We start from the raw sequence: 144,179 nt of genomic DNA, 5'->3' as shown, positions 1-144,179 counted from the left end.
CCGAGAACGGCTATCACATGTAGCCGCTCCTTCTGCCGCCCTTCCCATCGTACCTGTTGTGGAGACGCAGTGCAGTGAAGCATGGGGTTATTTTTCTTCTTGTTTTGATTATAGCCTGGAAAAGCCTTCATTTCTATGTTTCCCCTTTTTGTTTTTTCTTTTTGCCCTTTCAGTCATTGTTAGAGAGAGTCTTTATTATCTGTGGCAATTCCATTCCACTCCATTCCCTTTGGCAAGGACAAGGGCAGATGAAGTTCTCAGATTACCTGCGGTTTCTCTTTCGATATCTTCAAAATATAGATGATCCGGCCAATAAATCAACCAAGGAAAATAGTTATGTACTATCCTAAAATAACTATAATTTGTTTTAATATTGTGCCATCAATCATTTTTAAGATTATGAGTCTCTTTTTTCAAATGAAATACCTCAGATGTTTCCAGGAGAAAAGGTGCATCTACTGTCACAACGCCCACAGTTTGCACTTGACCTTCCAAATGTGAATGCAGCCATTTCAAAAAGGAATATCTTGTTCAGTAAGTATTTGTGTGGGTAAAATTATGAAGAAGGAAGAAATGGCCACAATTGTACAAACGAACAGACACTTGTGTACACAACCACATGCACACACGTGAAAAGATGTGAAACCAACATATGTACACATCCTGTATGTACGTGCAAGGATGCAAGGATGCACACACACACACACACACACACACACACACACACACATAGTAGACTGTGATGAAGATGAAGGAGAGGGAAAGAACTAGAAGCCAAATCCGCCCTTGGGGCACAATAACTCACCGGTTAGCTTCCACAGCAAGTCGCAAGATTAGGTCTGAATCACATTTTTTTTCCCTACCATCATTTTTCCCCTGCCATGATTAGCATGATGTCGGAGCACTGAAACCCACTGCAGCCTTGCACTTATCCCTTTTCTCACTGCCAATCTAAAGCGAGAAAGAGAGAGATAGAGTGCTAGAGAGAGAGGGAGAAAGAGAAAGAAAGAAAGAAAGAATGAAAGAGAGAGAGAGAGAGAGAGAGAGAGAGAAAGGCAGGGTAGGAAAATAGTAGAGTGAGTGCAAGACAGAAAAAGGAAGTGATGAGAGAGAGAGAGGGAGAAAGAGAGAAAGAGAGAGAGAGAAAGGTGGGGTAGGAAAAGAGTGCATGCAAAAGAAAGAAAAAAAGAATTATAGAGAGAGAGAGAGAGAGAGAGAGAGAGAAAGTCTAAAGCAAATGAATAAAGGAATGACTCTAATGATAGGACCACTTTGACTGTTTGATTGAAAGGAGGAAAGAAAAATTGGTGGCAGCATTTCCAAGAACCGAGCCAATGGAAGGTATGAGAACTATCTGCACTTTGCTTCCTACCGATGTGTCAATCAAAGTCATGCCTTTGTGTTTTATGTTGACAGATGCTCTTATCTAAGACCTGATATTAGAAGTAAAAGTAGAGTCAAATACATCTACGATTCTAAGCTACAAAGGCGGCTACTGACCCAAAGAATGAAATTAGACGACTGCTTCATTTTACAGCATAACAAGGAAATCAAACACTTAAAATGTTGTTTTCATAAGTGTCCTATTTTCCCTTTTTGAACCTATTCACCTTATACTTTTATCCCTTAGGGAGAAGAATTCATAAAATGAATAGCTTCTCAGTATTTGTAATGTCTCTAACTTAGCATCCTAACATCACTATTATCAGCCTGTGTGCAGAGTGATTGGTTGAACCATCCAGGATCTTTTTAAAGAACAAGGAATCAAAACTGTGGCCCAAACTGTGCCTTGATTGCCAGAAAGGCATCGGTCTGCAGGGTTTGAGGAGGAGAGGAAAGAGCGATCACTGGCTCGCTAAAACAGCCTGTAAAGGGTTTTCATATCCCCCTCCCCTCAGCTTTGGATTACCATACTAATAGGACAAGACCGTACTTGAACTCGTGCTAAAGCTGGGCTGAAAACAACAAGTGGGTAAAATGCACTGCTCAATAATTTTCTTAGAATGACTGCTCAGCAAATTTTGAGTTTTGTGTTTGAATTGTCCATTATCAAAACAAAGTGCACCCGCATCTTTCATATTGCAGATGTGGCCTGCCTGTCTTTTTCATTATGTGGCATCATTCACTTTCAGCCAATCAGTTGTCAATCTTGGAAGTGCATATGAAATTCCACTCAGGTTTTATTTTTGACAGAAGTATTCAGAATGTGATTGAACATTCCGTATTAAACTGATATTCTCTAACAGTAAGAAATGCAATATAAGCTAAGTCAGGATTTTCTGTAAATGCATCCAAAACTGTGACAGTTACCTTTGCTGCTACATGATCTAGTCCTTGTGAGCTGCTTCCTACAAGAACACAGTGTTTTATCTTTCCCTCTCTCTCCTCTGTTTTTATTGCAAAGAATGATGCTTGATGCAATTTCAGTCGAAAAATAATAAGCCACGCGTCTATCAGAACATGCGCAGTATGTAATCTTTTCCCATTGAAATCAGAAGATGTGCATATTCCATGATCCAAACTGAGTTAATTGGACTGGAATAAGTGAATTGCAGTGCCTGAGATTGTCTTGAGTTATTTTTATGTGCTTATCTCACCCCTAATGAGTTCACATTAAACAACACTACAACACAGTGCATTCTGACTGGTGGGAGGCTGATAACCAGAGTGGTGATGTCTTATGAGAGCAGATGGACCACAGCATCCCAACAACTCATCTAACTGCATGTGACTCATATGACTTCTGCCTTTTAACATGCGGCATCTGGTTCAGAGGCTGAACTGCTGAAAGTTTGGTGGGCTAAAGACACACAGGTCCCACCCATGCCTTTGGAAGTTAAGGTTAGAACATTTAATTCATTTTAAAGACAGAGCTTTCTTAAAGGCTGGTTCTGTTTGGTTGCACACATTAATTCAGTCCAAAAATCTACCAGTAGATGCAGAATGTCTTACAATTTCTAATCATTGTACTTAAATAATAATAATAAAATAATAATAAAATAATAAATAATGATACCGGAGGGAGAGTTGTGCCCCTTTTCACTGTAATATGCTCTGCAGTTGTTAAAAATTGCACCCAATTCTGAGTTTACTGGTAGATTTTTGGCTAACTTACTGCATGGATCCCCATGGAATCTGCTTTTATAAAATTGCTATGCTAAAACCGAATGCTAAAAACACTGTCTTACCTCTGAGAAGGTATCTTATCTTTTGTACCAACCTCACATGGCTTCACCTGCCACATTGAGGTTTTGGCAAAGAAGTAATGCTCTTTCACTGAGTCTTGTTTATGGTCTTTTTTTCTCACATTCCAGTATATATACAAGGCGGCACAGCAGAGCAGAGCTCTGGCAAGCGTAAATGCTCTCCAGAGTGCAACGTAATGGTTGTACCTTGTCTCCCTGCATCAAGGGGGATGTTACATAGCTTCTCCAACTGGGCTACTGTAATTAATGCAGTGTGAACTTTTGGGGATGGGGGGGATTTTGAAATTGTTAATAATTCAGATAGCACAAGCTGTAGCATGTTCTGGTTTCCTTAGATAGTCTGTCTGGCCTTGGCTTAAATATTCAATCATAGATATCACGCAGACAGTAGTATAGGACTCCAACTGGCTGTACAGACCAAGGTGTTCGTGTGTGTGTGTGTGTGTGTGTGTGTGTGTGTGTGTGTGTGTTTGAGAGTGTCAGTCATGGCCGAGGCCCCCTCTCTCAGGTTCTACATGAACTAGAAGCAGTGTGTACTGTAATGAGATCATTATCTTCCGCTACCCAGGCTGAGTTGCTCTCCGGTTCTCTGCCGAGAGAAATTAGAAGGGGGAAAAAAGGCCTGGTGAATATCTAGCACATTTAATCTAATTGGTGTCACTTTTCTCCCTCCATTACGGTGCTTTAATAGCCCTATCTGTCTCCATGTGGCTTAGTGGTGTTTAGGGTCAGTGGTCAGGGCCTAATCTTTCTGCTCAGATCACATTAAAACACCACAGGTCCCTCCTAGTGTCCAGACGTTGAGATAAACAAAAGCTTTGTTAAAAACCAAAAGCAACAACAAGAATGTATCACTTTAATTTGCATCATTAAAAAGTAACAGTAAGACTGTTCTCTATTACTTTACTTGCAGGCTAAATAAGAGCTCAAAGGCGTGAAAACAGATGGGTGTCTTTTCTCAGTGCTGGGAATGGCATGAAGGAACGAGGAGAAACACTTGACGTTCTCTCGCAGTTTTCTTTGAGAGGGAACTCCAGGAGACCTGGAAAGATGAGATATTGTCGAGGCTAAGATGGTCGAGGAGAGCCCTTTGAACGTTCCAGTGCAGCTTTGCCATTGAAACGAAGCTGGGCTATCTGACACTAGTCTGGGATTTTCTTAAGAGGCTATTAGTGCCTCCCCACCAGCAAAAAAGAACTTACCATTATTTCTGCCGCAATCTTTGGTAAGGAAAGCTTACAGGCCCCAGGCAGTGTTTGAATTGGGGCTGCATCAGTGCTCCCTTGCACAGAAATCTATTATGCTCTCTAATCCCTCCAACCTCCAGCCCCAACACACGTCTTTGAGTCATGAGTAGACTAGGCATCCGTCCCAAGCCAGCATTTAGAGGCTCCTCTCTTTCTTTCTCTCCTACTCGCTCTCCTTCTCTCTGTCTGGATGGAGGATTTCCGCCAAGCGTCTATTCTCCGTGTCAGTTCAACGTGTAATACAGGATCATCAGTCAGCTGTGAGACGGCCACAAGGCTTCACTGTAAAAGGATTTAGATGCTCTGAGGTGCCAAAGCAAGTGTCCCTGCAGGCTCGGTAGGAGGAGGCAGACAGTATTGATTGGCTGACTGGCAGAGGCGGAAAGGAGATTTTCAGTGATGTCACACAGGAAGTCGCTCGTGGGTCATATTTGCCGAGTGCTTACAAGTCAGAAGGAGACTGCTTTAATTTTCTTTGTAAATCATTGGGAGGAGAAAAAGAAATATCAGTGTACTCCAATCGAATAAACAAAGGCACAGATATACATATTTAATAGCATGCATAATTGATCGTTTTCGCTCGCAGGGAGTCCTCTGCAGTACACGCTGAGCACTGGAGACATAAAAATAAAACATGAAGTGGGAAAGTCATTAAAATAGTTTTAGAGAAGTAGTGAGCAGAGTGGTACTGACTCTCAGTTGTCTTGCGCGCACACCCTGCTTCCTCCAATGTTGGCACAGGTGCCAGTGGCTAATTGGCCAGTGATTAATCACATCTACTGTGAACTGCATGACCAATTAAGGGAGCGAGGGCCACTATGCTCGTTGAGTGTGAGTGTGGTTCACTTTCCCTGGTCCATCACCAAATGTCTTGGACCACAGTACCATCAGCTGGAGTTTTGTCAGACAGTCGTCTGTTCTGGTGTAGAAAATAGTTCATGGGAACAAAGATGGAGCAGACAGATTGAATGGAGACAGAGTCAGGCTCGCTCAGATGGAACGTTTCCTGTATAGACCACACAGGTCATAAAATCATATCGCCAAATACTCCAATAACAAAATGGTCCGGGGTTTTTAAACAATGTAACACGCTTGCTATAGTAGAATATGAAATATTTACACTGCAGCGTAGAGCAGCAATCCGTTGGGCAGCCACTTATGGCTTAATTACTTATTAGTGCCAGAACACTTGCCAGGGCATTGGATATGAATAATAGACAATATTTTTTGAAGGTCATTAAGAGAAAAGCGGAGCTGCACTGGGTGAGGACTGTGTGTGTGGGTGTGTGTGTGTGGGTGTGTGTGTGGGTGTGTGTGTGGGTGGGTGGGTGGGTGTGAGCACATTTTTCTGTTTTTCAGTGGGAGACCCCTCGAGTAGATGAGGTGCCAGGCGGCTGCAGATTGAGCGAGTGTGATGCCGCTGCCTCTGTGGCCAGTTAAAGCAAGGTGGAGGCGATTCATCAAGGGCTCTGTGGGGCCATCTGTGGAACAGACTGACAAATGTCTCCCTCCTTTGTCATAAGGACACACGTCTCACAAAGCTGGCGATTAATGCCCCCTTTACAACACATTTATTTGTCACCCAGGTATTTATCCCCGCAGTGCCTTGCACTGTATTACCATGGCTGACAAGACCGGGAGCGATTTCCAGGCCGTCCTCCAAGGAGGGCAGACCGAGAGGGACCGTCCTGCGCGACTCCGGCGGAATTCTGATGGGCTCCGGTCGCCGCCCCTCCCTCCCGTCCCGGCTCTCCGGCGTGGGAGGGGAACATCAGAGATGGAGATGAAAATGTTGCCCAGAGACTTCATTCACATTCATGCATTCATGCATTTACCAAAAGCAAGGATGGGAAGGGGGGGTGGGGCGAGAGGTAGGAAGAGGGGAGAGAAAAAGAGGTGAGGTGGGTGCAACCTGTTGTTTAAACATTCACTATCTGACTTGATCACGTGTGATGAAATCAGTGTCTAGAACAAAGCACTGACGGTGCCCTTGCCCTGACAGAGGAGAGGGGGAGCTCGGTGTGTCAGTGATGAAATCCCCTTCTTGTTTGCCCTGCATTATGAACAGGTTGTAGTGGGGATAAGGTGCTGCTGGAGCACACCCTTGAGGGTCTGACGGCTTTGTTGTCGTCAATCTATTCATCTCCTCTCAACGGCGGCAATCGCTCCAAATACCATTTGGTAAATATGACGGAGGTGCCATTAGACAAGGTCAGGGCCACTAAGCTTGTTATCTCATCACGTGGGTGTGGTGTTTTCTCTGTCAACCGCCCCAGTCCCTGGCCCCTTCACCTGCTAAAGGAATGATAACAATTTATTTTCAAGAGGCACCGCTCCTGAGGAGATGTTCTACCTTAATCATTACACACTCAAAGAGAGAAAATAAGAGGGAAAAACATGGCATGGTGTGTATTGTACCTCTAGCCTTTTTTATGGCTACTGTTTACTCATTGTATTTTTGTAAGAAGAGTGCAAATACTGTGCCTCTGTAAATGTCACCCAGGCAGTTTTGATATCATTACCGTTTTGCCTCCATCTGCAAAACAGACCATCCCGCTGCTTCAGTGTTTTGTGTGAGATGCAGAAAAAAAAAGACGTGCACAAAAAGAATAGAGCCTATGACAGGTGTTTGTGTGTGCGTGCATGTTTGTGTGTGTGTGTGTGTGTGTGTGTGTGTGTGTGTGTGTGTGCATTCATGAGGAGAGAGTGACAAAGAGAGAGAGAGAGACAGAGAGAGAAGGGTAAAAGAGAAACTTAAACTCACACTCCAAAGGACTCGACCCCTTCCTCGCCTCCTCCCTCTCTTTCTCTCTATCTCCTTGTGTGTGTATATGTATATGTGTGTGTGTGTGTGTGTATTCATGAAAAGAGAGAGAGAGACAGACAAGGGCAAAAGAGAAGCTAAAACTCACACTCCAAAGGACTCGCCCTCTGGAGCTGAATGTGCACGTACCAATACAGAGTCACTTGTTGGTAATGAGGGACTCAAATCAGAATCAATTATGAATGCCCCATCAGGAGGCTTTGGGGCCATATCAAGGGAGTCAGGTATTAGACAGTAATGAGAAATGGAACACAGAGAAGTATGGCCCTGCAGGCTCTGGCGTCTCGAGTCAGCATGTGATTCAGTGGTTTAAATACATTTGCATTCATTCAATTCGCGAAAAGACCTGGGCCATATTTTATTAAAGTGAAATGGCTTCCTTCGTGTGACTCTAACAATCCTGTGGGTAGACAAAGCCTTTGATTCTTGGTTAGATGAAAACCTGCTCTTTTATGGCCAAAAATTGTACTGCAGGTTAGCTGTGGGAAGTGCGTGTGAGTGTGCGTGTGTTTGTGTGCGTGTGGAAGGATGGAGAGAGAGAGAGAGAGGGAGAGAGAGAGGGGGGGTGGCGGGGTGGGGTGGGGGTTAGTTCTGGCTGTACTAATCCTAAGCCAGTCCACTTGTTCTCCCCTGGCCAGCACCTCGTTTGTTCCAGCCTGATGATTGATTCTTGTTTGGGGCCATGCCTATGGGCCTTATTAAATCAAAATGTAAACTCACTCTTATAACAAATTGCAGGGAAAATGCCAGTAGCCAGCTCCCCCTTAGGGGTGGACCTGGATTACTCTGACAAGTTAAAAACCCAATGAGCTTGCCAGAGCGCTCCTCACCTGCTCACACGTCTTTGATATTTCCACTGAATGTTACAAAGCTTAAGGCTCTCTTTCAATCTCTCTATTTCCCTGTGTCTTTATACTTTCCTGTATTGTGTATTCACCGCTGAGTACGATCTTTAACATTTTGCATTCTCCCTAACATCGCCCAACTTGATCCCCTCACATCGCTGGAAAATAGCAGATGTCTTGCTGTTAAATCCAAATCAATAAGAAAAAAGGAAACCATGCCACATAAGCATGACGATGGTAAATGGCGATGTTACGTTGCATTATGTTACATTACATAAAGAACCAGTACACACGACTGTATTTCACCTGCACTCGCTACATGTGTAAGAATGGTATACACACATGCACATGCATGTGCGCGCACGCACACACACACACACACACACACACACTCGCACACACACGTGCTGTCACCATCCCTTACTGAGCATAGCAGGGTTCTGAAAGGGCAACTTGGCTGGCCATCTGGCCTGCATATCAGCAGAGGTTATTGTGTCGACATCATCATTACTGAACACATTGCTGTTTAGCAAAGGTTATAAGGAATCTGCACAATTATCTGTTGCAACACATGTAGGAAATATGGCTCTGAAATTAGGGCGTCACTTTGGACAAGCACCCAGTTATCAGGACGGAAGATTTGGATGATATTCAATAATATCTGTCAAGATAAAGTCCATTTCATAGTGTACAATTATGCAGATAAGTGGCATATTAATACAAGGATGTAATCCACATTTTACAGAAAATTACATGACATATTTTCTCACATTTTTATTTTCATTTCATTGTCAGTGTACAAGTTATGTACGTGGCTTTTGATTCTTTTTGCTTTTTTCATTTATATGCCAATTTTCAGAGCAACAAATGCACTGCATTCACTTCTGTATGTGTATGCTTTATCTTTAAACTCCTGTCTATTTAAATGTAATGATGTGTGTTAACATTTACCCCCTATCCACTTAACTTCCATCTACTGCATCATCAGGAACACTGAATTCAAACTGACTCACTTCATAACCACCAAAGTTTCCAAAACACAATTTTTATTTATGTATGTATCTAATATTGTGACTATGATGTTGTTGCTACTGTGTCAACAATGCTACTTGCTAGGAAATTGTTTCTGTAAATTGTACTTTGGAAAACATGCTGGTAATTGCTGACAAAGGGTCAGTTTTGCCATTTTGGCCTGTGCGATGCATGCTGCTCCAAAGTCAAACTTAGCTGCTGATAACACCTGTCCCTATAGTGCCATCACACACACTCGTGCACGCGCACACACACACACACACACACACACACACACAAACACTGATGTTTCTACCAATGGACGCTTCAAGAAGGCACAGCCAGTACTGTAATACTGAGATACAGATTTGCAGATGGGCGGAGATGAGATCCAGTATTGATTAATGTAAGGAGCTAGATAAACTTGATGAGATGAGGAAAAAAAACAAAACCCTTTTCAACACCGGTATCATTTCATTTCACCAACACATGTATGGAATAATAATTTCTTTGCTACTCTCATTATCAAACTGTCAAAACAAATGGACGTGTTTGAGCTAATCAGAAGTATTATATGGTGTGCAAAGACAGTGCGAAAGCTATTATACACAAACACACACACGCACGCACACACACACACGCACACACACACACACAGTCCTTGATTAGGCTCCTTCCCTGTCTATCCTTCCACAGTATCATCATCAGAAATGTGTAAATGAAACCCTGAGAGCTTTGACAAGGGAGGGGGAGAGAGAGAGAGAGAGAGAGAGAGAGAGAGAGAGGGATTCTTTTAGAGGTGTTTGATATTCACACTCGGAGGCAGGGCTAAATGTGATTCCTCATTAGACAGTGGCCAAGGCTCTTTCCAGGTACAGGCACACTTACTGTTGAGCTGCAGCCACTTAGCACCTGATTAAAACATGGAAACACTCCCTGTGGTGTTATGGGATCTGTGATGAGCCTACTCCCCATAATAACATTATCCGTGTTTAAGTGCAAAGTGCCACTTTTAAAATGTCTCTTCTCTTTCCTGTGTTGCCCAACCAGTTGTGTGCCTCTGCCCCATATTTAATTTCAGACTGGTCTAATTATAATTCCTCCGTAGAAGAGGTATTGTTTACTGTTTGATTTTGAGGTTTGAACCCATGTGTGCTTGGCTAATATGGCAGTAATATGTTATACTGGTCCTGGTATTTTAAAGGAAAATACCTGTGCTGCTGATTTTTTTTTTTTTTGCTCACTTCATTTCACCAAATCTTCAGACACACTTAGATGGTGATTAAATGGCAGGGTTGGGAATAATGGATTAGAAGTAACAGGATTATAATGATCTACTTACAGCAACCTGGTAACTGTGAAATCACATCGTTTTGAAAAGAAAAAAAAAATCATGTTCTTATTCTTTCACTCAGAAACATGTTTGAAAAGAAAAGGGTATTCAGATAGTTAAATCTACTGAATCCACGGGTCCATTTTTATCTAAGCAGGAATACAGTAGTTGTCATTAACTTAATATTCTATGGTTTTTGGATACAAAATAGCCCAAGGGTATCTGAATGTTAGATTCCTGGCATTCAAAATTCAATGTCGCAGGGTTGTTAGAGTCTTGTCTTCTTGAGCATGCATGAGCTTTATAAACAACACCCTGCTTCACATTCACATGTCACACACATTCATACCCAGGAGTTACAGTACAACTCCAGTCTTTTACTGTTGGCTTCTGAGCAGCTTCCCAGGAGCAGTTGAGGGTTACGCGTTACGCTCAAGGGAACCTCATGGTAGTTTATTAAAGGAAGGGAGAGTCGATTCACTTTCCCTGTCCCGATTTTCCCAGTTGATCCAGGCATTCAACCAGCAACCGTCCAATCATAGGCCTGTTGTTCTAATCTTTTGCCGACCACCAAGAGTATCCACCCTTGAATGTGATATTCAGTGTGTTCCTTTATGTTATGATGAAGCGTTGTGATTTTTTGGTGTACCCACTTTCCCTCAACTTGCCTTGTCTACTTCTACTTCAGTTAGTGATTTTCTACATTTCCCAAAATGCCTTTTCACAACCCCCAAACAACAGGCATGAACTTGTTGCATCCAGCTATTGGTTTTACATGTTGGTGAAGAGAGCAGCAGTCAGAAATTGGTATCTCTGCCTCTTCTACGAGGGATTTCTGCCTGGGTGATTGTTGAATGTCGGCTCTAGAAAGAAGCCCTTTCTCCTTGATTCTGAGGGATTGACACCAAAATCTGACATTTACCGCTGATGTCTTAGATAGTTGAAAATTGTTCCGCTATCAAACTCCACTGTAGCTGCACTGGAAATATCTCGTTGTGAAGTCGCGCACCTATAGGCCAGTTATCCACAGGAATAAGAACCATCAAACAAAAAATTGGACCCAGAAATACAAGATACATCAACATAGCTTAACATGTTTTAGGGTGGATTTTCCCTTTAGTAACAATTGACCCGAAGTTAAGTGCAGATACTACTGAAGATCAATACATTTTGTAAAAAATCCACAACTGTAGTGTTAGCGGTGGGTGTCCATATGTCGTTTCTGCCTCAACCTACTCCATGCTATTGCTCCTATTCTGTGCTAAGATGTTTTTTTAGTGGGTATTGCAGCTCATATTAAGTTCTCCCTTCTATACAGCCTTTAATTACAGACCGGTGCGGTGATAAAATTTTGATTTAAATGCGACATCCTGAATGCCTGTCTTTTATTAGGGACACAAAGAAACTTGGAACACAAGGCAGATGGAAGTGGCTTATGTCTCCTTGGTAGCACACTGAGATGAAACCAGGATGGCAGCCAAAAACAAACACACACAGACACACACGCACACATACACACACACACACACACCCACACAAACTCACACGTACATGCACAAGTACGCACACACAGTCAATATTCCAGCCTTGAATCCAAACACCCCTTGCATCTGCCAATTACGAACTAGAGCCGTTTGTGGAGAAAACATACAGCACTCTAAACATAGCAGTGCTCCATACACACACTGTGAGTCAGTAGTGCAAAACACAACAGCGGAGGACCCCCCAGGTGAAATCCCAGAATATCGACTGTATGATTCAACTCTTTAGATTCGTTAGGCTTTCTCTTTTTTCCAAATCCTTTTGTAAACACCCAGTGAAAAACCTTCACTCAGATATCCTCTCTTTTGCGGCTGTGATAATCCTCCCTATGACAGCACATAATCATTGTGCATGGATGATAACAGTGCAGAGTCCATTGAGAAAACCTCGGTATCCGATTCCCATCTAAGGAACAGCTTGAGGGTGGCATGGCCTCCAGGCTTCCCTCTGTCCCTCTGTCCGGCTTTGGAGGCAATCTTTTGATCTGCCGAGGAAGGCTACCACATGCTAGGAAAAAAACTCATGCTACGCTAGGTGTTCATTCCTTTCATGCCGGACCAGAGGGAAATTCGATAAGCACTGAATTGTGAGTCTCTATGCTACTCCGACCCTGATGTGCTCACTATCCGTGTCAGACACTTCCCTGAGCCTTGTTTTCCACACCTTTAAGAATGCAGTACATAAGATGAAAAAGTTTGGGGAGGAAATACAATGTTTGAGCTGTCATGCCCTCTCCACTGCCTCAAAGCTGTTTGCGAGCTTTGTTCTTTTCCATCTAGCCTATTCACTGCACTGAAACAACCGGCAGCTCAAACTTTGCTGAATTCTTGTTTATATTAGACGCTGCAATATCTTACTCCACTCTGCGAATATATTTGCAGGAAATAATCCAATCAGACGTTCCATTTCTGCGGTGCGTTTTTATTGTTATCTTTTGTTTCCTTGTATACAAAAGCCATTAATTTCTTTTTTTTTTTCCCCCTTTCACAATGATGTCTGGGTTTATTAAAAGGATTTTATGAAACTCAGCTGGGAAAGAGGGACGGAGACACTGCTGAAACAGCTTATAAATATGGTGATGTGCGTGCTGTGATCTTAAAGTGATACAGTTAGAAGATCCAGTGAAGAGAGGCAGGGACAGCGAGTGCGCTGTAACACGGAGAAAGATAGATAGATGGATAGATAGAGAGAGAGAGACAGAGAGAGAGAGAGAGAGAGAGAGAGGTGATGAGGGGCTGAGGGAGTCTAACTTAGAGGAGGGAAGAGGGGGTTGGGGGTCTAGACAAAGTGCTTTCATTAATTCCATTTGTTTCTGTAAAAGGGTATGATAGTGTGACCTTTGCAGGATCCAACCCAGCTCCATCATTTTTACTCATTATGCAAGAGGCCGATAAGATCCAAGCTGACACCTGCCTCCTCAGGGGGCGATTAAACAATAAATGAATCCTCTGCAACTTTGTAAACTTACTATCTGTGTCTCGGTGAGTGAAGAGGAAAAATAAACCACAGAGGGGAAAAAAAACATCGAAAAGCTAATATGACTGCAGGGCATTTCAAGAACCCATAAAAACTGCCATTAGCCTTAATGGTCTGAGCTACAATTAAAGCAAAAGCAGTCCTGTTTGGTGAAAAAGATTTTATTCAGCATTTATCCTGGGTAGAATCATGCTGTTTTAATACGAGCCATGGATAGTCACTCTATGCAGAACAAATTACTAAGAGAAGGGTCGACTGGAACTCAACGGAGCATAAAATGTATTTTAGCATCGTCCACCTCTTGAAGCCTTTATGAAACCATGCAGGTCTGTTTCTCTGACTGACAGGTCTCAGGACCAATGGAATTCGATTAATAGAAGCAAAGTATTACTCTACCGACAGTGAGAGGAAGTTGCATGAGATAGCCCTTTCAAGTCTGAATGCTGCAATGCCTCTTTAAAGACATTTCTCAGCTCACTTCATTAATTCAAGCACGACAGTTAATTAGGCAATAGATTTTGATATTAGAGACTTTCACACCGCTGCAGCATGATGCACAAATATTCTGCTATCACTGGTGAATTTTAATCAGCCACAATGCAGTTGTTTTAATACAATTGGCTGTAACATATGCGGTGTTTCCAGAGACCTTAATTCTGTACACCGAACCTCCTGGGCCTCCACATACAGCCTTTCCCAATGGGAATATAGTAATACAATGGAGGACAGCATGTCATTACTGGCCTCTACTGTATGTTGCTGTTGCTGATGTAGTCACTGCATGGATTCCTAGATTTGCAACACAATAAATGTTTCGCAATAGCTGTTTCCCCCTCCATTGGGATTCTGACAGCCCCTTACATTAAGAAGCACACTGCTTTCTCTTCCCACCACCTACACTTCTATGTGGCATTCCAGTGAAATTACACTCTCATAGTAGGGATATTTGACACGTGAATCGTCACAACAGAAGGCTGATTTCATAACATGCAGGATGCTATTCATGATATAACGGCATATGATATAATAAGGATGATAATATCACAATTTTTACCTGTTGGAGTTTTGCCGCTCGTCTATCTAAAATACTTTAACCATCAGTCGAAAAGTGGACTTCAGCAAAATGATTTAATACGTTGCTAATGAGACACATGTACAATGGAAATGGCATGACACATCTTTTAATCATTCTGTCCATTTCCTTCTTCCAGCTATTTTTTTTTGGAGAGCCTCTCCAGCTCTTTGTGGCAGAGTATTTTGCTGCGATCAATTTCCTGTGAACTTGGTCTTTGTCTCTGTGAGCTGTTCCTCTGAATTAAAACCTGAGAGAGGAAACAATGTTCCTAGCGCTCAGAAAGCGCCCGGTGGGGCTCCCACCCTGTGTGGGGGATAGGAGGGCATGCCACAGCGCTCCTCCAGGCGCCTGGGCACCAGCCTGAAATACATTAGCTTTCACATTAGAGCCTAATAAGGAAGAGCAGCAGCGGCTTCTGCACCCTGCTAGCATCTTTCATGTGCCCAATTACTGATAGATCCCCAAAATCATATTCACCTTTTACTGTCTTTAATTAGTTCTTTATCACCACTGCTTTTTCTGGATGTCAACTCCAGGCCCAATACACTCCTGTCAGCATGCTGGGAGACGACTGCATTAATCAGGAACCGATATCCCACAAAGATGCAGAAGCATTTAGGATCTGTCTCACACATCGGATTCCAGGGGTTTCTGTCACTGTGGGTTATCCACACATGACATTGTCATCTCAAGGCAAAATTGCAGTAGATACCACAGAGTTGAATAGGACAGAGAAATAGACAGCTGCAGTGGGAGTGGGAGATCAGAATAGGAGAAGAATTGAATGTCAAATGAAGTCATTGAAAGATATTTACACTTTTCTAGTTAACTGAAACTTAACTGTGACAGGTATGTTATCATGTTAGATGAAATGGCATTCTTTGTATATGATCAATGGTACTATAAAGCAAACATATACCAAAATGAAATTTCAAAATCATGTCAAAACACTGGCATTTGTATGTCATGGCATGTCACAAGGCTTATTAAATCTATTTTGCAAGGAAGAAAATTTCTAAAAATCCCTTTGAATTGTTAACAGCTCATCACTGACTTAACAACTGTGCAGTGTGTGTCTATTAGTGAAAATCCTGACAGGAGGTATGGATTTTAAGGGAGGAGAACAAGAACATGTGGTCCTGATAGGTGTGACATGTTTTTAATTCTACATTAACATCTTCCTGGTGGAGCCAAACAGGGCCTGCCATTAGACATTCATTATATTGATCTTGCAGCAGCGCTGTGTCTCGTAGGAAAATGAGTTTTCTCCCCTTTTTGTCTGTCAGCTAATTATTGAAAACAAGATTTGCTTCTGATTAAGGGAGCAGATCGTTGTCGCCGCAGACACATTGACATGTACAAAACACCTGAGGTTAGTGGAGGGAGGTGGGTGGGTGGATATGGCTGGGGCAAGGTCTCTCCTCCTTAAGCCTATTAAAAAAACAGATGCCAGATTTTACAAGGTTTGCTGTAACAGGGTGGATTAAATAGCACCATAAATGTCTGGATTACTCTTCTCTCATTTCATGCATTGAATTCATACAAACATTTATGTAACATTAAGGCAGTGTTTGCATCTCCAGTTCCAACCCCTCACAGAGAGGATATCTTTGCTCTCTGGCCTTGTTTTGGGTGACAGCGGGAGTTTAATTCGCTAATGCCTGCTGTGTGGAAATTGCTGACAGTTTTCCCTCTGTATCATCTTACTTAATGTATATAGCACACAAAACTAACTAACTAGGTGCTCAGCCACGCACAGTAATCCTTTTTACTTTCAGATACAGAGATCATGATTTCCAAAAGATCTCCTGAAAACCTGAAAAGACACTTTTTAATCAGCGACTGGAGAATACATTAGAGGTTTTAATGTTTAGCGTTCTAAAATCGGCATCATCTCAATTCCTTTGACCTGTCCAAATGTAAATGTCATTCCTCTCCATCAACTCCACTCACGAGAGATAAACATGTGACCTTTTCCAGCTCCTTACCTGTAATCAGCTGTGCTGAGTGTGGAGATGAGATGGGAACAGGAGGGATAACAGCAGTAAGGGAAGAGAGAGTTTTGGGGGCACCTTGCTGACCAGTCCCACCTTTAAAAAGTAACTGACTTAAAAAAAAAAAATAAAGTTTAAAGTTGTTTGACATCAAGCGACAAAGTGTTATTCAATAATATTGAACAAGCAAACCTAGACAGAAACTATGGTGAAGAACATTAGCTCTCTATGGGCTTGCCTGCATGGTCTTATTATGGATGCCCATGGCTATGGGTAATAGCATTGCACTGTCCATACAAAGGTTTTCCCATCTCATATCAGCCCAAGCTGTATATGATAAATCAGTAATGGAGGGATTTGATGCTAGTTTGCCCTGTGGAGCTCTTCCTCCCCTTTGACCCCAGCGCCATAAACAGTCTCCCGTCCCAGGAGGGAGAAAGTAATTGCTCATTTTGTAGATACAGCGCCTTGTGACCAAGCACCTACTTAATTATTTACATTTCTTCCTGGTTGGCCTATCCTACGTATCACGCAGCGATATTGAAATATGACAGAGAGCTTGCCAAAACTCCCCTCCTCTCCCCTGAGATGTCTTTCAAAACACATAGTGATGCATATTTCTTATTGTTGTTTTTTTTAAGATAATAAGTTTGAGCAAAGTGTATCTGACTCAAGTAAAATGCACATTTTTTTGTTCTATGTTGAGCAGAGGGGTGGGGTGATTTTGCTGTGATGTAGTGAGGCTATAGGCCATAGTCGCAGGTAGAATGCCAGAATGCACAATGCAGAGAACAGGAGTAATTGATCTGCGTTGCTGTCTATTCTCGGTTTCGCTGCAATATTTCTGGAACAAGCACTGCGATACAAACCCTTGATCAACATGCTGAATCATTACATGCAATTCTCCCGCTGAGTCATAAATCATATTGGGAATGGAAGCAGGAGTTCCTTTTTTTCTTTTGTTTCCCCACACTACATTTTCAAATTTGAATCCTCAATGTCTTCATTTCTTTCTCATTGTTATTCAAGTGCATCCTTTAGAAGAAAAGGTGAAAATAACATTGGCTGCCTAAGCCAGGCTTTTGACTTGTTACCCACAACTTATAAGAGAAGCGGAAAAAATAGATGCTGGGTACAATATAGTTGCAGACATTCCCCTCCATAAAAATCAATAAAATTGATAATAAATTGTGTAGGCGTGCTTTGTCTTTCTTTGCCTTTCTGTGCACAGGTGAGGCTTCCCAGCGCAGCAGCCACACTCTCAAATGACTTTGGGGGTGTATGAATTATGTATTTTTCATTCACATTCAAACTCATCCTACAGTATGTTGGGGGCATTTGGAGATGGTGGGACGTATAAACACACAGAGGGGTTGGAAATGAGATGATTCCAGAAGGACTGTATGTAAATGCGTTGCATCTGTTGTTTCTATCCGGCTATTTTCTTCTTTTAATGCTAATTCAATCTGTGTGAAGGTGGCGATCATTTCAGATGTAAGAAATTGTTCACACACAGTACGGTTCAGGTGGCTAAAGAGAGAGGCGATGTGAGGAGTGAGAGAGAGAGAGACAAACCTCTCAGTGTTTATCAAAGTGGTCTAATCAGGTCACAGTCACCCATCTCTGATGTCACCTAATCTCACACTTGTGTGTCCCAAACACAGACTGATGACACTTTATGAGCCATTGCTCACTGATAATATTTACCCTGGTGCTTTGTTAAATACATTATGTCATCCGGTAATATTAGATCACATAAGGCTCCATCATAAACCAGGTTTGGATCCCAGTGCCAGGGGAGTTGGAATTCAAATACAACGTCTAAATTGCGGGGTGCGTGTCTGTGTTGATGAATACAATGGGACAGATAAAGAAAGCAACACTAAGCCAGATGTTATATTCCTGGGTGTGTCTTCGGAGTCTGGCTCAGTTCTTCCTGGTTGCTGAGTTAAGCTGTTTGAGCAAAGCATCGTGGGAACTGCCACCTCCGCTGAGCAGGAGATGGAATCAGGTGCTCGTCACAGAGAGGGGAGGCAAAATTTCACCGGGATCCGCCTTAAACAAAGCTCAGCAAAAACTTTTGTTCTCATGACAAAAATGCAAAAAAAAAAAAGAAAAACGAGCCCAACCCCCTTGAATAATATTTAGCAATAAATGCTTCACTTTCTTGGGAAATTAAGACTGTATTTTTTCTTTCACCTTTTTTGTGCAGCCTTGGCAGAATTTTTCTAAACTGAATTATGGAGTAATTTGCTGTGTCTTTGATGTGATAAATTTGAAGCCCTGCTGAAATGTACACAGACTGGAGGGTCTGTGAGCACCGATCAACGCTGTTACACTATATGGATGCCGCCCCCCCCCCCCCCCCCCCTCCCCCCGAAAACAGAAAGATGAGACTGTAGCTGTTGGGCTTTTCTGCATAAAAGTGCTTCGTTCAGAGTCCGGGGGCTTCCTGATCGGGGCCGATTATACCGCTGTGGCTAGAAAAATGATGACTATTCAGGAGTAGAGAGGGATGCTGACTGGTAGTAACCTCCGGAAAAGGACAGTGAAATGAAGGCTGGGAAGCTGTGTGCGTTGGGGAGGGAGGGAGGGAGGGGGTCAGATTCATTATAATGAGAGGCTAAAATTAAGAACATTTATCTGGGGTGATGCTTCCACCATCCGTGTAATGCAAGTAGCATGTTCATGCGCTTGTTCACCCTCCATTCCCTATTAAGGTGTGACGCTGTACTCATTCATTATTGAATTTGCCTGCTGCTCTTCCAATCTCCTTTCCTTTTTTTTAAGTTTTGCAATGAAACTGTTGGGGTTGAGTTCTGTGTTTTTTCTCTCATTCAGTCTGGAAAAAATGCATAGGGTTCCGTGCTGTTTGTGGATCAATAGTGTTGCTCCATCGGTGAGTTCCTTGGTATGGGTGACACAGCTTGGCAGTTATTTGGAATTGAATTAGGGGGGTTGGGGAGGGAGGCAGAGATGATGAAGAGTATCAATCATTCTGTCTCTTGTGTGAAGTTATTTGTGGGTCGACAGAATCGGCAATAATGAAAGTTCACTTGTTGTTCACCACTGAGGGTTTGTGGGTAAATTTACTTTCCCCTTGACACCAGACCTGGGACAAAGGGAGCAAACCCTCTACAGAGGTAGCAGTGTCGACACAACCTGAGTGCTTCTCTCACACACCCAGTAAAGCTTTTGTCTTCACACCGTTTGTTATCACGTAAGCCTCGGGGATTTCACAGTGCTTCCCTTCTCGGCCCACATACAGATTGCTGTGTCCGACCTGTTTTATTACCCCTATTAACAGAATCATAGCTGCTGTTATGAGTTTTGCCTCCTACCAAACAGATGTCTGACAGTGTACCTATGACCCCTCCCTTGTCTCGTGACCTGTCCATAATTGCTTCCACAATCCAAGCACAGGACAACCTCTCTCTCCCTTCTCCTTTCTCCTCTCTCCTCGCTCGCAAAACCTCTTTCCCCTCCTCTTCCCCTTTGTTCTGCGGGAGAGTGATCACCCCATCCTTCCAGAAAAGATTTGATAACATTACAGTGGAATTGCCCTCTCTGCTGTCTCAGTATTAGAGAGCGTGGTCGCGATGGAGAATAGTTTAAGTGAGATTGATTGAGCCCAGCTGGTCTGGAATCCTAGTGTGTCAGAGTCATTTATGCAGGGATTGGCTCATAACCTGTCAATCAGATGGATGGATGGACAACGCTGCGTAGCGGAGGCTGGGCCTGGGAATCCAGGAGAGGCCAACCCAGTCACACTGCGTGCCGGATGCATGATTTGCTAGGTGACTGGGCTGGAGGGGCAGCGTGCCGGGTGGCACTGCAGATCCACCCAGAGTCTGTGGCTTGTATGGGAGCTTGAGGATATGTCCAGACGGATAGACTTTTTTTTCTTTTTTTTTTCCAATACAATTTTATTGAATTTTAATACAATTACATTGACAGTAGAATCCCCATTGCCCTTTCCCCCACTCCCTCCCTCCCCCTCAAGCATATAGAACATCACCCCCCACCAACCCCAAACAATCCTTGGGTCTACATTGAAAATAATGTTAATAATAATAATAATAAACCAAACTAAATTCAAGTAGCTTACAGGGCATACATAGGACCAAATAGCCATTGGTAAAATGGACTAGTATTAATATAACAATTACAGAATGATAGATAAGAGATGTGAAAATAAAGAGATAAGTCAAAGCTCATACACAGGCTACTTCTTAAGTTGCATACATGTAGGACACATCAACATTTAGCACACATACATATGCCACGGATCTTATATGACTTAATAGATGTGCAAAAAAGCCAATATGGGAACAACAAACTAGCGGTAAGTAAACAAAATGACAAGGACTAAAAGGGACAAAACAAAAAATAAATGAATAAACAAATAAATTAAAATAAAATAAAATAGTACTGATAAATAAATAAATAAGTAAATAAAATAAATAAACAATAATAATAATAAAAAAAAAAAATTACTTGCGATGAAAAGTAATCCTTAGGACATTATACTAGTAAGAGAAGTAAGATAGTTATGGCTGATCAATCGGAAGCCTTTTTAGGTTGCTGAAATGTGATATTAAGGGGTGCCACCTGACATTAAATTTCTCAACCGAACCTCTAAGTATAAACTTGATTTTCTCAAGTTTGAGAAAAAACATCATGTCCCCCAACCAGGAAGACGCTAATGGAGGGCTAGATGATTTCCACGAGAGTAGAATCCTCCTTTGCGCCAGGAGGGAAGAGAATGCAATTACATCTGCCTGTTTGGTACGTATGTTTCAGACGGATGGACTTGGTGTTATGAGAATATAATTCTGTCTCAAACATATGACGCTTACCAGATGCATCCATTCCTCCTATGTTTAGACTGTTTAACCAATCTGTTGCCTGACATAGAGGGCTAAATGTGTTCTGGCTTATCGGGCTTATAGACTGCAGCACATGGAGGCTGGCCTGGTACTATAGTTGCATAAAACTCTATGAACCCCTTTACATTAACTTGCATCCTGGATTGCAACCAGAGTAGTGCAAAAGGGGACATATATGTGATTATGTGTTTAATGTGCAATGTGATTGTGTGTTTATCCTGTGTATAATGTGTACATGCAACCGAGAAGCATACAAAACAGGCGACAGGCAACTCAGATAGTAGCATACTTGTCAGAAATGGATTGTCAGGATTTTTGTGGAAGATTAGGTACTTACTGTCAGTTTTAAAGGATGTAAATATTAATTTAGGGGTGTAAATATAATCCAGCTACATCAATTCTAGACACAATCTGAATATTAGACACACGTTAATGCCAAGTGTTAAAGGGGCCTATGATCTAGTAAGAGATATAAAGGACAAAAACAGATCATGTACATCTAGGCAGAATATTGCTGTGATAGCTGTATTGAAAATCCACTCAGCGCATCAAGCAGCACTATTGAAGTAATCTCTTGACAAGGTTTTCCTTATGAATGTTTATGACACACAAGTTCAGCTCATCAATTGAGACAAATCTAGTTTGGCGTTCACTCTGCTAGAAAAACAAAGGTATTTCAAAGACAGACAGTGCAGTAAGAATTGCAGTAGGGAAAAGCTAGTGTGAATTTTTATCTGTGCCAATTTATCCACAAATTAGAGGGTTTGATTTGCATAGCACATATTATCCCTACACATAATATTGCCAGTAATTGCCCAGCCACCCAACTTCATTATCCTATAGAAAGAGGAATATCGGGCAACAATTGGCTGTTCTTCACATAGGTGACACCCTTTACATACAGTAAGAGGTTACAGTAATGACACCACGGACCCTCTGAACTGAAGGATTTGCATATTGATAGAATTCAGTGCAGAAACCTCCGGTGAAAACTAGATGGTAAAATCTCACTAATAACTGAGTTTATTTGAATATCAAGAGAATATTGGAGGGAGCAGAGAAATTAGATCATTTGATTTTCCAGCCATCCTTTGTTTTTCATCCATGTTTTCCACCATTCCTCTGGCTTTCAAATCACAATATCAAACGTAATGCATTAACATTTTCTTACTCTAATACTATAGATGTAATGCACCGGTGAATCACTTTGAATATTGCCATACATGTGTAGAGAACTTCAAACAAGTGCATATCTGCAGTCTTCTCCGGAAAATATTCACCCTGAAACTCAGTTACACTTACGGGAGCGTACGTAAAAATCTATTTCTGCTTGTTTCCAGATGTAAAAAACAAAATAAATCTGTGTGATGAATTATGATGAGGTTCCATAACAGATTCCACATCCTAACTTGTGTAAGTTGATCAAATGCAATTCCTTTCCTTAGCCTATTGCTAACTTGTTATGGTTTTACAGTGAATAACTACTGTATGAGCTGATAAATGAGGTGGCTGACTCTCTGGGTTTTGGTGTTATCTCGGTGCTGCTATGTACAGCCGGCTGCTGTGTAGGTGGTGAAGGTAGGTGACAAGAAGAGAGGAAGGAAAGGAGGGAGAAGGGGGTTGGAAGAGAGAGAGAGAGAGAGAGAGGGGTGGGGGGGGGGGGGGAGTGACAGAAAGACACAGAGACATACAGAGGGTGGAGAAGACAAGAAAAAACAGGGGTTGGGGTGGAAGCTTATGGGTGCCTGGTCTGTCAGGCATGCGATGTGTGATAGTAGCTCATTTTTTTTCCACCACAGAATATAGTGAGGGTGATATTGTGTCTGTGATGGTGCCACACCCCTGTCAGAGGGGAGCTCAGCTGGGTTTGAGGCTAATTAGATGAGCTGTGCTCCTCGCTGAGGCACAGCAAAACTATGTGGGCTGGTGGATAGTGATGTGCACAGGTAAAGAAGCACATCATCAGACAGTTTTTCAGATGGATGGATGGATGGATGGACTGACTAACTACATTAAAAATAATTTCTATATATATACCTTGGTGTGTCTGCTGATGAATAACAGATAAAGAAACATTTGCAGCATGTTGAAATATATTTCAACTTCCTCACAAGATTATTAATTTTCTTTATCATAATTCTTCATGATTTTAATACTGTATGGGCCAATAACATTTGGTTTCATTTGCTATGAAAATATTCTGAGAACCTGGCAGATTCACAGCATCTTTTCAGTTACAGTGTAGCTGTCAAATAGATTATAATTCATGAGAGAGAAGATTTGCTACACTTTGCCCATCCCTCACTTATCATAGAATAGCACATTTAGAAGAATGAAATTTGCAGGATCCTTATGAATGAGCCTCTGGGTTCCATTTTCAATTATCATCATGTCTGACTGGTAATTGTCAGTGACTGGCAGTTATTGTATTTGCCACATGAAAACACAGTGGTGCTGTTTTCAGTACAGTTAAAAATGTACTATATAGTCTTATTGAAAATAGTCTAAATGAGAACATTTAAGTAGAAAAAAAAGACAAATACTGTGAAAAGGGGAGGGTGACTTTAAAGGGCTTCAGTAACCTCTGCGTGCATCCAACAGAGATGTACCTATTGTATAAAATGTCACCTTCAAATTAAATGTCAAAAACTTCAACCTACCAGTGGCATCAAGTTTGTGCAGTTTTGAAGTTTATTTAAGTCACAAAATCGGGCCAGGATTTATATTAGACAGTGGCAGCTGGTAGAGCATTAAGGGGGTTTAAAAAGAGATAGCATATAGTGTTCTCCACACTGCAAACCTTTAACCCAGTGTTGTCCTTTCCCCTAGACTAAGAGCCACTATATTCCCTTTTCACCAGTTATCCAAGGGCTGACATCTAGAAATCTGTCAACCCTGCCAATTCTGGACAAAGTCAGCTCTAGAAAATGTCAGACTGGCCCTGGACTAAAACCTAGGTTAGCCCAGTCAGTGTGAAATGTAAGGTATGGAGGTATGGTTTGAAAATGGTTTATATGTTCCGCCATAAGTAATAGCAATAACCTGTTGTATTAATATCTATTGTGCGTCACTTTATTATGCACAGAGAATGAAATATATGTGGGTAAGTGCAAGGAATATTTCTCAGAACAGCTACATCTTATCTATGATGTATTTTCTTTTCATATTTCTACATAGAAATAGCTCCTTGAGTGCATGCCAGATTATGTGCCAGATATGAGAGGTGGCAAGGGAGAGAGAAAAATGGAAAGAAGCAGTAGGAAGCGGAGGAAAAGAACTAGAGTTAGAGAGAGGAAAAATGGACGGATGTTGGTAGGTATTAATGACAGGTTGAGAGATGGGGAGAGAGAAAAGATGAGAGAAGCATAGACTGATGGACTAATATGGCGAGAGTCGAGGGCAAAAGGAAAGAGGGTTGAATGGTAGAGCTGAGGGAGAGTAATGTGTGCGGGGTACAGTGCCTTAATGCACTACTCTTCACCAGCAGCACTTCTACAAACCAATCACCAGAGAGGCCAATAATCAAATACAGGTAATTGAGTGCAGTGTAAACTAGGCAGTGCTCCTCAAGAGGTTCTTTGTGTTTGAGGAGACCCACCGACTCGTGTGTGTGTGTGTGTGTGTGTGTCTGCGTACATGTGTGTGTTTGAAGTGTGAAGCGGGGGGGGGGCTGGCAGAGCTCTGAGACACACTCGAGGAGAGAGCGAGTGGGGCGATTCGGGGGCATGGCTGACGCAAGCGGGGGGGCCGATGAGATGGGCGGGGGGGGGGTTGGGGGGGGCTCAGCTTGCAGATGGGCTCAGCAGGGAAGCGTGTGTGAGAGGTGGGCGAGCTGAGGACTCTGAGGCACGACTCCAGTGCGCCTCAAAGGTAGGAGGGCCTCTCACCAGCTCAAATATCACTGCTCAGTGTGCAAATGAGGCTCAGTAAGCGAGTGTCGGAGTATCACGCCGCCACCACGCGCAAGTCTGGGTCAATGTGTCAATTCATCAACGTTCTAAGGTACATTTTGCATTGGCTGGTTCAGTGATGACTAACAGGATTTGTTTACATCCTATTTTGTGCTACTGATATGATATGGCATAAGATTAGTTATGTTTCTTGTTTTTCACACGTCTTAGTTCGTTTTTATGTTTTTTTTAATGTTTTTATGTTAATTTTGTGTCAGTCTTGGAACCCAGGAAGACTAGCTGGTCGTCAAGGCGTCAGTTAATAAACAATAATCAATAAACAATATGATATAAGATGTTCAAATTAACTATTAAAATAAACTATTAAATTGATTACATTTCCATGGTTGTACATATACATCCATACACAAACACATAACTTAATAACATAATTTATCTATATAACATCTGTTTGGGCCTGTGTGTCTGTGTACATATGTGTGCATGTGCATGTGTGCGCACACATCTGTGTGTCAGTGTGTGTGTGTGTACCTGTATGCATTTGGGCTACTTGTGGTTTGAGGGAGCAATACATCTATTTGGAGAAGTGGAAAATTTATGCTCTGACATGGTTAGCCTTTCTCCATGCCAGCCTGAACAGGGGCAGGAAAACATCCAGAACAGATTTTCCGTAATGTAAATGACATCTGTCTGTTTCCTTCTTTTGGAGATACAAATGAAGTGCTCAGGGCGAGGTCCCCATCTATTCTGCTTGTAATGGTAAGAGACAGCAAGGTAAGCTTGGCACGATGCCTCATGTCTGCTATGCCTCAGCAAATAAATGGAAAAAAGGACAAGAAAGCGGCACTTAAATGGTACAAATGAAGTCACATAAACTTAGAGGTCTTAGAAGTATGCGGACTGTACAACGTAGGCCAGTGTGTGTTAATATTTCATAAAGCCTGTATGTTGGGACAAACATAAATTAATAATCTGAAGGAAATTGTCTCCAGAGGCAAAGACTTGACTCGCCCTGTCTTACTGAAAGCGACAAGTGTACCATGAAAGGATCTGTCCCTGACCTCTCATGTTGATATAACACACCCCCACCCCCCTTACCACCAATCTCTCAGCCCGCCGCATCACTTGCGTCCCTCTCAAAAGATCTGACATATGTAAGAACTGCATGTTTACATGTAGAAGTCTCAGTGAATGTTGTCTGATGTTATAGATACACCCAATTCTACATTCCCCTGACACGGATGGGTCACGCGTAGCCTCACTGTGTAGCTGCAGCCAATTTGCCTTCCTGAGCTGACAGCTGATCACAGCAGAGCAGCTAGCCAGGGCCTCTACACCACGATCGCCACAATCAAACAGAGGCAAATGGCAGAGCCAGAGGAGAGAGGAACGGCTAATTGAAAGCCAAACACTCCACGGCCCTCTGGGACGTTCTTTTTTGTACACGGACCGTGCCGAGTGCTCTGTATTTATGGGGGAAAATCAGATTCTACAAATGACGAGGAGTCCCCTCCGATGGCGCTGGAGCCTCCTCGTGCAGCGCGGCGCGTGGTGCTGAATGCGGGAGGAACAGCTTGGCGGTTCCCTCAGGAACAGACCTGCCGACTATCTGCAGCTGGTGCTGAGAATTGTCATTTTTAAATATTCACATATTTAATCAGCTGAAAGGGCTCTCACATCACACGCACGTACGCATACACACACACACGCACGCACGCACGCACGCACGCACGCACACACACACACACACACACACACACACATACATACACACACACACACACACACACGCACACTGACTATATGCAACCACACACACTGTGCCTAAACACATACACAGGCTGTATGCACACAGTCTTACACACACTAATAAGCACATGCACATGTACAAAGAGACACACACACACACACACACACACACACACACAAAGCCATTATGCTAGTAAGCCAACAGCGTGTGGAGAGTGTGCTGTAGGGTTTGCTAGCAACAGAAATATTTATAGTGTGATTATGATTTATGATTGTGTGATTTATGAGATTTTGTGAAGTATGAGTTTTGTTGATCATTGTCTATGCAGCTTTTCATTATTTTATGTAAACATATTTTTATGCAATGTTGCACAGCAGTGAAATGATATCTGGAAGGAGTGTGAGTGTTCATATTTATGTTTTATTCTGTTATGAGTTCAGTTTTACACTGGCAAATGGGACTCTATCTCATCACTTAGTATTGAATGATCCTGACAAATTCATGAACCTTTAGAGAGACCATTAGAATTTCAACCACAAACACCTTTTTCCCTGAAGTTTTCATTCTGGGTCTGCCATGCTTTTGACTTCTGTGAGTTCATAAATGACAGTCCTTGAATGTCCTTGACTCTTAAAATTGTATCACGACACCAAACGTCAAAATCTCATGTAAGCAGAAAACTAGGTTTTGCAAATGGGATTGACATAATTGAAAAGAAGAGCTGACAACTGAGCAAAGCTGATATGCCAATTTAGACAGCACATTTCCCCTCGTACAAAATACCATTTGCTGAATTGTAATGTATGAATCAGACGTGACAATTTCAGCTGGCAAATTAACACGTAATACCTGACCTCTTTTTCATCGTTGTTGTGCGGGAACTAAACAGAAGTGATCGCTTGAGCAAAAGCATTACAACTGATATGGATTCTATGTTACACCCAAGAGGATAAAATATGCACACTAACGATGTGAAACTGGCAAATATTTCTGATACTGCGGTGAGATTCTGAGGCAGCGTCAATTAGCTGGGTGCATTGCTTTGACCTGTCACCGGGATATCTGAGTGCCTTTTATCATGGTGCACAGTGTGGAGTGTGAGAGGCATCATCTTTAATCATGTGTTGTTGTTGTTTTTTTGTTTTTTTTTGTCGGGGTAAAAATATGTCCCTACGCCATGCAGAGTCCCCAGACAGCCATGTTGTTTACTGCCGATTAACAAAGGGAAGGGAAGTCAAGACTGTGACACCAGGTAACGTGAACGAGGTGCCACAATACCACAGCAGGAACACAGGAAGAATTCCAAAGCAGCGAGTCTGAAAGAGCAAGAGCGAGACACAGAGGGGGGGGAGGGAGGCAGAGAAAGAGAGAGAGAAACAGAGAGAAACAGAGAGAGAGAGAGAGAACGAGGAAGAAGGAGAGACAATGATTTTACCTCCCTATCGATCTTCCTTGCCAAATCCTTCCTCACAGAATGGAAAAAGAGTGCTTGGGTGGTCATGTAGTCTCCTATTCTGTATAAAAGATGCAGATGAAAAAGACGAACATCTCTATGAGGTCTGCAGTTTACCAGGTTACTATTTCACAGACACGTTTTATCACGTAGAGAACAGTCCATCTGTAGTGATGAATAGACGGTATTGCTGGAAAAATAACATCATGACATGCCAAATTTCAGTCAGGTGCTAAGACGTGAATATCAAGTGTGCTTTAAAGGTAATGTTTAATGTAGACATTGTTAATATTTGATTTTGTTTTGGACTAACAACATGCATCACAACTGGACTATACAGTTTCTAATATCCTTCCAATCAGGCATGTTTGCAGCGTGTGAACTGACACGCTTCTATTTTGACTGCTGTGCTTGTGAGGACTTACCCTGCATTCACATGCTATCGGATGTATCAGAAAAATCAATTTCCTACTTGGAAAATTCACATAAATCCCATTCAGAGTCAGATGATGAAGTCAGAAAGTCAGAGAAAATATCAAGTTTCCAAGTTATGACGCCATGATAACATTTAACCTTCTCAACATGGTGGAAAAATCAATTTTTCTGTCAGTCATCAGTAAGAAAACTCTTATATACACCTGCACCTTTATAGTGAGCCAGACTAACCAACATAACTTTTTTCAAAGCAAGAAGCTGCCAAATCCACATCATCCTTTTTAGTCCATGTTTGCTTATGGTTTATCTTCCAGGTTTGATTTTTCGACAAAATAAATAAATGCAATGCTGTTTAGCAGCCGATTTGGAAGTCGTTGGTATCAGACCTTCCCACCTGCACGGGAACGCACAATCAGTCTTCAAATTAATTCAATAAACACCCTTTTTTTTATAAATCATCATGAAAAACATCATTCTTATGTGCCATAGTATATTTGAAAACAAAATCATGAAAATTGGATATCATAGGACGTTTCTACCTCAGCTTGTGGTCTCTAGATATTGGCTGCCCACCAAGGTGTGACCACGAATATGCCACACACACAGACACTCAACACAGCTTGACCAGGCAAATCCCACTCTAATTGACCCCAAAGCATGTGTTGGACTCTGCAAACATTTTGGGAGAAACTAATGAGAAGTGACACGACAACTAGGAGGCCCAAGATGACACATCTACCCTACATCACTGTGGGCGACGTCACTTCCAGATTCACTAATATCCTAAAAATACATTTTCAACAGGACGGGGACTGTGCCAAAGGATCAAACAGGCACAAGCGGTACACCAGCTGGTACCACGGAGAACACCTTGGATTCCTGCCGCACAGCGACTGACGTAACTCTGCCCAGGTGAAGGGATTAACAGGTTTGTGAGTAACAAACATGAGTGACAGGGAGGGAGAGGTGGAAGACTGTTATTTTGGTGGTCTAATATGCTTTTAGATGCTTTCTCTTGTCGCAATATCTTGGAAGTCACTGCAATATCTCATTAAATATTACATATCTGGCAGTTAATAACTTATCTTTTCTGCTTTATTTTGGTGAGTTGGAAAGCATAATTGGTAAATGTGTAGAAAGAAATATTTAAAATAATCTTGTAAGAGTAAACGACCATAGAGGTCATTTTACTACAAAATCAAACTGCTGAAATTAAAAACAACTTCGATCAATGCCTATTTTAAAGAATTTAACGTCGAAGCATAATTTTTTTATTACTTGGAACAACTCTGTCCTCAATATGCCTCTCAATGGCCAAATATAAATGACTGTCCTCACAGCTGAAGCATAATTCAATAAGCTTACATACAATAGCAGCATGACATGCTACATCTTCTTCCATAATTAGGTTAGTATTTCCCTTCCCCAAGGAGCCCAGTGTCAGTAGGATGAATATAGTTAATTATATGCCTCTTCTGCTGCTATCTCACTGTATGTCTATCGCCACACCTGAACAAATACAAGCCCAGCTCTGTGCATATCATTACAGTCCTGCCAGGAACCCTATAGATGCACAAAGAGACAGTCAGCTGGCTGAGATTCTCCTCAATGCAATTTGAAATTGAATTCACTATGGAAAAGGCATTGAGACTGTCACTAGGATTGGTCTAAAGGGGGGAATTATGGCACCAGAATGCCTGGATCATTAGGATTTTTCTCATCAATATATACTTTAAAAATTATGATTTGTAAATGGAAAATGTATTCCAAATATCTAACCCATAACCCTATATTGAAGTGAAACATAATATCTCACACCTTTTGTGCCTGGACTAGTACTTCATATATTTACTTGGGGCAGCAGGGTGACACAGGGAGTAGACAGACCGTCCTTCAAGTAGCAGACCCAGGTTCAAGCTCCAGTGTGGCTCCAGCACCTGCTGAAGAGTCTGTGAGCAACACATTGAATCTCTTCCAGCTGCAGGGGCGCTGTAGTGTAGCTGAGCCTGCATTCTGCCCTGCCTGAGGAGGAGGGCAAGCGAAAATATAATTTCCCTATGAGAGACATATAGGGGAGACCACAGGGGAGACCGGGGATGGTTGCAACACGGGGTTAGTTGTAACACTGTCACTTTGACCAGTCAGGACTGAGCCAGGGGAGGTGTGATCAATATCTTTTATGTAATGGCCTTCATGGATGGGGATAGTTGTAACACTTTGCTCTCAGTGCTCTCAGTGCTTTCAACACAGTCATCTTAGATATTCACACATACACACACACACACACACACACACACACACATACACACACAATATGTAGGTTGAGATGTAATAAAATAGAGATTTTAGGTTTGTGTTACTAGTGTTACTACTCACCTTAGTAGCGGGGTGCAACCTTGTGTATTTGTAATATACATAACACAATCTGTGATTGTGTAGTAGATGTCTAAAGGACTGTTATTTGTAGTAGACAAAATAAAGCTTGTATCAGTTTGACAGATCTAGCAAAACAAAGCAACCACTGAGTTATAGATGCTAAAACCAAAAGTGCTACAACCATCCCCAGTCTCCCCTATATCTTTATCTATCTATATCTATATATGACCCTATATATATACATAGGGTAATATAAATGTTATATATCCAGGGAAAGCCGACGACTGAGCATGCTCATTTTTCACAGCACTGCCCTGCTTCATTCGCACATTACACACATTCAAACCTGAGAGCTTCCCAGTACAACCACAGTCGGCCACTGAGCAGCTCTACTGGAGCAGCTGGGATTTAAATGCCTTGCTCAAGGGCACCTGCACAGTAGTTGCTGAGGCAGGGGAATCATTAGAATATTAAACTGTCATTGTTATTGTTATGTATTGTGTCGATTTGACACTTATTCGTATAAACTTGCTCAGTTAGCTAAATGTTGCGGAGGATGTCATTCTTTCTCCGGTTTCTGTAACTGCTGCCCCACAGTTCTGTTCATCCAGTTGAACAGTACCGATGAATACGAGGGAATATGATCCACTTATGGGGAAGAAAGTCCCTGTAACTGCTTTGCAATGAAAAGGCTTTTTCCTGTTCTTTCTGGAGTGGCAGGCAGCAGCGGCAGCTATGCAAATACATAGTTTTGGGGGTCCTTTTATATTTTTGAAAGAGACAGCTCAATTTGAATAATAAGCTGAAAAGTGCTCTTTTATGGTTAATATGCACATTATCAGCATCAGAGGGAACATTTTCTCCAATGATGAGGGCAAGGAAAGTCATAAGTCGGTAGTGGTTAGCGCTTAAAACTCATCTAAGTATGTAGAATGAGACATAGGCTACATACACATGGGCCAAGATGTGTCACTGGTACAGTCACACTCAGCCCAGTGGTGATGCCACCAGGTAAAAAAAAAAAAAAAAGTATAAAAGTGTGTGTAATAAAAGTATAATTGTGCTGTGTAGAACCATGCCTAAAATCCAAGGCAAAACCAAGAAATTAAGCAGCTTGTCCTCCATTTGCTCTATTTGGATTTGTCTCACCAGAGATATCTATCAGCTCAGTGATGTAGATAGGATTTATTTATATATTTTCACCTTTTATTTATTTATATGTAGTTTTAAATACCACCCACGTCTGCTCCACATTCCTCTCGTCTCCTCACTAGTTAAGATCTAGGCACTGCAGCACTGGAGCTGACAGTCTTTTACCTTTGTGATTCATGCTGCACATATTGCATATTTACTTCTCTAAATGTGGGTTTACAGACATTCAGCCCTGACAGAGACTTTATGTGTCCCAACCCCTGCCCCAGTTCTCCTAGCAATCCAATATGAAAATCCTGTAAAGCGCCAATCTTTTATATCACTTATGAAAATATATGGTGATTCTTGAAGGGTAGAACTTACTGCGACCATGCTTACCTACAACCATTGCAACTCTGCGTCACTGAAAAGACCGGTCCATCTTGGTCCAGTGTTTACGAATCATTGACAGCTTCAAAAAAAAAAGAAAGAAAAAAGAAAATGCATGTTAAAATCCATGTTTAGGCGTCACACAGGGTAGTAGCAGTTATTTTATCAAAATCTTAATCAGTTTGAGAGTGAAAAATGACTTACTATTGAATTACAAAAAGGCAAAAAGGCCTGCAGTGAGAAAAAATGTGCACCATAGGTTGCTACACACCAGTTCTAAATGGGGACTTTAAGAATCCATTTGGGTTTTGTCATCTTCAGGAACCAGTACTTTTGGGCAACTCAGAAAGATTGTTAGAGAGCCAGCAACATGTTGTGAGACATTTAAGATAAAATTCTTATTGGATCCTTCTGGATTATACAAGAGTCTGAACCAATATTTTGACTAGGATATAAAGTTTGCAACTGTTGAGAAATTATACAGAAGTTGTATAGACAATCCTAACAGCCATCTGCTGAGCTGCAAAGAAAATAATGAATAATCATGATTGCTAATCATACCTGCAAGTTAAATCCATTACAAGCAGACTGGGTTGATTCATATAAAACAGAGCAACTGGGGATTATGATGAGAACTTCAACTTTTTTTTAGACTTTTTAGTGTTTGTAATGTGTGAATCAGACTGAGACATTGCTGGAGCTTTCTTGGATCAACTTGTATCTCAGATGCCAAACCCATAGAAGCCCCTATAGAAGCTATAGCAGAGATGATTCTGCAGTCAGGAAGCCAAAACTGCAGCTTCCAAAAGAGTTGCCTCTACAATCCATCTCTATTCTGAACTGCGAGCTCTCCACACAGCACAGGGAAGAGGCTATAAGGTTCAAATTAGATATGCCTATCAATCTTGCCAAAGGCACACAAATCATATTTGGCTAAATACACAAAGAATATTAGTTTTGGAGAGAGAGAGAGAGAGAGAGAGAGAGAGAGAGAGAGAGAGTGAGAGAGAGATTCAAGGATTACTGTTCAGCACAAGAAACACAAGCTGTTATAACAACCTTGAAGTCTTGTGTTCATACAAACATGTGTTATTGTGTCAGTATAGTCTGTCGCTAAAGAAAAAGGGTCTTTGTATTTTATTTATTGGAGGTAACTTATTTTTAGAACAGGATGCAGAATCACTTGCTGAACAAGGACATCTAGGGGTCAAGTAAGATAATGCAGCAAATCATGAAAGACTGATTGTACCCTTTTTCTTGTTTGTGCTCACTTGACAAATCAAAAGAACCAGTAGAGTTTTACCAATACAGTTTTATCAAAAGGTTATTTTACATAATTATCAGAAAACAAAAAACACATTTGTAAAGTGTTTTTCTACTGTTTATCCATCACATTTATGATGTGGCTATGATTGGTTCATAAAGCATAAATGAACAAGTAACATTTACAGGCTCATGTATGACAAATTTATGTAATATGACTATATGGCGCCTGTCAGAATAAAAGCTCCCTGGATGAACGCCATTTTCCATTCTGTACATTCGCCGTATGGGTCACATCCTGCTGTCCCTTCCAACCATGTCCTTATGCCAGTCAGCTTGTATGATGGAAATGATTCAAATCCTCCAATATAATCTTACAAAGAGTGGAGGAAGCAAGTATAGGTTACTGAACATTAACCTTCCTTAAGCTGCTGTTTTTCTCTAGGGGATTTGGAAGGATTTTTATCCTTGAAATTGAATGGCACAGTTCAGTAGGAGGAGGGGACATGCATGGGCAAAAGCTACTTAGTCAAACTGACATACTAAACTGAAAATTGTTTTGATCCAAGGGGCCTTCAAGTTTAAGTCTTCCATGTAGTTAACTTGCATAAACACAGCATGAATGTAATTAAACTATTTTAACTATTTTCATGAATGCATAACGAAAAACAGTCTGTTATGGATGTGATTTTTTACAAAGAAAGTGTTTTTTGGGCTTTTTTTTTTTTTTACAAATTTTTACACAGAAATTACATCACACGCCACGAACAGCAATTCGCAGCTCTTAAGCCTCTCACTCAAACAGGAAACACTGAAGTGCCCTTTTCAGGAACACTCATTTTACTCATCATGCTCAATCAGTGAAACGTTCAGCGGTTTTGATTTTGATTCAAGAGGCCGCTTTGACCTTTAGTTCAAGCAAGAGACCTGAGCAAAGCAAGATGAAGGGCTTCTAAAGATAACAATATTAAATATTTCCATGTACAAGGTTCAACCATCTGTTGGGCTGTGAAAAGAAGCTACTCTCTAACCTTCAAATGTAGCTGAACATGTATTTTAATAAAGCATTACACTGATGTTTCTAAGCGCTCGTGAGTCGTGAATGTGCAAAAATTTCAATCGAAGTTGACATCAATGAGAAATCCACAAACATCCAATAGATCTAAATGGATTTCAAACTCGTTCTGTCTTCCTTCCTCACACCATTATGTACTTAAGAAAAAATTTAGATTTTTTTGTGAACTTGCCATTAGCGGAAGATATTTCTTATCAAACCTCCCTCAGTGCATTTTCTCTGTGCGCTGAAGTTAAACAATCCACCATGTCTTTAGAGCACTTGACAGTTTGTGAGATGAATAAATAAAGGAACACATTCTTTTATCCAAGCACATCCCCGTAGATCTGTCTAACGACAGCTGTGGATATTTAATCGTTCTCCTCAAACAGAATTATTTCAGTTCTGCTCTAGCCTGCTCCCAGTCTTCATTACTATTGCATGGCCCACGGCCACTTTTACTCATCAAGACTGCATTACATTATTTACAAACTGGAAACAATTGAGGGGCACTGTATTACAGGACTGGGAGACGCCATTAAAAACCTGACCCTGAATTATGAATGAGTATGTCATTTACCGTGCCATATTACATCAGCCACCTTTATATGTTGAAGGTGTATTTAAGGGACCTGCCCTTCTCTCAGTCCGCTGTTTGTTTTTAGAAGGAGGGAAGAGGACAGATTTAGGACAAACATTCTCTATTTGACTTGACTCGCTTGTGCTGGGGAGACATTGGGCAAATAAATAGTTACAAAGCCTAATGGGATTGAAGGATTTCATGCAGAGCCTACATGGCTGCAGGGAGTTCAGAGACAGACCGAATGGATGGGCAAACAGACTGACGGACAGACAGACGTTGAGTCTGTCTGTCCGTCAGTCTGTTTGCCCATCCATTCGGTTGAACTGGCTAGAGACAACGTCAGTAAGATTAGCTGATCTAACCAGGGAGGAACCCAAGTTAACCCAACACCAATGACCTGAATCACGGTTAGCATTCAGGTAATAAATGGCTCTCCTTCCACTCAACGTTACACAGGTGATGTATAAAACAAAAGTCCTTCATACCACATAAGGTTATGGCTCTTGACTCTTGATTATGCTGCTGATAACTGGCATTGGAGCAATGATTCATAAGCAACCATGAGATGAAAATAACATGAAATCAGCTAGTGAGGTGATGCCACTTCTCCTGTAAATTTACAAGCTACAGCGGTAGGCACTAGCCGATCTTCCTCACAATTCCTTCAGTTTGGATCTACTCTTAAAAGACTCCCCTCCAGGCCTACTTTCAAGCCAACTGCCCATGTGTGCTGGTTCGGATTTACATCAATGCTAGAGATAGGGCCTACTCCTCTGATCTTCCCCTATCACAAGAGAAAGACTCTGTATACAGAGGATAAACACTATATTTTAGCCTGTAATAATGATATCACTGGGATAGAATCTGCGAAGAGAAAGACCAGAATATGGCACTAATTATAACATGTATGAAGGATTCTTCTCAAGATTGTAATAGTAAGCATGTTTTTTAATGAGGTTAACCCTATATAACCCTGATGCTATATTCACCAAACTCTGGATGGGGGCATATTTGATTATTCTGCCAGAGAAATAGAGTACTAATTATTTCTATTTCTCAGGCATTTTATTATACATGATATTTAGAATAATTTCTCCACACATAGCAGTTGTGGGAATGAGAGTGAGGTAGGGTATCCCATTGCAGACTGTATCATGCGAGCTTTCCCAGCATCGTCTTGTACTCTGCGTGTTTATAAAAGGAATACCAGTGCACCAAGAAAGTCCTGTGGGAAACTGTGAATCACCTACTTTGGTATCACAGGCATTTTGGGAACTGTTCAAGAAAATCTCTTAGCTTTAATAGCTGGTTGAACTGAGGAGGGAGTACAGGTCCTTACAACAAATGAGTTCCTTAACTAATTCAATCAGTCATTTGCTGTTAGTTGTACCTTTTAATGCACTCCTGCGGTGCTGTGAATGGTCCTGGCATTAATGTAATCAAGATTTAAAAGTGTTTGTTTCTCTAAGCTGATGATGATTATCAGTAAAGCTCTCTCATTCAAGATTGCCGGTTTCAATGTGAACAAGCTTGTCACAATTTCAAACTTCGAGTGTTGATCTGTGAGAAGAATTCTGAGTATCTGCAAATTGAAATTAAGAAAGGAGGGTGTAAAAGCATAAAGAATATATGTATAAGAGAATTTACCAAAGAGGTTTATTGCCATTATGAATAGCTTGGGACAAGGTACAACAGATTGAGAATGTTTGAATGTACAGATAATGACAAAAATCTATGGAAGATGTTGAGTGGTAAATTAACATTCCATTGTTTTGTTCCATCAAATAGAGTTTGGGCACCAATAAAGACACACTGATGAGATTCTCTACATGAAAAAAATACCCTTGTCATAGTAAGGAAATAAAAGACATGAACATCTTCACATTGTGTTACATATCTCTCACTCTGGAAGAGGATTCAGTCAGATCTGGCTCAAATAGTATTTTCGAATACTTTTCTTGGTTTGTTTTTGTATCCTAGTGTTGTGCCAGATGGGCAGAGCTTGGCACACAGGACAACATTATCACCAGAAAATCAATTTAGTATACTTTTCCTTGACTGATGGCTTTCCTTACACCATCTAAACTGTCCAGATGTGGTACACCCCACCCATCTAATGCTCCATGGAGTTTAAAACAAACAGTAAGAGTTATATGCAAATACTACTTGATCAAGCTTTGTGTTCAGCTAGATGTAAGGGATCTAACATATTGACATGTCTTGATGCTTCCAGTCCTTCCCTGGAGGCTGCGTGGCTCTTAATGATTTTATTATGCTTTTGATATTTTGATGCACATTCGCCAGTGATGTGAAGCAGTACAATTAGCATACATGTCAGCGATTTGTGTAGATCAAATGCAGCCACCCTGGAGCTGTGACTAAGGAGATGAAATCTTTGGGCTTCACTGTCACAGACAGTAAAAATGATGGATACTCACTTCCCTTATGAAAATATCTATATACCTAGAAGGACAAACTACAGCTCTGGAGTAATTGTCTGGTAAACATTATCAAATAAAGAAAACCGTGGCATCACATGCACAGAACATGAAGACGAACTGATGCAGCATGCGTCTCTTACCGCTACAGCAAACAGTGGACTGAGGCACAGTTTGAAAGTCATCAAGCGTGTCACCATGCTCGCTGCGTGGGAGACAGGCACGTGTTTTCCACAGTGCCATGCTCCAGAGGTGTGGTGGATTGAGAGATTGCGCTCATCATAGCAACGGAGGTTCAAAAGGCATTGAACTATATACTGTAGCCGGCACACTGGAGCTGCCGGAGAGAGGCTGGGGGAAGAATACTGCCAGGATACGGATGCAGAGGAGGGCAGGACCCTGTGGAGCAATGCACACGCAGAGGTGTGCGAGCTGGTAATTGCCATGCAACATCTCGGCCGACAGAGCGGCAAGGGCCCTCTGTGACAGTGGTAGTTCAAAAGACTGGGGAGTGTGACTGCAATTCAATCAAAGTACAAAATGATGGCAGTTTGGCCCTTGACCAAAAACAGATTGGAGGCAGGTATGTCATTAATTATACTAGGTTTTTTTTATGCATGTTGAATTTCCCACTCAAAACTGCCAAAAATCACTTAAACCAACTGTGACTCTCTTTTTTTGGATACAGTGTAAGGCCCAGGGAGACTGGTGTGCGCTAAGGTAGGGATCCTGTAGCGAAGGCGTAGCCAAGCCGGCTCCATTGACTGTGCTTTCCCAGACCTGTGGGGGAACTCCATTCCTCGCTAAACGACAAAACCGCCACCTGTTCTCATTTCATCTCTCCCGTCCTCGCTGTGCCTCTTGGACCACTGGTGAAGGGCAGACACCCAGGTACTCCATGAGGAATGGAGGCGAGGCTCCTGTTCAAAACATTCCCCATCCATTTCCTGATGGCCGCCACCTGTTCACCTCCCCCACCACACCGCGCCCCGACACCCCGCTCCCGCGTGAGCGATGGGCAGATTGCTGAGGGGATGAGAACGCATTGTCACTGTCACAGGGGGCAGAGGAGGAAGGAAGATGGGTACTCTGTGTTACTTGGTGGCCCCCAAGTTCCAGATGTCACTCTTTTTAATGACATAATTATAGCCGTCTTATGACTCCCCTTGGCCTTCAGTCTGTACTGGAGGCTATACAGCACATGCACACACACATGCACACACACACACCGACACAAGCGCCCACATACATAAACACACGTACTTAGTGATACTCCCTGCATATGATTATTCAAAGTCTGTGAGTGTATGCCATTTGTAATTATAAAGATGTATTTCTGGAAGCTAGTTTATTGGTAGCTCAGGTAGCTAATTTACATTTCCTCTTGCTGTCCAAAAATGTTAGCAAGAAGAGCACAACAGCTGAAAAGAAAATGGTATCTTAATCATACACAATGTGATGCATAAATGTGCCGATTTTTTTGACAGAACAGATTATCAATCAAATGCCAACCTGGCCAGTTTCTCGTTTCCTGAGACCTTGGAGCTGGTGCCATCTGGCACGGCCATTTCCTGGTCATTAACATTGCTCACTTCTCTGGAATCTGGGATACTGGCTCTTTTCAGAGCAGGTAAATGGATATATGGCTGGTAACACTGTGTTCACAGTTTGGACCACTTTGTTCCCCAAACTCTATCGGGCCTCTGAATGGTGTGGGAGAGATATTAGCATTGCTTTTGGATAAGAAACATGATGAAACACCTTTTGATCTGGAGGCATGCAACAAAACAGTGTGAGATACACAAAGTGGTAGCTACCAAGCTGAACATCAACAAACATACTCTCCACGCATACATAGGTAACTGTGAAGAATGATCACAATGAATATCATGATGAGCCCTGGTTTCAGTGGGGGCGTGATAATGATGAAGGCAGTCCCTTCTCTAACAGGACTAATTGAGGTTCAGAGACATCTAATGCATGATAGATGGGGAAGGAGAGGGTCTCAGTGGTGTGTGGCACTGCTGGCATGAGATCACAAGCATTAATAGAGCTGAACCTTTCACTCTGGGCTGAAAGACATCTGTTGCCAGCAGGTAACCTCGGCTTTATCATTACCAGCTAGACCCACCGATGTTTTCCTGGCATGACAATTTAAAGCGATATATATGTTTGCTGGCTAATTCAAGCTGTCTTCATCATCCCTGTTTGTAGGTGACAAATGGGTGCGCCATGCAGTGCACCAGATGGCAGGACTGGATCATCAATCTGAGACAGCAGACATGTGATGGATGGATTCTCCAGAGTAAACAGTTTCCAACTAAGAACCACACTGAGAGGAAATTTGCTCACAAATGAGCACTTTTGTGTAGACAGTATGCACTGAAAGAAACACAAACACTGGCTTTAACTAATAAAAAAAAAATAATAATGTTATCCTAAACATTATTTGTGTTGCAGCTTTTCAAAAATAGTTTACAAAGCGCTTTACACTAGAAAAATAAATCTCTCATCTTTCATTTGAGCCCACATAAGAAATGTGTCTGCAATGCAGTGGCCAGCAGAAGTCTTTGAAGTGATCATCCCCCAATTGCCTAGCCTATTTTCACTTAAACCAGCAGGTCACAGATAAATTGTCCAACTGTGAGATGATTCTTAGACTCAAGGTATTAGTAAGGTATGATACAACCAGGTACCAAAACATGTTGGGTTTGGTTTTTTTTCAATACAATTGCTTGGGGATAAATTGCTTGGAGATCAAGTCCTACTGATCTAAGTGTAATAATCTTAAAATAGCTGTTACTCTTCATTTTTCAAGCAACAATAGCTGAAACTGTCACTGGGTTGTTGTTTTTTCCTTTTTATAATACTCTATTTAATCTCCAGAGGAGAAATCTGTCCTCTGGGGATCAACAGACTTGCCCACATCCACAGTGAGGTCAAAGCAGAACAGCACCCTGGAGCTGGTAGGGATATAGTGCATTGGACTTAACCCAGGCCTTCTGGTTGAAAGACTCCTGAATCCCTATGCCAGTCTGATGCCTTTCCATATCGAAAATGCATTGCATCCAAACAAATTGTCAGTGAATGAAAAAAATGGTATTGCAACTGGTAGTGAATTATGCAGAATTATGCAGGTATGACAATGAGAGGGTGGGCTCCAGTCCAAAGTCTTGCCTATGGCCCCAAATATTCAATAGTCAACTCCGAATGTCCGATTTCATGGCAGTGGTGTTGATAACTAGATTTAAATTGGGGGGACAAAGTGTTGTGCTGAAATTCCTGTTAAGTTTCAACATAATTTCTTTCACTTGTAGTATGGTTCTTAATGTTTGCTGAAACAGCAACAGATTTGACGTGCTCTCAAGTGACAGTTTCCCTTCAAAGCCAGCTGCACTCAAATGAAGGACTCTGGCTAAGTATGGCAACATCCTGGGTATGAGCATTCAGTGCTGGCGGAGTGAACAGGGTGAATATCACAATAATGTTTGCAGACAAATCCAAAACCACTGAGATGCCGTGTCACATCGTGACAAGTTGCACTCTCTTAGAAAAATAAAACCTCCCCCCACTAAATTTTGAATATAAACATTTTGAAAAGCTAGCAGACAAATTTTAAAAAAGAAAGAAAAAAAAGTGGAAGGCAGAGATGAGCCCTTTCATGATGGAGGCATCTCCATATGACATGCGACCACCAGTGTGTGCCATGAATAAATCATCCTGAGCCGGGCGGAGAGAGTAAACAGTTGTGTATCTTCACCTCAGATGCCTGGAGAGGCCTGTCAGACACAGCGGTTAACAAGGCCTACCTCCTCATCATCATGCAGACCATGTTCCAGCAGATCCAAGTCCAAACCTGACACCATTACCCCACCCCTCTCTTCTCCTCCCCCTCTACGACACAAGAACTCACTCAGTGTTTCTCAAGAGTAGTCTTAAATTGAAGTTAAGGCAGGGAAAGTAGCAATGCTGCTAATCTTTCCCCAGAGTCTCTGCTTGACTCAGTTGTATTTAAAGACCGCCTGGATTGTCTCTGTAAATCCAGGAACCAGAGCACTGGGATAAGCTGCCACTTCCTACCCACTGTGGAAAGAAACTCCATGATTTTATCTATTAACACAACTGTGAGGATGATGCAACTCTATGCATCAGTGGCTCCACGCTATGTTGCAATAGGTCATTGGACTTAAATAATAAAAGCAAAACCCTTAATACTCAGCATCACAAAAAGGTGAAATGAAAGCAATACTTAATCGATCACTGTAGGACAATTCCCTCTTCACTTGCCCCCCCTCCACAGGGAGGTCAGAGGTCAGGGTCACCTACAGAACAACGTCCCCTGGAGCTGGAAGGGACTCAGCCTCTTACTCAAGGACACTTCAGCATGGCGGAGGCTTGCTAAAACACTGCTAGAACCCAGATCCCCTGGTTGAAGAATGGTCTCCCTTCCCACAACCCCCTGCACCAATCTGATGAGTCTAAATTGTGTGTGACAAAGGTAACAATGCGTCTTTTGAAATCTTGCCTTTCGAGTTTCATTCCATATGATGACACACAAAACCACTGAAAGAAAATGTTTCAGAATATAGTTTTTTTTATTTATAATTTATAATCGGCAGATACAAAAAACTTCTTGAACTGTATCCAAAATGTGCAATAAATCACTGTTGATTTTTTCCAAAAGAAAAAGAAATACAAAAAGACAAACAATCTACTTTGGAAAATTGACAGTTGACAACAAATGTAAACTGGAGTGAACTGTTCTACAGAGGATTTACTAATAGCTACTAATGATCTTTTTACTGACTACAGTTGTTTACAAATTGCAAATCTGCTTTGCTCTCCCAAGATGATAACCAAAGTCATTATGTGTACATACATCTACATGGTGACATTCTATTTCCCCATTGTTAAATACAAGAAAGGCAATCATATTCATAAGCAGCACAAATGTGTATAACACATTGAAATGAAATAAGAGTTCAAATTGTACCAAGATGTTCATGTGAGAGGGTAAACAAAAAACAGGAGGGGAGGGGAGGGGCATTTACCAAACATACTGTTGTAAACAATCGCCTTCATTTGCAGAGATGCACAAAAAAAATCCTTGGAGCTGGTTAAGTGCTTAACAGCTGTTATGAATTCAAAATGCTTCAGCGGTTTGAACAAGTATCAACCTCTAGATTCAAACATTGAAGGCAATAATGCTTAATGATAATGAACTGAATTAATCCCAGGCTACTTAAGTAGTTAGAAAATCACAGCAGCAACACCATATCTTGTATTTATCAAATTGGTTCCTGCTTGTCAGAATCTGACAACAAATTGCAAATTAAGATGGAAATACAATTAAAAGTACATTGTATTAAAAAGACTAACATTTTACTTTCACATTTAAACTTTAAAAAAAAAAAAAAAACACACAAAGGAAAAAAGTAAAATCGCCTCAATTTTACATCCACATTCTTGCCATGATCACATTCCTTGACAGCCCAGGAACATTAACAGAGGTGATGATATGATGCTGGTGCCTTACCCTTTATATCCCACATATGATGAAAACAAAACAACGATCTCAATTTAATCTAAACAGTTACATGAACACATAATGACAAATGTGCACTCAGGTCCAAAGAGTTGGACTGGTGTAACTTCTTCTTTTTCTTTCTTTTTTTTTTTTTAACACCACCATCTGAAGGACAACTCTAGGGAGAAGAGGATCCAAGCATGTCAATGGAGAATATTCAAGTGCAAAAACGTGTCAATGTAGTTTTTTTATGATTCCGCATGCTTTCTGCAACTGGTCTGTGGGCAGATAAAATGGATACCTCAAACACGCGTACATTCCTTTTGTACAGCCTCATCCCCCAGACGGCAAATGTCACAAAAGAACTCACTGAAAGATTCTAACAAAAATATGTTTCTTGTACACAGAATGTCCAGCTCATGTTTGTGACTGAGAAAAAAAAACAAAACAAAAAAAGAAAGAAAAAAAGTATCCCTCTACACAGCCAAACACACAACCTAGATCCTTCATTCCTATACAATTCAAAGCTGTAAAATGCTAAGTCTTTAAACATGCAACACCATTCAATGTTCCTATCTAATTTCTGCTGTGCTAGACTCATGGTAACTTCCTCAGACACCAACAGATCTCGCTAACTAAAACTAGAACTATGCGCTAACAACCTACCAAAGTTGTCTGAGAGACATTTTCCAAATACTTTTAAGGACACTGATGTCAAAAAAGATGCTCAGACATAATGTGAAAACACAATTCCCTGTCAAAGTATCCGTATAAAGCACTTGCGTAGCATACTGTGTGCTCTTCCCTTTGCTCTGGCACAAACAGCCCAGTAGAGAGACAATCTGTGGGGTAGTACAGCTCTGTGGGGACAATGTGAATAAGCAATGGCAATAATCATATGCTTTCAATGTCCTTGAAACCCATATGACAGTACAGAGTAATGATGTCATGCAGCTGTGATGGAACTTTTGTCATATGCCTGAGCCCCTGGCGTCACTCCAAAATATGACGCAGAGACTTAACCCTGGCTTTCCCAAATCCCTCTACCTAAGCTCACACCATTTTTGGGATTCCTTTGATCTGGGTCCAGCTCATTACTGGCATTTAGAGGCTAAGAAAGAACCACCCCCACATATGGAATTAGGTCAATTGGCTAGAGGTCCATTTCAAGTTGTAGGGTAATGAGGGTAAATTACTTCACTTATGAATTGTCTAAGGTAAATGCATCCGTGCATTAAATAAACGTAGCCATTTCTGACTTGCGCTTTAACAACATAATTAGCCAAAATCTTTCTTTACCCTCTTGCCATGACATCTTTTGTCATTTAGAGTAAGTCTACAGTGCACTTACTTGACAGTCTTAAAGCCTTTACTACATGCAGATACAAGCATTACAGATAGTGAAAAAGTTGTTAGGCCTGAGCTGTGGTGCAGTTTTTGCAACATTCCTAATGCAGAAAGATTTAGCTTTATTGTTATCTTAAAGTTACTTATTTGTATGTGAATTTTAAAAAAGGTCTATACATCAACTCACTGCTATTACTTTGAACAGCACTACAATATGAAAAAACAGCATTGTCAGTACCTTTAGGCTTGAACATTGTAAAACGGCTACATGCAGCCATACAATTTGTTTCCCTAAAGCAATTTCTTTCACCAAATTGTTTTAAAGCCTCTGGCAGACTGGCAAATTTTGGCCGTCTTTAGCTAGAAGACATTTTTCATGTGGACTTGGGCCATTCAGTGTGACACGGTGAGGGACGGCCATATAAGCGCAGCAGTTTGGAGAAATTTAGTGCCATAATGATGTAGTTTGGATAGTGTTACAACTCTACCCCAGTGAGTGACCAATTGGCACCCAGCAGGTAATGACTACGTTGGCATACCAGTACAGATGTAAATGACAAACATGACAAACTCAAAAACAAAGCCTGCCCCAGTCTAAGGTAAGGTGAATATCCAGTGGGATAAGCTAAGGGCATGAGTACAAATGTCTTTCTAATGCGTCATCTGAAACATACAACAGAACCAAAAGATATAACGGATGGACTGCATCTATTGGGTGAGAAGTTATCCCCGTAAATTTGTGAACGGCTGGTTATGTGATGAATACAACTGGGGGCTACAATTAATGCTAAATCATCTTCGACATTAGTGTTTTCTTGACGTTACATGAAATGCACGGGCTGGCTAATCATCACTTGTTATATAGCACAGTCTCGTTATTCAACCAATGGCACCGTATAACAGCAGAACGGGCTGCCATTCCGCACAGTCTGACTAGGCTGAGAAAGATTTTTTTGCATTGGTCACATCACACAATCTGATGTGTACTAAAACTTAAAAGATTATCAAAATTGGTCAGTCTGCAGGGGGCTTTGTTGTTGATAATCACCTCATTTAAAACTATGGATGTAAAGCCTAAGTTTTAATTTTCCCTCACTGAAAAGGTCTCTGAAATATTCAGTCCAATGGGTAAAAATTCAATGCATTTTCAAATTCAACCAAGTGAAATTTAAAGTGAAACCTTATTTTTCTACAGGCCCACATTTAATGGAGATGGTGAAAATGTGAAAACCTGCTCTATTTGCACCACTGGATATTACAATTTCCCATACATTAAAATGCATGTTTCATGTATGCATCTAATGTAAGCAACTAAGATAACTTTGTTGTATACCTCTGCCACATTCCTGCACGAGATTCTGTGTAGGCCTGAATCTCTGGAAGTAGAGCCACCTGATACTGACCAATCCCAAATAAAAACCCCTGAACAGTGGAATGGAGGACTGGACAGTGACAAAGTCACCTGGACACAAATCAAGAGCCACCAGAACCAATCATCTCAAAACTATGGTTGTCTGTAAACCTTGTTTAAATCTCTTAACTGAACCCAAAAGTGCAAATTGCTACCATTGTCCTGTCTCTGTGTCCTCAGTAGTGCTTCTCCTGCAGATAATCTTTCATCTTGTTGGGTAAAGGCAGTTTCTGAATCAGGTCTATCCTAGTGTACTGTCTAATGACAAAGCGACACAGGTACTGCAGGGAGCGCACTTGCATAAACCGAGACACGGGGTTGGTCAGTCTGACAGGGTAGGTGGCAGACCCTGGTAAGCGAGACCTGGAATAGCAAAAAGCTCCATTCTCTGAGTCTTTGATGGAGTGTTCGATTAGGTCCACGATGGATGTGTGGCCCTCCACATCCGGCTGCTCATAGAAGCTGAAGCGTCCGTTGGAGTGTTCGATGCGGGTGTGGAGGGTTTTGCCCTGTGACCGGAAACTCAGGCTGAGGAGGTACCTGTCGTCTGAGCTGTCCCTGACCAGGAATGAGCCGTCGGCCAGGTTGACTAGCTTTTCCTCTGCCTCCCAGCGGGTAATGGGGCCCCAGTACCAGCCCTGCCTCGCCAGCTTCTTTAGCTCCTCTGTCAGGCTGGTCACTACCATGGGCCCGCTGCTCTGCACTGAGTCGTATACCCGACTGACCCCAGGAGCCGAGTTAGGGTCAAAGTTGAGGTGGTGTCTTACCCTCTCAGCTACCTGACTGTCTGCAGAGCTGAACCCCGAAAAAGTCCTGGGAATCTCTCCATTGCTAGTCATGGGCGGCAGAAGCGGAGAGAGGGGCGGTGGGACCTCTACTCTAGAGCTTTGGAGCATCACTCCAGCAGAGCCAATGAGAAGGCCATTAACCGAGGTGTCCATGAAGAGGTCTGGAGGCATGCCGCTGACCAGGTCATGTTCCTCCTGGCCCTGGTCTGTGTGGAGGGACCCACTGTCTGCCTCAGTCACCACCTCCATGGGAGAGGAGCTTTCCAGGCAGAACGAGTGGGACCCCTCAGGGTACATTCCCTCATCTAAAGGCATAGTGTACTGGATGTAGTCCTGAGGCGTCAACCCCAGCACCACAGGCACGTCATGTTCGTCAATATTCAGATGCAGCTCACCGTTTTGAGGCTGCTGGAGATTCTTTAAGGATTCTGCCTGGTCCTGGAACAGCCCTTCCATCTGGAAGTCGTGAAATTCTTTCCGGACACCATTCAGGTTGGGACTTGGGCTAGGAGAGTGAACCATGGCTTTCACCTTCACCTCCATCTTGATGCACGCATCATCAGAGTTGACAGACCGGAGGGGCCATGGCGAGGGGCTATAATGGTGGCTCCTCAGGGATGCAGACCTAAGGGGTCTCTGGGCTTTCACTTCATTGAAGCTGATGGGCACAGAAGAGGATGAGAAGGTGTCATCGTCATCCACAGAGCCCATAGCAGATGAGCCACCTTTCACCTTAGCCTTCTGCTTGGCAGACAGCCTCCTCTTTAGTGATCCCATCAGGCTCTCACTCTTTGAACGGCCCTTGTTCTGGCCACCTTTGTCCTCTTCTCCACCGAGGTCACAGCCTGAGAGGTCTTTGGTGTAGCAGCCCCCAAAAAGCGACTCCTCCTTAGAAAAGTCTGTGGTCAGCGAAGGCTGCTGGAGCATGACAAAGTCACCCTCCTCTTTGCCCTTTATGTTGAGGGACTTGCGGATGGTTTTAAGGCTTATCTTCTTCATTCTGGCAGGCCCTCCGAAGTGGGGGCATGGGATGGCTCTCCTGGTATCCTGATGAAAGTGCTATCCACAGTGTCCTCCCATCAGGCCGCACAAAACTAGTCATGCATATAGCGGAGCCGTCATACCCTATAGCAAGAAAAGCATAGAAACACAAATCAGTGTATAGAGTACTGTCCAAACAACAAAGCCTTTCCACAGCCTTTTGTACACATCTACCATTAACCTAAACCCATTACCTACATAAAACATCATATCATCAATAACATCAGTAAGGAGCACCCATATCATAGCACATTGAATACATTTCACATAATACAGGAATATCACAAACAGCACAGCACATTATGGGCATAGCGAAAAATATTGTTTGATTTTATGAAATTCATTACTTATGCAATTATCACTGCTTTGTCAGCTGTCAAAAAGGCTATGACAGTTCTGGCACACCATGATTAAATCAGTATCTAGAGGCAATGTGCAACTTTTAACACCAAAATGAGGCTACTTGATAATCAGCCAGCTGCAATCTGATTACTCACCATTATGTGCCTGAAAATGGTGACTCAGTTGGATGGGCTAGGTTCCACTTCCACCACCTTTCATTTGATGCTATAAAAAACAAACACAGATCTTTTCAAAAGCCCAACACTTGCGATCAAGCACACTTTGGTAATAACTTAATTCACGTCCCGTATATTATCACTTTAAACAAGACAGTTTGTCCCATTAACTAACAGCAACGTTAGCAAGGTTTGTCCTGACCTGGCAAGGCCTACGCACACAACAGCAAATTAGCTTAGCTAAGTTAGTTATCTTGTGCTTTTCATGACAAAATTCTGAAATGAAACACTTCAGCTGTGATTTCGTCAGCATAATTTTAGTAAGCAATTGTACACGATACAAGATTATTTACTGTAGACTAGCTTGTCAATGTTAATTAACTGATGTTAGCTTGCTTGGATGCTAACACGAACCATCTAGATTGTTAGCATATCTAGTAACCAAGTTACATTCACTATCTCAGTCTACATTTGACAAAAATGCAAATGGTGTTGTTTCTTACCCTGTCAGTTGGGTATCTGCATTTCTTGCTCTGTTAAATACCCAAAGGTGCCCGCAAAGTTTGGCATTTGTTTTGTACAAAGCGTTCATGAAAGGTTCGCTAGCTAGTTGGCTAATGTTAGCTTGTTACCTAGCCAGCTAAGCCAATCAGCTAGCTTAGTTAACGTTAGCTGTCGAAAACATATACCTTCCCTTTAGTCGGCTTCTGCGTCCAGACAAAAGAATAAAGCGTTTATATGGCTACACTCAATATTTGTTTACACGTACGAATGTCAATTGCCATATAAAATGAGACAATAGGGCGACATCTTTCTGTCTAGGTTGGCTAATACTTTCTAGCTTACGGCCTCTTCCTTTCTTCCTTTGTTGCCTGTTGAATTGTGGGAGCAGATTCGGATACAGCGAATCAGACACATTCATTACAACTACATCAAGTTTTTACATGTCAGGGGCCTGAGCTGCTCTGCAACTCAGAAATCATGGGCAACATATTTGGGGGGGGGGGAACAAACGGATAATTCTGATAATGTGGCCTAATCTGTAAATAATTAGATAGATACAGCAAATCAAATCCATGTATTGCAATTATATCAAGTTTCTACATCCCAAAGAAAGTCCTTGCTTTGCAACTCAGAAATGATGGGCAAGGTAGCTTTGGAAAAAAAAAATAATAATAATATTATAATTATAATAATTTGACCAAATGTGTAAATTACTTTACAGACAAACAGGTTTGGGGATATTTTTCAATTTCCTACATTAATAATTTGTAATAGGCTACATAATGTATAGCACAAGCAATGGACAAGACAAGTATTTATTTCCTGCTGGCCTGAGTGTCTAAATTCGTAGATGCAAAAGGTGGACAAAATGTCTCACTGACCTCCTTTATCTACAAGTCAACACACATAGGTTAGACTGAAGAAAATTTCAACCAAGTTCCATTTTCTTTTTAGATGGCATTTTGACAAAGATAAAATCATAGGCAATGTGTGCTGCCACCACCTTTAACAGAAACTCATCAATATTCAGAGGAGCATTGTATCAGGAATGGAAATTCAATGAATGTGAATTTAAATATTAAAGCTCCATAGAAAAACAGACTGGAAAAAGACTGAACAAGAGAAACTGCAAAACGTGGAATATGCAGTAGTTGTTGCATAAAGTTGCCCAGTCAGTTCATTCACAATGATAGCAGAAGCTTGCTGCACCACATGAACTCAGCAGCCATGCGCTCTCTGAAATCATTTTGTATTTGTACACTAGGACTGGAGATTACTTTCTTTAAGGTGCTGCTATACTCCCCACACACTGTGGCTTTAAAATGCATGATCCAAGTTATTTGGACTGTTCAAAGGAAGATGGAAATAGCATGGGGAGGTATAGGGACACAAGTGGATTGCCTATAATGGAAAATAATGTGCTGAACTATTAGATTACAGTGTAAGAATTATTCTTATATCATAAATTGTACTACCGTATTCTAAATCAGTAACATGTAGGCCTTCCTTTCATCAGGTGGGTCCTGTACTGATTGTTTCTTGTAGATGTGAATTGAGCGCATGTAAGTATAATTGCAGAATGTTCATTAATGTAAAAACAATGACAACACATCTATGGGAGATACAGCTGCTTAGGAACAACAACATTTAGGTTTAGGCTTAAGTAAAGAATTTGGACTAATGATTTGCTTTTTAATAATTTGTTTTTTTTTCCAAAGCCATCATTTTTGCAAGTTGATATTAGGCCCTTTCAAGATATGGACGAGAGAATTAGAGCAGTTTGGAAAGGAAATATTGTTTGAAATCCCTTACTACAGCTTAATGAAAATTGCTTAGGCTAAACATTTGCTGAACATGTTACTCTCATTCCTAATCCAGGTAAATCAAGGAGGGTAAATAATTTTTCACATGAAATTTGTGATTTGAAATACGTTTCTGTGTTTGTTTGAGATGTACATATTTCTGGGATTTTATCTCGCATTTGATAGTGCATTGTGTAGTTCCCAAACAAAGAATGGACATTATTGCAATTTGAAATCATCTTTAGCACAACAATGTGCACAGAGGAAGTAATTTCTTTCACATCTGAATTATGCAAAGTTAACACTCCCTCATTGCTAAAATCATGATTCCATTTTCCACTATCCATAGATATCAACTATTGGCTACTAGACTATTTTCCCTCATGCCAGCCTTGCTTAGCTTTAATGCAGGAAAGTCCTTCTAATTTGTATTCCAGAAACATCAAGTTGACTCTCCAAGTATTTTCAAGTAACTATTTGAGATAGCAGCTAAAACTTGAACTCTGAAATGATACATTGGTTGCCTAATTAGTGTCAGTATTGTTTTAAAGTAGATTGTGTTTACCGCTGCCAGGCTAATTTGGTCCATATACTGAACATTACATTGTTTTTTCCACACTGTCAAGTGTATGGCATGCCTTCCCCAACCTGCTTAGGGCGGTTGTGTGCAGACAGCCTCTATGCAAAGACTCTAATTACCAAGCCCTATTAGGGTTGATCAGGCTGCCTTCACTTGATGTGTTGGCACAGGAGGGGAGGGGGGGGTGGAGGAGGAGGAGGGAGGGGGGCACTTCTTAGATAGCACCAAGGACATTGGCAAGCAAGGATGCAGTGTTTCTACAAGCTAAATTAGACCTGACAAACAAACTTTAGCCTGGTTGATATTTGTTGCCAGACAGAGAAAGTAAGTAAACATTCAGCTGTGGGCATAACCCAGTCTGTTTTGTTTTGACAGGATGAACAGATCAAACAATTACTAATAGTCGGCCATTTAGAGTTTACATAAATGCCGCGTTGCTGTAATAGTTGGATGAGAATTGGGTATCTGCAAGATGTTGTCTGACATGGCAGAGTACAACATGTGAGGGCCTCTGGAGTATTTCTCTCTCAAGATCAATATTTCTGCAGAATTTGAATTTATGTATAAGCACCTCTCAAAAAACTGAATCTCAAGTCAAGCTGGAACATTGTAGACTTTGCACTAAGCCATAACATTTAATGAGACACCTCTACATGTGGGGAGGTTCTCCATGTTTCATCTTAATTTCAAATGAAAGCTGTATCAGCCATAAATTATTTGCTCAATGTGTCTGCGCTTGCTTCAGCTTGACTCAGTCCTTTGACTTGACTTCTTTGCCGAGGGGGGATTGTCGGGGGTCCCAAGGTGCCTACCCTCATATCCTCAACACTTGCAGCGGAGCGGAAGACGGGTACAGCAGGCATGTCAAACAGTGACAGGGCCAGTGGGACCACTTGGGTTTTGTTTCAGGAATGACTGTGGAATAACATGGCAAGGGCTTGCCTCAAAATACAGTCTGCGCATTTATGGAATGGATAATGTTCACGTCTCTACCTCATTGTTTTGGTGTCTCGTTACGATTTCAGCAGGCAAGAACCGTTATGTTTTTTTCTATCTCTTTTTTTGCAGTATTTAAGAATCAGGGAGTGACCCATGCCAGGGCTAAATCAGTCCTTCCCGTCGCCTTTGCTCTCCTTGGGGAGGGGTTTTAAGAGATCTTCAAAGATTATGCATTAATTACACTTACACCAGCTGCATCTATACAGAATGTAATGAGTCAGCTATAGAGACTTGAGCTCAATCCAAATATCTGGCTGGATAAAACAAGGAATAAATTGTCGATGCCCGCTTATGTTCCTCGGGTCTGCTGGAACGTCACCCTTGATTTTACATTATTAATTCTGGTGGTAACTCCTTGTATTTTGTTGCCATATGGGTTGCTGTATTTTAGACAATTACAATAATTATATGATTAATTAGCTGATTTGACCTTGTTTTATGCATGAAGAGCTGTAAGGGTAACAACCAAAACAGATTCAGCAATGTTTTTACCCAGCAGCCCTTACTAAACGTGATTTGGTGATACTACTACTTATAGTAATTTTACTTACTCTGCTAATTTCAGTTAAGAAAGTACATTTCACCACATTTACATTGCATACATTGCATGCATACATTACATGAATCCCCCTAGGTTACTACACATTTAGTCTCTGCATACAATTACCAGACAATAGCTTTCACATTAAAAGCACATCAGCTGGTTAGTGCTCCATATGACTCCTATAGGCTGTGTGTATTACCTATGGTCAGGCATGATCAGCTTTAACCATGCTTCCACCACACTGGAGAGAGTAAATCTGGCTTCCAAATATTTAAATGGGCATGATTTCCCACTCGTAGTTCAGCCCTGCATTCATGGATAGCCTGAGGTGGTTTTAGTTTCGAGGATTGGCATATGAGTAATGTAGCCTGGTGTAAAATAACTGACAGTTTGTGTGGTTTTTTAATTATGATTTACGATGTTAAAAATCCTTAAATTGCATGTGAAAACACTGGCAGTGGAGGGTTGAAGTACAACACACAGCACATACCTTAACTTTGAGCCAAATAGTTATCTATATCTTAGAGTCAAATGCTTACCAGGAATATGAATGAATGAGTGCACAAGGAGGCTTGGAGATTTTTAGGACTGCAGGTAATACTAGCAGAAACATCTGCAAAAACATCTGGGGGACGAACCTTCAGCAGGTGTGACTGACAGACACCCCGCCCCTGTTTTCAGTTATTTAAAGGGAAGTTTTGCTTCCTGTCTGCTGCTGATGCTAACAAACGATCTGAGACTTGCAGTGGTTGTCAAACAGAAATGATGGGATGTACTTCTTGAAACAGACTCAACAGCCATGGAGAACTCACAATCTGACCCTGGGTGATGTATTTTTCCAGCAGATAAAGAGGACCTCCTCCGTTGTTTGGATGTGGGAGCTGTCCCTCAGAAGAGGTGCTGTTGTCTGCTTTGAAATATGTCAAAAAGAGGTTGCATTGTATTCTCATTGGACATCTGTAGAATGTCAAAAACATTCAAACAGACTCAGTCTCTGTGTGCTGTATCAAATGTTGGAGGAACTGAAATACATTGTTTAAGAAAGTCTTGGCTTCCAGGACCTTGTGAGAATTGAACTGTTAAAGCAGTTCTGGAAAAAGAAAACAGCATCAGCTACAATTGTAAAGGAAATGCCCCTCATATAGGCTCTTAATACAAACACTGCAACCTATGTAAAAGCTAAATGTGATTCTTTTATGTATTTAATGGTTTGTTTACATTGGTAATATGTGTATGCATTGAGGTAAAACAGACATTATGAAATTTTCCATTTAAGTCAAACCCTTTTCCATCTAAGTCAAACCCTTCAAAAATCTAGGTGTCTATCTAAATTGCATATGGCCAAATCATTTCCCTCCAGGATTCTCAAGTACTATAATGATATTATTATCACATCAAATTATCATTTGCTAAGTTTGTTAATTATCACCCTCTCGGCTGATCAAATAGAATATCTGCACCACATCTCAAGTGTGAGATTTCCATCAATTGGATGAGCACAGACAGAGTATGAAAATAATTTATGCCTACACGTGTGTGGAGAGGCAATGCACATCAACTTTGATTCTTTAGAACATCGGTGTTTGATAGAAGATTAATTTAATGACAAGATCATTTGGCTGGTGTCAAAACTTTACTCAAAATGTCAGCAATGAAAAAGTCTTCAATGATTATCAAACATTTCTCCAAACATTGATCATCTTGGCAAGAAAAATCATTTCAGCATGTTTACATTTCAAAAGATCAGATGAAACTCCCATTGATATGCCACAGAAGTCCTAGAACACTGGACTGGAGGTCTGCCTAAAGGAGAAAAAAACTGTTTAATGCATAATTATTTTGCCTATTTTTCAAAATAATATGCAAAGCGCCAAATCAAATTACAAAGCCGACACACAGCTTCCTTTAAATGTACACACAGTTAAATGAGCATGTGTGCATGCATAGACACATCCAAAGAATAATTGGGCACTGATAAGGACAGCTACTTGTGTTATTGTCAAGTTGCTATTCAAAATCATATAAATACACTCTTTGGCTGTCAGTGGTTCCCAAAGTGTGGTCCAGAGACATCCAGTGGTTGACAATGAGCACAATGACAGAATGTATAAGAATTACTATTTTTACCATGCATTACTCTCCTCACTGTGGATATCATAGCCTATTATTCTATACTAAATCACAACTAACGACAGATGGGTTTCCTTGGGACAAAATCTGATCAAATTGTGGTCCGTGGGTCTAATGCACATCTATTTGGGGGTCCTTGCCCTGAAAAGGTTTGAGACCCCCCATAAGTCTTTATTCGTTAGATACCTGTCTTTCATACACAACAAACGCTTACCGCGAGTGTGTTTCTTGAACGCACCCCGCCTCTCTAACAGGAAGTGGAGTGACGCTGGCGCGTTCGTTGAAAGCAAACCCGGGCAGACGCTGTTGTTTGTTGACATGGCACTGACAGACGGAACCACTCCATCTGCTGAACAACCGACAAGCCTCGATCGTTAATTACGCTTTTAAAGTAGTTTATACGCGCAGGGCCGCGATAATATACCGAGAAATGGAGTTATCTCACCTTATAAAGAAAATAGGTACGCTAGCCTCCTAGCTAGGCAACCTTAGTAACGTTAGGCAGACTTTACCAGTCACCTGCCTAGCCACTTGCATGCTAACTACAGCCAGTCTCTCTATGTTTATTGTATATATCTGTAGGTGCTCTCTTTCTTTAGCTACTAAGTCTAGTATGCAGAGTGTTAACAGATATTCAGCTCGCTAAGTCCGAAAAACTTCTCTGAACTTTCATAGTTCACCTAACGTTAGCCTAATAACAAAGCCGCTATTGTAACTCTTCTTCAATGATTGTCTCACTGTTTGTGATTTTTAGGCCATTCCTTGGTGGAAATACGAGTTCGAGCATTGAAGAGCATCATGTGTAAACTGGACCATTCCCTGATTTCTGTGTCCGACCTGGTCCAAGAGAGGATGCTGTTTGTGGTTCTCCTGGAATGGTTCAATTTCCCCGAGGTGCCAATGCAGGAGGAGGTCCTTGAGTTGCTCAGTACTTTATCAAAGGTAGATAGATGACTTACCAGACTAGTCCTCTAGAGGACAGTGGCTAGATACGAACAAAGTCTTCAGAAGCTAGTCCTATGGGTGTGTGGCAAATGGAAACAATATTTATGAAGCTACACAGATACACTACCAAGATAAACTGTAAATGTACTGGCCTGGATTTGAGCCTGTGTCTTTCACATGGCTAACCAAACATTAACCGGTCAGTTAAAGGTGGAAAAAATCTTTGCTTGTGCAAATATATAGCATAATATGGTTTCAGGCAGGGTTAAAGTGACTCTGCCAAACAATCACAATTTACTTATGAGCATCGCCTTCAATATAGTGCTGTCTACTTAGTGACTTATATTGATACCCATGCTCATGCTCAGTGCTATTACAATACTACACCTATCAACTTTCTATTTTTGATTTTATGATTATTTGCCATGTCTGTCATGATTTCTCCAAAGCATCCTAGTGCCGCCCAGATGCTGAGAGATGTTGGTGCGGTGGAGTTTCTCACCCAGCTGTCTCCTAACGTGGAACCCAGGATGCGAGCTGTCATCGATGGCACCCTGGACCAGCTGTTCCACCTACCAGAGCTACTCCCTAGTCATACAATGGTCTACTCACACGGACAACGTGTTACAACTCCAACAGGTGTTGCAAAGTCAAATATTTGTGTTTAGAGTCAATGTCATCTACAATGCAATTATTATTATGTTCATAATGTTATGGTGGTGGGGGTGGGATGGGGTGTCGTGTCCTTCTACATCACAGACATTATGAACCATTTTGATTAAGTTTTTGTACAAATAGGCTGTCTTTGTTCTAGTCCCTCCAGTTGTTCCACCTGAAGAGCATCTTCCTAAAATGGGCTATTTCCAGAAGAGCACGCCAAGCCATATAGATGTCCCACCTCAGAGGATAGCAGGTATTTTGAATAGATAACCTCAGATTTGGTAGTGTGCTAGGGTTTCAGCTTGTATTGGATCCCTGTTGTTATTGTTATCTAAATGCAATGCATCATATTTGTTCCGTAAACTCATCATATTAAGCGTTGTTTCTCTTATCTCCCTGTGTTTCATGTGCAGTGCATGAATCTGTGAGATGTCTGAAGTTTTCTGTGTTCCCATGGCTGGCTTTGACAACCACAGACAGACACATACTTTCATCCAATGAGAGGTGAGTGGCATCACATTTATCTACAGAGTGGATTTGTTTTACTTTGCTTCCTTTTTTCCTGAACTCGTTGAGCTTTAATAAACTCCACAGGAGTTTGTTAGTGGTGTTAAATTACTGTGTATTAAACATATTCATCCGCTTCTGCTCCTTTTGAAACAGTTCTCTGAGGAGTAACAACCCCAATTTAGTCCGGACCACATGTGAACTTCTGCGTGATGTCATTATGCAGGATTTTCCTGCTGAGATCTTCCTGCAAAGGCCCAGTATTGTGCAGGTACCACAACACTACCATGCTCTGAGGAAGGCTTAGGCAGGGTGATGTGGCCAGAATATCGTATCACATTATGTTTCTTAATTTTGAACAATATTTGATGGTATTTAACAGTATTTGCTTTCCCCAACACATATTACAATTTAATAGTCTATGACTGTAGGATACCAACTGACTGGCTGTCTTCCATTTAAATTATTTACTCTTAATAATGTGCTTGAAAGACCCGTAAAACTGTGAAATAGATCTGCCAAAAAATACAGACAAACACATGCACACACAGACACGTACACACACAAGGAGGAAAAAAAACATTGATGATGGTATTGTAAATATGCATTCCTATATGTGTATCTATACTGGTATACCTTAAAATCATGAGCTGAAGGGCCAAACCTAAAAGTATGTCAGGCAGAAAGGGTGGTGTAGTGGTTACATGTCCCATTATTGGAAATCCCAGGTTTGATCCCACTCTATGACAGGTTGTGTCTAGATGACTGCCATCTCCGTACCGTAACTCAGGGTTTTCTCTGTATGTTCTAGTTATAACTGCAACTGAGTATAAAACTTGTGAACTTCAAGATGTCATGAAAATAAAAAACTTCTGGTTCAGTTTCAGTAGTTTTAGCACCTCGTACCGGGGCTTCAGAATGGTTGCCAATAGCATCATTTTCCACTATAACGATTGCATGATCTGTGACACTCTTAAACCTGGCCACGCTAATGCCTAGACCACCTGCAACCATATAAGCCTCTCCTCAAGCCACAGAAAATCCTGTAGATGGTGGAAATTTTGCACTAGCTTGGGTTTAAAAATAGTAGCTTGTTGCTGGCCTAAAAAAAGCCCAATCCTGGATACATATATGGGTGTTATAGGGTAAAAAAATAAATTAATTCCATGGTTTTCTTGTGACGATGACATTTCTGTTGTTGTCCACCGGTTCCCAACCAACTGTAGTCCATGCTACTTGGCATTCTTGTATATACACATAGATTAGATGAGTTTTATTGGCTAGAGTGACCATCCCATAATGGGTAGGTCTCTGGTGTGATTCACGCAACAGTCATATAAGCTGTCAAAGTGTCCTTGAGCAAGACATCGATATATATCTCTTTGTCCCTGATCTTGTGGGAAGTGATGGAGACCTCTGGGGGCTTTCTTTGGTTGAACAGGTACTAGATTGTTGTGGGGACAAAGCTTGGTCAAGATGTACCTCTTGTGAAAAGGCAGGGTTTAGAGTGAGAGTCCTTGGAAGCAAGTTTCACCTCACTTTCCTCTTTGGCCTCCTTGAATATCAAAGTTTCTCTAAAATTGGGCGCAGTTGCCCATAGGGTTTAGAGCCCTCCTCAGCCTGCTGTTGTTGGTATTGGAGGAATCCCGACAGTTCCATACCATGAACAAAAAGGTCAAAGTGCTCTCATTGTGGCAAGTGTAGTAGCTTTAAAGGGGGCCATGCTGCTGTAAAGAAAGTCCCAAGGTAACTGAATTCATATGGGGTTGGCTGAGGCATGGAGTCAGCCTACATCTGCTGTCTGAGCCCTTCATTTCATTGGTGTAGATGGAGTATCACAGGAGACACAACTTTGCCCTGATGAGCCACTGTGAACATTAATATTTTGTTAACAGAGCGGTGTTAGGAAAATGGTGCACTGTATTACATCAGTCTCAGGGCAGTATTAGCATACTGTCACAGAGTAGTCTCATCATCAAAAAGAAATCATTACGGCAAAGTATTTTCTCCTTGTGGCTTCACTTGCCCCTCCTTTGAGTTGCTAAAGCTATTTAGCTAAATTAAAAGACCTGGATTTAGAGGCATGACATCATTAGCTACAGAGGGCAGGGAATTTGAACTTGAAACAAATTGCTACTCCAGTAATTCAATTCCAGTTGCCCTTTTATTTTGTGAGCTTAATCACACATTTTCTATCACTGTCTGAGTTCCAGGCCTTCTTTTTACACAATCATGTTGCCTTTTTTCTCTCATTTTGGGCTCTTCTTTGTCCTTTGTAAACAATCAGTTTTAGTAGAGCCAAAATACAACCTATACACACAATTACAATGATGTGCTACCTGTTTATTACTGATTATTAATATGTTTTATCTCTAGAAACTGATTTCATTGCTCTTTCATAACCCTATTCCTGAACAATGATATTACTGCTCTGATCTCCCTCTCCGTTTTCAGAACCTTCTGTCCCTACTGAGGCTGAGTTCAGGTGAAGGTGAGGCAAGCTACCTCCGGTTGCAGGCTCTTGCCTGCCTACGGCAGCTTTGTGTGGGACTGAGGAGCAGACTGCGCTTTCATCAAGACCCCAGTTTCTACTCTGCAAAGCAAGGTGCCACTGCTTATGAGTTAGCCTGAAGTGAAGAAATCAGCCTTTTTTATTTTACATGTTTTTAAATGTTGAAATGAGGCTTTTCAAATAGTAACAAATTGCCTTTGCATGCTTACCCTATTGGCATTAGCACATATTTTCCATCATTATATATATTTAAACTAGGGATGCACCGATATGGAAATTTTGGGCCGATACCAATAGCCGATTTTTCAAACACCACAATCGGCCGATACCGATAGCCTGCTGATATTTTGTTTCGTATTTACCCATTTGTGCCCTGCCAAAATAATCTATATTCTGCCCTTCATTATACTTTGCAATATAGATTTAAGGATCAGCTTTTATTGTAACAACTTTCACATAACCAAAAATGCCTTTTTTAATTAAAATAAACAAATAACATTAGCTGCGTTTACATGGAGCCTTTTAATCAGAATAGCAGCCCAATCAGAATAAAAATGCCTCATATAAACGCCTCAATCAGAATAAACTGGCCCGATCCAAATGAAATTTCATTCCGTTTGAGAGGGGTGGTATAACCCTTTCATAATCCGGTCGATGGATAAAATTTCGTCATGTAAACATTCCGATCACTTTCCTTATCTCGCCTCTTTCTGCACATGCTCGCGCATTTAACGTAAGTAACGTCAATAACGTAACCGGGATGATTCGAATGGATGTGCTTGTTATTATCCCTGGGGCGCTCAGGTTTGATGTAGGCGGCGCAGCCCGTTTTTATATCAAGTCCTGACTCCGCCTCTCCGGGCCAGTTTCGGTTTACAGCGGTGAAAATGGACCCAATCATTGCGGGGGCAAAACAAAACGTCTTATTCTGACACTTATGGAGTCGTATGTTCTTCCTTCGGAATGATTTCATTCAGAATGAAAAAAAATGTCTCATGTAACCGCAGCTAGTATTGTTACCTCACGCTGATCCTCAGGCTGTCCTTCCATTCAAACTTGAACATCTTTGGAACAGATTAGTGACGCAATATATGTTAATGAGTATCGGCCACTGCCATCGGTGGATTTAATCTTATCAGCCGATGAGCTGATTGTAGTCAACAATGCAAAAATCAGCCATTTCCGATATTCAACCGATATATCTGTGCATCACTAATTTAAACTAATTCACATTTCATCTCTGACTGTATTGCAGCACTCATTTTTTAAATGACATCACCATGTTTTTTAGTGCCTGTTAAATTCTTAGGTGGCCTGAAAGAATGCAAAAATAGTTTGTGGGTTTCACTTGCTTAAGGTTTCTGACTGAGTCCCAACAGTGACTTTTCTTTGCCTTTTGAGTGAGTATAGCCTTTCCCTCTGATGGATTTGATGTGTTCTCAGAGAGCCTTTAAATACATGCCCCTGTGTGAAACCCATCACAGATTGGCTGTGTTAGCACCTTACACTCCTTACACTCTCAAATGCTAGTATTAAGTCTAGCTTAAAGGAAAGCTAAACCAGGTTGTGATTTTATTCATTGCCTACCTTTTTCTTCTAATTAAAAAAGATTAAACAAATTATCAGGCATATTGCTATCTAAATCTAATGATTAATTTCTTGTAATGGGACAATGTTAACAACACCACTTTATTTAATCTTCTCTCTGCTTTATTCTCCAGAGACTCATGTTGCAAATTATGTGCCTATTTTCAATTTAAATACATTTAGTAAAGATGGCAACATCTCTCTCTGATTTTTTGTTTGTTGTGTAGACCCAGTGTCCCAGAACTCGTCCTTGTCTTACTCCCAGGAGGTGCGGGGGACCCAGCGCTCCCAGGCCTCATCCCCAGGGGCAGAGTGCTCTCCCCGGCCCTCTGTGGTGGGACGCACCGGCCAAAGAGCCAGGGGAGATGGCCAGGATGGAGATGCGGCTTCCAACAGGTGTGTGCATACAGGCAACTTTGAATTTACATGTAATCATGCATATATGTGTGTGTGTTGTATCCTCGTCTTATACAGGTCTAGGGATGTGAACAAGTCCATTTTCTCATGGTTAACTGTTCAGTGTGTGTGGTCAAAAAGAATATTCAAATATTCAGTGCTCAATTCAAGGCTCAAGCAGATTGTGGATGAAAAGAATTACATCACTTAGTTCCCTTTCCGGTCTCTACGGTACTGATACTTTGCATATCTTTAGCAATCATGTTGGCAATGAGGGCAGAGATTCTCAGTTTGGCTTCTGTCACACTTCTGAGGATCATGCACAAATGTTATGCTAGTTCATCTTCCTCCCTTGTAGAAATCATTTTTTGAGATGATTCGGCATTGTTGATGTGTGGCCATGGTACGACAAATCTGTTCCACATACCTTACATTGAACAAGATTGTCTTTTATACTTTCTGGAAATTTGTGCATGCTGTGATTTTGCGTGGCTTTGATAATGACATAGTTGTTACTGACAGCAGCAATCCACACATGAGGGCAAAACAATACGAAAGAGGGTGTGGACATGTTTTTTTAAATAATACCAGAAGCCCTCTAGCAGCTGGTCTATGGCCATAGCTCTTACTGAGCTTGAACACTACATTGTTAGTTCCACTCGGTTAAATATATTTTAATGACGTATCTCAAAATAAAAAAAAATGTTAACGGCCAATTACAAAGTTGACACCGATTTCCCCCAATGGAATATTCTGTTTTTTTTATCCATCCCTATACATACGTCAGTCTTTGAGTGGTCATTTGAATGGTCCAACTACTTTGCAGTTGCCTTCATTTCTCGCTCATGATCCCTCCAGTGGCAGCTCTCATAGAGGAGGAGCAGTTGTCCAGGCCCCCAGGCAAACGCCCCAGTCACCTGCAGATGTGGCCAACTTGGAGCTGCCCGACCTGGGTGTGGAAGATATCCTGGAGCTGCAGTTGCAGCAGCTCACCTTGGCTCAGTTCACTATTGCTACCATGGAGCATGCCATACCTCTGCTTAAGACAGGTAGGAATTGTTGTAGTCTTTTTGATTAGCAAAGAGGGAGGGGTAGCGAAAATTTATTTTTAAAGCAATTATCACCATCTGTTTATCTTGCTCCTTTATCTCGCCCCTTGAGATTGAGTATAGGTGAGATATTGCAAATATCCCCTCCCTTCTTCCACTACACTGACTGTCCAAGTATTCCACTGCTTGTTATTTGGTCTTGTCATAAAACCTCTCTTGCTCTTGCTCTGTTTCTCTCTTTCTCAGAGGGGTTGCATGTGTTCCAGCGTGTTCTGGAGCTGCTGTGCGACGCCGTCCTCCTGCTTGGGGACAGTGTTTGTGAGCTGGTCTGGGACGATCGCAGCCTGGTGGGGATGGAGCTGGCAAGTCAAAACACAACTCATGACAGCCTCTTATGTAGATGAATGGATACACTTCACTGAAAAGGGGAACTGGGTTGGCCACCAGACAATTTGCCACAGACACACAGGCATACGGTACTCAGCTGTCAAGGAGAACTGTGGGCATGTGATCGAACTGAATGAATTATATAAGGTTACAAAGGCTTTCAGCTGGTTACAAAGAGCCTCTCACACATACATGCACACCTCTTGTCTGTACCCCTGGGTCTATCCATGCACTGAATTGTTGAGTTAGTAAATGTCTTCATTTATTATGTGTATAAATTCTACACAGTGGATTGTGTTAAACTGGTGGGATTTTTTTTTACCATGCAGAATCATTTGTTATCCACCCTGACTGTTTAAAGAGTATGTTCCTCTGCGGGGGGACTTATACACTTGTCAAGCCCAGGCCCCTCTGGCCCTCTGCTGTTTAATACATGCCCAGAGCCTTGCAGGCTGAGAACTGTTTTGTCATCTTTATGTGGAGAGCAGCTATTGTGTGCCAGACCTCTAGGTTTTTCCTATGGGAACAGACCAAACTGTTCTTACCAGCAAGCCATGCACAGGGCATTTACTGCCCCCTGCTGGTGTTTATAGCCTATTGTTCAATTTCCGCTGCAAGAACAAAGTGGCTGAGAATAGATTGTTCCAATTTATTCATACTGAGATAGGGTGGATCTGTATCTCGTCCCAAAATAACCCTTAAATCTGATTACATTCAATTCCTAACCCCTGGAACGAACAATTTTCTCTTGGCTCCCAGCCAGTCATAGTAACTGCGAGTCTGCGTGTTGTCTGTGTGTATGTGGGCATGCAAGTGAGTGTGTGCGTGTGTCAAGTGTGTTTGAGTGTGTATTTGTGCCTATGTTTACATTTATATCTGTTTGTGTGTGTGTTGTAGAAGGAGAAGCTGCAAGCCTGTATGGAAGTATTGGGGGACATCCTGAGCTACCATCAGAGCTATTCAGCAGACATTCCCCACAGTTCTCTGGTCCACCACAGAATGGCCTACACAGGAACCGCCATATTCACCATTAGACTGCTCCAGACCATCCTCCCCCCTGAGAAGGTGTGTGTGTGCTTGTGTGTACGCTTGTATACTGTCTATTTTTCTGTATCTTTGTGCTTGGGTCGACCAAATCACATCACTATGTTGTTTATTCTTGATTATTTTACTGCTACTCCTCAGTAGGAAGGTAATGTTTCTTAATCCTGCTCAGGCCAGTGACAATCTCCCAGAGAGCATGGCGACAGCGATGTTCCACCTGTGCCTGGACACGACCTTGGGGAGTGTATTGCCCAGCATGCAAGAGTCAGCAGTGGCGTACTTGGAGCAGGTGAACTCAGACGGCCATGACCTCTACAGGAGGGTGATCCGCGCCGCCCTCTGGATGGAATCCACTTGCAACTTCCTCAAGGAGGCACAGGCTGAGGTATGAGCTGAATCTCACTCAATCATGGAACAGTGTGATAGTTGAACAAGCACTTCTACCCTCTGTAGGGAGATACAGGTCTTTTTTTTAGAAATATGCTGCTTGCACTTCATATCAAAGACAGATATGCGGTAAGGCTACATGTCATAACTGCAGTTCATTAATTATGCTTCTAGTGGTAGGTTTGACGATGGCATAACTGTAAACATTGAAATGTGACAAGTAAATAACATTTTTTAAGTAGGCTGTTATCTGTTTATGTATTTATTTAGTTTTAGAATTTTAAAGAACATTGTTGCCATATTTCACACAATTACAATTTACAATTTAGGCTTTTAGCAGATGCTCTTATCCGAAGCAACTAACAATTAGTGCAACCGTAAAATAAGCATCAACAGGGTGAGTAGCCAGATAATTCAGAGTGCCATGAAAACAGAAAGTGCACAACATCATTCCTACCAGCAGTTATGTTAAGTCAATAAGGAAGTGTAAGTATAATAATCTAATAACATAATAACAACAACAGCTACAACAGTGCCCAACTACTGACACACACACTCACATGCATATTTATATCACCACAGGGGTCGGGGTGCAGGGTCAGCCATTAGCAGCCCCACCTGGAGCAGGAGCAGGTCTTGCTCAAGGCCACTACAGCAGGAGTGGACCTGTGGCCCTCCAGTTACAGCAAAGTCTGTCTAACCTGTAGGCCATTCATTTCTTCACGTGTTTCTTCTTCCAGGGGGAAAAGAACTGGCTGGAGTTACTGGAGCTGGCAGACCAAGCCATAGACGGCCTTCCCTACCACCAGCACTTACCCATTGTCAAGGAATGCATTCACATCTGCTCTTACCTGTAAGATAGTAATCGTAAAGTTCCTTGCATTGTAAAGTCAATCACTAGCCTGCTGTCCATTTCACTCCTGGTGCATTTAACTATATATGAAATATGTTCATGCTATTTTACATTCATTGTGGGTGTAGTTAAGTTACATTCCATTTTGTTTCGTTTTTTTTGTTTTTCCGTCATTAGGTGGAAGTTTGATCAGCCCAGTCCACTCCTCCAGAGAGAGAGCCAGAAAGTTCTCCTCAAGCTGCTGTCTCATCCCTTACTGCCTGTCAAGACGGAGACCTACACCTGCACTTTAAACCTGGTCAAGGTCAGAGCAAGCCATCTTATACAGGCAGTCAGTGGTTAAATGTTTGTGCAGGTTCATGGCTGTCTTTGGAGAATATACCAGATGATCTAACGCAGCCATAATGTGGGTCTGTTTGGTGGGGCACTCATATGTGAATAGGTTAGGATAAAGATGAGTGAATCACAGATATTTGGGAGTGGATAAGACACCCGCCAGACATTTGAACATTATTTTGAGTTCCCCAGTCACTTTCTACAGTATATGGCTACATTCCAAGAGACAAGGCACACAGTGATCTAGAATCTGTGCTTTTGTGTGAGTGCTCAAGTGAGAGATTGGGGTTAATTTAGGATGTGCTTCAGTGTGATTACATATTGATGACATATGACACTCCCAGGACTCCCTTGGCATCCAGAAGGTGTCCCGGGTGGCATCCGCAGCCTGCAGTGGAGTCCACTTCCTGCTCCACCACAGGGTGCTCTATGAAATCAGTGCCTTTGGCCTCCAGGATTCTGCAGAGAAGGTGGGCTACCAAAGTGTGTTTGTGTGTGTGTGTTCTTGTACTTCTATCTTTGTGAGAACCTTAACTTGTAGACCTTTAGACTGAGGTTATTTTTGTCATTTTGGCCAGTCCTCACTCCTTCAAGGGGCTAGGTTAGGGTTACGGTTAGGGAATGAATAGTCAGTGGAAGGTCCTCATAAGGATAGAAGTACAATGTTGAGTGTGTGTGTGTGTGTGTGTGTGTGTGTGTGTGAGCCAGGTTTTTAAAGGGTTTGTGCATCAACTTTAAGGTCATGCTAAACTGTTATGAGTCACTGGTATCATGTTTTGTTGTTTAATGCTGTCTGTCTGTCACTTACAGTACCTGCTATTAAAAGCTTTATAAGCAGTGTTTTATCTGCCACTGTTGGTTCAATAGTTTACTGTGATCCATAGGTGAACGTTGCTGCCAAGGATATTCTGCTATTCCTGCTCAAGGGACGATTGATGATGACAGCATCAACCTGGGACAGATTTAATGAGGCGCTTTACCCGGTCATCCCCGTATTACAGGTGTGGTGCTCTCTGAAGAGGCTGGGTTGTGTTTGTATTGCAGAGCTCATAAAGCAGCATCATATGTGGTACTTATTACATTTCATTTATGGGGGGAAAAATAACAGTGGTGTATTTTGCCCACAATCAAAACAAGTATGATCAAAAGTGCAATTTTAGCACTCTTGGTCCACAAAGGCTGCATATTGAGCTGCCAGCGAGAAAAATTTAGTTATTCACTCATTTACATATTCTGTGTGATATTGTTTCCTTTTTTGGTAGAAAAACAAGCTTTTATTAATTGTTCAGTTTCAGGCAACAGAAAGCCAGGAAATTTTTCATGAATATACATGAGATTTTGACTAGGTTGTCAAGTGTGATTTAATTCAAGGAGGCCATTCAGAGATGGGCCCGCCATGTCAACAAGAGGCGAAATGAAACCCCCCGTAATCAGAGCGATGCATATGTATTTACTGTTATGCCGCTTAGCTGGAATTCCCTGTTGTTCTCCCCATTGTCTGCCAAGGCAGTCTGAACATTGTGTGTGTGTGTGTGTGTGTGTGTGTGTGTGTGTGTGTGTGTGTGTGTGTGTGTGTGTGTGTGTGTGTGTGCGCGTGTGTGTGGCAGGGTTACGCAGGCTCTGAAGAGTCACTGGGAAACTGTGTCCTGCTGATAAGTGACATGTCGGACGTGGCAAGAGACGATGTGTTTCCAAACACAGCCAAGCTGAAAGCAGCGCTCCGACTCCTTTTCACTAAACAGCCCACGTGAGTGTGGGCTCTGGGTTATGCTTTTGTCTGTGTTTGTGTTTGTGTGTGTGTGTGTGTGTGTGTGTGTGCGCCAGGGGTGCGTATACTGTGTGTGTGTGTGTGTTTGTGTCATGTGTCTGTGGTGGTTTGTGTTTCTACTGTGTGTGTGTGAAGCTGTTTGATGAATTTGACGTTCGGTCTCGGGGGTTTTGTGTGAACCAGACAAACGTCTGAGAGTCAGAATATTTAGCTCTACAACACTTGTGATGGACATATTACCACTGTCTATTGCTGTCAGGTGATGTGCTCATCAGCTCATCTCAGCGCACTGTGAAGCTTATGTAAAACAGCTATCCAGTCCCACTCTATGAATATTGATAGAGGTGGGAGATTAACGCCAGACACTAGCCAATAGACAAGCGCTGGTAGATTTTTGCACTGGCTGATAGGTTTGTCTGCCCTACCAGCCGCTTTTGTAGGTAACCAATCATCATTTGGATGTTCTATTTTAAAAACCAATTCGGCTGGTAATTTTTAAATCTTGCAGTGTAGCCTGTATCAGGGCTCTAAGTTAGATAGATAGCTTGGTTTATAACCTAAATAAAGTGTTTCTTTGTTGTTGTTCTGATCTGCATTTAGAGCAGAGTCTGAGTGAACCAAGCCTTTCAAAGGAGAGTGTTATTCTAGGATGTCTAGCCAGTGCCTGTTTCCCTTTTGTGCCCTACAGTATGAAAGCCAAAACTTGGTGTGGCAGAGATAGAGTGGGACCTCATTCATCCAAACCTTAGACTCTGAACTGACTGGTTAACTGAATGAGCACAATGAATGAAATATTTGTCAATATTAGGAAATATTAGCCTTTTCTATTATTGTTGAGTGTAATAATAGTAAGAAGAAGAATACAAAAAATAATTCCAGACCCTAATTGCAAATAGTTGATGAATAATAAAACAGGCTCAATCAAAGGGAATAAATGAATGTATAGAGTACTATATAAAAAATTGACTCTAAAAGACAGGCTTGAATGATTATACATTAATGTTCCGTATTCTAAATCAAGGTGTAGCCTGTTACGTTACTTACATTGCTGCAAACAAAGACAACAACAAATCTGTGTGATTTTCAACTTTAAGTTTACAAAAATCCCGTTCATTATTGACAGGGTGAGAGTAGCCGCAGTGCAGCACATCTTGCCCCACCTAACCAGCGCCGAGGGGGCAAACACAGCCAGACCAGACCTGGACCAACCAGCGCTCTCCTCCCTCCCCACTCTCTACTGCCTCAGAAACCCTGTAGACATCACACTGGACACGAGCAACAAGTCCTTCCTCAAGGTATGGATCCACATACACAGTCACAATGACACACTAACATACTGTGTATACTTCTGCACAGGCAGAAATACATGCACTCATACTCAACACAAATCATGCAACACACACACTATGCAAACAAAACAAAAACACCTCTATGTTGGCTATGTATTCTGTTCTGATTCGTGGATGTCCGTGCGTGTATGCATATGTATGTGTTGTATGGTGGATAGGTGGAGTCAGTGGAGAAGCTGTTTTGTATCCTGACCTCTGACACCGTCGACCTGTCCTTGAGAAGGTCTGCCGCTGAGCAGCTGGCTGTAGTGCTACAAGGTAAGGTGTCAGTAGAGCTAGTACCAGTAATGTATTTCTTATCAACTAATCTACCACATTATCTTACTAAATTTCCACCCTACAGTCTTCGTTCTAGCAGGCTAATACAAATAAACCACCCTGGCCTCTCAGATCTTATAGATGCAAGGGAAGAGGCAGAGTTTAGCAGGAAAAACACACCAGCTGGCGACACTTTGTCCCCTGCTCATAGATTCCCTTCCAAATCCTGTATTTTTAGATTGACCGCACACTAAATCCAAACATCCATTTTGTATGTTTTTCATTGCTGTACCCCACAAATACCTGGATGGACCGTGCACATCTTTGCAGGGAATAGGGAAAAGCGGGACATAAATGATAACCATTCACATTCATCTCATAGTTTATTTCAAAATGACAGATGCTGAATTACCTGAATTGTCAATCATATACAATGCTGTTTTGACATGAGAGGTTTGAAAGATGTAATCAAATTTCTGTGTGAAACTATATGCACTTGATAAAAGCAAGAACAACTTTAAAATTTTGCATTCTGTTTGATCAGACAGAGTTCTGCCCTTGTGAAAGCTGCAATTTGCTGCTATTGCAGCAGTGTTTGTGTCTTCCCACAGCCATATGTTTTAGGCAAAAAGGAAAAGTAAATACTTGAGTATGCAAATGTTTATTGTCAGCATATTGAATTGTTCTCTTATTTCCCCGCAGACACAACAATGCACCAAGTGCTGAAGAATCTTGGCATAACAGACAAAGTCATCTCTTTCATTATCGAGAGTGTAAACGGCAACAAGGTAAAAACAACAAACCAGTATTGGCGACGCGATAAAGCAATGTGTACTGAGCGAATGGATATAGAGAATAAACAAAATATAAACAAATCCTGTATCTCTGTCTGGAGAAAAAAAGTGTGCTTGTGTACACATGCATGTATAATTACATAAAGTGTGTTATGTGCACATTTCTGTAATTATTTGTGTGTGACTGCGTGTATATTTATGTGTGTGAGTACATGCTGGCAGATGTAGAGGAAGCTCACTGAGGCATGCATGATTGAAGGATGAAATGGCCTGAGTTAACTGTGTCAGACAGGCCCTGGTCAGCAGTGATTTTTGCCCTCTAGTTACTGCAGTCTGCTGATCACTCCCAGGCTGTGAATTAGCAGCTGCTAATGGGGGTAATGGTCCAGCATGTGTGCCTACATCGAGGTGGAGGAACAGGGGCACAGAGAATGACTTGTCTCAACTAACCAGTGTGTATAGGAGGGATGGCTGCAGGTTGTGACTGTCTCAACCCTCCATTGCCTGCGACTTGCACAATCATATAATTTATATCTAGGTTATATGAAGTGACAGCGAGGAGATCATGTCCACATGTCTGTGTGAGAGAGAGAGAGAGAGAGGGAGAGAGAGAGAGAGAGCAGGGAAGCGAAAGAGAGAGAGAGGGAGAGAATGAATGTGTGTGTTTGTGTTTTCCCTGCAATTAAACACCAAGCGCGTATGTTCCTGTTCTCCCCAGAGCTTGGACTGCCTGTTGGAGCCGTGTGTATGTATCCTGAGGAAGCTGGTGTACGCTGATCCATCTCTGAGGCACAGCCTGGCACAGCGCACCGCCCTGCTCCTCATATTGCTCAGGGGTACATTCACAAGACAACTCATTAAGTAACACTCACAACTATGCACATTATGTTGTGTAGCTGGGGGGCGCATTCACAAAACCGATGACAAGTCATTCGTTGACGCATAGCCCTTAACCATGTTATCACACTGCAAAGTGGTATGCTAGTGTGATGCAACTCGTTGCGTTTGAGCTCAGCTCAACACCAGTAAATAGTTCATGGCTTTATCTGCAATGCAAATCCATTTCTGTTGCATGACTTATTTTGCAAAACTGACAATCAAAGAATACAGTCCAATACAATTTATTAACCCATCTTGTTTGTGGGTATGTTTACATAATATTGTTGCATAATCTGATTTAAAAAGAAAATACACTTTTTGGAAATTGTTAATGCTTAAATGTCAGAGTCTAAAAATATCTTCAACCCATTAAAACACCATGTAAACAAAGGCAGTAGTGGGGCGACACGGGGGGTGCCAAACTGCAATTCATGATTGAACCTTTAGGTGTTTGTTACTGAGATGGATTTTCAAACTCGTGATGTTTTTTAAATTCATTCATGAACTACACTGATAAAGTTTAATTGTCTGTGTTGTGTCTTCAATATAGCTTCCTTGATACTGAAGGAGAACAAAGGCAACGGAAGTGAGATTACTGTACTGATGTATTTACTGCTTTTTGATGAGATTGCCAGCGTTGAAATATGGTGAGAGTTGTTTTTGTTCTCTTTGAACTTGCCATGGTTCTGATAACAATGTGTGTGTCCAGAGATTCAATACTTTGTTTTACTTAGTTCTTTTCTGTCATATCAGGTCAGACAAATCCAACACAGATGGGACTCTCGCACCGTTCTCCTTACCACTGTCAGTAATGCGCAGGTAATATGTGATCACTTTAGTGAAGACCTTGAAGATCAACAGTGAACATTCCTGCTTGTGCTGTGTTTTGTTTTTTTAAAGCCCCCCTTCTCCTCATCAACAACCCATTTCTAACATTTTCCAAACAAATCTCTCTCTGTCTCTCGCTAACTTTTCTCCCAGGTACAACATCCCGTTCCAGGCGGTGACTCACCATGCTGTCAGCCCTTACTGCTGCGTCCTGCCCCCTTCCTCTGACCTTCTGACCCTGGCCCCCGCCCGCCATGCCCTTCAGCTGGCCTGGAACACCGCATGGCATTCTGGGATAGACAGCCTCCTCGAGGAGCTGCGTGGCATCGCCAGTGATGTCATCGAGTAAGACCTTCTATGTTTCTTACTCTTAACGCACGCATCAAGGGTGTTGAGATAATGTTTATTTATCAGCGGAGAGTCAGCTTTCATTTGTTTTCGCATTAAAATATTGGATTGAATACCGAGGTAGACAAATGTTACTGTATCAAGGGAAAGTTAATTGTCCCTGATTGCAGTGGAGAAGTAAATAGGATAACTTCAGTATTTATTTGTTCATTCATTTTCATTTATTTATCTATTTAACTATAATGTTTCTCAAAGGAATTTGGAAGGAGAGTGCATTGTTTTTAGTGCTGTTGCATAGATAACGGTGCAGTATTTTGTTTTGGTTTAAAGAATGAAATGTGTTAGAGAAACTGTGAAAAAGGTCCTGAAGCCAGGTCACTCCTATACATTCACCTGGAGTTAATGTTCCCTCCACTGCAGCGTTGTAGTGAAGAATTAGTTTCAGAGGCTTGGCGGCTTGTGTTTCATCCGTCTTCATTTACTTCTAATGTGACCTAATGCAAACAGATGAGAGTGCCTCACACACGGTTTTCATCAGCTTAATTACAGCAGAGGAGTTTTAAGCACACCATAGATAGATCAATCCACATGGAACTAAATTTCATACAGTGCTATCATTGGGAGAAGAGCACTTGTTTAAGAGTGGCATCAAGATGGAGTAGTCTACAGGGAAAAGTACATTCAGAGTTATTTTATTTGGGCCTAATAGAAAGCCCCAAATGCTATTTTATATTGTCATGACATAATTCAGACAGCTTTTTTCTCTCATTTTTTGACTTATTTTACTTACTTACTTACTTACTTTTTGTTGATTGTAGTCGGTATGGTTGCTGCTACTGCTGCGTGATTCAAAACAATCATAGGTAATTCTCAAATAAGAGGAAGCCTTCTTTGGATGACTCATAAATGTCTCATCACTCCTGACTGCTGATCAAATATCTGTTTGTGAATGAGGTCATCAGTATGCCTCTGAGGATGCTACTTATGCAACACACCCGTCACCGCAGAAGAAGAATTATGTAACCCGATTCAGAATATCTCAATCAGCATCTCTGCCGCTGTTTCTTTTTTTCTCCCCCAGATTCCATGATGACCTGAGGCTGTCGGAGGCGCAGGTTGTGTCACTGCGGGCGTCACACCTTCCCACCGGGCTACAGGACTGCATGCAGGCTATCGTCATGGCAGCGGGACACAGTTCTGTGACCTCAGCCCTGTCCAGGCTCAGTCTCTACTTGCTGATTGACAGACTGGCCCTCCCTCACATCCACACCCACAGCTGCAGGGACACACTCCGCTCCCTCACTTGGCAGTCTGCTATAACCAGGTACGCTACGTTCAAATTCAAGTTTAGATTCATGTGGGTTCATATGCTAGTTACCAACTTTGTGAGTGTATCTTGTCAAAGTTTATTTATTAAGAAAATTATGGGAGGCTTTTATGACAGTATTGCAACTGCTGCACCTCTTTAAAACAATAAAGAACAGTTCTTGCTTGACTATTCTTGACTCTGTTGCTCTTTTTAAAAATAAAAGCTCTGAACCAAAAGTTTTGCCAAGGCTCAGTGATTACAGCATGGCCTTATAAGAGTGTAGAAATACTGAATGTAAAGGAAATCCAATGAATTTTAGGTCTCTCATGACATTCTGAAAGACCTAATGTAGAAGTATCAGAAAGCGACTTTGTCTTTTAGTCTTATTTTGAAGAATTGACATCAATCCAGCGTCTTATTAAATGTAATACTCTTTGTTGTTTGCCCTTTCCTGGTCAAAGTATTAAAGCTTCCCAAGAGAAGCGTGAATAACTAGATATTATCCACAAAAAGATTGAAAATATCAGGTTACCTCCCCTACTTGTCAGGAGCTTCCATTTCTGGTTTCTGTGTTTCAGCAGTGTTGAGCTGTTCTGAGCCCATTTTATTTTGGGTCCTAGAAGAGACTGAATATCATGAAGTTCTTTTGTTTTTCTGCATGAAGTTGTCCTCATTTCAATAATAATAATAATCCTAAGAAGAAGAAGAATGTGAAAATGATAATGGGATGGAACTTTTGCTTTATTAGTAATCAGTACGCTTTCCTAATTAGTGTTAGTAAAGTTATTGTGCAGGGGCTCCGATGCTCCTGAGTATTTTAATTTCCGCTTCTTTCTCTCCCTCTCGCTGTCATGGTCTCTCTCCCTTCCTCCCCTGCAGGTTTCTCCAGGTGCGTCCAGCCTGTGTGGAGGATGAGAGGTTGCTGGTGGGCATTGTTGCATTTTTGAATGCCCACTTCAAACAGATGCACAGAGAGTCTGCGTCTGACCCGGAGGACAAGGACCTGCGGTGGATACTGGAGCTGCTCCTCAACCAGGTACACATGGTTTTCACTTTCTGGCCACACTATACCACTACATTTTTTTCACTACATTGCCAAAGGCCAGGACTAAGAATAATGTCTCAAGCACTCACTAATAAGTGAAAACCATTCACTGAATGAAGGGTAAGAATTGTGAAGGGATACTCCACCAAGTGGAGCTGGACATTAATCAAACTCTTACCATCGCCTAACTCCTGCTCTAAATTTGATGACTATTAATATGATAAAGGGGGTTTTGAGAGGGATCTGGCCCTCTGCACTCCAGCTATCATGCTCAATATATTTTCCTTTCCTTCAACTCTACAATAACTGGATCTTGATTCTGCCCCTCTCCTCCCCAAAACTGTAATTTTTCTGTACATATGGTACCTCTGTCCTGGAGCTTTGCTTTGTTACATGCATTAGCTGCTAATGCACATATCCGAAAGGCACATTGTGTAATGTATTTGATAAGGGCATTGTCTTGTCTTGTCTCATTTATCAAAACAGTGTACACTACTGTAGTTTCAAGTGTGTGCATACATTTGTGTGTGTTACAAATGTGTGTGCATGTATGTGCATATATTGGAGGTCTTTGCATCTGTGTTACCTAGTAATCTAGTTAGGCTCTCCCTCCTCTCCAACACAGAGTGTTATATACATGTAATCAAAGCGTGAGTAAATCACACGCCGTCAGACAAGCCAAACATATTACTGTCTCATTACGACGGAAAACAGTATCGCGGCGCACCACTTCAGACCCACGGCAGAGCTTATTTCCTGAGCTCTTAAAACAAAGCCGGATTCATATTTTTGCCCGAGGAGAAGAATCACAGCACTCTCTTCGTGAGGAGAGCTACTTTTAGGATTTAATCAGTCTCACCTTGGCTTTCTCATTAATGTGTGTGTAAACAATAGGCCCTCCCCTGGCGGCTAAAGCAGACTCAGATAGAATGCCTGGTAGGGGTGAGCAGCTCTGCTCTGCTCTGACTTTTCTGTAATTACTGAGCTGTTTCAGGAACATCTGTCTCTCTGCACTTGCATTAACTAACTACTCCGTGCATACTGCGCAATGAGGAATGCTGTATGTTTGGCAGGGAGAGATGGGTGGTGTTGAGGAAGAGGCACTTCCTCAATACCACCCACCTTTCAGCCTCCTTCCCCAATATCCAGTGGTCAGTTTGTTTAAATTTAAGAAGTTGGATGGTGGGCAGACTTTATCTGATTTCTCCTTGAAATCTGTTGTTAAAGTGTAATTTTGCATTGGTAGAACATTTTCACTCTTCAGGAGAGTAGCTGATTTTGGTGGTTGACCATTCATGAACTCCAGTTAAGAAACTGTGTGATCAACCAAAGTCAAATATCCCTTTGAACAAGGGGGGTGTATTAAATAATTTGTGCATGCTATCCCCTCAAATAATAGGACTAAGAATAACTTTATTTTAATATTTTATGTTTTAACTAAGAAAACAACCCAAAATTTAAACAATGGGCTAAATCCAAAACAAATACATATAAGCAAACAACAAAGCAATAAAATAACCCTCTGTGCCCATCCATCCGTCCATCCATCCATCCATCCATCCATCCGTCCATCCATCCGTCCATCCAGGAGACTGTGTCCCTCCTGGATTTGCTGCTTGGTGTGGAGACCCAGACCTCCAGTCAGAGCCAGGGGGGGGCAGAGGAGCTGAAGAGCCAGGTCAGCCAGAGACTGCAGAGAGAACTCACCAGCTTCTTTAACATCTTACTCCACCGCCTTACACACACCACTGACAGGTAGGGTTCTCTCTCTCTCTCTCTCTCTCTCTCACACACACACACACACACACACACACACACACACACACACACACACACACACATACGTTATTTAAAATGTGGAGAATCACAAGAAGTCACCTGCCTGTAGGCAATAGAAATGAATTATTCACTTTTCATGTCTCATCTTGTGTTTTTTGCAGCCTAAATGAAAACTGTAAAGTTTTAAATGAAATGTCTTTTTGTAATTCCAATGAAAAGTGTGTGTTACTTACTTTCTTGTAGTAGCACAATTAGGACTTTGGTCTTATCTGCTTATCGAATATACAGTACTGAATTCTTCATTGACAATAGCTCAGGGCCATGGAGGCGCTATTGACTTTTCAGCATCCTTCACCTACTAGCAATATGCCAGAATATTTTCTTAATTTCTAATGAATCAATTTTTCCTCATGAAAAATAAATTAAAGCATCATAATTATTACTCTGTGAGTGTACTTGAGGGATGAGTGTACTCTCATGTAATGTTATTCAGCCTGCCTGTGGGGTAGAAAATTGTTTAATATCGCCAGAACCATAAAAGCGATACTGGAGTGTGCTTCAACTGCAGGCGAAGTGTTTCTTTCAGTTCATTTGTGATGGTATTCCTGCCACTAAACCGGTCGTTTAAAATTGGAAAATGCAGAGGGAAATATGAAAAAAGCCACAGTTTTTTGTATTAGAATTGAGATACGATAAATCTAAGTTTCAACATTGTCTCATCTCTCCTCTTCTCTTTTCTTCCCGCCTGTCTGCGTTCCTGTCTGTCTGTTTGCCTGTTTGCCTCTCTTTCTCTCCAGGCTATGTTTGGCACTGGCGGGCCCCTTCAAGAGCCAGCTGGCAGTCCGTTTGCTCCAGAGCTTGCGGGTGTCTGACGCCCCGCGCTTCTACGGTTTACCCAGCCTGGAGAGGACACTGCTGGGCATGGTCAGCCTGACAGCCCAGCCTGGCTGGAGCTCCCACTGCCCGGACCTGGAGCCCATCTCCCTCTGCTCCAAGTACCTCAGTGGACTATTGGAGGTGTGTGTTTGTGTGTGTGCGACGTGTGGTGTGTGTGTGTAGTTCCCTATCTGTATGTGTGTGCCCATTCATGTGTTGCATATCCAAGCCCCCTACTCTCTCACCAGCGATTAGAATGCCTGAATGCCTACAGAAATGAATGAAAGCAAAAAGCACAGTACTATCTGTGGAATTAATTAAAATCAAGCCAGATATGGTTATGGGACATGAATTGCAATAGGTAAAAATTTCATTGATTAGATATGCTACACTGTGAAGATGCTGATGAGAATAATCAACCTTGCCGATTCCATCTGTTCTGTTGTTCAACAGTCCATAACAGAAAAGCGTAACACAGTGCAAGCCAGCTTGCACAGCAGTCATAAGCACAGAGGTGTCCAAACTTTTATTTTTGCTTGGGAATCAGCAACCCCATGGAATAGAGAGCCTAAGTCCCTCCCCTTCCGCTGTCCCCCATGGGACCTTATTTCGGAAAAAATATGTACGGTAGTCAACGGCGAGAGACAAATAATTGTTTGATCCCATTTGAATTGTGCCATGAATTACACATACGATGTTTTGTCAATTTAAAAGATAATTTTGCAAGCCAAGAAAGTCGCAGTTTGTCGTAAGACTGTTGAAGTATAAGACTGTGAAAATACGTATTTAGAAAGACTACACACCCAAAAGTCGCGTAAGTGATGTCATAACTTTCTCTCTGCACAAGCTACCCAGAGCCGCTGAAGCTAAGTCCCTCTCAGATAGCAGTAGTATTATACACAACCTGGAAGGTAGACAGTAAGAACGGATTTAAACTGGTTTAGGATAGTTTTAGTACAGTGGGGGCTAACGTTAACGCGATGCCTGTGTGTTTCGTATGTTTCGTTCCATGTTGGTGTTGGTGACGTGTATTGTGCGAGACGAGAGATGTAGTTCACTGAGCGGTTTCACACAAAGCTAAACGTTACTTTACTGTTTTACGACAAACTGCGACTTTCTTGACTTGCAAAATTATCTTTTAAATTGACAAAACATCATATGTGTAATTCATGGCACAATTCAAACGGGATCAAACAATTATTTGTCTCTCACCGTTGACTACCGTACATATTTTTTCCGAAATAAGGTCCCATGGGGGGCAGTGGAAGGGGAGGGACTTAGGCTCTCTATAGACTATCCTCCCTACACAGCAGCCATCCCCGTTTATTTAGCTTATTTAGTCTTAATGGGCAGGTTTCGTGTACATGAATTAACATTAGACAAAGGCTAATTTATTTTTCAGTGGAGATCTCTGGTGGCTAGATCCATCTCTCTGGTTACAACCTGATATGTAGCCCTCCCCTCGCTCCACCTCTCACCCCTACTCCTGGTGCTGTAGGGCCCTAAAGCTCAGCAGGCCTTGGCCTCTTCTCTCTTCACCTGCTCTTCAGTGCAATCCCACAGCCTGGTGGCACATCAAAGCAAAACAATTAGTCTCAACTGTATTTAGCTTTCGTTTAGATGCAGTGAGTTGCATGACAAACATACAGTAATCAATAACTCAGTAACTATAGTGACTAAGTAATTATTGTTCAGTCTCCTTGTGAACTTCAGTGTTCAAATGAAGAAAAAACAGAAACGGGGAGCAACATGTGATAACACAACTTAACCAATCCAAATGGTTTACAGATCTCCCAACTCCAGGATGAGAAATTCTGGATGGGATACAAACTGATACATGTGATTCACTGCAGTGCTCTTTAATCCAGCCTCCAATATTGTGGTTCCTTCACACAGGTGATCTCCTCTTTCTATGTGGAGTGGGGTGGCAACTCCATGTCCTTCATGGGAAAAGGTGTGACCAAGAACGCCGTCATCTGCCTGCTTCACCTGTCCCATGAGATGATGGCCGAGAACAACGACAAGGTTAGTGTAAGCACCACTTCTACTGCTGAGAGGACGCTGTTTTGGACAGAGGAATTGATTGGATTTATAAAATGCATTGCACAAACTAATCCATTGCACGTACACAGGAGTAGAAAGAAGGAGCTAACTAGTTTAAGAACTAACAGTCACAACATCATGCACTTTAGCTCTTAATGACATTTTATTCATTGACCACCTTTTATCTAAATCATGGAGTCATGGAGTCATTTTTGAGCATTGTGGATTTTATGTCATGATTCTATGTAGAACAGTTGCCAAAGATTTATTGGTAGACAGACACAGAACGATACAGGGAACACAATACAGCTCCATGCATACAGGATGTAACTAAGCCTAAGAGTTTGTCAGAGGGGTAGAAACATTTTCAAATGTAGCTGAAACCTTGTGTCTTTTCTTTTCATTCTGTCTGCTTCAGGACTTCATTTCCCAGTGGTCTTTGGGGCAGGAAGCAGGTTCCGAGGAGGCTAATAGTTCTCAGCTGGGTTTGGCCTGGCTCATCCCACTGTGGGTGGACCGAGACCCAGAGGTATGGACAACTCAACAGCAATCTAAACACACACTTAAGCGCACGCTATAATCCACTACACTCTATTCAACTCCACTTCGCTCCACAAACTCTTTCTGTCATAAAAATGAAGTTTCTAGACGCTTGGCTTTTGGGACAAAATGAAACCCATAAGAGCCAAGAAAAAAATTCACAAACAGACAAAGAGAAGCACATGACAGCTAGTCGTCCCAAAATCTCTCTCTGTCTCCAAATGTAAGTTCCCACACAAGTCTAAGAGACTCCCTTGATAAAATAGGATCTGTCTTTGCCATCATCAATGTAGATGCCAATCTGGCAGTATGAACAACCACACATTCACATTTAAAACAGCATAGAGAAGTTCTCTGTGACTTTGGGGACATCCACAGTGTCAGGTATCCATCACTTTTTAATCTGCTGATGCACACACACCCTGGAGCTTTTATTTAATCATGTATACACACACACACGCACACCTTTTGCTCCCCATTTTCACTTTGTTGCCCTCCCCATTCCTCTCCCTGTCTCTCCCTCTTTCCCCAACCCTCCATCTCAACTCGTGTCTGCTCTCTCCTCCCAGGTGAGGTTTGCCAGTCTGGGTGTAGGTGCAGCTCTGTCCTCAGCACCCAGTGGGTGCCAGGCTCTGTGTGCCAGCTGCCAGAACATCAGCGGGGGGCTGTGGGGCACACTGCTCAACATCCTCCTGGATCAGCAGGAGAGCAGCATGGTCCGCAGAGAGGTACAGAGTTAGAACTATAACTCTGCTCTCCTGTCAGTAAAACACAGAGAGATACAATTTGTTTCCTAACTGCAGCACATAAAAGAAAGAACATCCAATGAAGGGTGTCAAGCCAAAATATGGAACTTTGCAATGTTTTTTGAAATATCCATTTTGGTATGGCAACACACTAAAACCACTTTAAGATGTGATATAGAGAGGAGGGAAAAACGCTAACCCATCTGTTGCTAATTGTCATAACCCAGCACTCAGTGTGGTTGCTTTGTCCAAAAGTTATGTTTCAGTTTTAACACTGGTTCACTAAATTAACAAATCGAACAAGAAGGCAAATTAAAATTAATGAGAGAACAAGGGAAAATTTACTCAATTGAAGTCAGTAAATGTCGCTAGACTTTCATGTATTACCAGCCAAGTACAGGCAGATGGCAGTGTTGTTGATGCAGTCTGGCCTCACCCTGTGTGTGCGTGTTTCTGTTTGTGTTTGTGTGTCCAGGCCGCATTTATCCTGCAGAACCTGCTGGTGATGCCCATGCCTGCCAACGCAGAGGAGGCCAAGGACTCCCACTGGCAGGTCAGTGGCCCTGCCAGCCAGTTTAAAGCCTTTTATGGACCATGGATTAAAATAGTCTCACTGTTTCTCTCTCTCTCTCTCTCTCTCTGTCTCTCTCTCTCTCTCTATCCCTCTCTCTGTCTCTCTCTTTCTCTTTACACCCCCCTTTCTCTCCCTCCTTCCCATCTCTCACTCTCCTCTCCTGCTAAGCCCAGCAGTGTTCCCACAGAGTTGAGCCTAGTTGGATTTTACTTTTTCCCCCTCTCTACCTGGCCCCTTTCCTCGCCCCCTCTTCGCCCCCCGCTCTCCTCTCTTACTGGTGACAGAACCCTGGAGTTCATATAATAATTTAATGTGTACTCACCTCTCCGCATCCCTCCCACAATCCCCCTCTCCTCTCCCAGAACCCGTGTGTCCATGATGAAGTGTCTGGTGTGTCTCTGGTGGGTCTTCCGGCGCTCCAGGCTCTGCTCTACCACTGTCAGTATTTCCAGCACGTGGCTCTCTCCGCCTCCGCTTGTTACCGCGGCAGGTACACTTTCCACCTGCAGCCCCCCGCCGCCGCTGCCGCAACCCGCAGCCCTAGCCCACAGGAGAGCACCTCGGGGGGTAGGCTTTATCATTCACTATCTATCCATGTTCATTTACTCTTTATGACTCATTAAAACGGAAATCTGTTGTATTGTTTATTCTGTGGATCTGAACCCATTTATAACTTAGGGTTAGCCATGTTTCAAAGTTTGATTGTATTGTTTAATAAAGTGACAAAAATATGTAGAAACTGTGTGTGTTTTAGTCATTATGTCTATATGTTTGTCTAGATTCAGAGAATTCTCTATGGTTTTGGAGGAGCGCCCCACCAGCACCCACTATCAACCCCAGCAGACCTTCTAGCTCCCTCTCCACCTCCAGCACTGTGGTTGGCAACACCCTCGCACCCTCAGATGTACACACACACACACACAAACACACACACACATGCAAAATAAACAGCTGAATTCATCATACTTGTCCTTTACAGATAAGAGGTTCAGGCCCACACACCCCTAAGGCTCCCTCCCCATTGGGTACCACACAAGATACACCTGCCAGCAGACTCATGGCTCAAGGTACAGAGAGAAACGGAGAGAGTCAGTGTGTGTGAGTGTGTTTGTGAGAGAGAGAGAGAGAGAGAGAGAGTGTCTGTGTATATGTGTGTGCCCACACGTGCATGCATATGTGCTTTGTAGTCATAGTAACACAGTTTGGTTTCATTCTTCATGCTACATAAACCTTGACATTATTTTTCTTTAGAAGCACAGAACCTCAGTGTCGCCCAGTGGCCAATGACATTTCCATTTGTTACCCTTTATTATAAACTACAGCCATTCCTCAGAGTTGTATATTTACATATCTATCTTTCATATACAACCACAAAGGGGGAACATTGTTCTCTGATATTATACCTTGGTTTGATGTTTTCATTATGCGGTCATAGCATCTCTAGCCACAGATGGAGATCTGTATCACACTGTGTGAACTGCTGGGGAAGATTTCTCTATTAACTGTCTGTCTGTGCATCTCATAGGCCAGAGTGACACAGACACCAGCGACTCAGTCATCTCCCAGGATTCCCGGCAGGGCGAGCCCTCGGCGGTCGAACCTGTTGTCATGGTAACTCCTGACCTCCTGACAGCCCACTGTGGCCTGCTGACCAACCTGCTGGCCATCCTGCCAGATTTTACCCTCGCCGCCATCCGACACAGCCAGCTTCTCCAATCACTGGCTAGGTAAGAGGCCACACACTCAGCCCACATCAATTACACAGGCTGATTGCTCTCTGGCTCTACTAAGCACTATTGCAGATTTATTTGATTTGATTTATGTGATGACTTCAAACTGTATTAAGCATGAATAGGATCAAGGATGTCACAAAGTCAGAGAGCTATTTCCATTGTGGTCCTCATACATATTCAAAACCCTATGTGTAGCACAGTTGAGAAAAACATCAATTCAATGCTCTGTTATATCGAGTGTAGCTAGTTTTGTGTAGAGAAACCACACGCAGCACACACTTCTGCCATCAACTTTATTTTTTCCTCAGTCTGGTGGATACTGGGCCCATCGAGAAATGTCTGAGCGAGCTGAAGACACCCAACGTTCTACCAGGAGAGAGAGAAGACATCAAGAGCCAGGTGAGGAACACTGTGAGAGATTTGAAGAGTGCTGAAGAGTTTTTCAACTTTTATACTATTGTGACTCACCAGAAAAAGCCGTGGGTTGGTACAGTACAGTGTCAGTTTCAGTGTAGTGCAAGGTTGTCTGAGGGCACCTCCAGATTTTCGTGTGGGTGGAATATTGCTCTTGAGAAACTTAACAAGCTTACTTTCAAAGCCCACCTTTGTTTAAGCAGCTGGGGGAAAAAAAATAGTGTTCTAAATAAAATTACTTATTCTTACTTTCATTTCATTTTCAGCTTAGAGAAAAACTCTGTTGTTTCGGTACAAGAAACATACTTTTCTCTTATTAACCCTAACCACCATAAATATGTGCATGTATATGTGCATGCATGGATGTGTGCTGAATCTATATGACTGTGCGTGTGTGCTTGCTCATTTCTAGGTTGTCACCCTACTTCAGTTCCTGTCCAGCTTCTCCAAGTTGCTGCAGTTATGCGTCACAGTGAGCCAGGAGTTGATTGGTCAGATGGACTTCCTGAAACTGCTGCTGACTACTGTGGTGACAGTGCTCATGCTGGATACCGAAGGCTTGGGTAAAACCCTCATGTTGAATCCATATGCAATTATTTTTAGCTGATCCAATTTGCGCTAATTTCCCTGGAACATTTCTGAAATTTGGGTCATATCCTATATATACTATCATTCATGTCACCTTTATTCATCATCTGAATTGTTTAGACAGTTAAGATCTGCTATGAAAACCCCTCAAAGGTGCTTTGATTGCAAGTCCTCATGTCTTATTCAGTGCAACTTCAGATCGGTGTGATCTGTGTGTGGCTTTGTGGATCTCTCGTGTCATAAAATTATTTGTGACTCCCCGTTTCTCTCCTCAGATGCTCGTACCCGGGATGCGGTGTGTGTGTGCTGGGCAGACGTGTTTACGCTCCTGGCTACTCTGGTGAGGAGGGACAGCTCAGCAGCGTACCCATCTGTCTCTGCTGCACTGGGGAGACGCTGGCAGACATTTGCAGGTACACAGACATGCTACTCTGTGTGTGTGTGTGTGTGTGTGTGGGAGTGAGTGAACAAAAGTGATTAGCTGCAGAATCGTATAATCGTATATTGTATGTTAGTTTTATGTTAGTATTGGCATATCGGCAGTATTGAGATGTTTCCTTTCATTTAAAGTGCCCACTATAGTTTAAAAGAGTCAAGATCTGGGTACAAGATGCAATAGTGCAGTAAAATAATTTTGTTCCTCACATCATCAAGACTAATAATCATGATTAATTATCGTGATTGCAATAACTAGCAAAATAATCAGGATTAACATTTTACGCATAATTGTGCAGCCTTAATTCTGGTACAGAACAAAGAAATTCTCTCAAATTCACACATTGGTGGCATAATTACTGTCTGTGTCTGAACAGATGCTAGGATAGGATAATTGCATCCTGTCCTTACACTACCTCTACTCCTCCTTCTCCTCATCTTCCTCTGTGATTAATGGCGCAGCAGGGAAATCTGATGAGTCCAGTGAAAGATGGATGCTGAGCTTCTATGTGTCTGTGCGCGTGTATTTGTGTTTGCATCTGTGTGTGTGTGTCTGCATGTGCAAGTGCAAATGATTAGTGTATGCTCCACTTGTGCATTTTCTGCAGCGCAGAGTGCCTCAGGCATGAACAAATATCAAGCTGTCAAGGGATTTAAACAAGGGAGTTGGTATTTCGTTTTGCTGCAATTCAACATGTACTGCACTGTCATTCATAAAAAGAAAACCATTCTTCCACCAACTGACTCTATTTATTTTCCTGTGTGTGTGTGTGTGTGTGCATGTTCTGTAGAAACCTTATCGATGTGTGTGAATGAGAAGTTCGCAGACCCTCTTCTCCACACGGTGGCGCTACAGTTTCTCTGCGCGCTTTTCTCAGAAGAGACAAAGAGACGCTGTGCAGAGTTCGCCACTCCAACCTCCAAGTGCGTGACCCCTCTGTCTGACACCCTGAACGGTCCCTCAGCTAGCCAGCTGTGTGAACTGCTACTGCAGGTAACTCGTCTCCTCTGACTCTAACTTTAAGCCTAGGTGATTTGAATTTAAATCCTTGTTCCTCTAAAATTACCCCAAAAATAATCAAAAAGGGCTCTGATTATTATTTTACAATGAAATGAAGAAACGGCTTTCTTCAGTGTGCCAGTGGCAAAGTTTCAACAATTCAAAAACCATTGAACACATGCCTTTATCACCATATTCTATGGTACGTGTTTGTATCTGTTGGGAGTTCATGGGTGTGTGAAATGACGACTGTGTTCCTCCCTGGCTGTGGATGTCAGAGTTTTGAGAAGAGGTCCCTTCAGGACCCAATAAAGAAGCTGACAGCCAGATCTCTGACGGCACTGCTAGCCTGCAGCCCCACCGCTCAGAAGCACGCAGCTAAAGGTAACTCCCTGAACGGCAGCCTGGGGTTAAGTGCATGGGTGTTTTTTTGAACTCTCTCAGAGCCCAAAATGGGTCACTGGCCTGTTTCAGGTGGTTCCCCATAAGACGAGTGTAGTGATTTGTTTTCATTAGCCTAGATTTCGGAGCTGTGTCCTGGACTGGAAAAGTTTAAGACCACCTAGTTTAGGGCTTTGGGCATTGCTTATGATAATACATTACAGCTGAATTATTTGAAAGTTATACTTGTTGCAAGATTATTGATTAACAGTAATTTATTCACAGTCACGCTATGTTATCAGGGTGACAAACAAAAAGCCTGTTTCCAAAACGCTATTTATCCATTTTGAAAAATGACAATTCTCATCTCTCCATCCAGTCAGTAAAACTGTTCATAATTTTGTCATCCAAGAGCTCGTTTTCTGCCAGAATTTGTTTTAAACTTTGTGCTGTCAGTCATTTTGGTGGATATCTTATTTTTGCAACAAAGCTCTTCAAATTATATGAAGTTAACAAAATGACATCTGTATCATTTCATCCCATTTTCTGGTGCTAACCCTCTGTCTGTTGGCTCCAGCTGGTCTAATAGACAGCTGTGTGGAGCAGATGAAGCAGAGTTACTCCCAGCTCCACCTGGAGTCAGTCCGACCCGGCAAGGCTGCACACCGCAAGAAGGTGAGGGGAGACTGGCTGGAAATTTCCAGCCTCGGCTATTCTGTGCTGCCTGTTTTTTCCCATTGGATAGAATAACAATCTCTATTCAACATGAATGAGTTTTTGGATAAATATTGTGAATATCTGTTACAGTTCTCAGCAGCAGACCTTTATTTTTCTTGAGTCTTTTGTGGGTGCACTGAATGGTGTTCTTAAATGTGACTGATACACATATTGGTCTTTGTTTGTTGTGCCGTTCTATGTTATCAGGAAGAGAGCCATTTAAAAGAAGTCAAGCTGACTGTGGAGATCCTGTGGAGCGCTCTTTACCGCAACGATGAATGCAAAGTGAGCCTCTGTGTCTGCCTTTTAATTCCCCACTGCTAATTGGTTTTTAATGAAACCCCGGTGTACCAATGCTGTGCTTGTAAATGAGATTTGCCCAAATGCGCAAGGCCCTGCTTACATCGCAGCGACTTTAGCTTCTTAATCCCTTCTATGTCATTATGTACAGTATGGAGCATATTGGCTGGTTTTCATTTTCTAAGTGGCCTTTTCACTCACCGGTGGTTACCTTGGACTGAATAGGCAAGAAGGCTATATTGTAATGTTTACTCTGCCATTATTCTTCTCCCTGTGTGTTTTTCCTGCACACTTACCAAAATATTGAGGCATTTTATGTTGATTATTGCCATCTGTGTTTGTGCTGTAGTATAAATCACGGTTCCTCTAATGTGTGTTATTACTTTAACCAAGTGTGCGTCTGTGGTTGTGTGCGTGCCTGCATGTGGGCCTGCTCCTATGTATGTATGTATGTGCATATGTGTGTGTGTGTGTGTGTGTGTGTGTGGGCACAATGTGCGCGTGTGTTTGTGTGTGTAGGCGGTGGCCACGGATGCTCGCCTAACGTCGGCGCTCCATGCTCTTTGGCCTTGGCTCCTATTGGACGATCCCACCATGGAGGCGGTGCTGGAGCTTCTGTGTGTCTATACAGCCAACTGCACCGCAGGTCTGTATATGTGTGTGGTGTGTGTCTGTCTATCTGTATGTGTGTGTGTTTGTGCAGGCACTGTGCCTGGCCCGTGCCTGCCCATCGCCTCTGTCTGCGGTCAGCGATCTGACTGAGTCATACACACTCCCTACTAAGAGCCCCATTGTCCTTCCCAATGACCACTGAACAACATTCTGTCTCACTGTATAAGCCCAGTTCTTGCTTGCCTGCCCTTCACAATAGACACAGTGTCAGGATCCAGGGACCAGGCTGCCTGGCTGCCTCACTGTATGTATGGCGGCGGGTTTCTTGCCTGCAGACCAGTGGGAGATGCTGTGGGGAATCACAAAGCATCCTGTGTCTCCTGAGACATTGGTATTCCATCATGTGAATGTCCAGACTGTATGTGTGGGAATCAAAATGGCAACAGACGTGTTGTAGAAATAGATTTAGCGTGGAGGAAAGAGGCCAGATTTATAGGGAGGAAACAGTAAGAAACTTTGACTTTGATAAACGGCTTCTAGCTCCTTTCATCCGTTCGTGTATGTGTGTGCGTGCATGTGTGACATTGGTGTAGTCGTGCAATGGAAATCGGTGAGAGGAAGGAAGTTTTATGTGTAACACTTAGGAACGTTGTAGCAGTTCTTTCTATGTGTGTGTGTGCGTGCGTGAATGTGTATCTCTGTTTGATTGGCATCTGTTCGTGAGTGGGCGTGTGTGCTCTGATCTAAACTCACTCTCTTTATCCCCCCCATAAGCTCACGCTGTGAAGCACCAGAAATCACTGAAGTCAGGCGCGGCGTTTCCCTAAAGGTTAACTGAACAGCAGGTAGTGTTGAGGCTGCATGCAGCCAGGCTTAGAATTACACCATCCACCCTCAGGCTACTGTCTCGTCTCCTGAGACTCTGCGTTCTACTACACATCTACTGGATGTTCCATCTCAAGTCTACCTCCTTCATCCGAGGCTTTGTTTACACTGCCAGTGCAAGTCAGATTGTTGTTTTCATCTTGTGACACATTTTCACAGATATTTTCATTTCAGCCCCAAAACGCACTCACACAGATGCACAGAAAGAAAGCTCTTTGTCTTTGTACGCTCCCATGGAATGATTCAGGACTCTGAATTTATTTGTTCCCTGCAGCATCAAACTAATGAACTTAAGCAAATGCACTTTACCCCCTGACCCATGATCACGACCCTATTGTGCTGCAGCACACGCACATTCCTTTTGTGTGGTTATGTATGTTCTTTTATGTCTTAAATGTTATCTTTGTTAAATGTCTGTAAATGTCTGACTCAATACTCGTAGATGCAAGGCAAATTTCTATAAAAGGCTAAATAAATGGAATCTGATTCTGATCAGCCCTATGTGTCACATGATTGCTAAAAAAAAAATCTGATTTAAGGCAGCAGTGGGAATCAATCTTTTGGCTCACATGAATGAAATACATCCATTATGGAGCAGAAGCTCCCTTGTCAATATCCCGATATACCAGTTTCCTTGACAGGTATTGAGATAACCTCAGGCTAACATCAGCATAAGCCTGTTGCTATACGCTACCATTCTAGGATTAGCATAACCAACAAGCTGTCATGTTCTCAAATTGGCAACATCAATCAGTGTCAGACTATGGCTTGTTAGTGTTTTATATCTTAAGCTTGTTTATTTCTGTATGTTGTAGGTACTCCACACTACAGCTACAGCAATTAGTCATGTCAATTAAGATGATGTGAATGTGGCGCCAAAACAGAGGCGTTTTTATTTGTATATTCAGTAGTATTACTTATTTGCGTGCTCTGTATCTGTATCTGTTTACATTTCTGAATGGCCTTGGATTAGGCATAGACCTTAACCAGGGCCTAGGGCTGAATATGATTTCCTTCCCTTCCAGAGACAGAGGGGAGGGGTGTGGATATCATCAACAGTCTAAAGCCTGCCCTTTGACGTTGAATAAAGATTAAAAGCTAATTTCAAGATAAAAAAAAAACTTTCAGAGGTGTTTTAAGCGATCTGATTCTGCACCCTGGACTGGGCTACTCACTGCTGACATTGCTACAGTTTGTGTTTCCTGTCTCATTCACCCCGCTCTGTTTACATTCTACTACAAGGCCATTTAGTCAGAAATCCTCCTACTGGCTTTCTTCCAGGTGCTCTTAAGCTAGCCCCGCAGCCTTGCTCTACTGTGCTGCTCAAGTACTGTAGATAATATGCTACAGCCTACACACACATTTTACAGTTTTGTCTGGCATGTGTGTATGTGCGTCAGTTTGTGTGGATGAGATGTGAATGGTTATGCTACACATACACATCCAACTGATCTCTAAAGTCTGTGTTTGGGTTGAGAGTTGATCATTTCCTCTGAAAAAGCGATTATAACAGCTAAGTACTTTTTGTCTTCTCCTCTCCCAGCATGCAGTTCTCTGTGTGGCGGTGGCCCTGGTGTTGCCCCAGGTTCCCGCGGCCCCCCTAGTAGCTCCCTGATGCACTCTGTCATGAAGCTGGCCTCGGGGGTCGCCCCAGACAACAGCCCCGTCCAGAAGCTGGCCTTCTCCCTTTTAGCTAACCTGGCCATGTCCCGCGACTGCAGGGGCCTCCTGCAAAAGGTAAAAACCCACTACATAGTGTGCATGCCACAGTGCTCATACTTTGTAAACAAGACTCTCAGTCTGTGTCGAAACAAGATAAACACGTCATCAATACATGACTTAATAATGGTTTGTTTTCTCAGAGTGAGATATGAGGGGTTTTATCCCAAAGCGCAATATATCCATTTTGTAAAAATGTTGCTACCTGGAAATTCAGCAGCCAATAAATGCAGATGATTCTATCTGCAAAAACAGAGCTGTTTTGTATGACTCACAACTCTAATAATAATCCATTACATGCTTTACCTTCATGCCAGCACTTATTTTGTCAGAGTAGGCGGTAGGTTGTTTTTTTTTCAAATGGTGGATATCTCATTTTAGAATATAACTCATATGAACTCAGTCACACTGAACCTATTATGATGGGTCTACTTTTTCACTTTTCATGGATAATTCTGTACCAAAAATGTTAAGTTTATTTTTAACTGGCAATAAAAAAAAATCTATTTTCCAATTCCATTAATTAATAACATAAATTTAATGTGCTGAAACGGTGTGATAGAATTGAATGTTTCTAGTAAAAAATGCCACTGACTATAAGTGACAAAAGCTCCTTTCACTCTCAGATCTCTTTCTCTGTTCTCTCCAAAACCTCAACTTTCACTCTAGTGCTGGCCCTGGGAAAACTTTCTAAGCTGGGGAGCAGCTCTGAAACTCTTGTATCACATCTCTCTCTTCTCTCTCCTTGTCCGTCAGAGTAATTTCCTGCAGGCCTTCCTGTCGGTGCCAGTGCCCAAGGCGGGCGGTGGTAAGGCTGCTGCTGCTGCTGCTGCTGCTGCTGGCGGCGGCGGGGGCCTGCTGGGCCTGTGGCTGAGGCTGTTGGTCAGCCTCTCATTCGGAGAGGACGGCCAGCAGAGTATCCTTAGGGTGACCGGAGCCCTGGAACTGCTGGCAGACCTGGCACCGCACCGGCGCCACGCGCTGCTCATCCTTCACAACCTGTGCTTCTGCCCTGCCAACAAGCCCCACGTCCTCGCTAATGGTACGGAAGGGGGCAGGGGAGGAGAGTAGAGAGTTAGTGAAGGGTAAACCCATGTAAATTCTATTTTTTTTATTTATAAAATTGGGTTTGCCTATTTAAGCTAGTATAAGTATTCATGATATAAATTCATAGTATACATTGTAGTAAGTAGTATCTGACTGATGTAAGTTACATAAAAATAGGAGGCGGGGAGCATACAACAGGTGGATTGAGGTTATTGATTTAGAAAAGGTAAGTAGAGAGGAAGTGGTAGAGAAAGTGCAAAGACAGACAGTGCCCCCCCCTTTACTGTACATACACAGAAAGCAGTAAGTGGGAGGTTGGGGATTGGGTGGGCTGTGAGGGGGCGCCATTATGTTGCTTCCTGTGTAAAGATCACATTTCCTGTGCATGTTGTGCATAATGGTGGATCTGCATCAAAGCTGAGTGTCTGACAAGAAATGTGGCACGACCACATTGCCATTGTCAAGTTTCCATGTGATAACCGGTATGTGCTAATGTGGAACTGATGGCACTTTGAGGAAATGACCCAGATGATAGAAAGTGTGAGACTTTCCCTGGTTCTCCTGTAAAACTCTTCCTCTATTTAATTAACCAGTAGTTTGCACCTAAAACTGTTGCGCTGTGTTATACAAATCAACACACTTTCAAATGCCTTGTACAGGATGTTTGTTTACTACATATGAACAATAATAATAATTTTGTTTGTATAGCACTTTTCTAAAAGCAAAGTTTACAAAGTGCTTTACATACAATAAAAAGTACCACAATCAAATAAATAAAACAGTTGAATAATAAAAATTAATAAAAAAATAATAAAAAATAGGAATAAAAGATAAAAGGATACAACTGGAAAATGAACAGAAATACAACTAAAAACAGATGCAAACAGATAAAAGTGTATGCTGAGAAACGCATGAAAGCCCAGACAAAACAACAATAAATACAATTAAATAAGTGAAAACAAATAATGAATAAGAAACACAATTACAAAAGAAACGATAAAAAGGAGATACAAGTACACTGCCATTCAAAAGTTCAAATGTTTGGAACCGCCGAGAAATCTCCATGTCCCCAAAAGAAACCGATGCCTGCCTCCCACCAAGGCAGCACCAAACCCATCAAGAAAAGGCACAGCCAAGACACCGACAATGCCACAAACCACCATGAAACGCCTCCACTCTGTGGAGGCGTTTCATTACAAAACACTACTATCCATTTAGGTGAAAAGAAAGTCATAACCTGAAGTTCATCGTTCAATATCTCTAAAATACTGATTTTCCATTCTGTAAATGCAACCAGTTTATTAACCACGGAGTTTAGTTACCAAGAATCCATTAAAAGCGTATCATTGTTTGCATTTTGAGCTATGAATCTTTTTTTGATGATGGCTATCTCATGATTGATGAACATCTGATTCTCTGCATGTCCTTTTCCCAGACAAGGCCATGAGGGTGTTGGTGTTCTGTCTGGAAAGTAAAGAGATGGAGGCCCGCTCTATGGGAGCCTCTGCACTTTGGGCCCTGCTCCATAACAATCAGAGGGTATAAACACACACACACACACACACACACACACACACACACACACACAAGCACTAAAACTCCATCATGTGCATTTACTGGCTAATATTGTAGTTCACTGGCAATATATGTCAAATTAAATCCCAGTGTATCATCATTCTATCCGGGCCTATGCCTGTAACACACAGATAAATCTGTGTGAAAGTTTCATTATCTTCTCACATGCAGCTGACAAACCTTTTTTTCCTCCTGATTATAAATAGAAACATTCAGTCCTCTGGATTCAGGCTCATCAACACAACTCTAATCTGTCTTTGTAATTTCCCCTCAAAGGCCAAGACTACTTTGAAGTGTCCCTCTGTTCGATTGAGACTGGAGGAGGCACATACCATCTCTAAGAAGGGTATGCATTTATTCACTTTGATGAAGGCACATCTGCATCTGTCCTGGCACCGAATCGTAATGTTATTTTTCATGCGTCCCATTGTTTACAATTTTACTGAGAACTCTCTCTCTCTCTCTCTCTCTCTCTCTCTCTCTCTCTCTCTCTCTCTCTCTCTCTCTCTCTCTCTCTCTCTCTCTCTCTCTCTCTCTCTCTCTCTCTCTCTCTCTCTCTCTCTTTTCTCTCAACTGCAGAAGCAGAGAACAAGCAGGAGCCCATGAACGCCTACCTGTTGAAGTGCCTTGAAAACCTGTCTCAGCTGTTGAATAACTGATTGTATTGTCATATTATTTATATTTTTTGTTTTGTATTGTGTTTTATACTTATTACATGTTAATTAATTGGTATATTAAAGCGCCAAGTGGCAAATTTTAGCTTCTGTCCCCTGGTCTGAGTTCAGTGCTACAAGATAGTGTATCTAATCACTGTTTAATGAGGTGGCACATACTACTAAATAATCTAAATAGGTTTTTTTTTTTCTCGTTTGGAGGATAGGAATGACACATTTCGAGAAGTTCATCAGCAGTGCCTCTAAACAAATGTGGCTGTGGCGATAAGAGCTGTGGTGTGAAGCTGCTTTACCACACCACACAATCCTGACTCAGCCGGGGTTAGTTGCTAACCGGCAGAACTCACACAAAACATTCCCAGTATTTCAAGTCAAGATTTAGACCCTGTTCTCATGAATTTTTAGTGCTGCCAAGTACTGAAATTGATACATGTAAGATGAAAAGAAGTTATAGTTTCAAGGATTTCAAGGATTTCAAGAAACTCGGGACCATTTCTGTCCAATTTAGAAAACCCTCAGTTTGGAGCCCACCATGCAGCACTATGCCCATAAGCTTGCCGCTCATTAGCAGCTCTGGTGATAAAGTGCCCCTCTGTGTGGAATGAGCTAACAGTGGGCTAGCATGAAGTGTGCCCCAGTAGCTCAAGTGTTTCTCTGTAGCCGGGCAGCTAGCAGGAAGTGCAGCTTCGGTGCCTCTCCACTCATCTCATCAATGCAGCTTTCATTCTCCCTCAGTGGGGCAAGATGGAAGCTGTACAAAAGGACCACTGGTACTTCATGGTACTCCTTATCTTTCTCCCTTTTCTTAAAGGTACGGAACTGCTATTTTTATATGTTTTATTGATTTATGTTGTCATGAAAGGCTGTTGATTTTATGACAATTTGTAAGAGTGAAATGTGTAAATGGTACCTTTATTTCCTTTCTTGGATTTCTATGGGCTGCCGGTGTTGAAAGTGAAATTCACTGCTGCCTGTTCAAGAGACTCTGAAAACTTGCATTTGTCTGTGTCTTAAATTTACTTGAAGCTATTTATCAGGCAGTAGCATCAGTTTGTGATCTGGTTCATCATCAGTGCTATTTCTAAACATTCCTTTACTTTCCATTCTCCATTGGTTAGATTAAATGGGAAGATAGTAGGAAAGCTTGTTATTGTAAGTTTTGCAATATTCTCAGACACATTATCATTCTAAACCTGCCAGAACTCTCCCAGGGGCATCGCTAGACTTGAAATCAGTTGTCATTCAGCTCGGATAAAAGGCTTTGAAAACTTGGAAGCTTGATCACCAGCTATTGTCAAGTTTGTTGATGTGTACTGGCTCAAATTAGCCTAATTAACATTACCCAGGGGATGGCCTCAAAGCAGTGAATGGCTGTGATAATCTTAAAGTAGAGCAGACTTAGGGAAAAACTGATGGCCTTTTTATGCCACATTGCATAGGTATTAACATAATTTCTCAGGAGTGATAGCTTTCTGTACTGTTGAATGTCAGAAATCACAAAATGTAAGATGACAGGTGGCCTCTGGTTTTGACATTTCAATCAATAATCCTAGAAAGAATTGGTGATTTGGTGTATCCCTCATTTAAATGTATTGGTTTGCTATAATTATGTCTGAACATACGAATTAATATGTACCTACTCATGGAAGAAGTGAGGATTTCTAGATAAGTTCAGTCAAGATTTCTGATGAGTTGAGTAAACAGAACAACGCACGCTGTCCAGTTGCCGTCCAGCAGAGACAGGCTGCCGTTCCAGTTCGGCTGGAGGAGGGGATGGTCCTGGACTGCTTGTGCCCCTGGGACGGCAACCTCAGCATGGTGTCCTGGACCAAGATACCAGACAAGTCTCCGCTGGCCGTCTTCCATCCAGAGTACGGAGTGGCCTTCTCTCACCACTACCGTGAGAGGATCGAGTTCCTGAGGACCACGCCCATGGACGGCAGTATCACCCTGAGGAACGTCACCCACCAGGATATTGGGCTTTACCACTGTTCTGTCCAGACCTTCCCTCAAGGCTCCTGGACCCGGGACATACGGGTGGAGGATTCAGGTAAGAGAAGTGGCATTCAGCCCTAGCAGGCGCTGTTGCCGCCTAGAGTGGGTAATTTATTAATAAGAAGACAAGGGCTTGAATTTAACAAGGGGCTCAAAGTATTAATCTGAAATTGGCTTTACTTTTCAGATTATGACGGCTTTTCAGCTCTAAAAGACTCAAATATGGGAGAATGTTGGAAATGGAACTTTATAGACCATCTTCCTTCCTTTTCCTCTCAGTTTTACAATCATCCCAAATGAATTATGGTCCCTGCTCATTTGTGGAGCGCATGACAAACTACTTCATGTTCATCTTCCTCCTCCTCCGCGTACAGATGAGGCACCGGGAGAGGAAGACCCCGAGACCCCCGCCCCGGAGGAGGTGATCGAGGCCGACGCAGAGGTCGTAGCGGAGCGGAGCGACAACCTGACCATCAGCTGCAACCACGAACACAACGGCACGGTTTACCAGGTCACCGTGGAGAAGATGGCGCGCGGCCAGGCCTGGGGCATCATGGGATTGTGCAGGGTGGTGGACGGGGGCCTGGTGGGAGAGGACTACACCGAGCGGGGCAAGGTGAGCTGCGCGGACAGCCTGGACGTCAGTCTGCAGCTGACGGATGTGGTGGAGGAAGATGGAGGCTTCTACCGCTGTCGCTTTACCACCGACGCTGGGGTGCAGACCACCACTGTGCTGCTCACTGTACCCAGCCCAGGTAAACGAGGTCACACACACACACACACACACACACACACACACACACATTCTCATACATATGGCCATGTGACTGGATGATCATAAATTGTTCTCATACACTACCAATCAAAAGTTTGGACACACCTGATTGAATGCACTATGTTTTTCATTATCTTAAAGCCATTTTGATCTAAAGGTTTATGCTTAAATGCTTGAAATTTGTTTCTTAGACATATATAAATAGTGAAGTTGATGCCTTTCCATCAAGGCAAAGGGCGGCTACTTTAAAGAATCTAAAATATAAGATAGTTTTGATTTGTTTAACACTTTTTTGGTCGCTGCATAATTCCATTTGTGTTATTTCATAGTTTTGATGTCTTTACTATTATTCTAATATGTGGAAAATAGTAAAAATAAAGAAATGTGCGTGTGTCCACAGTTTTGACTGGTAGTGTACTTGCGATGACATTTGAAAGCAAACACGTCTCACACAGTACAAAAGTGTGATACTGCATAATGAATGAATACAAAGCAAAAGTGATTTCTTTTAACTCTACTGTGGTGTTAACCATCCTCTCGTCATATAATCCAGCAGCCTGTGGGCTGGACATAAACTTGCACCTGTTGAAACCACATAAGACATCCTGTTAGCGTGTCTGTGAACGTACTGTTACTAGGGAGTCGTGTGTGTCTTTGTGTATCTTTGTGTATCTTTGTGTATCTTTGTGTATCTTTGTGTCAACCCACATGCATGTATTAATTTGATTCTGTGGCTGTGAGTCATCAGCATCTGAAATATGCAGTTTGCCCAGTGAGTCACAAAGACTTACAGATGTGAATCACACACAAACCTCTTGCAAAATACAACCCCGCTATTTCGTTTTTAATTTGAATAGAAAACTTTTGCTCGGAGGCTGTTTGCGGTGCTATTTTTACATTGTTTTCCCTCTCATTTCATCTCCAGGTGAATTCAGCCTGTCTGTGTATATGATGTATATTTACACTGGGGCTGGAGCTGCTGGGCTGGCTTTGCTCATTGTCATCCTCATAGTAGCGGTGAGGCACAGGTAAGATCCCATAGTGAACTGTCATACTGCTTTAGCAAACTGAACTCCTAAGCTATAAACTGGATTGTGAATTCCTGTCCTGACTACTCATCAACATCAAGTGCTATACCTTTGCGGTGTGGAAAAACGATATCATGTGGTCTAGCCCAGTATTCATTCCAGTCAGCCTTGCAGTGTGAAAGTGTCTTTAGGTGGATGGTCATCAATCAGCCGTAGTTATAATTAGGGAGTTAAAGTATAGAACCTAAATTTCCTGCCTTCTCGTTGCAGAGCGTAGGCACCATCAGGTCTGTGGTGCTCAAAATAGGGACTGATCTAGGTGTCATCTTGCCATGTCATTTCCGCGTCATGATAGTATATATTATTAGTATGAAACACAAAGTCCTCCTGGATATCTTGGTTAGTTGTACAGCATTCTCATTCACCACTGCAGGTAAAGTCATTTATGATGAAGTTTATGTTATGTCCTACATTTCCCAGCCCATCTTTCCTCTTTCACACCCTGTGTCTGATAGCCAATCCCCCGGTGCTGCTTAACCTCTGTCCGGAGAATGGAGTGCACTTCTCATCTGACTCTGACTCAGATTAAATCTGAGGCTATTACACCATTAAAGCGCTTGGACTCTATTATATTAAAATGTCTGACTCCACTGCAGACTTCTCTGATGAGAAATCCCAAGTCTTTTGTTGATTTGAAATAGTGCTGAAACGATTAATCGCTGGACAGAAAATTCATCGATTATAATTTTGATAATTGATTAATGAGTTTTAGTCATTTCTCAGGTAAAACTATCAAACAGTTGCTTGTTACAGCTTCACAAATGCTAAGATTTGCTGCTTTTCTCCATTTCACATCATTATAAAATGCTTTGGGTTTTTTTGGCTGCTGGTCAGACCAAGTACATTTTTTTTTTTTACATTTTATAGACTAAATGGTTAATTGATTAATCTTAAAAAATAATCAATAGATCAGTCTATAATGGAAATAATCATTAGTTGCAGCCCTAATTTGAAACACCCAGTATTGCGGTGCTAATAGTTGACTTTTGCCTGCTAATCACCACAGGAAGAGGAACAGGAGAGAGGAGTACAGAGTCAAACTGCATCCGTCTCAGAGACAGGTAAGTGTTACATTATTCATGACATCTCCTCTTGTCTTTTCCACACTAGACACTTTTGAGAGACTGTCTTACCATCTCTTCAAACATGCATATAATCAAAATACCATTATACTTACTATTAATCTCTTATTTGATACATTACATCCCATCATCACCTCCCCTCATGCATTGTAATTTATGCTGCTTGCCCGCCTGCCTTGTAGCAGCTGATAATGTAATAGCTGCTGGATAATATAATAGCTTGTCAAAAGGTAATACAAATGTCCCACCGAATAGGTTGAAAATATAATTCTAGAAGGTTGAAAATATAATAAACCTGTTAATCTAATAAATTGCTGTATAATGTAATAACATGACATTATTACATAAACTGGTGATTATTCCTTCATAAAGGGTGTAACATTTTTGCCTGATGATGTAATAATTACATTAACTTGTGATGTAATAACACAAGTTATCACATTCTTCTTATCCTCATGAGTTATGACATAATCAGTCAATATTATTATTACATAATCAGCTAAAAATGTTGCATCCATTATGAAGTAATAATTGCTGGTTAATGTAATAATGTGATTTTATTGCATTATCTGGGCATTTATTACATGAGCAGGTTTTCTTATGCTTTCAACCCCTTTAGAGGGACATTTATTACCTTTTGACAAGCTATTACACTATCCCTGAGTTATTACATTATCAGTCGCTCCATGCCTTAACCTAACATTTCAAATATTAACCATCTACAACATCCCGCAGCCTAACTACTATGAGAACATTCCTATGCGTGGCAGGATGGGAAGGAGGCCCAAGAAGAAGAGCGATTGCCCAGTGTATGCCAACCTACACATTGTACGATCGCACAAGACCAAGAGAGTGTCAGCTTTATGATATACGCATACCCATAAATGTGATATACTGTGCGATGTGATTGTGTAAGCTCTATCAAGCTGTCATCGCGGCCTCTGCTTTTAACAAGCAGGGCAGAGGAATGCGCATGTGAGTGAAAACAGAGTTATTATATTCACAAGCGCCGAAGGCCACCGACATTTTTTCATAAGCTATTACAATTATTTATCTGGGTTGAATTTTTTTTATAAGGTGCAAGGATCCAATTGTTTACCACATTGACATTGATTGATATTCATACAGATTATGAGTTACAAACTAGCTTACATGATATTGTAAGTAGAAGATGTTTTTCTTCACCTTCCACCAGACAATCTAACTCAGTCACAGGTTAGTGCTACATGCAGGACTTAGGAACACGGGAGGTTTGTTTGGATCCAGCAGCCCTGCTCCCACTAATCAAATGTAACATGTACTGCATAATTACTGTTGAGCAATGTTTGTTTGGGCAAAACAATGCATGGTAAATTATCATCACAATAACCCTCATGCGGAAGAGCAGACAAAAGCCTGTATAATCATTCTTTTCACTTTCATAACTCCCATGTAAAACGATTGACAAAGGCTTGTATAATTGCTCTCCTTTTACTTTCATCCCCCCTGGTTTCCATTCAAAGCCTGACAATGGTGTCTAATCATCTGACAAAGACGAAAAGCAGTCACTCAGCACTGTACCATCACTTGAGACCGTTGCATTCCCCAAGGTTTCTCTGTCTAGGATGGCTGCATTGTAGCTCCAGCATGCTCTTATGAAAGCTGAACTCTAATTAGCTAATCCTGTGCTGTAGTTCATAGCTCCTCATAGTCACGGTATCTATATTAATGAATGTTTGGATTCTTCTTTTTTTTTCTTGCTTTGCTTTCCGAAATGCAATTCTTAGTTATTCTTCAAGTTTACCACATTCATATTTATCGACGTTCACGCAGTGGATTGTAATGATTTCTGAGCTAACTTATGTGGCATTGTAACTTAATATTTTAGGATTATGGCAGTGCTGTTCTGCTGTGTATGGGGAAAGTGTAATCTAATTGATTTGTCTCTATAGAATTGGAGGCAGTGGCACAGGGAGTAATGGATATGCGGGCTACTCTGCTAGGAGACGGCACAAATGTGGACGAGGTGGAAACATGGAATAATAATGGACAATGTAGTTTGGAATCACGGGTTTTTGCCTCCTTCATTTCGTTTGTCTTTGTGTTTCCAGCAATGCAGTAGAAGCTGAAACTGTATATTTGACTGTGATACTTCTGATACTGTGTGTGTGTGTGACCAGCAAATACTGATACTGATGTGTGACTGTTAATGACCCCATGTGGTATAAATAAAACACAGTGTCATAGCCACTACCTCATTACTTCATGGACATTGATTTCCTGGGGGGGGGGGGTGGGAGCGGATATGGTGAGAAATAGACAAGAATAAATTATTTATCAATGTTCAAATGATGAACTGCTGATTGAAAACAACTTCTCATCGCGGAAAGGGGAAGATTTGTCGGATGAAATGATTTGTCCACATAAAGACTGAATTTCTTCACTGAACTTTTCAAATGCAGCTGTTGCATGACATGGAAAAAAAATGTCGATGCCATGATAGAACATTCAATTTATTATCTTTTATCATCAAAAACATTACATATGTACATTTAGTTAGTGAAAACTGTAATCCTACACTCAATGTGTTGAAAGTGCTATTGAACATATCATGACGGTAACAGAACACAAACACATGGTAGACACAAACACAACCATATAGTAACAAGAACAGAAATCATAAGTGATCTTAAGTGCATACCTACATCATATTTAAACAAGGTGTACTGTAGATGGCTACCATAAACTTCAACACAAAACGAGGAAAACTGCAAATGATAAACACTGTCAACTAGAACTTTCTCCAGTCAGCTCAGTAGTACGGTGCTAATGCTCCAGATGTAGTGGAACTATTATACATTTATAAAGCACACTTCAGCTACGTGTTAAGACTCAAGACAAACAGGGCAGAAAAATGGCCAGAAACAACAACTTTTTTTCTTTCTACATTACTTGTCACAGATATTATGGTGGATCTAATCCAGACTGGCAACCTTTTGTAGAAGGGCACTTTCTTTGTTGATCAAATCAATGTTAAGGTTCAGTTCTTTCAAATGCAGCATATAAAATAAACAAACTGCACAACTTAACTTGAACACAAAGTATGAGTGGTTTTACTTGTATCTCCAGTTCTACAGGAATCTAGTATCTACTTCCAAACTTTAAACCAAGACAAAACATTAACAACAACAACAAAAAACAGTAACACATTAAAGGAGGTGATTACGTACGCTGTTGAAGGACTGGTTAACTGTTCGCCACCTCAAACTGATTGTCTTTAGAGTCCTTTTTGACTTCAGTGTTGTTGCTGTAATTTCTGGACTTGAAAGACTTGTGCCTTTCTGTCACGTACTAAAGGCAGATGTTATGTTGTGAACCCGGGGAGAGCACGACCGCCTTTACCAGAAGTATTTGAAAAGAGATCAATAACTCCTGAAAGCGTCTGATGACAAACACTGACGGGCAACAGGTGTCTAGTTCATCCTCAACTTCCTTAAAGATCTCTGGTGAGTGTTGCTAAGAATCCCAGGCGTGACGTGGCAACGCGCGCCTGGATCTAATTTAAGAAAAACTCAAGACTTTTTAAAATGCTTTTGAAGGTACACATGAATCTATTCTGTTCACAATGGTAAACTCAAGGCCCAAAGACGACGCTTTGGTTAGGGCTCACACTCTGCGGTCCGTGTCAGAAGGCACTTCTTACTCTAGGAGGACAATGCAGGAGAGGACATTATCGTCACGTTGGCCATTTCATTCACGTGCTACAGAAAGGATTCACTGGAAAATACTCTCGCTGTCCGTGTTCCACCACTTAGTTTTGGCTATTTTGGTGACAATGACCCCTCATGGCATTTCCCTCTAGTTCATACTGTAGCTAGTGGATGGAAAGCGAGGTCTCATAAGGTGTTCGGCTCTTTAGGAAGAAAACAGAGGGGGCAGTAAGTCGAGCCACTGGGTCAGGAATCGACATGCGATGGCCCTATTTTTACCTACTTTGTCTATGTTTATGTTCAGTGGTTTTAATGCTTTTTATTGACTCTTTTTGCCTGTTTGTTTTTGTTTTCTGAATTTGAATCTTGTATGAACATAACATACCAGCTGGGTGAAAATTACCACGCTGTTTTATTGTCACAGTCCCATAATGGCAATGTCTCCTCCTACTCTACTCTCCCTTGCAGAACTAGGGAGCATCAGTTGCCCCATCAAGCCTCACCCAGTTCACAAACATCTCACTTCTCACCTTTCGCTAATGAACCACTCATCAGATACTGTATGCGAGGCTGGCGGAGAGCAAGGAACCTATTAAATCAAATAGCTCTGCCAGTGTAATGTAAGGTCAGAGGCAGTTTGAAGCAGAGGGTGTGAGAAGGTTGCATTCGATCATTTCTGACATGACGCTCCTATCACTGTATCCTTGAGGAACATTTCTGAATGCCTTTTTCTGCGCCGGTTCTAAGTGATTAATGGTTTTGCTGATTCATTGTTGCCATCAAAGTCTATTGTTTTTGTGTAAGGCTTTAATCAATTTCACATTCTTGTGAGGGAGCAATGTCAGTGTGGGCAGGATTACGTGTCAGAAACGGTGGAGTTATTCTTTAAATGAATGCTGAGGTGGCACATTGTTGGAATGAGCCTGATGTGATATTGTCAATTTTGGAAGACAAGCCTTTCTTAGTATTGTTTTACTGTGGACCTTTTTTGTCTTTGTACCTTGAACTTTTTGTAAGGTGTAGTGCAGTGATTTAAAAAAAAAAAAAGAAAAAAAAAAGGGGGGCGGGGGGTTATGCTGACTTTCACAGCATGATGACAACATAAAACATATTCCTTTTTCAAAACTACACTCAAAGGATTTTTGGTGCAATCTTTTAGGCTACCGCTGTCGTCACACAACAGGTGCAAAAAAGTAAATCATCCTTTCATGAGATTATATGTACCACTCGCCCTACAGTTGACACTACTGTTAAGTGTTGACATGAAATGGTATATTACACATGTCGCTATACATATTTCTACATCCTCTCTAAAGTAGTGGATTAAGTGTCCAGTTTTGGTGGGGCATTGCTCGTCATTGAAGGGGTCTCGGGCTGCAACTGGATTCATAGCCACTAGAGGGTGATAGCGCCTCTTCCTGGTGCTGGCTCTCCTCCTCGCCGTGCTCATCAGACAGGAAGCTGGGGAACGTCTGCGCTCGGGGGATGAGAGTCATCGTCAGGCTGGTTCCTGGAGAGAAGAGACAGAAGACCGGAGTGAGGAGCAATGGATCACTTCTGTTTCAGACAACAAAAGTGTTCCCTGGACTTGTAGGTGTGTTTTTGTTTTTTGTGTTTTGTTTTTGGGGGGTTTTAAGGTTCCAGCACATACACAAGGGGGGGAAAGTGTACAGAAATTGGAGATGGTTGATTCTTATGTTATTATCATGGAAGTATTATATTATCTGGAAGTAGGGTATGGTTTGGCCCCCGCTCACTCCCCCGTTGACTTTCCATGCTTTTCAAAATGGTGCAGAAAGTGGGGGACTTCAGCTAGTATTCAATGGTGCAACTGAACTGACTGATCCTACCTGTGCTGCAACATTACATTAAATAGGCTAAGGCAGGCACAGAATAGTAATAGTTGTAGCTAATGTAGCCTACCCAACGCTCATGTACCGTGTCAAGACGCACACGCTCACATTCTGAATGTACGGCCCATTAGGCCACACCTCTCGGCCAGCCGCAGGATCCCCTGACTGCCCCCTTGGTTGTTATTTGGTAATGGGGGAAAAAAAGTGAATGAAATAAGTTGGTCTGATCTGTTTCAGTCAACTGGAACTTGCATAAAAACATAATATGAGTCATAATTTGTCAGAGAGTTTACTCATGGTACTCCAACTGTTGCTTAGCTACTGTCCATGCTGATGTCTTTACATGTAATTGAAGAATGCAAGAATAGCCATTATAACAAGGCTGGCCTCATTTAAATGGATGTTTTGAAGCCCTCTCATGTAGGTGGTTGGTGGATAATACACCCGAGACATAAACTCTGATCTTCAACCAGGCGACAGAGAGCTAAGCCAGTTCTGTAGTGATGGAAAACAAACCTTTCACCTTGGATAAATCACCTTATATCGGAGTGGTGTACACTGCCTTATCTACTTGGAATGTCTGTTGTCCTTCTCTCTCTCTCTCTCTCTCTCTTTCTCTCCCTCTCTCTCTCTCTCTCCCTCTCTCTCTTTCTCTCTCTCCTCACCTTAATTTAAATTAATCGGTCCAATTTGTTCTGCAGTTCATACTGGTTAACTGCAGTGAGAGGGAGTAATGGATACTTGTGGGTGGAGGGCTGTTCTGTGCAACTGCGAGACCATTAATAATATATTAGAACGCTGTTTGGAGACGTGCACACTGAGGTAAGATGAGGATACAGTGGCCGGCAGGCTGCTGATAATGCACAGAACAAGGAGGAAGTGGCCAGTGATCAATATTTCAGGAGGTGCAAAACCTCACACAACACTGTAATCACCTCTAACCCCCGCCCCCTCCAGCCATTAGCCTACAGTATAACATAACTGGCCATGAGAAGTTGTTGCACGTCGATACATTTCAGAGTTTTCAGATCCATTCAACTCAAGAGGTTAATTGAAATTTGATTAACCAATTAAAATTCGGCTTTGCCATTTTATTTCAAGTTAAGGGCCACATCGATGAAATTGACTGTGTGATCATTTTCTCCTCTGCCCTTGGTGCTAAGGTGCTGATCAGCAATCCTGGTTTTCAGTTATGCAAATCATGCATAATATAGGTAACCTTAATCATAATTAATAAATAATAAAAAGTGCACATTCTAGAGGTTCATACAGTGCGTATGTATACAGGGTCAGGTTGCTAAAAGAAATGTAGTGACAGGCCATCCCAGTCCCCCCAGGCATCTTTTATGTATGAGTGCTGTAATGTAGACCTGGACCACTCTCGGTTGGTGTTGGCTAACTGACTGTTTCTCTGACTCACACAAACACACGCACACACACGTGCACACACACGCACACACACACACACAGTGCCTCTCCTGTGTGTGGAGGCAGCAGCGCCAGTCATGATGCCACCAAAGGGAATGGGGCACAGACCGTGAGTCGCGCTGCCAACTCACCACTACATGGAATATAAAACACAGCCCAGTCAGCTTGGCAATCACTGTCAAATGACTGTGTGAGTATGCGTGTGTGTGTGTGTGGAGAGAAATGATGCATAAGTAAACAAAGATATTGACAGAGACATACACACAGAGAGAGAAATAGCAATTTCGTGTTATGTGTGTGTGTTAAAAAGACAGCTGGTAGGAGGATGGAGAGAAGGACCAGTGTGGGTGGGGGGGAAGAGGAGACCAAGACAGTACCAGCCATAACAGGTGAGTCACACACACACACACACACACACACACAGCTCTGTCCACTAGTCGTTGCCTTCCGCCACTCCCTGAAATAAAGAAAAACGAGATAAGGCTCCAGCTTAAGGTTTTAAATGAATACCCAGCTCAGCGCACTCGCTGCTGTCCATGCTCCAGAAAAAACACTGAAACCGCTGAGACTGTGCAGGTTAGAAAAGGGGACACTTTTTTTTTCCCTCCCCCTTGTACTTAATAGATTGCTGAAACGACTGGTGCGCAACCAGGCATATCCTTTTCACATCTCTGCCAAGACAATCCCTCTCCTCCACCTAGGGCCAATTTGGGCTGGAAAAAGAGGCAGGGAGCCCAGTGCAGACAGAGACGGCCAAGCAGATCTCATCATCTCCTCGGTCATAAACAGCGGTTGTTTGTTGTGTGACGCCAGCCCCCCGACGAGAGCCGCGTTTTAGATGGGAGACCCCCCACCCGGCCTGGACCGCGGAAGGGAACACACCGCACATACACACACACACACACACACACACGGCTCGCACACAAACACAGATATCCGCGCACGTAAAAAAAAACACACGCGCGCACACAAAAAAACACACAGAGAGAAGATGGTGTCAGCATCCCTGCTCCTCTCCTCTCCCTATGAGAAGCAGACAGTGATTTGTCAGTGCCTTTTCATTACCAGGAAGGTCATGTCATCCTATCTGGCCTGGGGTGGCAGCTGCTGGGCTGGAGCAGAGCGAGGACAGGCGGGGAGGGCTCTCACACACTCACACACACTGGCAAACACAAAGGAGCCTCGGACACACACACAGACACACACACACACAAGCAGCTATTCATGTACATGTATCTGGACACACACAAAGTACACACACACGCACACACAGCTGTCTACACCTTCTTCACAGTGCGATAACCCAGATGGCCTCCTAGTAACACCTGTAACCGGAGAATGAGAGGGGCTGCCTGCACCACAAGGCCCAGGTTATGCAAGAGTGCCGACATCTAGCTTTGTATCCAAACTGAGCCAGCTAAGAGCCAGCTAAGAGCAAGGCATATCTGCACCAGGATGAGAGAAAGGTCAGTCCAACCCACCCAAATGATTGGGTCAATTAATTTCAATTTGGATTCAAATAGCGTATGCCGACGATTGAGGTTAAAAACTTCCCTCGGCGATTCCACGGGTCCACGGGAAAGCGACCGAAACAATTGAACTCAATTTTACCTGCCTTTTATGAATTTTTCATGGGATTCACATTTTGCATACACTGTATTCCTTGTCGCCTGTTGCAGATAAGATAGTGTTATCATCCTCTTCTCCTATCATCTTGTCCCTGTGCCTTTGATACTCGCTCCCTCTCTGTAAAATCCCCTCGTATCACTTCCAGCCGATCAAACTAAGAACAGCGCTCCATTCCATTAGAATTGCTAATGCTACGGCACTAAACTGTGCAGCCCGATGAAATGAGAGAGGGGAAGTGAGAGGGAGGGAGAGAAAGAGAGGGAGTGCGTGAAATGGCACGAAATTATATAAAAATGGGCCCGCAAAAAATACAGGCATTCTTGTCCTTTTCCATTCCAATATTAGAGTTGGTAATTGAACCATTTCTGACAGGCGTGGCGGCTTGCTTTTTCAACTTTAAAACTTTAAAGTGCACTTATTTCTATGCATCAGCAAACTCTGAGAACACAGCGGTTTCAGTGAAATGCAAAAGAGTGCATAACATTAGGAAACTAGAGGTGGCAGGCAATAGAATAAAAAAGTACAGATATATTGTCTTAGCACAAAGTTTCTGGAGATCAAAACATCTATCTAAAGTTTTACTTCCAAAGGTGCATTTTTACAAGGGGGTGAGTTGTGATTGCATATAGCAAGATGATCAAGGCTGAGTGCACAGTTACTGAAGATAATACTTCATGTTGTTTATACATAATATCCCTGGGTTTCTTTCACACTTGATAAATTTGATGTTAATTATTTTGTATAATCTCACCCTCTCAATTTCTGGCAAACAAGACTTCATAAAAGTTTTGGAGGAATTTCTGTCCAAATGAAAGCGATATATTGAAATAAAGGATCTAATTCACTGCCAGGTCCCCGGTTAACTGAGGAAAAGAAATAAACAAATAGGCGAGCAGTAAACCTCAACGGGACAAGAAACTGTGTTCCTTAATTATTCCCCCGGACCCGCAGGGTATTTGAACGCAACCCGACCATGACTCAGCAAATTGACTGTGCTGATTGGATATTCATCATGCACGCAGTGATACAGCCAAGGAACGAGCCAGTTAGCCAGCGTGGTCCAAATGCTCGATTTCTCACCTCCATTCACACCCCAATCAATTCAGTTCCACATATCAGGAACTAGCATCATTTATTATCAGTGATGTAGTGGAAAATACAATGGGTAAAACTCATGTCACAAACTGATATATATACACATTTATTTTAGTGTCAACTTCAGTTTTATTGTTTACTTGTAACATCATTTATACTTCTTGCTATTAATGTAGCTTACCAATTTAGATCATTAAGTACTATATTAGCTTGAAAGAAAAAAAATTTGCTGGGTGTACACTCCACTACATCCCTGGTTATTCTTGCAGTTATATTCCATGTGATGTAACTGTATGTAAATATGCTGTGTATGTTTGTGTTCCCTGCTTAAAGCATATGTAAGATCATGCTGCCAACTCTCTTTGGAGAGTAGCACAGGGGAACAGGAGATCTATAAGAGCTCCAGGGGGGTGGAGACCTTCTGCCAATGAAGAAATCAATGCAATTATATGGCACTGCTCATCTATGGCTTGCAGCCATTAAAAAAAGCCACAACAGGAGCTGATGTGTCTGAGGTTTGTTTGACGCCCGTGCCTTTCACGGTCCAAACGTCCTGTGTCATAACAGGAATAAAATTCCTGTCACTCCCTAGAATCACCTTGTCTTCCACTTTGTCTGGCAAGACCTTTTGCTGTGTCCTCAAACACACTGATGCATTCAATTTATTCATGGGAAAGGAGGGGAGATAATGGTGGTGCTGAATGTGTATGAGTGGGGAAGTGGAAGGAGAAGGTGGAGGGTTGTTCCGCATCGGACAGACACACAGCAGAACTGTGGGAGGACCAATGGAGATGCCAGGGTGATGGATGAGGAAGAAGCTCCTCTGCTCACCAGAGTTTGGAGAGAAAGAGTTTAAAAGGAGAGTTTACAGAGACTAGGCCTATAAATAATGACCCAGGGGTAGAAGTATCCCTGAATGCAAGACTTGCTCAAGCTTCTCTTTTGAGTGTGCTGGAGTAAAAACATGTTGATGTTTGGAATGGAAGACTCACATTTGCTTTTAAGCTTATCGGGCTACAATTAAATGATAAAAAAAAAAATCCAAGCTTAGCTTTTCAAAAGAAAATTATGACGTAATAGCGACTTTCATCTTTCCCTGGCTTTCTAATTTGCTTTATCAGTGAAAGCCAAAAGGCCTATAATCCTCAGATAAGTCTACTAATCAACTAATACCATGGACACAGCGTAATCTCATCAGCTCACTAATCACCTTTCTGCCTCTGGTCTACATCTAGACATTAACACACACCCACACACACACACACACACACTCTTGACAACATAACAGGCGCACACAAACCGCTGGGCTGAATGCTATAGAGCACCTACTAGTTCCATATTGGGGGTGGCATTTCTCTCTTTGTCTCTCTCTCTCTTTCTCTTTCTGTCTCTCACACACAGTCTCACACACATACACACACACAGACACAGACAAAGACCATATGTTTACTTGCAAGAAAACACACAAACACTATCTGTCTGTCTCTCTCCTTCCCTCCATCTCCTTTGCTCCCTACAGTACACCTCATCCAGTACGGTCCGCACATTACCACTGACACGAGTGGGGAGGGAAACAGCAACACGGTGCGTATGATAATGAGTAGCGGCATGCCTGTACCTTGGTAACTGTAGAGATCTCCCATGCTGTTCTGGCGCGTGATGTGCTGCCAGTAGGCGCTGCGTGGCAGGGAGATGGACTTGGTTAGCATCTCTCTGGAGTGGATCTGAAACAGACAGAGAAACCTTACAGCCTCCCTCGCTCTCAGTCACTCAACACTCACTCACTCGCAACAGGGGGAAATTGCTCTAGGTATGTCAGTAAACAAACAAAGAACCTGCGCGCTGTATTGCTAGTTTAATGGGTCGTTTCCGTCCTGAATGGCTGTTTTGGTTGGTGAGATGAAGATTCATTTGGGGTCGTAATGCTGTCACGCCGAATGCGAGCGGAGCACCTGCCACTGGATGTACGCTTTTTAGTAGTTCTCTGCGTTGCGTTAAAGGCTTCATGGTGATGATGCTATGGACAAAATGTGCAATGTGTCACGCTTTCACTACTGAGAATAAAAAAAACACAACAGCGTTCACTTAGTAGTAAACATGCTATTCCCCGGAGCCATACTGTAACTGTAAGTGGTCAATGTTGTGTAGCTCTCCCTGTGATTTATAGAGCTGAGGGTAAACGCTGCATTTGGAAATGCTCCCAAATGGTGGGGTCCAAGAGCATGGCCATATGGTCAAGGCTCATCAAGCACTAGGCAGGCCTACATAAATAAAGAATACAGATGATAGCAGGGAGGAAGGAAGGAAGGAAGGAAGGAGGGAGGGAGGGAGGAAGGGATGGAGGGGTGTTGGGATGGAAGGAGGTAACAGAGGCCAAGACCATGGGGTGTGAGAGGGTTTCTGGTCCAAGGCAATACTCTTGGGGAGAGACCAGGCAACAATGCCTAGAGGGTGTGTGTGTGTGTGTGTGTGCGTGTGCGTGTGTGTGTGTGTTGCGTGGGTAGAATATCTTTTGTGCAAATCATGATTTATGGCCTTTGTGTTCACAGTTTTCTAAAAATAATACTGTGTACAGTACTGTATATTCACAGCATAACCAGCAGTGAGGATTTAACTCGGCCTAAATCAAACAGGCAGTGAGGAAGCCATCCAAAGACCAAGGAGAAACGAAGCATTTGGTCAAATTAATATTACAAAGGATGTGTGTGTAAATGTGTGTGTGTGTCTGTGTGTTAGTCTGTCTGAGTGAGTGCATGTATGCATATGAGTGGGTGTGACTGTACAGAAGCATGTGGATCGCAGACCTTGCACAAATTATATTTGCAAATAATGCAAATAAAGTGTTTGTTATACCCCTCTTTGAGCAGCAGGTGGGTGGGGTTTACTGCACCAGGATTGTCAGGTAAATCACAATCACAAAAAATTTACTTTCAAATACTTTTCTGTGATTGTCTGAACCTTTTGACACCCATTGCATTGTCCCATGTAGCGACCAATTTGAACTCCAATTGCTATTTGACCCAGGTCTGATTGATTTCATTGCAGTGTGTGTGTGTGTGTGTGTGTGTGTGTGTGTGTGTGTGCGTGTGTGTGTGTGTGTGTGTGCATGCGTGTGAGGTGACCAAATGCATGTGTATGGGTGTGTTTGTGTTTGTCCAAAAAAAGACTGCCTTATTCTTATCATTCAAGGGACATTGGAGTATTTGTTAATTGTCTGGGCATTATTGTGTTGACCCTTGCACTCGTTATTGGCTGCTTGCAATCTTGGCAATGCAGGAATGAAACTTTATTCTACTGTTGGACTTATTGTAAGCTGCTCAGGTCATCAGCGAAACAACTAAAATGTAAAAATGTACCTGGGAGCTCTTCTCCATCTCCTCCATCATCCTCTCATGCTGCTGGGCGATGGACAGCGTGGCCGAGTGGACACGCTGGTAGATCATCTCCCCCTCCCGCGTCTGGAACGTGAACAAACCCTCGCCTGTGTCACACATCCTGCGCCAGGAACACACACACACACACAGAGAAATACACACACTTTGATTGTGCTCACTCTTGGACTGCTGATTTACAAATACGCACGCTTGAATACACACTTATAGAGAGGCACGCTCATATAATACACCACTCAAACACACATGCGCAGGCAGATACAGTACACAAACAAAGACACACACATTCACAAAGAGGCACTTGTCACTTCATTGCCTGAAGGGCTCTGCGGCAAACGTTGATATCCTGGGATGTTTTGGGTATCCAAAGTTGCTTTGTTAAAAGTTTTTTGACGTCTCCGAAACTAAGTTGTTTCCCTCCCACCGCCGCTCCATTCACACGTACAGACAAACACACGTATACAGAGACACAGGGACACACACAAGCACAGACAACCACACATACATGCACACACTCGCGCCCACACCTTCCCGACTCAAAGGTGAACCAGGTGGAGTCTCGTCCGTATCTGCGCAGGGAGCTGAGAGGCCACATGACCAGTTTGACGCGGGCGTTGTGGATGTCCCACAGGTAGATGTTTTCATGGGTGATCTGCATGGTGCACTCCCCGTAGATGTCCAGGTTAGGGGTCGGCATCAGGTACACGTTGAAACGCTCTGGAAAGATTCAGATGTACAATACACATGTTGAAATGGGACTAATGGTACGTGATCAGTAAAACAGAAATCTAGTGAAAGACCATGGAGCTTAGATTTTTATTCCAAAAAAGGCTGATCAGTAAATACATTTCATAAATTTTATAAGACAGGGGTCAAAAAACTAACATGATACTTGACTGAAATTGCTTTCTTACAGATGAAGTCATTCTAGCCATAAGTCAGCCATATGTCAGTCCAGTCAACTGGGTTTGCACTGGCAACCAGAAGTATCATTCACGCCAGCTTGCAGAAGCATGAAATTTCACAAATTGTGAGGATAAAGTTCATTTATATTTGAAGAGAAGGGATAAGGGAGACATAAAAAAGTAACAAGAAAGTAAGGCCGGCTAAATTGAATAGTTTTAGAGACAGCTTGCTTCTAATCCTAAATGGGGTTACGTAAGGGCCTGATTAAGACAAAAGCTCAGTTCTTATCAAGCCACGGATTATTCTTCTCTCCCTGCAGTGAGAGCCTAAGGTATGAGATAGTTAGAGCGATGGGAAGGTCAGTGTTTACCCAGTTTCTAAGGCTGGGAGCAGAAACTAAGGCATGGTCATTGCAGACCTGGGACCAATAGTATTTTCAAATAATTCAGTTTTTGCTTTGACCTGCATGGAGAAACAGACGGGCGGGGTTTACCTCATCAAGACATTTTGAATAGTGTCAGGTAGTTCGTAGTTTGCCAATCAGTATACTATACTAACAATATACTAAATTGCCTTTCACTTACTTTCCTGTGACTGACTAAACTTTCTGGCACTTTGTGTATTTTCCTATGTGGCAAACCCCACCCGTCTGGCACCTAAGTAGACTAAAACAAACCATAAAAAGGATTTTTAAATACTATTTCACCTCAGTCTTACAAGCCATCCAGTGGCCTGGCCTGGGCTCAAGTACCCAAATCTCAGCCCGTTCACTTTAAACAAGCTCTCAGAGAGAGAGAGAGAGAGAAAGAGAGAAAGCGAGTGCTCCATAATCTAAATTAGTTCTCACTAATTATGCCTAATGATTCAAAATAAGCCATGTGTCTGCAGTGGAGAGAAAATGGCAATGTCATACTGTGGCAGTCTATTTTTAGAGACAGTGAAAATGAACTCTGATCTAATTATCGGCCCCTGCTGTTTGGGGGGCTACAAATTGAAACATGGGTGTGGGACCAAGTCTCATGTTTCTTTCACATAGACAGACAGCAGAGAGGCAGTTTGTCTCCATGTGCTTCATAACACACAACCGCAACTAACCAAACATCAACAGGGCCTCTGTTGGAAACATCAAAACACTGGCTAAGGAATTGTGTTGTTACAGTTCAGCAGGTTGACCACTGCAGTCAAATACTCACGTATTGATATCTTAAATACATGAGGCAAAAGTTATGTTGAAGAATATATTGCACTGTAAGATTGCAATGAAGTAAAATGGATTGAAATGACGCCCGATTCTTTTCAATTACTCGCCCTTTTACAACTTTAAACTGTTCTTCTTTGCCTGTTGCCTTTTCTATTTCCTCAGCGAGTTTAAAAATTACACAGAGAATGGGCTCCACGGTGATAGCAGCGCCCTGTTGTCTCCTCTCTTTTCCAATTCCATTTCCTGAGAGTGGAATATGTGGGGAAGCACATTTATTTCACATGGCTTTAGGAGCCATAATCTCATCCATCTCTGTGACAAGCTTCATTATGAGGGAAGCCAGTGATGCACAGCACTTCTCATTAGGCCTGGAACAGAGCCCCAGCCACAGCCTGTGACCTGTGTTCTAACACACACACACACACACACACACACACACACACACACACAGGCTCCCCCCAACACACACATACACACACAGGCTCCCTCCAACACACACACACCCAGGCTCCCTCTAACACACACATACTTACACACACACGCACATATGCACATACATATGTACATACACACACAGGCTCCTTCTGAGACACACACACACACACACACACAGACATACACTTACACTTCTAAAGTTGAACCAACATCTGCTAATGTAACCAGCGACTGTTACAGGGGACTAGGGATCAGATATTGACTAAAATGGCTCCTATTAGCCGGGCCTAATTGGACAGTGGCTGTTCTGCTCCCCTAACCCTCTGAGGGCTCAGTTGCATTAACACATACGGGCCTGGACTGCGACCGCTAACTGCTTGGTGGCAGGCTGAGTGAGAGAGATTGACCCTGAATGGCTGTCTGTGTTAGCGGGGACTAATTGGGCACTCACCGTTCTGCTCCCGCTGCACCCCCGCTGCTAACAGGTCTGGCTCTCCCAGGCTGATGTCGTTGAGACGGCTGCCCAGGCACTCCACACACAGCAGCTTACACCATTCCTCTGCGTCCAGCTCTGCACACACACAATAGAATGGCATTAAGGCATGTACACCTTCAAACACCTTCAAAACACACTCCCCTCCTCCATATCCTCCAATACCCAACACAGCATTAAGGCATGTACACCTTCAAACACCTTCAAAACACACACACACACAAACACCTCCTCAATATTCCCAATACCCAACGCAGCATTAAAGCATGTGCACCTTCAAACACACACACACCTTCTCCATATCCCCCATACCCAACACAGCATGGAGGCATTTACACCATCAAACACACACACACCATCTCCATATCCCTCATACCCAAGACAGCATGGAGGCATTTACACCATCAAACACACACACACACACACACACACACACCTCCATATCCAACACTGCACACACAATGAAACACATTGTCCAGATTATATTGTGCATACCCATAGCGCTGATTTAGTAAGTCTTGTGTGTGTTTAGCTCCAGAGACACTGTCCTATAATGTTACATACAATCCACACACACACACACACATGCATTCACATGCACGAGGCACACACACAAACAGCGCGCACACATGTACATAAATCACCCAAGGGATTTCGGAGTAAAATCCTGCGTGCACAGGACATGAGTACAGGTAACGGTAACTGGGGGGGGAGAAAAATCAATCTGATCGATTCGGCGCTGATGAAAAGAGGCAGTAGGTTCAACAACAGCCAACAACAGATGAATGCTGAGTTTCCCTCCCTCCTTCGCCAATACTCAGTTCCAAGGCAGTACAATATAAGTAGTCCTGCTAGAACAATATGGCCAGAATCAGATCTGAGGCTGGCAATCATCTATTCAGACGATCAATAGGCTATTATCCAAATTGAAGGAGTGCTTCAGCTTTTCCTTGGGTGAGAATGTTAATTGGAAAGGGAATGTGCGTATGAAACAAACCGAAGAAGGGGATTTACGACAGCGTGAGATGGTGAGAGGATTCATTGGAACAGAAACTATTCTGATCCGGCTTTGAGGACAATTATGATTATTGAGTGTTTTAAATGCTAGTAGCTTTGCAGCAGCCCCGGGTTTAGGAACTGAGCTGTTTGGGAAGTTATGTTGTGTCTCTACACTTGACAGCTGGCACTTAAAGAGGGGGTAGGGGAGGGGAGCATTCACTGTAAGATTGAATTGTTTAATTAGAAGTTAAGTGGATACAAACGATTTCATGAATCAAATTCTCAAGTCCGTGTGGCAGACTGTTGTTTGTGAATGCCAATTTTCCTCCTGTTAAGTCGGAAAAAATAGCGTTTACAATGGGAAAGAAGATTTCCAATTGTCTTGTGTGAGCTTTCGGTGAGAGTTACTGAAGTATGAAATGAGGCGAGCGCTGGAGTTGTTTATCTTTGTGCAGCTCCTTCACCCCAGGCCCAGTGGAATTCTGGGATATGTAACTGTGGCCAGTGATGTGTACAGAGACACATGTGGAAGTGAAAGAATGCCACCATGTTTCTGTGTGCACGAGTGTGAATGTTCGCTTGTGTGTGTACGGATGTGAAGAGTCATCTGTTCTTGCATATGCTTGTGTATGCGAGTCTGTGTGCTTGTTTGTCTGTGTGTGTGTGTGTGTGTGTGTGTGTGTGTGTGTAGGTGTGTGTGTGTGTAGGTATTTTCACTTCATTCATTTCAAGGTAGCTTGTATTAGCTGGCATAGTAAGACAGACTTTGTCAGACCAACAGCAGTGTCCAAGGGGACAGATCTATACAACTTTGAAGGGTGAAGGAAAGGTCTGTTGCTGCCTGAAGCACTTCATCCACGTAGAACAAAAGCAATAACACACACACACACACACACACACACACACAGCAGCAGCAGCAGTACTGCACTTAAAGGATAAGGCCGGTGTTTTTTAATGCATTTCTTACCGTCAACAAATCCTATGAAAATAACAAAATCAGCAATGATTTTGTTTTGCCAACAAGTCTCGTCCATGTAGCCGGTGCCCAATGCAGCCATGTCCCAGCAGCCATAGAACGCCATTGTATTAAAAAAACGATTAAAAACACGTCAAAGAGCCATGCTCTGGGCAACATATTTCATCATCGCGATGCACCGGGCCGGCCGACTTTTTCCTCAAACAACTTAATAAGCCGGCTGTAAACACTTTGCGATCTCAGGAAAGTAGTTCCGTAGCACCGAAAATATTCCCCGGCGTAATGAAGAATTTGTTCCCATTTGAATTTGATTTGGTAATAACTACAACAGCCTGACTTTTCGTGGTAACAGTTAGCAATTTTTAAAATTGAAACTATGTCTTTGTGAGCTGTATTTCAAGGTTTTTAGCTTACAATTGGAGCCAATTACTTCCGGGTTGAAGGCTAAAAAGGGAACGTGGGAAGTCAGAAAGTAACGGGAGTAGAGCAAACGCATTGTTGATTTTGTTATTTTCATAGGATTTGTTGATGGTAAGCAATGCATTAAAAAACACCGGCCTTATCCTTTAAGCTTCATCTGCATGTCCAGTTGAGCTTGTATAAATGTTCTGTCTATTGGAGCCTATTGGTGGGTTTAGCTCCTTGCTCGTTCCTCCTCAGACTCTGCTTCCCTCACTGTGTTACAGAGTTACTGTGGCCTTTAAGAGCCTCTAAACTCCTACACTTTTAAGGCCACTAAGTGGAAAATCAGCTAAACAAACACTTCATCAGCACCGAGGCAGCCTAGCTGGTCTATGTGCCATGCATGGAGAAATAGGGTGGGAGGATGCCAGTGTGTGTGTGTGTGTGTGTGTGTGTGTGTGTGTGTGTGTGTGTTTGTATTTATGATGGGATGGAGTAGCATTCGAATGAGTCAGGAACCTTTGCCTTTCCTGCCTTTCCTCAGGACCTCAGCTTTATCCAATCTCCAGTTCAAACTTAAGCTAATGAGAACAATTAAAAGCCTGAAATCTAACCTAAGCCAGTCAAGGTGCGCTTTTATCCAAACCACCTTATGTTGTGCGTAAAGTACACAACTGTCAAAAAACAAAGATCTCTGCACCACTCATGTTACAAAGACTAATCACTTAGATTTGGTTGTGACGGGTCTCAATACCCTGCTGCCTCACGAAAAATAAATGCAAAACATTACTTTTTTCACCTGATTGTGCTAATATGTAGCTGAGAAGGATTAGCAGCCCATACTTATTACATGTGCATCCATTTGTGCAAAATAATAAGGGGCTAGACACTGAATTTGGTAGAGAGAAAGGTTGGGGGGACGCAGGCAAGATGGATTGTCTGTTCTGCAGAGAGAGTTGGAAGTAAATTATTAAGCCCAAATAATGAAGTCCAATCAAAATAGCTAGCTAGACTGTGCATTGTTTGATGTTCATAATTATTGTTTATGGCATATCTTTTCCACGTCTTCTGTCTGGTTTCCTCGCAAGCTCTCATTGGCTATTGCTGCTCACTGTTCTCAAAAGTTGTCTTTACATATCTCACACTACAAGAGCACTGCAGATTTTGTGCTGACAAAATCAAATATGTTCAAAAATCTCCTGATGTCTGAGACGATTCAAATACTGGGCCAGACTGCCTCTCTGACCCGCTCACACTTAATGCTCCTTGGTAAAACTCTTAACTCTTGCATGGGGATTTTGTCACAGATCTCAAAAATGTGTCTGGGTCTAAATCTGGCCTGAAGTCGTGTAGTGTAGTGTGCTCCCAGCTTTACTGTACCATGAGTGCAAACATTTTCAGCATAGGCAGCCCAGTTTAGAATCAAATCACACACCCAGGACCATAACGAGCCAGAGGCTGGAGAGCTCGTGCAATTTTCAGCAAAAAACATATTCAAATAACGAAACTTGCATGCAAAATATTTGCCGTTAATATGAAAACATAAAGTTTATTTATTTCTTGATAAATGTGGCCATATGAGTGCGAATCCCCCGTTGGGAGGGACTGGGGGGACGGGCGAGGGGTGGGAGTGTAGGGGGCTGCAGGAAGTGAAGGACCTTGGGAGGTCAACGGACACAGGGAGATAAAGACCTCCATATGGTGGTGCGAGGGGGAGGCTGTGGGCATGGAAATGAGCCATGAGGGAGAGAGACAGCAACAGTGAACAGGGGAACGAGAGTAAGACAGAGAGAGAAAGAGAAAGAGAGAGAGTTCACTGCTCTAAGGTCAGTAATCTCTCCCCTGACGTTTACTGCTACATCTCTCCATCAGCAGGTATTTGATTGCCACACACATTTGTGTCCGCACACACACACACACACACACACACACACACAGCCAAGTGAGTGAGATTGAGATGTTCCTCTTTGTCTGTCTAATTGTACTCAAACTCATCTAGCCTCTGATTTCCTCCACATCCAGCTCCATTCATCTGAAACTGAAGAACGGACCGGTGCATCCCGACCAAGTGCAGATCATATGGCTTTTTGGCTTCCTGGCCACGTATTACAAGCAATCACTATTGTTACAGTCTATAATTGGGCCGAAACACATTGCAAACGATACCCAAGTACCTGCGATATGAAAATCAATATTTCTGAACAGATCCTCCCACTTCTTAATATAGCGGCAAATGAGCATCACTTGGCTAAACTCCAATTCTCCACTCCCTCTTCCTCTTCTCTCTCTCTTTTTAAAGCTTTCTGACACTGAATCTCTCCCTCCTCTGGCCTCTCACTTCCAACTCTCCCTTCTTCCTCCATTTCTCGCTACACTCTCGTCTCTTCTCGCATTTTTCTCTGGCCGCCTTGCACATTACCCCTCCAGTCCTCACCCAACACCCACCAACACACACACACACACACACACACACAAACACCCCTCCATTCCTCCATCCCCATGCTCTGCTGTAGGCAGAGAAAGTCCTGTTTGAATAGGGGAAAAGCACTTACCTGACTCACAGGCAAATGTCTTGGACGTGTCGTCGTAGAAGATAATCGCCACAGCATGCTTTTTGGTCTCCCGCGGCATCCGGGTAATGTTCTTGATGTTATGGAGCTCCGTGATCTAAGGAGGACGGAGAGAGCGGCAGCAGAACCATTACCTTGACGCAACATAGCCAGCAGCAGCGAGGCTTAATTGTCATCTGCATTGGTTTGCAGAAAGTGCAATAACAGTTAGAGGCTTTAGCATACAAAGAATGGCAAAGTAAAACAGAATTGTGATCTTTAATAGACATATAAATAATATTTGGTTTTCCACTGATTACAATAAGCCCTATTCAGAGTGTAAGAAATCTCACACAATGTCAACATTATGCAGTTGTGTACTGTAGTGTAGTGTGCAGTATGTAATGTATTTTAAGAGCATTTTATGAATAAATTTGACCTGCCTCTCATATACAGCACACTAAGCATCCACTGTTCAAGTGCTTCTCGTTCTGACTGCTTTTCCAGTCAATAGGGAGAGCCGCGATCAAAAGCCCCTAAGTCATTTTGCCGCGAGATTGATCATGAATGAAAAAAAGAGAAGATTACATTTAATTGAATATCACCCGCATTTACAGGCCATTTTATTCAACAATCTCCTCTGTGTTCACTCTCCCTGGGAGATAAGGCCCATTACATTATTGTAGTCCTTTCTGGGCTAACTGTGGGCCCTTCGCCAAACTGTTGGGAATGAATTAGATGGGCTCACTGCCCATATAGTAAAACCTGACTGTTAAAGCTGAGAGACCAGACATAATAACATACACAACATATGTGGACCACAGACATCTTTGTTCGATAACATTATATAATAAATTTGCCTTCCATTGTTAGATATGCTCTGCTCAGCATTTTCAAGTTGGACAGATTCAGAGAGGAATTTCCAGCGGCAGAGCAAGGCAATAACAGAGAGGAGGAAATGGAGAGGAGGATATGGATATTCTAAGATAACAGAGATTTTTCATTTGGTATTTCTTATCCCCCTCGATGATAGTATCTGAATGTTTTCTATGAGATGAAGTGAATGTGTTGTTGTTGTTTTTTTTTGCTGTAGTTCTCCATGGGTAGGCTATTCATACATATAACTGACAACAGAGATAGCATCAACAGTGGGAATTTCTGAGCTGTGTGTTCCGCTAGCCTCGTATCTCTGTCTCCGTTTGTGTGTTTAGTGTGTAACTGCATGTTTTAGTCTCCCTTTATGTGTGTGTGTGTGTGTGTGGCTGTGTGTTCAAGGGAGAGATCTGGGCGCATTCCCAGCCTAAGGGGCTAGTGTCAAGCAAAGTGAATAATTTGAGATGAGACCTATTCCTCCTCTCCTCTCTTCTTCTCTCTTCTCCTCTCCTCTCCTCTCCTCTTCCTCTCCTCTCCCCTCTCCTATATGATAAATCTCATAAAAAAAAATAATCACTGCTCTTTGCTTTAGTGGTTATTTGCACTTGCATATGCACATATTTAGACATTTGAGAACAGCTCCATCTTTCCGTTTCGGCTGCCTCTGTCAAGAACTCGGGAGAGCGAGAAATGCAGCACAATAAACAACAACAAAAAAAACTTTCTCGGAGGGCTAAAAATATTCAGGAATTGTTTCACTGTGTGGACTAGTGCTATTCAAACAGAGAGACGTGCAGAATGAGAGAGAGAGAGAGAGAGAGAAAGAGAAAGAGAAAGAAAGGAAGGAAGGAAGAAAGGGAAAAACCCAAGCCAATCCCCTTTGTGTTGATTCTGTAAATCAGCCACCAGCGCAGCCTATTTCCTCCCAAAGCACTGCAGCGTTGAATGAAGCCCTCAGACGGGACCTTTCTTGATCTTTGTGGCGATGCATTACCAGGTGCACTGGTGCATGTGTGCAGTCATCGCTCACTCCGGCGCAGGGTGTATCAGACGCCTCTGGGGGAGGTTACGGCCGCACAGGATGCCCCGCATGACAGCATGATGTAGTGCGCAGAGAGCTGCTTCATTCACAGTACATGGGTGATCATAGCAGCTATGGATGCTAACACGGCGGATCAAAGCGAGTATCTACACACAGAAAAAGGTGCGACCTGGAAGCGAAAATGGTTCTTTGGAGTGATGCCATAGAAAACCCATTTCTGGATCCATAAAGAGCTTTTCAAGAACCTTTTAATACCCCAAACCACACATGGTTCTTTGGGATATTAAAAGGTTCTTAATTCTTAGTTATTGGATGGTGGGTGATGACATACATGTGGAAAATAACCAAACCCCTCCATAGTATATATTGTGAAATTGAAAATGAGGCTATACAAGGGCAGATAAACAAAAACACAATGCAGGTGTCTAAGCAAAGGAGTGCAGAAATGGTTCTGAAAGGTTCTTTGTGGAACCATACATGGTTCTTCTATGGAATCACTCCGAAGAGCCACTTTCCATGGTTCGCACCTTTATTTTTCTGTGTGTACCCATCTCACTTCCCTGGGTTAGGCTTGTGCTCACATGCATTTTGGGCAAATCGCCACACTGTAAGAGATGTCACGTTTCCAGATTTGGAAATTACTGTCTTCACCATGGTTGAGAAATCTCCAACCGGTCATAGAGAGCGATTCGTAATCACAGGGTGCTAGACAGCCTGTTACAGATTACTAAAGCAGCTCTCCCACTACAGCCACATCAGAAACCCGGTGTCACGGTCCCCCGTCTTCTGCTGACATCTCCCCTCATTACTATGGAGCACCGATCACTGTGCAACTCCTTTAAGATCATCTGCTTTCACCATGATAATGAGCCATAATTGGAGTATTTCAAAGGGCTTAAGAGGCGGGGAGAGAGATATTATATTCTGGATTATTACTTTCGAAATGGAGAAAAAAGGCCTCAGAGGACAAGATAAAGCTGCAAAATGTCTCTTAATGGATTCTTAACTCTATTATCTGTGGCCAATGGACAGAAGTTTTTGTATGAAGACAAAAAACAAGGTTCTTAGTGGGTGTGCGTAATACGGCTTTCCTGTCTGAGTGTAGCATAAGAGGTGCTCAATAATAACATATTGCCTGGGTTTAATATTCTTTCCTTTTTTGTACAATGTAAAAAAACTCCCACCTTAAGTCATTTAATCACATATTTTGTCTCAACGGGTTGAAACAATTTCACTTGTTTCCAACGCAATTCAATTTGTTTCAAGAACTTCCTTGAAATAAGGGATGCTATCTTGAAAATTACCCTAAGAGAATCATTCCGCTTCAGCAAGATAATGTCATTCGATTTAAGAACATTGCTGAAACATTTTGTTTTTGTTGTTTCAAGAAAACTAATGTTTTAAGCCGGAACACAAGATGGGCATTTTTTGCAGCGCAGTGATTCCAGTGAAACATGTTGAAGTGAAAAGTGTGACTAGACTGTGAAGAGCGGACATCAATAAAAGGGTCAAACAGTGTGACCTATGAATAAACATTTGTCAGGCTTTGAGTGATGTCTAAATCGAGTACTGTCCCACTGGTGTATCCCTCATACATAATACTACTTTGACATCTAAGAATGTAGCCTATAGCTGCAGGCTTGGCTTGGCTTGTATATCGCCCAGAAATAAAAATTCATAAAGGTCTATGAAGGTGCAGAGATTATAAACCTCCAAACTATTCATGCCTTTGATTTGTCTTGATTGTGAAGCACTCTAAACTAAACTTTATGAAAGTGCTTACTCCACAAAGATAAAAAATAAAAACTTTGATTGAGATTGAGTCAAAATGAATGAAATACTGTGAATCAGAATGAAGTTTGGTGAGGTTTGTCTCAGTCATGTGTGTTCACTGTACCTTGTGGAAGCTCCTGAAGTAGGCTGCCTTCTCGTCTGGATACTTCTCTAACCGGCGAGGTCCTTTACTGGAGGCCTTCTTGAACACCAGCCAACACCTCCGGAAGATCTGACAACAGAGAGGGATGGCAGCCCTGTTAAAACAACACAACTACCCCGGAGCAGACAAGTAAGTTATTGTAACCCGAGATATAAACCGCAGCTAACCACAAATTAACTGTCCAGAGAAATCGACCCCAGTTAAACACAAAATAACAGAGCAGAAGAATCAACCTAACATCAAATTAACAGGACAGAAAAATCAAAGGCGAGAGCAGAGAGCAGAGAAATCAACCACAGCTAAGCCTAAAATCCTACAACACAGAATTCAACTTTGCTACTAACCTTGCTACTAACCACCGAAATCTACCTCACCAAAATTTCCAAACATCAAAGGAAATTAACACACGCAAATAGCTGTGCATATTTGTCAATTGGTCTCCCTCTCACACCAATAAATCTATCAAAAATACATATTGGCCTTAGGGTTCACTCTATTAGTTTACTATGTGGAAAGTGGTACTGCATATCTACTTCCATTTGCAAGTAAAACAGCAAGCGCTGAGAGCAATAGATTACCCTGATTAAATTATATGCTTCAAAATAAACAAAGCCGAATATCAACAAGTGAACGGCATTTTTTATGTGAGGGTAAAAGCACCAATTAGAACACTTGGGGAAGGAAATTAAAACAACGCATTTCATGGTTCAAATACCTGTCTGCAAATTATTTCTCTCAATACATCTCTTTCAAATGTTCCACTCCATCTCATTATTCATCTGTTTGAATAACAAGCTGAGCTGATTGTGACAGGTGACCGTGCTTTATCAGATTAAAAGCTCTCTGAGTAAATGCTTTCCTTGTGGTGGAACTCTGCCTGAGATCCTCAGGCAGAGCCCTCCTGGACGCTCAGAGCTGCAGGTTAAAGACCGATCTGGCTTTTGCGGTCAAGGCCCCCCCAATCGTACATAAACCCAAGATTGTGAAATGGTTAAATAGTAAAAAGTAAAAAGTGTAGCTGTTTGTATCCTCACTCGTAAAACAGGAAGGAAAATACATTCGGAATTTATGTATGTATTGATTGATTTATTTAGTTATATAATAATTTATTTATTTTTTCCCAATTTATTTACACTTTTATTGATTTAATTTATTCATTCATTCCCTTTTTCTCTGTGATTGTATGTATTGACTGATTAAGATTAATTTATTCATTTATTGCTCCTTTTCTCTGTATTGAACTGAAAGCATTTAACTGCAAATTAGATGGTGACAAGCATTTCAGAATGAGTGTGCATACACAGTTCAGATTTTGAACAAATATTGTTCCAGAATTGAAATTAGAGTCAGTGTTTCAAACATTTCAATCCACCAAATGACTTGCATTCCCAAAGGGTTTCGGATAAACGGCGCTCTGCCGTACTGCACAAGCTGTGAAAGCAAACTTAACAACTTTATAACTTTGTTTCAACCTGAAGTAATGTGCTTCCATTTATTAAAGGCTGTGGAGTCTCTCTCTCTCTCTCTCTCTCTCTCTCTCTCTCTCTCTCTCTCTCTCTCTCTCTCTCTCTCTCTCTCTCGCCACACACACACTCTCTTCTCCCTCTTTCTCCGTCTAACATTGTACTCTGTTTTTCAAAGGTGCTGTAGCTTTGAATTGAAGCGTATTGATTAGCGGACCAAAGTCTGGCCCATCCACCATCTGACGATGACACCTACACTGTGCACTGGGTACCATGGACCACTTCAAGGTCAAATCATGAAACACACACACACACACACACACACACACACAGACCACTGAAGAACTCAAGATATCTCTGCAACTGTCTTTCCTTTTTTCTTTCGCCTGTCAAGAGCCCCCATCCTACACACACACACACATGCACAGACACACACACACACACACACACACACACACACACACACACACACACACAAACATGTAGAAGTCTGTCATTGTAACCTCTCATATCTTTTATAACACTGTCTCCGAGGTGTCATCCATAAAAAGATAACAGCTGTCACTAATATGCCCATTCCATGTTTCATCCCTTCAGTGACAAGTTTAGCTGGAGGAGCTCTTGACTAACTGCCACACTTTATCACCCTGATACAATACTTTTATGGCATTTGAATTCCAAAACAGAGTGTTCTCCCTTAAAACAGCCAATGTCAAGGTGTAAAGAGCCAATACAGACAGAACAGTGGAGTGGAGAGGCAGAATAATTGTGACGGCCAATACTTTATGAGTCCTGTGGAGTCGTGGGCTCAGGACGCCTATCTTTAATAGTGGGACCCTTCTATTTCCTGGTGGAGACAGCTGCTATCACTCTGCCTGATGTATGATTATCCTGGGCAGCCTGGTTGTGTTGGGGAATCATGGATCCGCGATTAATTTGTTTACTCAGCTGGTGTACTTCATAAAAGGCCCGGCGAGCTGAACTTGGCACTTTGCAGTAATTGACTAGAGTGGATCCCCAGGTCCTTATCGGTCCGCCTTGATGGGCCTCCGTTCTAGTTAAGTGTTGCCCAGGCCCATTATAAACAGCAAACAACACGAAGGAGTACACTACACACTCTCTAATGCACTGTGGATCATCCTCTACACCGTCCATAAAATGCTTTCAACAAGTAAGGAAACAAAGGAGCGATAAAATCAATTACTGCAAAATCAAGTTAGTTCCATAATATTGGTCATATAAAAGAAGAGAAAATGCAAAACTGCAACTTTGACAAAAACACAAGAATAGATGCGAATCTATTTTGACAATGTTCACCACATTTGCCTCTTTAAATCGGTAAAATTAAAGGTTGCCTCAATTCCCTTTTGGGGCCTTGACTCAAAGTGATGCTGCCTGCTTTTCGCACACAAAGTAATTCACCCCGGGAGTGCTCAGATTAAGTAATTATACTTGCACAAAAGCAAGCTCAGTGAGATAGCCTCTGCATAATAAGAACTAGGGGGTATGAATGGAGAGGGCTTAATTTTGCCTGTTCCACAGTTGTCAACGCATTGTCAAGGCAGCCCTATTCTCGGCTTGCTAGTGGGTCTTATTCAGAGACACTCTTACACTGATTTTAATTACATAGAGGTGAATGAGACTCTCTGCTGGCTTGGTGCGACTCATTTAATGCCAGAACATTCTAGAATGCGCTGCTTGGAGCTGAACACCACCTTGCTTTTTCAAGAAAAGACAACGCAATTATGAAGGAGGACAGCTCCGGTGAAAATAAAATCAGCCTGATTCTTGCTTGGAGCTATCCTCTGATTACCATTGTGTGAAAGCAGCTCCACCTCCACCCGCCTCGTCTCCCTGTAGCCTATCTCTGTGGTCAATTACACAAAGTAGGCATGGCAATGCTTTCGCTACAAAGAGTTCAGGAGATAATGGTCCATGGATTACACTGCATTTCCCCCTTGCTCATCGCAGTCACACACATATAACAAATTAAATGCACAATGAGGTTTTCTATCTTGCCATATAATGTTGTTAGTCATACAGTGGAACACCAATGAATGTGGTGCTATGTCCTTTCGTGGTGGCATCAAAAAGGCTTAGAAAATCGCACAATGGAGACACTCTGAATGGACCCATTCAACTCTACAGGCTACAGTAAGCAGCAAGCGCAATCAGCATGTGCCTTTTCTACCTGATTTAAGGAGCTTCTCATCAGGGGTCCAGTCAAGGGCTAAATATGAACTGTAAGTCTGTACCTTTCCCCTAGGCCTGATTGTCAGGCCCCAATCTCAAAGTCTGATTAATGAGTGGAAGGCTTGTCATTAAGAGCCAGTCAGAAGGACCCTCTCAACACACACTAACACACACATACACACACAAAATTACCACCATCTCCACTCCTCTCCACAATGACAGGTCAAATATGGCCTCGATATTCAAGTCTCTTGAAGACAAAATTATTCATGTGGTCCACCAGACTAAATGCCTTCTGTGGACAGCAAAATTAAGCGGGTCGTGAGGATCACAAAAAATGAGAAGCATGGCATCAAGATTTAAAGCAGCCATTTTATTGTATATTCATTGAAATTCTAGGGGGTTGGATGAACCCATGGGCCACTGGAATCCAAACGAAATTGGGTCATTAAAATTTAACATTTCATTAACACAATCTTAGAATGATTTATTCAAGAAAATTATTTTTTCAACACAAGTTGCCTGTGTGTGTGTGTGTGTGTGTGTGTGTGTGTGTGTGTGTGTGTGTGTGTGTGTGTGTGTGTGTGTGCGTGTATGTGTGTGTGTGTGTGTGTGTGTTTGTGTCCTATTCATGAATAAGACAACAGATCAAAAACAAAAACTAAAAGGAAGGGAGACATTTGGTGCAATAACATTTGCCTATTTTGGAGAATATGTATGTGCATGTATGTCTATGAATGCAGGAACATATATGTGTAGTTTATTTGTGCATATGTGCCAGTTTATACCAAGTTTACCTTTAGTCAACAGGAGGAGCTATAGTACGAGGCTGCCAGCTACAATGCCTTTAGAAAATATTCAACCTCCTTGTCTTTCGTTTGTGGTATTACAGCCTCAATTCAAAATGGATTAAATTATGATTTTTTGTCACTGATCTACACCCAATAACCCAATGACAATTGTTTACAAATGAATTAAAAATTAAAATCTGAAATGTTTTGAGTCAGTAAGTGTTCAACCCCTTTGCAATGACACTCCAAATTCATTTGAATGTCCTTGTGATGTCTCTACAACTTGGTTTGAGTCCACCTGTGGCCTATTCAACTGACAGGACATGATTCAGAACAAAACTCATATGAGGTCCCCCTCCCACGGATGACAGTGCATGTCAGAGCAGAAACTCTACCATGAAGTCCAAGAAACTGTCCGCAGAATTCAGAGACAGAATTGTGAGGAAGCAGATCTGGAGAAAGGTATTAAACAATTCATAAAGTGTTGGCAGTTCACAAGAGCACAGTAGGCTAAACGTTGCCTATAGGACAGTCGGTGCAGCACTTCACAAATTTTTTATTTGTATTTTCTTGGTTATTTAACAGGGACAAATGCATTAAACATTGTTTCATATATAAAATAAAAAATAGATGCCATGCATGTGGGTTTCTAGTAGTCTGGGCAAAAGTGACCAAAGGCACATGACAGCATGCCAGGAGTTTACAAAAAGACACATGAAGGACTCTGAGACAAAAATGAGGCAAAATAGTTTGGAGTCTGATGAAACGAAAATTGGCTGTAATGCAAAGCGCTGTATCCCTTTTCATGAAGCGTGGTGGTAGCAGCATCAATGGCAGAGCCTTGTAAGGATAGAGGGAACAATGAATGGAGCCAAATTCTTGAAGAGAACCTGCTTCAGAGTGCTAAAGACCTTAAATTGGGGTGACGATTTATTCCAACAGGAAAATGACCTAAGCATCCAGCTAAATTAACATTGGAATGGCTTCAGAACAAGAATGGGGCTGAGTGGCCTTGAAAGTCCCTGAGTGGACTTGAAACCCATTGCAAATCTGTGGGATGACTTGAAGATAGCTGTTCACACACACGCCCCGTCCGACTTGACTGAGCTTGAGCAAATCTGTAAATCAGAATGGGAAAAAATCCCAAAATCCAGATGTGCCAAGCTGATACAGACATATACAAGACTTGAAGCTCTATTCGCTGCCAAAGGTGGTTTTACAAAATATTGACACAGGGGGTTGAATACCTACACAGAATATTTAAATGAGATATTTCAGTATTTCATCTAAATGTATTTTCACTGTGTCATTATGGGGTATTTTGTGTGGACTGTTGACAAAAATCCGTATTTAGGCCTAATCCATTTTGCATTCAGCCTACGACACCACAAAATGCGGAAAAAGTCAAGAGGGTTGAATACTTTCTGAAGGCATTGTATATGGATTAGATAATCCCTCTTCAATTCTGGAGTGCATCTCTATACGATTCTTCATTACTATCAAAAAAACAATGAGCACACCATGCATAGGAAGGGAGTGTGTAAGATAGGCAGAAGCAACAAAAAGCAAAAGCAACGTGCTGAAGAGAACATTTCAAGGGCAATCCCCTCACTTTTAGGGAGCTTTGTCTGTGGTTTGGGAAACACCTCAGAGGCAGATGGCATCAGGGTGCAGTGAGTTCATTAACATTGACTCATTAAAGATAAATGGAAGAAGGCAGACTGTTTGATAAGCTGTTAGAAAAGGTAAAAAGGTAGCAGAGAACAGATTTGTGTACTAGATACAATAATGGGATATCAGAATGACTGACAGCTGCTAATCAATTATTGAGCCAAATTATCAAAATCAAGTGTCTGTTTTATGGCATGGCGACACTTAACTTCACCAATAAATGCTTAAAAGTTCAACACGAGGTTCTTGAGAGGCACTGTTGTCACAATATATCATCCTTAAATATGGAAGAGTGTGTAAAACCATGACTGAGAGGGCTGCAGGAGATCTCCTTAGAAAGTCGGTCACCTCATGGACCCCGGTAATAAGCCATCTTTGAAGCCTCAGTCATTTTCTGTAAGTGGCCCCAGATGCAAAGTCCATTCACTTCACAGAGCATTATGAAACTTCTGGCATTATTGAGAATCTGTCTAGCCTCTCAATAAAATATGGGCCTTATTCCCCCTACAGGCGAATCAGTCGCCGTTTGAATGAGCCGAGGAACTGTCTAAAGACATGAAAATGATTTCCAATGACAGCTTGCTTCAGGTAAATGACTAATCACACAGCAGAATAAAAATAGCCGTCCCTCAGAAGTTCTGGAGCACGACTGCATGTTGAAACACAATCACAATACCTTGGAGGCACAAATGCATCTATTATTCCTCAGATATTTGATAAAAGAGGACAAAAGTGGGAAGGGACTGTAACCTCTTGCTGATTCATGTGTCCTACAAACTTTGATTTAAAGATGATTGCTGCTGCACTTACAGGCAATAGAAGACATGAGAGCACTTCAATCAAGGTGGCCGTACAGCACTCAGACATGGCGGTAACAGACCGGTTTTAACTGATACTTACCAAGTAGTCTATTGAGCTATTTTTCAACAGGATTCTGAACAAAGGAAAGGAAGTATTGACCTAGTAATCACCATTTGTAAGAGCTTATAAGGCCAAAGAAAACATCCAAACACCACACCGCTGTATGTGTTTGTGTGTATGTGTGTGTGCTTGCCTATGAGTGTTTTTGTGCGTATGTGTTCCCGTTGTCTAACCCCAGCAGTAGTGTGGACTGAGTCTTCCTCCCCATCCAGCTCTACATAAGGTCCAGTGTTCCCCTGGTGATAATGAGGCCTGATGGACTATGACAGACCAGGCCCCGCAATATCAGCTGCCGGTGCTGGCAATCAATTTCAGACGGCGGCGGGGCCTGTGCCGCGGTGTCCATCTTTATAATTTGATTTGTTATCCCGTCGGACAGTTGGTACAGCAATCATTGCAGCGATCACTCCCCCAACACCCGGCCCCACCCTCCAGCTCCCCACCCCAATCCTCCCAGGACCGTTCCACCATTTCAACAATTCTTTGGCAAATGTGACGACTACAAAAGTTCGACTTAATTGCACCCTGCTCCCTCTCTCTCTCTCTCCCCCAGCCGCCGGCTGTCACCTTCGACTTCACACATCTCCCTCCCCACCCACCCTCATCTTCACACGCCCCCCCCCCCAACCAAAATATATTTCCCGCCGCATCTAAAATGTTTGGACATCCCATAATTTTGTAATTCGCCCCTGACTACAGCTGTTGGCAGGGTGGTGAGCCAGCCGCGCCCCAGTTAATCATAGATTACTTTATCTGGGCCATTCCAAATCCTCATGTGTAATGCAGTGCTACCTCAGCAGCAAGTAATCACTGCCCCCCACCCCGTCCAAAACGCACAGACAGTCTCCCCCTACTCTCTCTCTCCTAGTCTGATTCGTCTCTGTCTCTCTTCCTCTCCTTCTTTCGTTACCGTCTCTCATCTAAATTTCTCCTTTCCCATTCCTCATCTCTTTCCGTAACACTCTTTCACTATGCATGATTGGACATTCTCATCAAACTTTCATGGGCCAAACTGGTCCAGAAATGTAATATCATAGTACTAGTAACCCTTAGTTAATTTAGCGAGGCGTGGGCCGTGGTTGTGTGACATTACACACGGAGCATGCATTGCTGAAAACCATATCTTGGTCACAATGTGGCATGAAATATGAAGGACAACAGGTTCCAGCTGAGTCCACGCCAAAGTCTCTGTCTATCCAATATGACAAAGACACCAAGGACAGGTGGTATAAAAAATAACTGTGTGACAGACAGGAATAAGAGAGGGCAATAGAGAGCTTGAGTGAAAGGCAGGGAGAGAGAAAGAGAAATAAATGAGACAGCATGAAAGAAAAAGAGACAGATAGAAAGAGCCAGAGAGAGGGGAGAGTTGAAAGTTTGTTTGCAAATTTGGAGAGTTGAAAATGATCAGGAGGTGGTGAGAGCAGCTGTTGAAAAGGAGTAGCGTTAGAATAGGCACAGTGCAGCGGGCTGGCACACATGGCCAGAGCCAGAGACGCAGTTGGCTGCAGCCCTCCATTAGGAGCCATGATAAATGATACTTTTAAATAGGACTTGTGGTCAGAGCATTGTGAATAGATCACGATGCTGAATTCGACAAAGCATACGGACTACCTTTTGCTCTATAGTTCAAAGGAAACCTTCCCCTTGCCCTAAATTTCAGACATAACAACTACAATACTGTTTTTCAAACCATGGAACGCTGTAAGGCCGAGGCTTCTCGCATAACCTTACAAAACTCCCTCCAATTCTCATGCAAATACCATTGTTGAGCGCGGGCAAAGCATCTCTCCTGTTTTTTTTCTTATTACTGTGGGAGACTAGGGAGATTTCTGACCCATGTTGGGCAGCACAGCCTTGAGCAGGGAAACATTAGTTAAAATGTCAAACACTGTGCGGATCCAACCATCACGGCCAGCGGAGCATACTTAAGCACAGTACAAAAATAGCAGCCAAATTATTCTGAAGGAGATGTAGGTCAATATTGAAGTTTCTCTCTCAGGTGTGAGCAAGAGGAGCGGAGTAGGGAGGAATGTTTTTTGTGGTGTAAACAGGTTGGCATATTGCTCATGTCGGCTAAGACTACCGCTTCACCAGCCTCCACCCTGAGGTATTGGACCTGGCAGGCAGCGCTGTCACAAAACACATGATTGATAGCCAGTTGTTTCATTCAAAGATAGCATTGGTGAAGGCTAGACTAGAAAATACTGTGTTTGAACAGGAGGGGGGAGAACAAAGGATTACACCACAATCATAATCCCATCATCTACCCACACAGTTTCAAAATGTTGCTTACTTGTTGTTGTAAAGTAATTCCATCGTATATCAACCCTGCATATTTCAGCCACTATGGATTCTAATGACGCTTTATTTGGCAGGCACCAGTTGTCGATACTGTTGGCTATATGAGGCTGCGGTGGACTTTGAGCATGCATGTGTAAAACACTTTTACAGTGGAACAATTTTGCTTTCAGTCATCATTATGACAATTGCCTGCTCTTTAAACCATCCCTTATCCAAACCTCTCTATGTATTACAGCTTTAGTCAGCAATCCCCTGCGCACGAACACACACGCACACACACACACACACACACACACACACACACACATACACACACGGGGAGAGAGCAATTTCCATTTAATCTATCTACAAGGCTGAAGCGACTGCGTTCACAGACAATAACACGCAGACAAAAAAGGATTTGACTATGCAAGAATACCCTAGCCGACAAGCATATTCAGACCACCATAGACACAAACCAACAATACAGTGACATGTTATTTTCTTTAAAAGATTGGAATGAGTCGTCCGCCATTGTATGTCCTCCAGGCAGGCTGAATGTTAAACTGAACTGAATCCGTGAAGGAAGCAGAACACCGTCTGAATACACAAAATTCCATTTAGGTCCAACTGTAATATAGGAAAAGCCTTATTTTTCCACTTTAGTATTTTGGTGCTAGCATCTCCAGCAGCTTCCAGACGAGCAAAATTAGTATCTAGGCCAACAGGTGAAGGCTGTTATGTGGAGACCTAACAGAGTGCCTCAGAAGTGACCGACTGCAGCCTCAAAGGGAAGAGAACATAAAGTAAGAGGATGAAAGAGGCTCTTGGTAGCCCTACCTACACCACGATCCAGCTCCACCAGTTGACTAGCTTAATTACCATTAGCTGACCACTTGATTATCATATCAATATAGACTGTGAAATTGAATGAGGCACAGACCACTGTGTGGTATTACAGCAAATATTTGCATGTTTAGTGGGATATTATGAGTGTTTTTCAAGACACTTTGTGAAGGGTTTGCTATTTGAATATCATCAGAGGCCCTAAAAGTAGTAATCCTCATGCATTGGTTCAGTCATTCGCCGAGGATTAATTCTAAAGAGGTACTTGCTCACTGATGTTTGGGCTGCTTCTCTGATACGTTTAGCTGGGAAAGCAGGGGGCTCTGTGTCTGCAACGACTATTCCCTCGTAGCCAGAAAGCAGAGATTTGTGCATGCTGGAACTAACCTGATTCAGCCACATTTGGACTGCAAATCAAAATTGTACACTGGAGAATAAACACGCGTGTGTGTGTGTGCGAAGGGGGAAATATAGAAGCGCACTTTGATGTCAAAGAATGGGGTCCGATGGAGTTTGTCATATTGTTTTTGTCTCATTTCCTCCCAAAGAACACACTCCCTTGGAATAAGTGGGCTGTGATTCAGTGTCACTGTGTGTCTCAGCATGAAGTCATTGAGGAATGCAATTATCACTTCGCCCAACAGACATTTCTCTGAAATGAGAGTGAACAACTGGGAACATAGGAGGGGATGGAGAGGGGGAGGGAGGGGGAGGGAGTCGGCAGAACAGGGTTTTTAACAGCAGCTAATGTCGACCCCAATGCCTGCTCCGAATCTCAAACTGCCTTTTGTTAAATTAGCAAAGTCCTAGTCTGCTTGCATACAAAATAGGCTACCAAAAGGATTCCTGGGTCAAAAGTTTGCCGTATTAGCTCCGCTTTCTTCTGTAATATACATATATTTCAGTCCAAAACTTTGTCCAATAACTCCATGTTTGCCATTGTTTTATGACTGTTAGAGTCATTATTTTCTCCATTATGACCTTTAAATGATTCGCTCAAAGTGCCACTGCCAAGGCTGCTATTGTGTGCTCCATTTCCCTTGGCAGACCTTATCCAAAATTCATTCCCTGAACAATAATTCTTGAGGAAATATTAAAAGCTGTTTAATAGAAAGGGGATCAGATTGCGGCTGGCCTGCACTTCAGGTCGTTTCGGCTCATTAGAATTGAGTGCATATTTAAAAAGCAGCAGAGTCGGTTGTAGCATTTTGTATCAGTGTACTCAACCGGGCAGGTACCAAACTGTCACCCCTGTACTCACTGAGAGGTAAACTGTCACCTCCTTACTATTAAAAGAACTCCCCTGAGAAGGAAAGTGGGAGGGAAGGAGAGGTGGAGTGTACAACTCATCTCCAAACAAACAGAAACAAACAACGCTCCCACACAGATGGGTGACGTGAGCTGTCGGCTTTTTTTCCACTTACAGAAAACTCCAAGGTCAACGTTTTATTAACAATACATTAATAATAAAGGACCTAACAATTTGCGCCACAAAAAAGCATTGTCTGGTCAACAGCTTGGGCAAATTTACATTACTCAACAAGGCTATTTGCTTGCATTTCAAGCTGATCAGGTGTAATAATTTTTTTCTTAGCGAGGCCTTAATCATGTTTACCTATGCACCATGTAGAGCAAATTAAGAACACACAGACACAAAGACAACCCCCCTCATACACACACAGACACACACGCACAGCTGAGGCTATCTTTGGCTGCATACTGTACCGTATGTGCTTGGCAAGCAGGCTGATGAAAGGTAACGGCGGGAGAAGAACTCATTATAGATCGTGATTCAGACATAAAAGCTAGGTGGGATTTTTTTCTAAGAATAACTTCATCTGCTCTTTTTTTACACTGTACTACAGATGTGATTGTCAGCGATGAGAACTCTGCTCTGAAGACCTGATTTGATACCATTTCTCTAGATCACAAAATAACTAAATTGAATTTGGGAACAGTTTGAGAGGGATAACAGACTGTTATCAAGATGACTATACACACAGACAGCAAAATCTAAGAACGCACTCGTCTCTGGGGATCTCTGATGTCTCTTAGCTAGTTTTTCTCAGTTTCTCAGTACTGAGTGTAATGGATATATAGGACACAGCACACATTCATACACAATGGAAACTGCTTGACATTAGAAATGTTTACACACGTGCACACACATGCATGCATGTAAATGCACCTACACATATAGGCTACATATAATACCCATGCATGTATACAAATATGTACACAGGTATGCAAACACGCATAAACACAATGACCACACTTGTATACACACACACACACACACACATACACATACATACACACACACACACACGCACACACAGATAAAATGAAAGAGAGCTTAGCTGCAGAGTAGAGCCCTGAGGGCTGGTCTGCTGATTAATGAGGGGAGGAAGGCGAGGAGAGGAGGATGAAGCAGCAGTGTTAATGGAGCTATGATAGATTTCCTCCAGGCCCGGAGTTTTATAGGTGAATCTCCAGTGTATCTGCACAATATAAAAATACCACAGAGAACTGTAAAACCTGAGCCGTGGTGTGGGAGGTGAAATATGCGGATCAGATGGTCTTGAGTATGGAATAAAGTACATTCAGCTTTCAAAATCCTTACATAATAAAGGGAATGAATTTCATTGAGGGTGAGCACGGTCAAAATATGGCACTATTGTTCATTTATATAGAACATACTGGAAGTGTATTTGTATCCCCAACATAGGCCTATTTTCAACCACAACAGTTTTCCCTTGCTCTTAGGGAGAATCCATTCCAAAATAGTTCACTTTTAGTTACTGAAAAAGTCTTAACCAAAACTAGACAAAAGAGGTGAGCTTCTATTGATAACACCATTGAGAGACATATTCTGGGCTTGCTCATGTGAAAGTGAATGAGGCCAACTTTGCGAACACCGTGACAGCACCCAGGGTGATTTTACAGGAAGATGGGGAACTTTTTGTTCAGAACTGTTAGCATTACGAAATGAAACTCATTTGTATTTAACAGCTTGAACAAACAGTCTGTGAGTCAACAGTGTGTCCTCAATTCATTGTCAGAGGAGCAGTTGTAGGTTTTATCTCTTGATGGCATCACAGATTAGGCCCTGTGGTATCCAGCTTTGGGAGAGTGTTGTTCATGTTCATAAATATTGATTGAACTGCACAAAATTATGGGAATACTAATCTAAAGTAAATTAATTCTGGTTAGGGTAAATAATTCATTTATGAAGAAAAAAATCGGTACAATATATAGGCCCATCTACAGAATTGGCCTTCAATATACATTTGATCCCGGCCCAGCCCCCCAATGCCCTTCCACTAAACTAATGAGCAAGGAAGGAAACTTTAACTGACTTCAGCTGATTGGACTAACTCAGCCGCGTGCTTTTGCAAGTGAACCAATCATCATACACTAATGTCAAGCCTTTTAAATGACACGTCTTCATTCACTGTCTAGCTTGTCATGCAGACTGCTACTCCGCTGCTGTTGTCTGCTGTCATGAGAGTCTTGCTGCTTTTGCTGACCCACCTCCTCCCCAGCTGAATTAGAAAAATGGAACAAAAGTTGAAAAGTGTTTGAATAATGTGGATGTTTTTCTACGTGTTTATTTTTATGGTGTCCAATTAAGTGGCTAGTGTGGCATCAGGGTGTAGGGTCTGCTGGGATTGGGAAGATTAAATAGCCACGGCAGGGAGTCGCTTGGCCCACTACTGAGCTCTGACTTCTCCCCCATGGGGATTAGTGAACTTTGCACTTTACAAAGCAGCTCATCAGAAAACACTGGGCACACAAAGCTGTTATGGACAGCGCCGGCTTGGTGTAGCCTAACATGTGTTTGTGAAAGGATTTCAGGCAGAGAGACAGAGAGCGAGAGACAGACAGCGAGAAAGGGAAAAACAGAGAAAAAGAGGCAGGGGTGGAGAGCAGAGTCCTGCCCGGTATTATGAGAGCATGATGTTGAGTGAGGGCAAGAAAAGAGTGAGTATTGATACAATGGGGCATTATGAGCCACCAGTCTTACTATATGGCGCATTACTTAATCATTTGGGTTTTAGACATTGCTAACTACTAATAGCAACATTTGTCCCTGTTCACGACAAAAAGCTTTTTTGATAATTAGGAACAACGGGGATCAATGATGTGAAATGTTCAAGTGAGGTCTGGGCAGAGATTTATTTATGAAAGGGACTATATAATAGTGGCACATTTTTCACCATGAATAACGACTGTTGCGCTGTTGTTCCCATATCCTGCTAGAGATGCAATTCATCAGGGCCAATAAGAGCTGGTAATTTGTCTTCAGGTCTTTGTCTGATAGAGGAAGCTGATGAAAACGAAAGGAAATGGCCACACGATGTATAGCCCTGCATATTTGTGAATTAATGCACTGCGTCCAACAACATCTATCACAAAAGGAACCGAAACTAGGCTACATGGCCCCCCAAGGCACAATTGAAATCGTAAACAAAACTAGGCATATTAAAAATATCATCCTCTATCTGCTACAGTTTCTGTATCTATTTGGCATATGGTAAAAACAGAGGAATCAGAGAGAAGGAGTGGAGAACAAAGCTCACTGTGGTCAGTGGATGTCAGAATCCAATGATTAGCTCATTCACATCAACCAATTTCTTTGCACAACCCTAGTCTCGTTAGCTAAAGCCCATATTGTCAGGACAGTGAGTCTCCGTTGACAACAGTCTACTATAGCTGACTGCGTCTTTCCTCTGCTCCACTGACAAGTACAGTTCCTCAAGTGAAAAATCTCCTGACGTCCACCATTCTGGACGCCCTGTCATTGTTAACAGTGAGTGCACAGAAGGGGCAAGATCCCATCTTAAATGGCTGTGCCATCTTGGACAATAGACACATTGTTCTCCACTTCTTTGCCTGTGCTTTTGTGGGTCGTTGTGCGCCAAAAACAAGGGGGAACATACCCACACCATTACAATACATGCTCTCCATGTAAAGGCCACCGGTCGCTGAACACAAATCCCCACTTGTGAGTCAAAAACGCCTGGGAGAGACAGAACAGCTAGAAAAGTTAATAACTGCTCATGGAAAGAAATAGAAAGACATGGGAAGAGGAAGTCAATGGGTCAAGCAAAGTAGGAGCATCTAGTTCTTCATTCTGACTTTAATGACCAGAGGGACGGCAATTGTTTTATGCCTTTGTCAATGTTAATGTATTCATCAATGTCCAGTGTAATGCATTTTCACTCTACAAGCTTAGCATCAAACAGAGAGTATTTTTCCAAAACACAATGTTTTTGAATGTTTTTTATTCTCTCTTTCTTTAGATGGGGGTAGGGTAGGGGGTAGGGTAGGTGGTTGGGAGGTAGGGTGGGTGAAAAGCTGCATTTATTTTAGTCCATTTATGTTACCGTGTTGGGAAATGAGCAATGAAAACAAAATCTGTTTTGCCTCAAAGTAATATATCTCAGTCTCTGACCCAGCATCTGATCTACAGTTCCTTTGAGGTGTGTCAACATGTTTGTGAATGGAGAGACCGACTGGCAGACAGACTCACCTGGAGGAACAGACCATTCATATTTTTTGGTTTTGCTTTAAAACCACAAGAACAGTAAGACCGATAGGGAAAATATTCAACAGCTGACCTTTTCTATTTACCACAGCGACCTAAAACTGGGAAGCATGTACCTGGATTGAGACTGACACACAAATTACTCAAAGGTCATGTTTTTCAGCTTTTCAAGACAGTCCGTCCCACTGATAGCATCAGCCGTTCTTCACTGAAAAGGAGACAGGGCCACAGGGACAATAGCAATATCCTGCATCAACACTATTGCTCCTTAGACACTGCCAGATTAATATTTTTTCCATACAGAGCCACTTCACTAGTTTTCTGCCCTCCCATACTATATGTTACTATCTATGGCTCTGGTAAGCATTTACAGTTTGTCTTGACATAGTAAAATAATGGTCTATGGTACAAAGCCACAGGATTAGAATTAATTGAGAATCCACACACTGTTCTCTGGCAGCAGATTGTTTACTTGTTTGTCGGTGCATGTGTGTGCCAATTCTTCAGTGTTGGACCAAGCGAATGTGTGTGTGTGTGTGTGTGTGTGTGTCAGGGGGAATAGCCTGTAGGGGTTATGGAGAGGGTGCAGTGTGGGGTGATGAATAGGATGCTTTTGTGCTCAGTCTCTCAGCTGTCTGCAAACCAGTGAAGGAGAGAGAGGTGAGAGAGAGGGATAAGGTGAGGAAGATAGCCAAATAAAGGGGAAGAAAGAGGAAGAGAGATAAAAAAAAGGGAGGAGAGATGAGAGAGACACTGAGAACTGTGGGGAGCACAGGTGAGGTGTGGGAGCGTGGAAAGGTGAGAGAATGGGGGGAGAGGTGAGGAAGAGGAGGAGAATGTGAGAAAGAAAAGGAAAGAAAGACTACTTGTGCATTCAAGAACACTACACCGTTGCCTCTTCAGCTAACAAAGCGACAAAGAAGTTGGCTAATGCAGGAAATCGCTGCCATCCGTGTCAATGGAGAAAAAACAACTGTCCCTGGAAACCAAACAGACCAACGGGGAGAGTGCCCCACTTGGTCATTTTGACTACTCGGCAGAATACTGACGTGACCGTATGGCGCCTAACCTTCACACATGATGGGGTTTGGAAATGAGCCAATCATATTGACTGATGCTGATGAGTTTAGCCAAAGCTGTTGGTGTAGCCACTTGAATTCATACCGCATAGAGAGAACTATTCAACTGTACTATTTCATAATCAGAAAAAGAAATATATAAAACATTTTAAATGGCATACCATTACAACAAAGACCAAGGTGGAGGTATTAAAAGGTCAACAGTGATGCAAAGCCTTGATATGTGATATTTGAGAGACCTTTAAAACAGTAAAGAAGCATAAAATAAGTATCACAAAAAGAGGAAAACACCCAGGACCTATCTGGCCTACAGCCCCATAGCCTATAATTTAGTATACTGGTCTTATTACAAACACATGTATACCTAGGCAGGTATAGCTTGCATAGTATTCAGTGACTGTGACGGGATAGACAGAGGTCTATATTTTAGCTCTATTTGTCCTCTATGGCTTTGTATAGAGGAATCACATGGAAAAAAGAGGGCAGTGGATCTGTCTGTCTGTCCATCTTACTGAATCTGAGTCTGGATCTGTGTGTCTAATTATCCTACTGGTCTCTGTCTATCTGATTATAGATGTACATGACATATATGGGGATGTTGAGGGGTAAGAGTAAATGTCTAACAATGCCACCAGTCTCTCGTTACGGCCATGAAAATTACTGAGCTATCACTTCTCATTTTACAGTCGGCTGACAGCCAAACATGATAGAATGGATAGTGCAGTTCACAACAGGTCAACAACAACAACAAAAAAGCAAAATAGAGGTTTAATTTGTGGTACCAAAGATGTAAAAAAGAACATGTTTTTGGTTGTTAATGAATGGCTGCCTTTCACATCAACATGCAGTACATTTCTACCCAACTGTGTATATCATTCCACTCCACCCAGCCATGTGTATCTTTCCACCATACCCACACGTGTGTGTATCTATCCACCCAACCAAGCCTTTTGGGCATGGTCTGGATTCTATCAATTCTGGATTTCGATCTCTTTCAAAAAATATTCCTTTTCAGCTTTAACACTTCAAACCAGGCCATGATGTTCTTTCCACAAAAAAGTAGGGCTGGGCGATAATTCAATATTATCGTTTATTGTCTTTCAGTGGAATCATATCGTGATGATATGAAGATATTTTAATATCGTGACACACATTTCTGCTGTCTAAACTGATGATGACAAGCAAATTTTACTTAAAAACTCTCATAAAATGAGGTATGGTAAGAATATTATTTGAATATTTCTGTTTTGTTTGACATCACACCTAACATCACCATTCGGTTCAATGAGATGAACATTAATTTGATTATTTAACATGATTTTGCATACATGAACCATATCGTGATATATATTGATATCGAGAAAAATCCTTATGATTATCATGATATTGATTTCAACCATATCGCCCAGCCCTACAAAAAAGTAATCAAATGAGAGGCCTAATAGGAGGAATGGGACCTGCTGAAGCCTATCAATGCCTGTTGATTCTGGCATACTGATACTAAAGCCAGTTCCGTTGGTTTTTTTTTCGGACTGATTCAGAATGGGAATTGGTTTTCAATACCTAACCCTAAAGATAAATACCTTCTGTCTACCCACACCGGGGTCCTCTGAGGCCACAGTCCATCACATGTTTCCTAAGGGGCTGGACAGCCACAAACACAAGGGCATCACAGCATGGCTTCTCCATGATGAAACGGCAGCGAGCAGTGGAGGGCTGAGGGAGTGGGCGAGCAGGACACAATAAACATACTGTTTTTCTCCAGCGCCACAAACAGCAGGATGAGATCTAGAGCTGGCAGAGATAAGGCATCCATACCTCCAGCATAGCCAACACAGCGTGTGTTCTCACTTGCTTAGCAAAGTAATAGGCTGCACACACACACACACACACACACACCCTCTCTCTCTACATCTGAACACATCTAGCTAATAGCATATGCAAGGAAGTAAACAGACCGAGCCAACTTTATATGAGCAAGCCAATTTGCATGTGAACAACAACAAATGTCTTGTGCTTTCATTTGTTATTTCAGGTTTTGCTTGTGTTGCGCAATGCAAATTCCTTTAGGGGCAATAAAGGTTTCACTTACTCAACAACGTTTACTCTCAAAGATAGCCTTATAATTCAAAACCCCCAAACAACAGTTGAGTGGTGTTGATGAAGCCAGGTGATGATATGAGGAGGCAGACATCATTAGCCTCCATCATCACACCTCATCAGAGGAGAGGGAGTGTGCCCGCTCTGTTAGCCTGTCAGTGTAATGAGCTGGAAGTATGAACAAAAGCAGATGGCTTTATGAGTCAGACAATAAGGCGCTCATAATTGAATATATATCATTCATTTCAATTTACGCAGTCAAGCTATAGTTCCCCTTGCTGTATTTCACTGCCAATCCATTATGAAAGGGTTGAAGAGCTGTCACCGGTCCGAATCAGGGGGGTTTCAATGAGACTTTTCAATACTGGGAATAATTCATCAAGGCTGAGTTCAGGAGGAAAGTACAGTAAGGATGTGCTGACTGAGACTAATGATAATTTGGTGTAGTGATAAATGGGGTGCCCAGCATTGCTATTTACCATGTTGCCCTAGAATCCATGTACTTTTATTGATACACTGCCATGCCATGAATTCATTTTGTTTGTCATATATCATTTGCACCACACCCTCACAGAAAATCACTACATTATTCCTATAGGGACTTATAGAGCTCAGTGGTAAGTTTATAGTGAACTTATCAAACTTTATGGTATTTAATTTTCTATGGTATGACTACAATATTCCTATAATATTTTTTATTGGGACTTATAGTGACTGTGGTAGTCAATAGTGAGATTATTAGTGGCCTTATCGTACTTTATAGTATTTTTTATCGCCTACAGAATCACTACAGGGAGTTATAGTTTTGCTATGAAATGCAGAGTATCCGTCTAAAATGTACTATAGCTGTTTTTCATAAGAATAATGCAGTGATGGAAACCTCAAACGATCAGAAAACTCAATTTAAACTTTGACAAAGAATATAAAGTTACTGGCTGGAAACTGAAAGAGAGGGGGATGTGATTTACAGTAACGGCCGCATGACAGCTACCTATCAGCGGAGTAAACCTTAGATGTGGCCAAAACAACTTGAATTTACCAATATCGCAGCATGTGCTAAGTGTTTCGGTACAGTGTGCAAAGTGAAACTTAGCCAATGGGAGAACTGGTCGTGCTGCTCTAATCTGTTTTTCCTCTTCAAGAGCTCACAGCAGGACAGCTGCCTATGGAGCAATTAAAGCCTCTTTCTTAATCCAGCCGCCCCTGATGCTGAAAGCCCGCAAACAACTGGAGAGCTCCCCCTCGCCCCCTCTTCCTCCACCTCCCCCTCCACCTCCTCCTCCGCGCTAGACAGCAAGTGCTACAGTACTCACCCCCAGTTTCTTACTCCGTATCCTCACGTATCCCTGTTTCACTATGTCGTTGAAGTTGGAAGCCATGGTAAGGGAAGGGGGGGGGGTAGCTTCCCGTCCGGGAAAAAGTAACCTCCTTTTCGGCTGGCGAAGTCTCCGCTTTAGCTAACTAGGGGCTCGGTCCGACATCCAGCACGGGGAGAGCGACCGTTGGGCAACCTGCTCCAGTGTCAGCGCTCGGGCTGCCCGGCTTCAGCGGCGCGTTCCATCCGGGAGTAGAGGGAGATACCATTCGTCAGCTGATTCGATTCAGGCGGAGAGGAGAGCAGAGGCGCGCTTCCTGGACCACACCATCCCCAAAATGGGGTGGGGGGGAAGGGGGGCTATCTTAAATCAGGGGCTCCCAAACTTTTTCACATCAAGAAAAGAAGACCACCACCGCCAAAGCACATGCGCGTTAGCCCACGGACCCCAGTTTTTCCCTCAAATAACCCCCTTGTTAAAAGATGTTTTGTTGTTATTTAGGCTATACTTACATAATTCTAAAACTCCACACTGCTGTAGGTGGGGAGATAACGACGACGACCCAGTTTCCCCACGGGAATCATTAAAGTTTAATCTAATCTAATTTAATAGAATCCAAGAACAGTGCAGAGAGTGAACCCCATGATCTGAACAGTCCTCCTGTCACTGTGCTAGTCTACTCGTTTCAATTATAGTGACATTAAACTATTCCTCATTTTCAAGGACCCCTGCCTGATGGTCCCCGGACCCCACTTTGGGAACCACTGGCCCAAGTATCCTACAATTTAACTGGGCTCATTAGAGCCCATGAAGTAGCCTATTAGTCCTTGT

At 42.3% G+C, this 144,179-nt stretch overlaps 4 protein-coding genes across 5 annotated transcripts; 2 read left to right on the top strand and 2 right to left on the bottom strand.

Moving 5' to 3' along the window:
* Nucleotides 1-42,845: 42,845 nt before the first annotated feature.
* On the bottom strand, nt 42,846-49,720 carry socs6a (suppressor of cytokine signaling 6a). The gene is made up of 3 exons (XM_071912950.2): nt 49,362-49,720; nt 48,838-48,907; nt 42,846-48,424 (listed from the first exon to the last, which is right to left on the bottom strand). The coding sequence occupies exon 3, from the start codon at nt 48,296-48,298 to the stop codon at nt 46,688-46,690; it is 1,611 nt and encodes a 536-aa protein (XP_071769051.1). The 5' UTR covers nt 48,299-48,424; nt 48,838-48,907; nt 49,362-49,720; the 3' UTR covers nt 42,846-46,687.
* Nucleotides 49,721-55,847: 6,127 nt separating this feature from the next.
* On the top strand, nt 55,848-93,381 carry rttn (rotatin). Its single transcript, XM_071912942.2, has 49 exons — nt 55,848-55,878; nt 56,172-56,359; nt 56,812-57,001; nt 57,177-57,275; nt 57,436-57,526; nt 57,686-57,800; nt 59,984-60,134; nt 61,856-62,024; nt 62,883-63,073; nt 63,320-63,435; nt 64,358-64,525; nt 64,677-64,889; nt 65,632-65,744; nt 65,922-66,048; nt 66,425-66,550; nt 66,965-67,081; nt 67,688-67,827; nt 68,972-69,143; nt 69,356-69,455; nt 70,158-70,243; nt 70,968-71,085; nt 71,679-71,775; nt 71,882-71,947; nt 72,110-72,301; nt 73,386-73,628; nt 74,493-74,649; nt 76,247-76,413; nt 77,235-77,454; nt 79,210-79,338; nt 79,775-79,885; nt 80,466-80,624; nt 81,118-81,195; nt 81,579-81,783; nt 81,996-82,120; nt 82,196-82,283; nt 82,742-82,943; nt 83,258-83,348; nt 83,776-83,926; nt 84,227-84,364; nt 85,178-85,380; nt 85,665-85,770; nt 86,345-86,442; nt 86,692-86,769; nt 87,304-87,430; nt 89,825-90,018; nt 90,757-91,042; nt 92,483-92,586; nt 92,899-92,968; nt 93,202-93,381. The coding sequence occupies exons 1-49, from the start codon at nt 55,848-55,850 to the stop codon at nt 93,279-93,281; spliced, it is 6,786 nt and encodes a 2,261-aa protein (XP_071769043.2). The 3' UTR covers nt 93,282-93,381.
* A 625-nt stretch (nt 93,382-94,006) lies between these two features.
* cd226 (CD226 molecule) lies at nt 94,007-100,468 on the top strand. The gene is made up of 6 exons (XM_071912945.2): nt 94,007-94,107; nt 95,020-95,346; nt 95,666-96,046; nt 96,992-97,094; nt 98,161-98,215; nt 98,972-100,468. The coding sequence occupies exons 1-6, from the start codon at nt 94,041-94,043 to the stop codon at nt 99,101-99,103; spliced, it is 1,065 nt and encodes a 354-aa protein (XP_071769046.2). The 5' UTR covers nt 94,007-94,040; the 3' UTR covers nt 99,104-100,468.
* Nucleotides 100,469-103,280: 2,812 nt separating this feature from the next.
* Nucleotides 103,281-143,411, bottom strand: dok6 (docking protein 6). 2 transcript variants are annotated; one of them, XM_078291470.1, is made up of 9 exons: nt 143,346-143,411; nt 123,096-123,203; nt 119,287-119,401; nt 114,316-114,435; nt 111,850-112,039; nt 111,287-111,425; nt 109,549-109,654; nt 105,627-105,663; nt 103,281-103,428 (listed from the first exon to the last, which is right to left on the bottom strand). In XM_078291470.1, the coding sequence occupies exons 1-9, from the start codon at nt 143,409-143,411 to the stop codon at nt 103,281-103,283; spliced, it is 1,029 nt and encodes a 342-aa protein (XP_078147596.1). The 2 variants fall into 2 exon arrangements, with proteins under 2 accessions (XP_078147596.1, XP_071769054.1); XM_071912953.2 differs by lacking the exon at nt 105,627-105,663 and having other exon boundaries at nt 103,281-103,435.
* Between the last annotated feature and the right edge of the window lie 768 nt (nt 143,412-144,179).

Source organism: Centroberyx gerrardi, chromosome 22 (genome assembly GCF_048128805.1).
Source record: "Centroberyx gerrardi isolate f3 chromosome 22, fCenGer3.hap1.cur.20231027, whole genome shotgun sequence".
Taxonomy (NCBI): Eukaryota; Metazoa; Chordata; class Actinopteri; order Beryciformes; family Berycidae; genus Centroberyx; species Centroberyx gerrardi.
The sequence above is the reverse complement of the archived record's forward strand: the minus strand, read 5'-3'. Positions and strand labels throughout refer to the sequence as shown.

What these genes read in the sequence shown, in the direction of transcription:
- rttn (XM_071912942.2), top strand. Translation starts at nt 55,848, where the DNA reads ATGGAGTTATCTCACCTTATAAAGAAAATAG. An exon ending in TGCTCAGTACTTTATCAAAG is followed by an intron (nt 56,360 to 56,811) that starts GTAGATAGATGA and finishes ATTTCTCCAAAG; the next exon opens with CATCCTAGTGCCGCCCAGAT. An exon ending in GGAGATGCGGCTTCCAACAG is followed by an intron (nt 62,025 to 62,882) that starts GTGTGTGCATAC and finishes TGATCCCTCCAG; the next exon opens with TGGCAGCTCTCATAGAGGAG.
- cd226 (XM_071912945.2), top strand. Translation starts at nt 94,041, where the DNA reads ATGGAAGCTGTACAAAAGGACCACTGGTACTTCATGGTACTCCTTATC. An exon ending in GCTCACTGTACCCAGCCCAG is followed by an intron (nt 96,047 to 96,991) that starts GTAAACGAGGTC and finishes TTTCATCTCCAG; the next exon opens with GTGAATTCAGCCTGTCTGTG. An exon ending in TGCATCCGTCTCAGAGACAG is followed by an intron (nt 98,216 to 98,971) that starts GTAAGTGTTACA and finishes AACATCCCGCAG; the next exon opens with CCTAACTACTATGAGAACAT.
- dok6 (XM_078291470.1), bottom strand. Translation starts at nt 143,411, where the DNA reads ATGGCTTCCAACTTCAACGACATAGTGAAACAGGGATACGTGAGGATA. An exon ending in TACGGAGTAAGAAACTGGGG is followed by an intron (nt 123,204 to 143,345) that starts GTGAGTACTGTA and finishes CTCTGTTGTCAG; the next exon opens with ATCTTCCGGAGGTGTTGGCT. An exon ending in GACATTTGCCTGTGAGTCAG is followed by an intron (nt 114,436 to 119,286) that starts GTAAGTGCTTTT and finishes GTGTGTGTGCAG; the next exon opens with AGCTGGACGCAGAGGAATGG.
- socs6a (XM_071912950.2), bottom strand. Translation starts at nt 48,298, where the DNA reads ATGAAGAAGATAAGCCTTAAAACCATCCGCAAGTCCCTCAACATAAAG.